The following is a 111475-nucleotide window of genomic DNA, read 5'->3' as shown; positions in this document are numbered from 1 at the left end:
ATTGAAAGGAAGACATATATTTATGAAAAATTGAAAATGTTAACCAAATAAGGGTCCCACAAGAGAAGACAGATGATTGGGAAAACGACATTACTAAAAAAAAAATTCCGCCACCGCCAGCACAAATGAAAACTTGGTAAGATTACGAAATGGGCTATTTTAATCGCTTTCATTGTTTATTAAGGGGCTGTGTCTCTTTATTTTTGTAAACTGGAGTCTAGAAAAATGTGTATATTAATGAGCAAAAGGTTTGCATCATTTGTTGAAGATCATTATAAGGTCGTGGCGTGCCGTGCTACATGGTCTAATTAAGCTCATTAATGTTGCGTGAATAAGTTAAACTAAGAGTGGGGTCTAATTGTAATATATATATATATATATATATATATATAGAAAGAAAGAGAGAGAGAGGGGGTAAAACTAAAAAAAATCGAATTCGATTCTAAAATTGAAGTCCAATTTTGAGTCATTTGTCAAAAATTATTTATTTTTAGAAAGAGTTTTATTTCTTAATTTTAGAATTAAATATGAGACCACATCATAATTATCCATTCAAATGAATTATTGCATACAAAAACCAAAGAGTCTAGAATTAATGAACATAAAAATATTATTCAAAAAAAATGAACATAAAAATTAAAAATTAAAAAAAAAAAAACGAAAACACCATTTTGATCCTTATATTTTGACGTAACTGTCAATTTGGTCCCTACATTTTGGTAGCAGTTAATTTGGTCCATGTTATTTTCAACTTACAATCAATTTGGTCCCTCCCATTAACTCATTAATGGAAAATGTATACGTGGCAAACGGTTTGCATTATTGGTGCACACGTGGTTAAAATAATAATATAAAATTAAATAATTAAATATTAAAAAAATCCATGTAAGCATTTTAGTAAAAATAAATAAAATTCCACGTCAAACAAAAAAAAAATTGAAACACATCATCACCTAATCAGCCACATGAGTATTCTAATCCACTAACTCAAACAGATTTACCATTTAACCTTAAAGATCTGTTACTATATAACCAATCATTCCAAAATCTTCATCACCAATAAGATATAGCAGTCGTCGATCTGCAAACCTCCACTTTCACAGTCATCACCGGAGTGTATGAAGGTGGGTCAACTTTGTTGCTGAAGGTGTTGGCTAGGCTATTTTAGTAGAAGTCAGAGTTTTTCCTTTTGTCTTTCCTCAATGTAGTATGTTTTTAAGTGTTTGCAATTTTACCGGAAGTTCATTCGATTACCAACAAAGTCTTGAATTATGTAATTGTTTTTTTCTTTAATTTGTTGTAACTTTGATTCTAGGATATATCAACCAGCAACTAGTGGAAACTTGGTATTTGATTTTGGGTTTTTTTTTTTTTTTCTTCAATTTGTTGGTACCATTTGCATTTAATGTTATTTTACAAATTAAAAAAAGAAAAAGAAAAAAGTTCTATCAATCTCATCAAGCCCTGTTCACCCCTTTGATGAACAAAACTTTAAATGAACCTCAAGATTTGATCAAGAATGCCCAAACCGGTTGTGGCATAGCTGAAGACTGAAGTTGAAGATTTGGAATGGATAGTGAGCTTGAAGCAGCCATGACACTCTCGGGTTGAATGTGAAGGTGGAGGTGTGTATATATCGGGGGCAGCTAGATTTGACTATTGGTGAAGATTTAAAATTGTTTGGTTACATGGGTAATGTGAGATTCATCTAGATAAGTGGTGAAATGTATTAGTGGCTGTGGGGCCCGACAACAGATGGACCAGATCCACCTGTTCATAGGAAGACTTAAGGCCCAAGCCGAAGAAGATAGTAGTCCAAGCCCAATAACGCAAAGCATCAATATGCCTGAGAAGCCGCCGAGGAGGGTACAGCCCTCGGCTGGCCCAGAACTACCCTAAGGAAAGGGGCAAAAGTGGCATAGGGATAATCTTGTAAGGAATCTGAAATATCTAGGAAAGGCTGCCCATATTACCTGCCCTAGACAGAGTTTTGCCTCTCACAGAGTCGTGTTTCTTTAGCCTACTCAACCACTCCCCAACAACTCGGGTCTAAAACTGATGGGACAAGTATCAGTCTTGAAAGGGTCGACCCTACACGTGGACGAAGGAAATTGAACGCATGCGAGTATAAAAGAAAAAATATGTAACCTGAAGAAGGGGCGGCCAGTCCCACGGAGAAGAAAAAAGGTGCTTCAAAGGAAAAGAGATTGGAACTATGCATAAATATCTTAAACAAAACCACAGCCGGGTAAACATGACTTAGCCTTTCGATCCCACTCTCTACAAATGATATTGTATGGGCCCATTTACGTGCGAACCCAACCCAACCGCGGTTCAACGCAAATCGTGTGCTTACAATTGGCGCCGTCTGTGGGAAGGCTTGCGTGTTAGCTCGAGCGGTGGCGAGGTTGAGTTTCTGTCGAACAAGGGACTATGAGGATGCCTGTATCACCGGCGACACATTGTTGCTATTCCAACATAGGCTCCTGCTAGGGGCTACGTTCCACGGTGTCAACGACATGGGCAAGCCTAGGGGCTTCAAACATCAGGCCGACTTCTTCCACCTTATTCGAGGAGCAAAACCTTCGGAAGAAGAAGCATACAAGTTTTGGACAGAACCAAGGCCTTGCATGGTCCTCGGACCCAAGCCTCTGGGGAAACCAACTACTTAAAAAGAATCATACAAGTTTTGGACAGAACTAAGGCCTTGCATGGTCCTCGGACCCAAGCCTCTGGAGAAACCAACTACTTAAAAAGAATCATACAAGTTTTGGACAGAACCAAGGCCTTGCATGGTCCTCGGACCCAAGCCTCTGGGGAAACCAACTACTTGAAAAGAATCATACAAGTTTTGGACAGAACCAAGGCCTTGCATGGTCCTCGGACCCAAGCCTCTGGGGAAACCAACTACTTAAAAAGAATCCTACAAGTTTTGGACAGAACCAAGGCCTTGCATGGTCCTCGGACCCAAGCCTCTGGGGAAACCAACTACTTGAAAAGAATCATACAAGTTTTGGACAGAACCAAAGCCTTGCATGGTCCTCGGACCCAAGCCTCTGGGGAAACCAACTACTTAAAAAGAATCATACAAGTTTTGGACAGAACCAAGGCCTTGCATGGTCCTCGGACCCAAGCCTCTGGGGAAACCAACTACTTAAAAAGAATCATACAAGTTTTGGACAGAACCAAGGCCTTGCATGGTCCTCGGACCCAAGCCTCTGGGGAAACCAACTACTTAAAAAGAATCATACAAGTTTTGGACAGAACCAAGGCCTTGCGTGGTCCTCGGAACCAAGCCTCTGGGGAAACCAACTACTTAAAAAGAATCATACAAGTTTTGGACAGAACCAAGGCCTTGCATGGTCCTCGGACCCAAGCCTCTGGGGAAACCAACTACTTAAAAAGAATCATACAAGTTTTGGACAGAACCAAGGCCTTGCATGGTCCTCGGACCCAAGCCTCTGGGGAAACCAACTACTTAAAAAGAATCCTACAAGTTTTGGACAGAACCAAGGCCTTGCATGGTCCTCGGACCCAAGCCTCTGGGGAAACCAACTACTTAAAAAGAATCATACAAGTTTTGGACAGAACCAAGGCCTTGCATGGTCCTCGGACCCAAGCCTCTGGGGAAACCAACTACTTGAAAAGAATCATACAAGTTTTGGACAGAACCAAGGCCTTGCATGGTCCTCGGACCCAAGCCTCTGGGGAAACCAACTACTTAAAAAGAATCCTACAAGTTTTGGACAGAACCAAGGCCTTGCATGGTCCTCGGACCCAAGCCTCTGGGGAAACCAACTACTTGAAAAGAATCCTACAAGTTTTGGACAGAACCAAGGCCTTGCATGGTCCTCGGACCCAAGCCTCTGGGGAAACCAACTACTTAAAAAGAATCATACAAGTTTTGGACAGAACCAAGGCCTTGCATGGTCCTCGGACCCAAGCCTCTGGGGAAACCAACTACTTAAAAAGAATCATACAAGTTTTGGACAGAACCAAGGCCTTGCGTGGTCCTCGGAACCAAGCCTCTGGGGAAACCAACTACTTAAAAAGAATCATACAAGTTTTGGACAGAACCAAGGCCTTGCGTGGTCCTCGGACCCAAGCCTCTGGGGAAACCAACTACTTAAAAAGAATCATACAAGTTTTGGACAGAACCAAGGCCTTGCATGGTCCTCGGACCCAAGCCTCTGGGGAAACCAACTACTTAAAAAGAATCCTACAAGTTTTGGACAGAACCAAGGCCTTGCATGGTCCTCGGACCCAAGCCTCTGGGGAAACCAACTACTTAAAAAGAATCATACAAGTTTTGGACAGAACCAAGGCCTTGCATGGTCCTCGGACCCAAGCCTCTGGGAAAACCAACTACTTGAAAAGAATCCTACAAGTTTTGGACAGAACCAAGGCCTTGCATGGTCCTCGGACCCAAGCCTCTGGGGAAACCAACTACTTAAAAAGAATCCTACAAGTTTTGGACAGAACCAAGGCCTTGCATGGTCCTCGGACCCAAGCCTCTGGGGAAACCAACTACTTAAAAAGAATCATACAAGTTTTGGACAGAACCAAGGCCTTGCATGGTCCTCGGACCCAAGCCTCTAGGGAAACCAACTACTTAAAAAGAATCATACAAGTTTTGGACAGAACCAAGGCCTTGCATGGTCCTCGGACCCAAGCCTCTGGGGAAACCAACTACTTAAAAAGAATCATACAAGTTTTGGACAGAACCAAGGCCTTGCATGGTCCTCGGACCCAAGCCTCTGGGGAAACCAAGTACACAAAAGCGCCATCGGAGCTCCCTAACTCCCAGTCGACTGCTCGGATGGATTATTTATAAATCATCAGCCTTGGACAACATTCACGCGCTTATCACAGAATGTCCAACTGATATCCCGGTTAGTTTCTTAAGTTTGATTTATTACAAATTATCGGTATAATGCCTGATAGTGCTGACAGATGAGATTTGATTAGATTATGCTTCAAAGTAGCTTTATCACAAATATTCTCAAAGCAACACATACATAGAGCACATTCGTTCATAAAGTTGTGTTGCCCATTAGATCAACGCTTAAAACATGTAAATCAATTTCCATTTTTATTACGATGAAGAAATAGTACAGTGTACAAATGAAAAGATAGAATCAGCCCACGTCAAAGCTTACTACATAAGCAAGAAAAGAAAATACAAGAAAGCTGGAGAAAGCCGAGGAGGTATGTCGGAGGAAAGGTTGGCTACAGCTCCGAGACCTTATTCTTCCCCCGCACCCTTACATGCCCATAACTCAGGCAGCCAAAGAGACCCAACTTGAACCTGACACCGTTGAAGAAAAGGTGCAGGGAGTTAGAGGTGGTGGGGCTTTCTCTAAATATACACCTGCCGCAAAGCAGAGGCGCTGATGGAGGAAAACCCTTCTTCTGCCATACCAAAGTGCTGGCATGAACAGAGCCTGCTTCGGATTTTGGCTAAAAGAGGGAGAGACGCCGTTCTCCCTCGGTGGAGATGGAGTACTCTCCTGAATTTGTGCTTCCTGTGCCCATACCTTACTGTTATAAGCCTCATGAAGACACGGCGCTTCTGCGGCGGAGACATTTCTTTCTTCCCAACCCTCACTTTCAACATGTTATGCCAAGAAGGGAGAACTCCGGATATGGAAGCTGTGATGTGGGAGAAAATCTGAAGGATTTGTGCGTATATAAAGCAACTTTCTCTCCTTCCCATTTATTGGAAAAGACAAGGTGATGGCAGTCAACTCACGTGGCGTCCCGAGAAACGCTACAGACAAAACAGTCCTGGCTCAACTTCCAACATCAACTGCAACCACAAGACTAAAGAGCCTCGTAAAGGCGCACTTCGGTCACCGTGACATCAAAGAGTACCACGTGGCCAGAAGTTGCAGAAATATCTCTTAATTCATGGGCTAGGTGGATTCGTGGACCCGGGGCCGCTTTGTGTAAGGGCCCAGGTACTTTGGCCGACGCCGAGCAGTGGCCATGGCCGAGGACAACCACTGTTAGGCACCTCGGGAAATGCTCAAAGAAAGGGGAAACCAAGTACTGATGCTGACATTGGTCTTGGATAAAACCTAAGCCTTGCATGGTCCTCGGACTCAGACTAAAAGGGAAGACCAAGAACTGATGCAGACATTGGTCTTGGACAAAACCTAAGGCTTGCATGGTCCTCGGACTCAAGCCTAAAGGGAAAAATCAAGTACATAAGATAAAACGCATACGTCCTGAACAAAACCCAGGTTTTGCAAAGTCCTCGGACTCAGGCTGCTCGGGAAGTCAACTGCCCGAATGAAGAAATTTCTCGGCTTAAATACTGGAAAAGGTTAGGGCTCGCGTATCATGGAGATGGCAGAATGACCTAATGATCGCCAACCTAAGGAGGCTATTCATCCGGTGGGTAACGTGTCCTCGGATAACTACTTCTTACACCTTATCGAGCATTTAATGCCCATCACGGCTAATTTTAAGATAAGTCTCACTCCTCACTGGTCGGATTGTTATGTTGAATAATAATCTTGTTAAAGTTATCGTGGCATCTTTTTAGGAACGATTACCTTGTCCTTAGTTATTATTGATTCAAATGCTATACTATTATGCCGAGCAGCGCTTTCACATTTGTTAAAATATATAAACAAGACATACGAAATAGAGTAACAATCACTTTTATTAATATGAAAAATTGTTACAACATACAAGGAAGGGCTTAAACAAGCCTATACAAAAAAAAAAAATGAACTGCTAAAACAGTAACAACATCCGTAACACAAATAAGTAAACCATCAAGTGTCTTCTGAACTCGCCTTCAAAGTCTCTCTGAAATCTATGCCTCAGAACTGTTCATATCAGGAGAAGATCCTTATACAAAAATAATGAAGGAGAAGAAAGAAGAATTAGAAGACATGGAAGCACTTCAGCAAGCTCTTGTCACTGAAGAATGCAAGGGAAAAAGAAGATGGAGGACATGAGCGGGAAGGAGGAGAAGAAGAGGGAAGCAATGAAAAGAAAGTAAAAGGAGCAAAAGAGGGAGAAGGGGAGCCATATTAGGTATGCTCATGAGAGAGCGGATGGAGATGACAAGGGAAGTTTCCGACCCAGTCACACCGGAAGTAAGGTGTGACGAGTCCCTGCTTCGGATTTTGGCTAAAAGAATGGGGAGACGAATCTTGAGCCTCCGCCATCCTTGCCCTGACTGAGCCATCTCAAGTTTTGTTAGGGCATGGCGTTTCTGGGAAAGTAAGGATTCATTCATGGCCGACTACTATGGTGGATGTGTTATTGGGTTAGGAGTAACCAGATGGAAGAAGTGAACTATAAGAAGGGCCTAAGGGATTCAGATATGCAAGAATCACCTCTGGATCTCTCTCTTTATATAAGGGAGTAAAGCGAGGGCACGTAACCCGCTCTGATCCTCAAGGAAATCTGCGAATAAATGCGCATTCATTCCATTCCCCCACGTTATCAGTAACCGTAAGATTTGGGAGGCCTCGTAAAAGGAAGATATTAAAAGCACACTACGAATAACCGAACGGTATAAACGCATCACGCGCAAATCGAGGGAAACATCTCGTGGACCGGCACATTCCTTGGGGAGGTGAAAAGTCGCCGACGTTGATCAAGGGCCGAATTTAATGAGCCGCTAAAAATACTCGGTATTATCAAAACCCTCCTGTCCAACTAAGGGGTCGGACAGCATGGTTTTGAGGGGCTATTGTGGGGCCCGACAACAGATGGACCAGATCCACCTGTTCACAGGAAGACTTAAGGCCCAAGCCAAAGAAGATAGTAGTCCAAGCCCAATAACGCAAAGCATCAATATGCCTGAGAAGCCGCCGAGGAGGGTACAGCCCTCGGCTGGCCCAGAACTACCCTAAGGAAATGGGCAAAAGTGGCATAGGGATAATCTTGTAAGGAATCTGAAATATCTAGGAAAGGCTGCCCATATTACCTGCCCTAGACAGAGTTTTGCCTCTCACAGAGTCGTGTTTCTTTAGCCTACTCAACCACTCCCCAACAACTCGGGTCTAAAACTGATGGGACAAGTATCAGTCTTGAAAGGGTCGACCCTACACGTGGACGAAGGAAATTGAACGCATGCGAGTATAAAAGAAAAAATATGTAACCTGAAGAAGGGGCGGCCAGTCCCACGGAGAAGAAAAAAGGTGCTTCAAAGGAAAAGAGATTGGAACTATGCATAAATATCTTAAACAAAACCACAGCCGGGTAAACATGACTTAGCCTTTCGATCCCACTCTCTACAAATGATATTGTATGGGCCCATTTACGTGCGAACCCAACCCAACCGCGGTTCAACGCAAATCGTGTGCTTACAGTGGCTTATTAGACAATTCATATTGCTAGCTAGGTGATGATGTGTTTATTTTCATTTGTTGTTATTTTATTATTGGTCCACTTGGCATTTTTAATATTATTAAAATTTATTATTATCATTTAATTAGCCCTGTCAGCTTCATGTGTGACAACTGTGTAATCCGTTAGCCACATAGGCATTTTTCGTTAGTAAGTTAACAGAACAATAAGGACCAAATTGATTGTTACACCAAAATGTAAGAACCAAAATAGTGTTTTCGTCAAAAAAAAAAATTTAATTGACAATTTACACTTTCTATCTAATATAAAAAAATTTAAAGAGTTTTAAAAATATAAAAATGACTATCAATAATATTTAAATTATATATGTAAGAATCATACTATGCATTTTAATGTTTTTTAAAAAAATACTATGCATTTTAATATATATATATATATATATTTTTTTTTTTAAGTATATCAATATATATGTACAAGATTACAAACTAGTGCATACAAATAAACAATTTAGATGACAATCTATTTCAACGGAATTAAATAGGAACTTATTTTTAAAAGAGAAACTTATTAAACTTTTGAGCATTAATATAGGCTTTTTTCAAGTGGGGTATCTTTGAGCAAAGGGCAAAGCCAACTGTTTCTTCAAAATCTCACTTACTTGTCTCCCGATTCAGATATTAAATTAATAATAACAGGCATCTAAAACTTGATCTTAGTCAAAAGGTCCCCAAAAAAAGAAGAAGAAGAAGAAGAAGAAGAAGAGTAATGCAGCTCAGCATATGGTTTTTGTTGCATATTATAGAAGAAAAAGGATGAACTTAACTCACAGGAGACGTGGAACTGGGAAGTCCTCAGAGAAGGGAAAACTCTTTTCTTTGGAATTCTCACCATTACCTGCACATATAAGCAAGCATAATGGACCAAAATTATTGCTTTGTTTGGTGAACAAAATATTAAAAAGTTTACGCAAAAATGGCCATCATTGGCCTTGAAATATTGAATCCTGTAATTCAGAATAACTAGATGGATCCCATTCACCTCGAAAGTCGAAACATGATCATCTCAATGATTATAGAATCATCTCATATATGTGAAACTACCTTTTTCATAAAGGATTAGCATAACTTCACATGTTATATCATTTATGTTTCTTTGTATTCAACCAAATGTTTTTAATTTCAACAAAAATACTAAAGTTATTACAACACAATGTTTATAAATTCAATTTAAAGAAAATTTCTATGAAAAAAAGAAAAAAACAATTAATTTTTTTGATATCTTTTTATATTTTTCACGGAGATAATATCAAAAAATTTTTTAAAAATAATTTTTTAATAATTATTTTAAAGACACCGACTAACAAGATTTTACTTTTATAATTAGTGACATAAAGTATATTAGTTTCTAAAATTTATAAAGAAAATTTTGCACTCTAATTAACTCGATTCCGTCATGATCATTCATGCAATAAGAAATAATTATTCTTGGTAAACCAACCAACCAGTTTAAATAATCATAATAAAGGTCAATGGTGAGGCCATTGGCCGTAGACGTACTTTATTTATTGCATGTCGACCACAAAGCAAATGACTATATCAACTACCAATTCCTTGAATAGAGCTAGCCGTGTGTTTTTTTATGTAACTACCACCAATTATTCAGTTCATTTAATTTGATAAATACAATGTATAGATAGCCCACTTTTTATTAGAAGTAGGATTAATTCCACATTTCCAATATTAATAGAGGTACATATGAAGCTATAAATATGCATATCTTTGTTTACCAAAAAAAATATATATATATATATACATATATATATATATATATGCATATCTTTCTTTATTAATTATCATGTGCATTGACATGATAATAATATATACTCGTTAATTGGTAGGTAAAACCTGTTATGGTACTATGATATTTAAACAGGTAAGGTGTGTTAGGTTATTAGTGTTAACTATAACTCTCTGCTTATACTGAATTACAAATGTTTTAATATAATTTGTCATTGATCTTTGGTGACGCAAAAGGTTAGCAGTTAAATTTCTCGTCTACGCCGATGGACAAAGGTAGTTGAGTGCATCTCTTGTGTAAATCTACAATAAGATTCAAGCTGGAGAAAGAATACACCAGTGTGGTGTTTGCCAAAACCCTCCGATGATTACAAAAAAGGGTTCAATGAGAGGTTTTGACTTTGGAGTCGTTTTTGGATGGAAGTTTGTGTGTACCTTTTCGGCAATGAATCTCTGCATTTATGTACAACGATTAGTGTATTACAGACAAACGCTTTGATGTATACAACTCATTTGTTACCGTTTCTCCGTCTATTACTCTTTGTCATAAATGCTCATAATAAATGCATAACAAATTTATGTTCGTCAGTGATTTAAATGACGACTTCTTTATTTTTTGACTCATCAATCTCTATTTTGTTGAAGCTTGTCCTAAGGTTCTTCGAAGGATTGCTAATTGAAGAAGCTCACTAGAACAAGATGGTAAAACCAGCTCAAGCAAATTAGTAAAGATCCGAGAATTCTTCTTGTCTCTCATTCGAGCGACGTCATGAAAATCAGTTTTCTCAATTTCTCATTTAAACCCTAATTTGAGTACCTACATAAATAGTTTTGTGAATGATTTTTCCATAGAATGTAAGGGCTGCCACACCTGGTCTATTGAGAGAAAAATCTACGGGTTTTTTTTTTTTTAATTTATTTATTTATTTATTATTATATCCTTTGAGCTTTATTGAATAGACATGCTAGTTTACCCACTTCTCTTGTGATCTAAAGGGAGTGCTTGAGAGTTTGAATCCACATAGCCTTTTCTAGTGAGATTCATTGTAGCAAATCTTAAATGGGGTTTTTTGGAGTGCCAGATGATTTGGTTCGTGAAGTGGATGTGTTGTTCAAAAAAGGGAATCATATAGAAGTTCAAAGCTTTTCTGGAGTTGCTATTGTAATATTAACAAGTTATTTGTTGGGCTAATATAACCACAAATTAATTAATGTTTTGTGAGTAGTTAAAGTGGTTTTTATATTGACGAAGTTCTTATTTGGTTTTCTACTTGTTACCTAATCACATGGCATGCTTTATTGCCTTTATTTTTTGTTGCATTCAGATTTGGAATATGCCAAGATGTGGTAAAGAATAATTATCTGTATGGATCTCTTAATTGAGGCAATTTGATAATTTTGCTAATTAATTCGTATAAAGGGTCTAAACTAGACATTTCACTAGGGATATATTAAACTCTTAACCTGTTTACTCTAGCTGTGAAGCCTTGGTGATCGTTCAAACCTAAGACAAGCAGTTGAAAATGCAGGTTATAGAAGCCCAAGGGAAGCACCAGTTCATGATTATGCAAGCAAAGATACAGAGATGGTAGAGGGAAGGACAAGATTCAGAACTATTAAAGCCAGTGTCCGGCTAATCAATAAGTCTAATGCAAAAAATATATTTCACAATTGTTGATATGACCTATATTATGATTGGTGCATGATAAAATGATATCGATTTTAGACCTAATTAAAATGTATTGGCAATAATGTTTTGAATTCGTTTTGAAACCGTTTTAGTTTGGTTACTGGTTATGAATATTGTTAAAACTATGCTTCAAATGATATTTCACCTCTGCAATAACCATTGTCAAGATTAGGGATTTGTAACAAAATAAAAAATGATTTTCTATTAGACTCATTGATTTTGTACATTGATATGGGAATCATACCTAAATAGGTGATTTGTGGAATTTAAAGTTAATTTCTATCCTGATTGACCACAAATGATTGGGTTAAAAATGTATTAAGAAATATTTTTATAATTTTGTTAATATTTTATTAAATTTTGAATAAATTTTAGCTTCATTTTTTAAATAGAGAAGTGCTATATCCATTACACTTTCACAACAAATCATAAATGGTAAATTGTTTCTAATTCTAATTTGAATTCATTACTTAAATTACTTTTTTGTCCACCTATAATAACAAGTAACAACCTACCATTTAGGATTTGTTGTTAAAATATTGTGAAAATATTATCAACATAACGTTTCTCCTTTTAATATTATTTAATATTAAAATTTAAGTAAATTAATTTTTTTAACCAAAAAAATTGGTGGTTCATGTTTTGATCTCCATAGATAAAATCATGGTCCCCGCTACAATAGCTCCATCAGAACTTCAGTAGTATATATATTAGGTATTATCCTTATTGTCACGTAGTATAAGGTTAATAATTCCACACAGACCACGTACTTTTGTATTGAGAAAAAAAAAAATTCAGGTCCTGTATGTTCACAGTATCTTCATTCTCTCCCATGAAGATTGAAGCTACGAAAGAAAAAGAAGAAAAATTATTAAATTAATCAAGAAGAGGGAGAGGGAGAGAGAAAGTATAGCGGTTTTAGACTTATAGTTGCGCACATGATATAATGAGTGAAAATGAGTTTGAAGTTTCGCATGGGTAAAGCAACGGGAAGCATGCATGCACAAATGCAATGGCATTTCACAATTCACATATGCGTTTAGTTGCGTACGAGTTGGGTCATGGGTGAGATCTCTAAGTTGGTCATATCATATGCCGCCACCAATTATTGAAAACAAACAAAGAGTTGGTCATATCATATTCACCCTACAAAACACATTGCTATAGCTACGTTTTTTTTTAGCCACGTTTACAGAAACACAGTTATAGCCACATTTTTAGGAGCCTTTTTTGTAGTGATTATATTCATATTCATTTGTCTCTCTCTTCTCTCATGACTCCACGGCTCTATATGTTTTGTTTTAAAGTCTTAGGTTCATTGACTCCACGCTACATGGTGCCAATAAGTAACATTACGTGTATGACTAGGATTTTGATGAGATTATCATCGTGAACTCAACTCTTATCAAATATAATATGAAGCGATACGAAAATTTTTACCACCAAGCCACATTCCTCTAAATATAGTCTACGCCAACTTGTCAAAGCCTTTATATTAGTCTAACGTGGAATTCAAGACATAATTTACACGGTCAAAATTTGAAGAGCTAGAATATCAATTATCACAGTTGCCTTAATTGCAACATCCAAAAGGTTGTGCTGCAGCCGTGGAAGGTTCTTTGAACATTGAAGTCTCTCGTGACATGGAATAGAGAGACAAAGACATTACATCTTTGCTGAGCAATATCTATATATGATTCACGTCGTTGCTTACTTAAGGTGGCATTTGTGTGGAATTGCCATGTCCTTTGCAAAAAATAACACAAGTACCATAACTTTTGCGTAGGAAGACCAACCTTCATGAATAAGACATATTCACGTATAATATTCTTTACAATTGTTGAATTAACAACAAGTTATTGACTCTCATGTGAGCTTACCACCGACATATAAAGTCAAATCACTATCTTAAATACTAATTACTATCTTAAATATTTATAATCCACTTAATAATATAAAATTTACAATAAGTAAATAAGTAATATTACGTGTATGACTAGGACTTTGATGAGACTATATATCATCGTGAACTCAACTCTTATCAAATATTATGTGAAGCGATATGAGAACTCCTACCACTAAGCCACATTCCTCTAAATATAATCTACGCCAACTTGTCAAAGCCTTCGTATTAGTCTAACGTGGAATTCAAGACAAATTACACGGTCAAAATTTGAAGAGCTAGAATATCAATTATCACAGTTGCCTTAATTGCAACATCCAAAAGGTTGTGCTGCAGCCTTGGAAGGTTCTTTGAAGATTGAAGTCTCTCGTGACATGGAATAGAGAGACAAAGACAATACATCTTTGCTGAGCAATATCTATATATGATTCACGTACAATATTCTTTACAACTGTTGAATTAACAAGTTGTTGTTGATTCTCATGTGAGCTTACAACCAACATTATTTTATTATTCATTGTTAAGAACTCAATCACCTTGACAATGATGAAAAAAAATATAATAAAAGTTGTGACTTTATATTTATTGACTTATCAAGTCTATAAATATAATAAAAATATAAAGTGTCGGTGATTGAGAGAGGTGAAGAGAGAAATATTAAAAAAGTAAAATATAAAAGTATAGTAATCATGTAAATATACATGATTACTGTAGCAAAAATGAATATGTATAGTGATATATAAAGACTGATGTAGGTAATTTTTTAGCAAAATTGTGTAAAATTTACCACTTTTTTTCTATTTTGCATCTACTGATGCGATTGCTCTAACAGTCTTTTCTTTTTCCTTTTGGGTAAAAAAAAAAAAAAAAAAAAAATTTTGAGAGAGACCGTAGGGCCTAGATAATTAAGAAAGAAATGGACCCCAATGCACTCGTTAGTATGGGGGACGCTCAAACCCAAGATTGAAGTCTTATTGACCCAAGTCCCTTATCTCTAGGCCACATGTTGAGTTGATGTTGCATTGTAGTCGTAGAGTACCCATTACGTTGGGGTTTTGAAGGGGAAATGAACACACCACCATCACCTTCCATTTTAAGAAAGACCGAAAGCAGGTATAAATTTAAGAGATTAAATTCTGTAAGGACATGGTATAAAACCCATGTTTTACCTCTCCAATCCCAACATACTACATTATCTTATCACATATTTAAGAATAAGCACAATCATACCTAATCGATTCTCAAAAAAAAAATTCATACCCAATCAATTCTAATACTCATATATAATTCCAAACAAATTGAGAATTTATTGAGATGTTATTTTGTGAGGTAGGATGTACTGAATTCTAAGTAAAATACTGATGTAGCAATCCCTTATTAGATGGTGTAAAACTTATGTTTTACACCCCACCCTTACCAAATTTGGACTCTAAATTTAATACTACTTGTTTATTTCGATGTAAAACGTGTTGAGAAAAATGTCTTTTCTCATTTTCAAGTATTTGAAACACTTGAAAATTTTGGTCAAATAGAGAATTAGTAACACCCTCCCCACCCCCAACTCAATCAAGCACCTTGGATTTGCTTAGAGAAGCCTTCCACAACACACTCAATCATGTCTCGATCTCACACCTACCCCCAGCAACCCAATCCACAGCACCCTCATCTCTATAACCCATAACCCAACAATCAAGCCATTGATCTACTGCCCACCATCGAGAAATCTTTTTTTTTTTTTTTTAAGCTACCAATTGCATTCAAGCTTCTTCTTTTTCGCTTTTTTTATTTGATGAATATTCCTTTTCCTTTGATTGTGTACCTATAAAGATGAGTATAAAGATGAGACATTTAAGGTTCAAATCATCCCTCCAATTGTAATTATCTAATTATTATTTATTTTATAAAAAACAAATTGCTAGTAGAAGACAGTAGCCAATTTATATATTTCATGGAGTATATTTCCCACGTGAGCTAAGCATTGACAAATATTTTTAGGAATGCAACCTAACAACAACAAAAAAAACAAATCATTTTTCCTAAAAATGCTTTTTTGAAACAAAAAATTACATTTAAACAATTGAACTAAAAAGAAAAGTAAAAAAGACAAGAAATGATTGATGAACATATACCACCTTCCATTCTTACGTACTTAGAAACACTAGTAACGTTATTTGTATTTTTTTGAAAATACGTGTGGATAAAAAAGTGTGTAGAAATACATGTAATGTTGTTTAAAAACTGAAAATTGTTACTTAAAATGCCATACCAAACGGCCCCCTATTTTCCCAAATTCATGTCACAATAATTTGACCACTTTTAAAGAAGATGGAATTAAGGATGGATCATTGGAAATGATGATATAGGCACCCAAAAAAATGATTGAATTTTCATTAAATTGTATAATTCAATTCAAACTTCAATCTTCATTTCACTGTGTGCTTTGTACACCCAAGCCTCTCTCCAATAAAATACTGAATAGTCTGACAAATAGAATGTTTATGCACAAGCAAAAAACAAAGAATTACATTCTCTCTCTCTCTCTCTCTCTCTCTCTCTCTCTCTCTCTCTCTCTCTCTCTCTCTCTCTCTCTCTCTCTCTCTCTCTCTCTCTCCTGTTACAACAATGACATCGCTTTATATAGGTGGTAAGTGGGTGACCTTAGAATCCTGGCAAAACTGAGAGGTCTGCTATCCCTCTTGGAAGGTCAGCAATATCTCTGAGCAGAGCAAGCCTGTTTTTTCTAATTCTTTCTTCTTCCTGCAAGCACAATTATTTTTTATAAACAAATGAATGTTGAAGTGAAACTGACCACATCTAAATCAACAGAGAAGAACTGCAAATGGAATGCACAGTTTTTTCTTTTTTTTAAGTGAATTAATAACCAAAACCAATTAGCATAATCTTTTCTAGCTCTACATATTGCCCAAAATCAGATTTTAAAATTTCAGAATAGCACTATTACAATGAAAAATGCTCTATGAGCTAATATCAACAGCCTCAGGATCAACTTAGTTAATATTATTAGCAGAATTACTACTACTGCCACTGTTACTCGGAGCATTTATTTTATTTTATAATTAAATAAGGGAAAAACCTGTTACAATTTGAAATCATGACTTAAAGTCGCGAGTTTAGTTCATTTGGGGCAGTGTGGATCCACACATGTAATAAACAATGCCCATAAAATAATGCTCTCATGTTTTTCCAGAAGACCTGGTTGTATCCTCAATAGAGCAAACGAACTTCTAAGCAACAGCAATAAGCTTGTGACTACATTCCAAAAGGTGTATGTTTGACAAAATCAGCTTTGCTTTTTAACAAGCTGGCAATAAGTAATTCTCAAAACTTTTTGAATTTGTCTATCAGAAAATAAAAAAGTTATCTTGAACCATATGATATGTGACTGGAACCAGCCTTGTGTCATAGAATCTACGGAAACTGAAGCTAATAAACTGTCTTGCAAGAAGACCTTGCATATGCATAACTATGGACCGAGAACAGAGCTGACCGTCCCTCAGCTCTACCTATTGAATTAATGTTACAAAAGCATAAGCTAATAGAAAACAGCCAAGCACCGTATATCAAGATGAAACACAGTAACACTCCTCTCCCTCCATGTGCATGCAATGACCTTTAACTGAATGTAGCCTTGAATGTGCAGAAAAGAAGAAATCACTACAAATGAAGATTGTCACTAATCTAACTGAGGAACTCAACAAAAGATAAGGCTTTGATACCACGTTGGACAGCCAATTCCCAAAAACTTAAATCCTAATAAACTACCACTTGTCCCAAAAGGTTAAGCTGCTAGGAACAAGGGAGTTTAATTTATTTAACCATCATTTTAACAGCCCTCACGTGTTGACTCAGACTCCCCCTTGATAGGTGGGGCTGAATACATGAGATTTTTAACTATTTAAAAGGGAGATAAAGTGGAGATAGGGTTTGAACTAAAGACTAATGCTCTAATACCATGATAAACTATCACTTGTCTTAAAAACTTTAAGCTATTAGGAAATGGTGAATTTAATCACTTAACCATTGTTCTAACAAATCCTGTTGGAAACAAAGTCAGCAATGTATCAAAATAAGCAGCTGACACTGGGATTTTTTGAACTCAATAGAGATGCTCAACATGCAAATTCAGTTACAAGCAGGTTGGGCCTGGGTAAGTTTCCGCAACTCCAAATCAAATTTTAAAAAAAATTAACGTACATTAATTATCAGCTAATCACCAAAAGGAATTGGTCCAGTCTTTTATACCTCGTTGCAAAATATAAACAATTTGAAATTAGACAAGAACCTTAAAATCACAAGAATTAAGTATAAAATGTGATGGATAAGTACCTATATAAGCAATAAGCTAAGAAGGTAACATAATTAAGCATCCAAAAATTGATCTACATGTAGGCATATGAATGTACTGATAAAATACACGTTGTACACATGGTTGCAATTGCTCATACTATGCAAAATGAACAAAACACTGCCAGAAAATAACACACACACAAACACACGTGTGTTTGTGTGTGTTCTGCATGTAAATTTCATTATATCTTATGAATATCTAAATATGTATGCAACAACAACTACCTAGCCTCAGTCCTGAAATTTTTAAGATCAGCTATGGATCTTCAACAGACTAGTCAAGATCAGCCAAATGTATTTTTACTATACATTTACGCAACTAGAACATAAATAGAATTGGAAACTCATTAAAATCTAGAGATACTCAACAAAATAAACAAATATTTGTTTTTCAAAAGATATGCAACATTGATCTAAACATCAAATTTAGGTTCAATTATAGTCTTCCATTACTTTTGAAACCTAAAACATAGCTTGTAAATTGCCATAAAACCTATTTATCAGGCTACTCCAGGTATGAATGACATTGTTTCTTCTTATAAAAAAATTAAAAAAAAATGGATGACACTGTTTCTCATTCTTTCAAGCCCCAAGGGTGTGATTTCCACCTAGTACATGTTAACTTCTAATGTTACATATGTTTATTCATGTAAGTGACAGGCAAGATAACATACCACCATCACAAAGACATGGTTAAAGAATTCTTCAAGTGGTTGTACTAGCTGTGAAGATATTTCAACAAAATCATCTATCTCAATTCCTGTAGGAGGACAAAAATGGTAGATTTTATAGTTAGTTAAGCAAATTGTGGCCACCAGTTATCCACAAAATCAGAAAGAAACAGGCATGAAAAAAAAAAAACCTGAACTACACAGAAAAAGGAAATATAACAGAAAGAAAGAAATACCAGGATGGATTTTGTTTTTAACTAACAAGAAAGCGCTCCATAGAGCTCTCTCTTCATTTGTCTCGAAGGCAGCCTCATCAACCTAATAAAGACATATTCATCCATTATAAGGGGATAGGCTAAAAATAAATCCTTAATAGTATAAGATATATTTCGTAAAGAGCATTGTCCCAATATTGAGAAATGGTTTTAAAAAAAAAAATAGTAATGAAACTTTATTGAAGAAAAGGAACTACTTCATGCACGCAGGATTCTACAAAAAACAGTCCTAAAGAGAGACAATAAATGAAAGTTACAGTCTAAGAGAAAGAGAATCAATGAAGTTTACAACAGAATGCATCTCACTATGGCCCAAAACATAGGACCATTCAAAAAAAATTCTTAGGAAATATGATTTCAGCTGAGTTACTAGGCATCTACACCCTCAAATGCACATTGATTCCTCTCCCTTCATAAAGTCCACAACAGGCAAAATGGATCTTAAGTTCCAAAAAAATTAAGAAAGTTTACCAAACTAATTCCCCCACAACCAGAGAGTAGCTCAACAACACTCTCGGGATTACCAAATGAGCCCCAAATGCAGAAAAGGTACAAGTCCACAATTCATAAGCAATCTCACAATGCAACATATGATATACAGTTTTTCCATTGCTTCTGCACACGCAACATCAATCACTAGAGTGATCTCATTCTTATTTAGATTGTCACCGGTTAGAATATCTCCCATGCTGTGGCCCAGACAAAAATGTTTCCCCTTTTGGAGCATTTTGTGCACCAAATACTTTTTCCAAGGAAATGTCATTTCCCTTGTGCCCCTTAAAGCATCATAGTATGAGCAAACATCAAACTGACCATAACTAGTCAACCTCCGGTTCATTTGATCCAGACCCTCACTATTGGGAAATAAGATACAAACTGAACAAACATGACTCATTTACAAACTGAGGTAGAGGTATACAAGTACATGGGTTGACACAAACATGACTCATTTAATAATCGTGTCAACACGCCTCAACCCCAACACAACGTGTGTATTAAGAGAGTTAACACAAGACAACCTACGTAACATGCTTAATAAACAAGTCTTGTTGAATTGACTAAAAAATCGACATGTTTTTTATATTTTATAAGCACATAAATTATAATAATTATAAAGAAATATACTTCAACTAAAGTACTAATAACATATAATTTAAAAGTTCTTAATTCAACATAGTAAACTTCCATCCTAATTTAGAAATACAAAACATAAAAAAATTAATATTAGATGAGAGCTTCTTTTTTTCTTTTCTTTTTTGGGAAAAAATGTTATGAACAGTTATTCACAATAGAATTTACCAATATAGACATTAAAATTCATTTAATTACTCAATTGAGCCAATTCTATATTTGAATTCTAATATGTGTTGGATAAAAAAGACAATTATAATATGGGTTAAACATGTTCCGTGTCAAAACGGATCAACTTGCTTTGACACAAATAATGAACTAGGTCATTTCAAGTTAATTGTGGATTAAATGACACAGAATTGACCCATTTCATAATCGTGTCAAAGCAGGTTTACCCTCTTTGACGTGAACCCATTTACACTAAATACTAATCCACAAAAAATTGAGTTGTGTTCATAGATCGTGTCAAACTATGTCACCGAATAACATGACTCTTCTATATAAATCACTCAAAATTTGGACTAGGTCTCTTGGAGCTATTTTAGAATGTTAATCAGCATTCTGAAGGGGAGATTATTGCTCCACCTTGATATTGTTGTAGCTACAGTACACTTTAAAATATATATATATATATATATATCTAATAATTAGATAGTTAAACTTCAACTAAACTAAGCAACCTTAAACAATCAACACTAACTAACTTATCCAATTATTATTATTTTTAAATCAACATTAAATAAAAACCAAGTGATTTCCAATTATAAACAACCCGGCCTTCAAACCTACTAAAACCCTGAGGTGGACAGCCCATCAAGCATAAATTCTTAAACCATCCTCTGCACAATAAAGATAAGAACATTTGAATATTAACAAAAATCATTGAATACTTCCCACAACATGCTCCACATAACTGACCAAAGGCAGCTAATTCAATGATAAATGGAGCTGGGAGAGTACACGATATGGATACCCCAAACCAGGCACTAATATTAGTCAAGCTGAGAGATGGAATTATACTATATCATTTGAACTAAGTAATTTTGTTGTCAGAGAAGCAGAGAAAGAAAATGAAAATCCACTGTGTGACTGACATTGGACCAACACATGCTTAACATAAACACACACAAATTATATTGCACTTCTGGTTTTTACAACATGCACCACCAATTAAGCCCTAAAAAATACCTTTGGCAAAGAGGCAATGGACATCTGAAATGGTTACACATGCAAAGAATCAAGCTAGACATGTCAAAAATGTAAAAAAGGAAAAAAATATGTAATACAAAATACAGAAAAGATGTCTGTGCTTGAACACTAGAAGGACGGGTAGCCACACACTCACACCATAGAACATCTTAAAACAATTAAACAAACAGTGACGAGCACTGCTACACATGTCAGAATGTAAACAGACAAAAATAGACCTATGAAAATACAAAGTCAGGAACTAGATAAATTTCAGGCCCAAAAGATAAGGCTTCTATAGTAGAAAGAAAAAGGTACCTCCATATCAGGGTCCACTTCCTTTCCACGGACAATTCTTGTTGGACGAGAATATGCTTCAACAACCTTTGGAAAAAGATTGCCTCTTGACAAGGATGCCATCTGAAACCAATTTTTTTAGACCATTAAAAACTAATACATAGTTCAAGAAAATTGTAAAAATGTATAAGAAAGATCTCCCATATAAGTCCTTTTTCTTTAAAGTAAATATTTAGAAAAAGGCACTGAAGCCATGTATATGCAATAGATTTTTGTAATTAAATCTTTTACTCAAGAAAAAGAGACCCAAAAAAAAAGGAAAGAAAGAAAGAAAAAGAAAACCATTTTAGAGCAAGGATTGCAAAAGATGGTAGATAAAGAAATTTAAGGGTATCAATATCATATCCTAATCCCAGATCACAGATCAGTGCCTCCTGGCAGCTTCTGGTATATATCTATGGTATCTCTGAAAGTTACAACCACATTCATCTAAGAGATTTATTATTTTCAAGAAAGAGTGCAGGACTGCATAAAGAAAAGAATTTTTTTCAGCATAACTTTAATGTGGTGGTTGAATCTATTAAGTAGTTATTTGCAGCAGACACTGGTCAATATATACTAAAAAGGAGTATAAAAAACGTCATTTACCTTATTTGCTGACTTTGCTGCCAGAGAAGGCAAGTTTGCCCGCTCTGCAAGGATAGAACGAACCACTTCTGAGCTTATTCCCTTATCAACCTGTAACCAAATCACAGCCAATTTGTCTAAAAGTGAGCTCAACGTCTAGTCAGAATATATTACATGTCCTCAAATAACATACTCTGATTATTAACAAAAATTAATTTAAAGGATTAAAAATTGCAATGAGTAAATAATAACAGTAAGCCAAACAGATTATCTGACATAATACAGTTAAAAAAAAGCTTATATTACCGGAAACTACCACAATTGAATATATAGAAAATTTGGGGAGAAGAAAACATGCACATCTCCCTTGTCAACTAAAAAAAGGAGAATACCAGATCTAATGATTGTTTCAATAAGTAGCTGGAGATGGCTGTAACCTCTTAAACATTATGAATTCAATCTATTGTAAAGACTTCAAGTATGGTTAGTTTCCTCACCAATGCTCTTCGAACCAAATGACATCTCCTGTCCTCATGAAGAAGGGGTGGAGGTTAAGGTTACTGGTTCAATTTACTACAGGTGTGACCGTGTGAATAGTGTTTACCTAGCAAGATAAGTTTGGATCAGTACATCTTCCTTTCTACACACTTGTTCTAGGTGGTGTGCCCATTTTCTTTTATATTTTCCAGATGAGCATGGTGGAAAATCAGCTAAAAATTGAACTTCAGAATTTGCAGTCACCGGTCAACCATTAACCACATTTTTGTTAAAGATAAATGTATTCAGACAAACTATGAAGAGCAGGCAAAATTTCTGTGAAGTATTGGTACTAAAACCATGCCTCCCAGCCAATGCTGTCATAGCTCGGCAGAGAAGGCAACAAGAACAGAACGGGGAAGGAGTCTTAGGTTTGAGTCTTAACACTATGCCCCAATAGTACCATTCCTTGTTTTCTGTTGAATATATTATTTTTAGCAGAAAATAAAAACCTAAAAAAATAAGGAAAACATTCTGGCAAATGAAAAGATGCATAAGTTTTGTTAAGCAAATAACTCCACAACATAAAGATTACACACCAGAAATTGCTCGAGTCTCCGAGTAACAAATTGAAGTACCTGAAAGGAAAGATGCAACAATCATAATTGGATGCCCGTAACAGCTGTAAACAAATTTATAAGCATGATGATGAATCCAAAGTTGCAAGGGATGGCATATATAAGAGTTGTTCATATATAGTAGCAATCAAGAAACACATGCAGAAGTAGAGTAACAGAAACCTACTCAAATAATCAGTTGTATTCCATTATGTGGCATTGGTATTTATAGTGGTAACCATAGGAACAGTGATGTTAAATTTTGATACAACTCTAAAAGGGTATTGTACTTACATCTTCTATTGTACTGGCATCTACTTGAATGGGTTGGACTTCAGCAGCGAGTTCCAAAGCTTGTTTTAGATCCAGATTTTTATCCTTTTCTACCAACAGTTGGACCTAAAAGAAGCAAATTCAGCATAATCGAGTATAATTATCACAGCCTCACAGCATTAAGATAATAATAACTTACAAGACCATAAGAGATTCTTCGTAGGCCGAATGGATCATTGGTGGAACTAGGCTGACAACCAGCAGCAAATAAGCCAACAAGGCTATCTAATCTGCAGAAAACATATTACATGAAGACAAACTGCAAGCAGAGTATCCTTGTTGAAAAGAGTAAGCATCCGGTGCAGTTTAATAATCTTCTCTTACAAACTCATGTCTAACCCAGGACTAAAACTACCCCCTCACCACCACTCACCCCCCCAGACCCCTTTCCAAATAAAAAGGATGACAATACATTAGAGAATCCATGCATGCATGCCATACAAAGGAACTGTGCCTGTTCTAGGGCATTAGGCTATTTGAGCAAGATCTGATGACTTTATGGACCATTTTTTAACCACTACGGAGAGATCTTCAGCTGTTTTTGCATATTAGGGTGTTAGGTAATTGAGCAAGAAACTGAAATCCCACTTCTTTTACAATTTAGAATCATTTTTGACAGAGACAACTCAAATGCTCTTATCAAATCTTATTCATTCAACTTCTTCAGTGGACCTCGAGAAAAAATTTACCTACCAAAACAAGCCATGCTTTTCTTGCCAGATTGCAACTCCATCCAGTTGGTTTTGCTTTTTAATCTTTTTCCCCCACTTTTTTTATAAGTACTAAAAATTTTATTAAAGGACAAAATATAAATACAGAGGATGAAAATACTACATCCTTTGAAGAAATTACAACTGAATATTCAAAAATGAAATCCAAGAAAGAATCACAATGTAAACTGCCCAAAATGCACAAGTCAAACAATAAATGCAGGAAAATGGTTTTTAAGTAAGTTTCTTCTTTCTTTTTTCTTCTTTAACTAATACACCATATGCCCAAAAAAGGAGAGAACCATAAGCCCTCTTTATTCAGTTTTAATAATTTTCAGCATTTTTGAGCAAACTCATAAACTCATATGGCATACATTTAATTTATCCAAAGTAAAATTTTAGGTCAAACTACAATTTTGGTCCTCAAACTATGCATCTGCCTGAACTATCAATAGTTTCAAAGTTCTGGAAGTTCTGAAAATGTCTCAATGTGCCCTTACCCTACCTTTTATCAATATGTGAATGGCAATCACTGATGTAGCACATGTGTTTCTACAAGTCGTTATAATACTCATGTGACATGTTAGGCCACAAGCAGGCCTCACATAATCAGAATATATTGAGATATGTGAACTTAAAATTAAAGAATGTAAAACAAATAGAAAATATTTGTGGTCCCTAAACCCTTATTTTTTGAGAGCACCATGTGGCTTAACATATTATATCAACATTATAAAAACATATACAAAAAAAATGCCACATCAGCAATTGTCTTTTGTGTTGTGATGGAAAGGTAGGGTAAGGATAATATTGACTTGATTTTAAAACTTCAATAATTAAATTGAAACAATTGATAGTTTAAAGATTAATTTCATATCTAACACATAGTTCAAATACCAATATTGCATTTTGACCTAAATTTTATTTAGCAACCAATGAGCCTGAAAGGGATAAGTAAATGAACTTATGATTTGAGTTTCACCTGTCAGCAATTGCCAAAACTATCCCTGCATCAGTTGCCGGAAGAATGTCCCCAGAAAATCTAGGAAGTGTGATTTCATACAATGCCTCTGCAACCTGCAACACACAAAGCACAGAAATTGAAACAAAAACAGAGTATATTATATTAAGTAGCACATGTGAGGGAATTATACATAAATTCCTAACAAAAAAAAAAAGAAAAAAAATACATATATGAAACCCGAAAAGAAGAAATAACAATTAAAAGTAAGATGAACCTGCTCAGGATAGCCATCTCTAATAGCATAATGGCGGGCCATTATTCCTGCGAGAGAAGTAAATTCTGTGACAACCGCAGTAGCAAGATCTGACATAGCAAGTGATGCAGCAACCTGAAGAACTTGAAGCATATCTTCATCAATTTGCAGAGCCGAACTTAGTTTGGTAACCATATTCTGAATGCGAGTCATCTTGTCCAGCATTGTTCCTAGTTTCTCCTATTGTATTTCAAGTTATCAAGATGTAAGAGCTATTAGAGAAGGGAACAGTGTCAATTCATCATCAATCAGATATAATTCCAGCACTTTCAAAAATCACTTTTGATCTTAAAGTTTCCCCCATCCCCTTTTCTTTCAGGGGAAAAAATCCACTATGAGTACTACAAGCTTAAACGAGTTTGTTCAATTATTATATAAAAGAAACAGTGTTAAAAAACAGTTACATGCTGAACTTTCTAATTCAAAGAAGACAACAGCAAAATTCTCTAATTCCCAAACATATCATCTCTCCTTTCTCATGGATTAAAAAAAGAAAGAAATAACCTACATGGAAAAGAATCCCTTTCAATTTACTTCGGAATTCTGAAATTTTTTTACGTGTATCCATCTCATAAAAAAATTTAGCATCTTCATAGCGAGCTCTGCACAAAAATGAAACGCTTTGTCTCATATGACAGCTCAATACGAGAATAAGATGGAAGGCATAATAACAGTGTAATTCCAAAAACATATGCAAGCACTCAAAGTAGATTCATGAGAATTGAAATTTCAAGCAAAAATTGTTAGGCTCAGAAACACCACACCAAAACCTTATGCCCATGGGACTCACACTAGGTAATGGCCGTAAAATACCTTTTTAAAACCTTATGCCTGCAGGACTCACAATAGGCAATGGCCTTAAAATAACATACAGACAGAAACTTGGACCTAATTTGCCTTGTCAAAACATCTACAACTTCTGATTTAGGTGGAGAAAAAAGAAATCAATTCTAAAAAGATCTATAGAATTTTTCCTTTGCCAAAAGAAATTTAAGGAGCTATGAGAAGTTTAACAGATCATATCCTCCTCTATTGACTAAAGAAAAAAAAAGGTAAACCAGTGAGAACCTTGTTTACCTGAGTACTGCTTCATTTCCTTTTCTCACTACAGTCTCATCAATTGCACCATTTGCCACCTAAAAGCAAAACTCATGTCACCACACTACTTACAAACAGATCAACCTTGACACTTTAAGAGGAAAAAAAATGGTTATAATGTAGATATAACTGGTAAGAATGTCTCACAGCAATGAAGTATGGCAATAGCCTTCCAGTGTCATCACTAATAGCAAAGTATTTTTGGTGCTTCTGCATAACCTGCATAATCGTACATAACAGTCAACAAATGATGCACAAATTTCTAACCCCACATTAAAAGTCTGATAAACTTTTGACATCTTACCATAGTTAGAAGGTCTTTTGGAAGCTCTAAGAAGGACTCTTTAAACTTCCCAAGTACTGGAACAGGCGCCTCAACAAGATTTACAACCTAAAATATTATGCAAACAGATATACTAAGAACTTTGTTTTTGCCCAGAAGTAAGCACAGTTCAAGAACATGCCTATTGAACAAATTTCACCAAAAGAGAACACATCTATAACCTCATCAAGTAAGCCCTCCTTAAAAAGTATGTGTCCATTGACACTTTTTGCTAACACATTAGAGTGCTCCAAAATCTTTTTCTTACGTTCCTGTAAGAGAAAACAAATCATTCAAAAATTAAGTTTTGCTAATTCTATACTTCTTCTTCTTTTTTTCTTTTTTGGAAAAGAATACAAGAAAAACGAGAAAATGTTTGTAGCTATCCATAGTTTTGCAGAAAGTAGAAAAAGCAAGTTACTTCATAGTACCTCAATTTCAACATTGATTCCAGCATTCCTCATAACTTTACCATAAGATTCTGCACTTTCTACCTGTGAATAGTTTTGTGGAGCTTTGACTTAATCAAGCATCTTAGACTTGGAAAACAAAGAGCAACACCTAATACAACCCACCCCCCTCCCCCCGCACAGGACAAAACGCACCCACACTCACCTTTAGAAGTCCAGGAATATAAAATCCATAAATTAAATAGGTATACTAAAAAATCATCAATATGAACAGATAAAAGAAATCATAATGTGGGAAATAGAGTGATATAGCCCTCAAGCAACATTCACAAATACTGTTAAGATAGAATCTACCAAAGGGAGGAAAAAGATACATATGGTCAAAATTTGTACTAAAAAAGAATTAAACGATTTGTAGCCACTTATTTGCAAACCTAATTCGAATTAAAGGTTAAAATCAAAATTGTGAATTTAAAACAAAAATCTTCAGATCTGTATAAAACAGGACAATTATTCAAGCGAACAAAATTGGCCACAGCTCAATCAGTTGTACTTTCTTTGATAAGTTTTGGCCACAAGAGCAGGAAGAAGGGGAAATTTGAACTCGTAACCTAACCTCCACATTATGAGCTGTGGTCCTCAGCCGATTGTGCTACCCTTTGAGGTAGCCAATTAGTTATCTCTAAAGGAAGAAAGGAAAGATATCTGCATTGATCTTTGTGTGTGTATTGACTATGGGTTATATGATGAACACACAAGATAACGCGGTCAATCCTGTCACAATTTTTCTATATTCCCTTCAATAAGAAAATTGATTCACTCGAGATTTGAGTAGTTAGATCGACCTTTGGGGAGGGGGAGATAATTATTTTTGTAAGATATACATGACTACATACACAGATACATAAACCAAAAATGAAATAGAGACCTAAGTAGTCCGAGTAAAATGCAGAGGAAGCTGATTTTGGAAATTGAAAAATAAAAAAAGTATAAATTTTACCCACATACCATGAGAGTAGCTGAAGGAGTATTACGAAGGCCATAAGACAGGTTGCCACTACATCCAAAAAAAAAAAAACCCTAAATTTGTAAGTACACTGTATAAACACACAAAAGGAAAAACCAAATCCACAAACAACTTTTATATGCATTTCCCCCTAATGAGCCAAACGATAAGATGCATTTTAGCCAGTGATTTAACCACAAAAGGAATAACTCTAGACAAAACAAGCCATGCACCACAAAGTTCTATTCTGCCCTTCTCTTTTGGCATTGAAACTGTCTTTTCTAGAGGAAACATGCATCTATTGTCAGCACAGAACCAAATCAAGCAACTTGTTGACCAACATGAACTTTCTGAATAGTCTACAAATGCTTTTTTCTTTAGTATTTTTTTATAATCCTGTTAGCTTTTTTTTTTTTTTTTTGAAAACTTGAGTATTAGCCCATGGACTAAATTTACATAATAGGTTGGGTTGCATCAATCTACTAGTTACAAGTATGAGAATCTCGCCTAGTAAAAATTTCTCCTCAAAATAACTAATAAAAAATAAAGCCTCAGGCACCTATAGATGAACCCCACATTGCTAAGAAGGGGGGATGGATGATAGTTTATAGGTTTCTAAGCTACCTTGGGAGTTGTGGGGAGGGCTAAAAATGTACAATTATGAGCCTCATCCTACCCTTCTCTCCTTCTCAGAATATTCTTTTAAGTAAAATATTTCATTTAAAAAAAAAAAGATCCTCTCCTCAAATTATTTGGTGAAAATCAAATTTCTAGCATCAATGCCTAGATCTCCAAAGGTAATTCATTTCATCAGTGCCTAGATCTCCAAAGGTAATTCATTTCCTCCATTAACAACAACTCATTTGTCAATAATGACAATGCAATGCAATGCCCCACTTAGCGAATTAATTTCTTAGGCCCATAATGAATTCCATTTCATTGTAGATCTTCAAAATGATAAATAAACATGTTTCTAACAAAGACTGCCGATTATTGATTCAGGGAGATGCAATGCCATCCCCATAAGGAACACTATACTTCAAAACCCTCAAATAAAAGCTCATGTTGCAACAACGGAAAACGTAGCCCAAGACAAGCCAAGCCAAGCCAACCCACTTTATTTGAAATACAATTGTGCAATTATATATCAGAGAGAGAGAGAAGAATAAAAGTAAGCATGATCACCTCAAAACTCCAGCAAACATGAATGGCACGACTACATCTCCATGGAGGGCCAAAATCCAACGAATAGGTCTGCTAAACATGATCTACATGTTAACAGCAAGGGCTTGATTAGCAAATCCAGCAAACTAAAAATATAAATATATTGACCAAAAATATAGAATAACCACAACAAATAATTTTATTGCTTATGAATAAAGCAGAATTAAAAATGAAAAACACACACACACACATGATCTACATATCAACAGCAAGGGCTTGATTAACAAATCCAGCGAACTAAAAAAATGAATATTTTGACCAAAAATATAGAATAATTACAACACAATTTTATTGCTTAAAAAAAAAAACGGAATTAAAAAAACACACACACACACACAAAAATTGAAAATTCTAGGATGGATCCAAGTAATCATGTTTTTACCTAATTACAATACTAAGTGAATTGCCGGTCTTTTATTTACAATAAAATTGTTGGCACAACAATTGCACAAGGATTACATATTGTAAGTCCTTGACAACAACATGCTGGACGAATCAAGCACTAAATCCCGGAGTTATTTTCATCCATTAAGGAGGTAGAGAACTTGCAAAAGGAAAATCCAACATATGATTTTACTTGACACTGAAAAAACTAGTGACCTATGATGCAGAATGTAGTGAGGAAAGCAAGAAAATAAAAACAAAAGGGAGAAACCCAAGGCTTCACCACCTAAGGGTGCTTGAAATCACCACCAAGCGAGAGAGAATTTCTCATCAGAAAATTCTTATTCAAAAGGCAGTCCCTTCACAATTACAAGAGCCACTATTTTAATGGGCTTATAGGATCAAATCAATATGAAAGATTTAATCATGCCACAAAATCCTTAATCAAAACAAAGCCAAACTAATTCAAAACTCAAATACATGAAAGTAATAAAAGTCTGAAATTTGATGTCTCAAATAAGTAAAAATCAGAAACAAATCTAGTGTCCACACCAACTCCCCAAGTTGACGCAAAACGTGGTTAGGGAATGCAAAAAAAAAAAAAAAAAAAAAAAAAAGAAAGAGAGAGAAAAACTCTAGGCTTCACCAACTAAAGGTGCTTGGGATCACCACCAAGCAAGAGATAATTTCTCATCAGAAAATTCTTTATTACAAGAGCCACTAATTTAATATGGCTTTCAAGATTACATCAATCTGGAAAGATCTAATCATGCCACAATTAAATCCCACAAATCCATAATCACAATAAAGCCTAAACTAATTCAAAAAATTCAAATGCATAAAAGTAATAAAAGTCTGAAATCTGGTGTCTCAAATAAGTAAAAATCGTAAATAAATCTAGTTGCCACACCAAGTTGTCTCACTGGTAATCCGGAAAAGGCCATTTCAATTTAATGAACAAAAGATTAATAATTGATTTTTTTTTTTTCATTTTTAACTAACAAGAAAAGAGGAACACATGCAAATCAAATGTTAAGAGCCGTAAATAGAAATTAAAAATTAAAATTGTACAAACCTGAGAGTTCCAGCGCATTGACTTTGGAAATGATATTTTAGCAATGGTACTGGGTAATTCTTCAGACAACACCTATTTATAGCAAATTAAAAACAGCATTTATCAACAGATCCTTATGGGTAAACATTGTTCAATTAAAAATAATAATAATAATAAATAAATAAATAAAAACCACAAAAGGGTGACAATAGAATCAAAAGGCAAGCCACATGTCCACTATTCTAAAGCAGCAGTCCAAGTAAGTAGCCATTAATTCCCAGAATCTTAGAAAATCATTGAGCAAATTGTCACCTTAAGGAGATAGATAAGTAATCATTAATTGCATACTAGAAACATGGTATTCCATTATTTATCTGTACCTTGATAATTTGTACTCACCAATAAGCTCCAATAGCTAACAAGCCTATTAATGTAAAAAAATAGAATAATTGACACACATATTAAGTGATGTTCATATATCTGCATGTATCATTGGAAATTACGTTTTCTTTCAATCAGTATTAATTTTAAGCATCAGATATTATTGCATCTGTCACCTTAATAATAGAAAAGGGGCATGGTAAAAAAAATGAAAGAGCCCTAATCTTCATCAATGCTTCCTTGAATTCCTCCCCAGCTCTTTTTAATTGTATCCTATTCCTGAGTTCTACAAATAGTACATGAGATAAACTTTTCTACCAACATTTTCTGTTGGAAACTGTTACTGTTACTGTTAATAAAGTTTCATTCAGTTAATCAAAACAATTGATCTTTGTTTTTTTTAATAGATATAAAGGAAAGTAATACTGTTCATTCAGTATTTGTCTTAGATTAAAATTAGCACATATTGAGATCTTAACTGAATCAGTACACATCTGCAATTGTACATCCAAATTTGATGGGCACTTCATCTAACCAAATACATTCACAATAAATAACTAAGGAAAAAATTTCTTTTTTTATGAGAGAAGTTCATAAATACAATTAGCAAAGAGAAAAAGAGGCACTAGAACCTCAACAGCAAGTCGGGCAGATTCCATTATACGAGCATATAGATACTCTGTTTTCCCTGCATTTTGAAAAAACCCTCATGAATACCCATTATCAAGTACAAACATTATGTATAGCAACTTAAAAACAAGAAAATGTGAATTTTCTGGAACAAGGCCCAAAATTTCTGATGGCTAACCATTCAAATGTGCTAAGCTTTAAAGGCCAAACTTACTTCCCCTCAAAGTAGCAGTTAAATAGCAATAACTCAGAACTTTTGCAGCAAAGTGGCCCATCAATAAATGGGCCAGATAAAGGTTCACTTCTATAAAAAATAAAAAATAATAAAAAGGCAGCACGGGAACCCTAAAACCCACCAGGGTAGAGGTAGTCCCAACTAAAAACCCAGTATGCCCCAGCCGAATTATGTAGTAAACAACTATAGTACAACTTAGTTGATTTGGCATGAGGTGTACTAGCAAATTAAATTGATTAGTTGGTCAAATGAAGATCAAATAGCATATGATTTTCTATACTTATACTGAACATTAAACATTTACAGATACCGAAAACAATCTTCCGTGAATACAATTAGGTAGATCTCATACACGATTTATTGGAAGTGTATGGGTAAGCTCATCAACCCACCTCACAGATGAGTCAATCGTTTCCATAGATTTTTGCCAATAAGCTCTAGCTCAAATGACACTTCATGCCCCCATAGAATGGCTTGGAGGGTAAAGTCATGTGTTCAAACCCACCAGAATCACCAGATGCATGTTTACTTGCCAATCTAAAAAAAAAAAAAAAAAAAAAAATTGTTTCCATATATTTTTACCAATTATCTGCAATCTCCAAATGTAAACATGTCTGCTATTGTTCTCACATAAGGTGGAAAATTCGGAAAGAGAGGCTTCCCTAAATGAAAGTGATAATACTAGTGTGCAAGCAGAGTTTAGTGCTTAGAGACAGCTGGTCAATGGCCGTGGAGCTTGGAATTTCTTGTTTAAAAGTGGAAATGATGCTGATAGTTGTCAACTTAGTCACCGGGAATTTTGCCACTAGCAGACTAACATTTTCCCTTGTTGATTGCAGATAATTGTTATCCACCCTCTCTTGCAGTAGTCTGACTACAGTGATACTCTTGCTTAGCTAGACTATTCATAAGATGAGGATTTTGTGTGCTATGACCAGCCTCCTTAAAATATAAGTCCTCTTTTGTGTAATGACAATACTGATTTGTAAAAGGGGTCAACTTCTAAATATAACCATTGCAAGATATTTGCAACATGATAACTTAACACAATAAAAACTAATCACCATACACAGTTCTAAGTCACCTTCTAGTAGTAGTTTTTTTTTTTTTTTGGGGGGGGGGGGGGGTTGGGGGGTTGGGGGTGGAGTATTGAAATAATTAAACCATCTCTATATCCAAAATCATATAAGAAGTACAAATAAATTCAAGGAGATGAACAATGAAGTAAACTTAGATCTCAAAACCTTCTGCTTGTAATGGCAACTATTTCACTTTCTTTTTTTCTTTTTTTAGGTAAACTTTGCACACTCACCATCAATCTTTCTATTCAATGAGTCCAGTGGTATAGAGTATCTACGGCAAAACCCCTCAGCAGCCTGACATGAAATAACAAGTTGAATATTATATGGCTATTTATATTCAAATCAGGTACCAACCAATTAAAAATGATGACCTTTTAAGTTACACCAGTATACAATGACATCTCAATAATTACACTAACAAGTGAGCAATGGATTCTAGCTTTGCCAAAGTTACAGCACAAGCTAGGAAACATAAAATACGTGTAATAACTAATAATCCCTTCCATGAAGGAAAAACAAATAAATTAACATTAATAATAAAGCAAATGCACTCATGGTAGTTACTACCTACTTCTATCACTGTTTTCAAATAATCTCACCACATAAATCATTTGGCCAAAAAAGCAAATTTACTTAAGCTCCCAGGAGAAAAAGAATGGCAAACCTTTGTAGCATTTCCTTGATTATCAAATGCTTTTGAAACAGGAGGTCCTCGAACCTCAACCTCCTTCTCAGCTTGTTTAGTGCAAAGATTCTCAACACAAACCTGGAAATGTGACAAAAAAGGCACACATCATTACCGTTCAGTGTGATGAAATGAAACTAGATAAGGTCCTGAAATTTTGAACACTTCTGAAATTTCAGTGGACGGTCAATTTTAGTACTAAGAGCCACATAGGGTACTATAAAATTCAACATATTTAGATGTAAAACCTGCACTATTGCATGTGAAACACAGTTCTTTTTTATTATTAAGTATAAGATAGAAGAACTGAACCCAGAAACAAATCCCATGGAAGAATGCAATTAGGCCATTAAGCCATAAGAACAAAGAATAACTTCTCTTCTATTTTCTCTATTTGGAAAACAATGTCAGCATTTTGCAAAGAAAAATATAGTTTCACTGTACCAGTAATCTGCGAGGTGTTCCAAATGCTTGCACTTCACCATGGCTTAATCTTTGTTTTTCCAACACCAGCAATATTAAGTCTTTGAGCTGCAATGACCAGCATTTCAGTCAGTGAACAACTATAGATGGAAAATTAGACGGAAAAAGTGGGGTTGACAGTATCTAAAAGGTAAAGAGAGCTTCAAAACCAACCAACCAAAAAAAAAAAAAAAAGGAAAGGAGATAGCTATAATAAGAAAAGGATCAACATGCTTCATGTGAAAAAAAAGAGTACTTGCTGGCCTGCATCAACTACATCTTGAGGTGGCATCTCTTCAGTCCCAATCTCAAGAACAAACAACCTTGAATCATCATTCACCTGTGACATAAGTCAAAGAATAAACCCACATTTAAAAGTAATAACTAATGTACACATAGTAGTTGTTAAACCGTGACTTATTCTGGTCAAACAATAAAATTATAATGTTAAAAAGTTCACATAAATTTAAAGTTCTAGCAATATCCAACTACTAGAATTTCAATGACAAGGTGTCAATGGTAAATTGAGCACCATCCCCCCTCTCTCTTAGACACATATATATATATTATATGTCTAGGAGTGTACAAACACAATTATATAATTGCTTAGACCATTTAGTTCTCATGCGTTATTTATGATGTCTTTAAAGCTACAAGCATAGGTAAAAAAATCCAGGACTCCCATGTACATCTGGTGATCAAACCACATCAACAAGAGCATGCCACAAAAAGGGATGTAACAGTAAATCCCAAAATAATATTGAGTCTATTCATGTAGGCTTGATCATTCATACATATAATTAAAATGTTAATAAATCAATAAAAAATGAAAGCTAAATTAGCCTTAAGAAAATTGCTATATCAATACTACAAACAATGAGAGAAGTTCAAGTCAGCTGCATATGCAAACTAACCTTCTTGACTGCTGTATCCAAAAGCTCTTTAGGACACACAACATGAACAGGGTCAGAAGCAACACCCAGTGGATGTCCAAGAGACTCCCTGGTATTCAACCAAAGTTGTGCACACTGACGAGCTAAACTGATTGAAGAGAAAAATAAATAAAATTAAAAAAAACACACACACACAAAAAAAGAAGATAAGATAGACACAGAACTCAGGAGGATTAACCTGAAAGGATCATGTTCTTAAAAAAATATCTTTGTTCAGGCCTAGACCAGCAATTTATTTGCAGGCAAATAATCTGTCATGCATGTCTTTGTTCTGTATTATCAAGCTGCCAACCATTTCATTGATAACATAGACACCAATATTGGCCCTTAACTTCATATAAACATTCAGTTAATGGAACCAAAGTTGGTAAATTTGTTTAGCTAAGCAATGATAAGTGATAACCAGTTGCAAATTATAGTGGCAGGGACTGTTAGTTTCAATAGTCCTCCCTGCCTCCCATTTTGTTGATCCTATGGATCAAAAGACAATAGACTTGTTCCGCTATAAATACAATATTAGTTGAGCTGCTTGAGCAGTATATCGCAAGTTGCAGACTACATATTAATCTTTCTCCTGCTGATCAGAGCATATATGTCCCCTAAGATTTTGCCAGAACATGTCATTGGCACCATAAACTAATAATGCCCTGTACTCAGTTGAAAAGTCTACCAGATGGTCTATAAATTTAGTTCTAAAACCTTACCCATTAATTGAATCTGTACAAAGAACATGGTAGGTCATGTTATCACAGATAGGGCTGAGACAATGATGACTACAAAAAGGATATCTGCCCAACTTTAAGATCGAGAGATTATCAGATTAAAAATAAAAATTGATCTCTACAAGTTTCTAAAAGTGGACCTTAATACCATTCTACAGCAAAACAAAATTCACAACTTCAATTTTACCAGTACATACATGACAGTGTTTTTCTATTTTGAGTTTTCTGGGCCACAATTAGGAAGAATCCTTACCTTCTTATCCGACCAAAATATCGAGCACGCTCTGTTACCCCAACAAAGCCTCTAGAATCTAAGATGTTAAAAGCATGAGATGTCTTCAGAAGCTGATCATACCTAGCATGTAGCACAGCAAATGTTAACTTAAAGAAAAACAGAGAAAAGTTTTCCAAATAATGCACTGAATAATGGAACATAATAAAAATTAAACAACATACGCAGGGATTGCAAGGCCTAAAGCAAGCAAAGAGCGCGCCTCTTCTTCAAAAAAATCAAAGTGTTTCTGAAGATGATGAACACTAGCATGTTCTAGATAATATGCACTCATTTCCTTCCTGAAAAAGAAGTACGAAATACATTGATTGTGGACATTTAGAAAGTAAACAGCACAGTCAAGCTTGATAATGCTTATATAACAGAAGGCGGAAAAAGAGCAAAATAAAGAGAATAGAGATTAAAAAGGTTAATGGAAGTATATCAGATGGCATCCCATCCAACTATCTTCAATGCCAATCAAGCACTTCAGAGTTCTTTTAAATTAGCTTCCAGCAGTAGTATGCTTCAAAAAGAGGCAAAGCTGCTCACAAAGGAGAAAGTACTTGACTAAAAAAAGGGAAGGAGGCAAAAAGTTCAGCAGTTAACTTCTACAAAGAAGACTAAAAGAACACAGTGGAGAAGAAAGGTGGGAGTTCGAATATCACTAACTCGAAAAGTTTATTTGCATAAAGTACAAAATGTTTGGGGTAGCAATTCCATAAAGACCATGACAAAAATTTAGAAAGGCAAAAGATTACCAGCATTTAGGAAGAAAGTACGAAACATAATCCATTATTCAAGAATACTGAGTGATGTACATTGACAATCTTTGAAAGATTATAAGTATTTGTGACCACAAAGTTCTAGCACTATTTTGCCTTTAAAGAAAAAGAAAAAGAAAAAAAAAAAATATATATATATATATATATATTGAGGGGAAACCTACTCATTCTCCAAAAACAGCTCCCCATATGTAATTCCATCAGCATATTGAATTTTCTTAAAATGATCAACTCCCTGCCAATTGGTTCAGACAAATTTAATAAAATGGACAATGAGATCAAAGATTAATAAAAGAAACAATCAAAGACGGACCTGTAGTAACATGAGGATGCGCTCAAGACCATAAGTGATTTCAACAGATATGGGCGACAATTGCAGGCTTCCAGCCTAGAGAAAAAGAACGGGAAAAAAGCTTCAAGTGAAACCAAATAAAACTTGGCAAAATCATGAAAAATCAACAGTACCTTGACCAAGGGAAATAGTTATTATTACAGTAAACATGAAAGCCATATCATCCAAAATTAGGGAAGATTCTTAGCTCTATTCAATTTAAAGGAGTAACCTGCTGGAAGTAGGTGAACTGGGTAATCTCCATTCCATCCATCCAGATTTCCCAGCCTAAACCCCAAGCACCAAGTACCTATAAGCATGTTTGGTCAGCACGTGGAAAACAAACAAGCTAATGATCCATTTCGGCAAAAATGCTTCCTCAAGAAAAATTTTACACATATAGTTGCACTATGCTTACGACTATGAGCCATAGCAAGGAAATCTAACCAAGTTAAATTGTATCTCAGTAAGACGCACTAATTAGATCTTCATAAAATAACAAGGGAAGAATAAAAATCCACCATCAAAGACAAGATATTACCGGACTCTCCCAGTTGTCCTCCACAAATCGTATATCATGCGCGCTAACATCGATACCTATCAAGCATAAAGCATCACTGTTAAACGAAATGTTGAAAAAAGGATAAAATGTGAAAATGTTAAACAGTTCTTGTCATTTGCACTAACATCAATGGGACTAGATGATTGGCAATCTAAACAACAATTACACATAACATGTAACCTTATTTAATAGAATTGAATCCCAGAGGCCTTGAACCGCAATCTTACCCTCCATCTGAATATTAAGGGAGTAGGAAGCACCATTTGAATTTTGAGCTAGAGCTCATTGGCATCATTTGAAATTGTTTTGGAAACAATGGTCATTAAAACATAGAAGCTTTTAGGCCAATGAGCTCTAACTTAAATGCAACTCCTCCCCTTGTGAAGCTAGGTGGAGGGTCTGGTCAGATTTCTAGATACTTGTAACTTTAGATGATGTTTGTGGCTACCCTCGTACACTTCCTGTGTACATGGAGATCATTGCCTTCATTTCTCTCCAATAAATTTTTTTAATTACTTGTAAAAGAAGAAGGTGGAGCATCAGGTCATGGGTTTTCAAGACCACCATATACGTATCCAATTACCATTAAAAAGAAAAAGACACAGAATCCCTTATGTTCCTGCATAGATATAACACGGAATGTAAATGGTGCTTATTCATTTTAATTGTAAAGGAATAACCAAAATCCTTGGAAACTATGACAGTATAAAAATCAAAGGTATTACTATATAGGGACAAAAAATAGAACATGAAGTGCCATAGATATATGATAAATTTTTTTTTTTTTTTTTGATAAGTTATATGATAGTTAAAATAATAAAGTGATCTCATAATCATCAACCTCCAAGCCAAAGAAGGTAGTGATCATGATTCTCATTTCTCAATCAAATTGGTAGATTGAGGTAGAAATTCAGCCCGTTAAATCTAACAGAGATAATAATATTAACCACTTTGTTTGTTTATTTATACTTGAGCTTTAGATTGATCATATGGAATGCAATTTTATTAAAGTTGGAACTAGATATTAAGTGATGATAAAATAGATGGACAAATAATGCCAACAAGTTATCATTTTCAGTATCTTGGCTCAATCATTTGTAAGAATGGGGAGATTGATGAGGTATAGAACATGTTATACATGCTGTTCTTTTTTGGGGGGGAGAATTGGTTTGGGAAGCACTAGTCAACTATATGGAATATGATACCACGTTGTCTACTGTGGTTAGCTTGGCAGGAATGCGATAACCGTATCTTTGAAGATAATGAGAGATCTTTAGATCTTTTAAAACATCTTCTATTTGGTACTTTATTTCAGTGGGCTCGTATTTGGGTCTTACACAATGTATTTCGATTTCTGCTTTCTACAATCTATTAGCTTTAGCTCTTGAGCTTTATGTATTTTCTTCATGTCCAGAGTGTTCATCATCATGAACACAATGTTCATTTTTCAATAAAAGTTCTATTACCTATCAAAAAAAAAAAAGTTACACATAAAATTAGAGTTGGGAGACATAAAAGTGAATTGAGAATCTTGCATGATTGAATATTACCATTAAGTTGAAGGGGGCGTTATATATGATTGCTATAAGACCAGCCATACTTCAAGGAAAAAAATGATGGGCTACTAAGAAACATGTTCATGAAATGAGTGGAATACCTAGAAAGAACAAATGATGATGTAAGGCCTAGTTCATTTTCCAACTTGAAAGGAGAGCTCATGATTATCATATTAGGGAACCACTAGATACCCAACTTTCTCCCATTTATGCAGAAAATGGGTGTGCCTTTGCATCTTTGTCAAGAAGAACAACCAACAGCAACATTTTAAGGCCTAGTTCATTTTCTTATACAGCATAACTTCTAATGAATTTTTTTCCCTTTTTTTAAAGGGAAAAATGAGTTTTAGCCCGTCGTTTATGATTAAGATGTGGCTCAATTGCTAGTTTTCTTCTTGTATTGATACGGGCGTCAAGAATCAATAAGCACAAGACATGAAAATGGACAGAGGGCACCAATGAATTCTTCTCAACTTATTTTGATAAGTAATGATATTTTATTGAAAAAATACTACTTGATGTACAAGTAAAATGAACACAGAGGAACCTAAAGAATTACAATTCTTTTCAACTTTAAGAACAATGCAGAAATGCCTTTAAGCTTATAGCAATTTAAAGAAAATATAGGCAGAGTCACTACCTAAAGCTGATAGGCTACGAATAAAAAGGTCTTGTGAATTTCCAGGATCAGGCTTTAATATAACCTGAGATCAAATTTGAATGCAAGCAGTAAGGTATTGTAAAACAAAGCTCCCTAAATCATCCAGAAAAGAAAATTTTTATCCATAAACTCAAATTTAACCTGAAATTGAGTGTGTCTTTGAAGCCTGTTTGGGTTTTCACCATAACGACTATCATCTGGCCGAATGCTAGGCTCCGCATACCTTTCATATGAAACTCCACATTAGCAGTTACCTAAGAAAACTCTTCTTTCTTTTTTTTTCAAAAGGGATGGTTTTCAAGTATCAATGCAGTTGTCAAAATGTAAAATAGTAGTGACAGAAAATCTCACAACTTTATAGCATGTTAAATTAGCTAATCGAACAATATTTTGAAGATTCCAGCAAAAAATCAAAGCAATCAAAATCAAATTTTCAAATTTTTTCAAGCATAGTTACAATAAGCAAATGCTTATAAGAAAGAATTTGATCCCGGAAACGTCTAATTCACACAGGCCTTATCAACCAGCATGCATTAAAAATCCAGATCACCCCAATATTGATCAGCCAATTACCCCATTATATGCATGGCCGATCTGTGCATTTTTTTTTTAAATGTATAGAAACCTTTGGCAGAGATATCTTGTTATTGCAAAAGAAAATGAGAATAATTTTGGCTGCCATAAGTTAAAATGGTTGATTCCAATCTGCTGTTTGTTTATTTTATGTCTTTTCAACAAACAAGATAGGCAAGTATGGTAGCATCAAAGTCAACTTATAAGGAGGGGATTGGGGGGGGGGGGGGGGGGGGGGGAATATATTGATTTTTACTATTTTATTTTGCACCATCTTCAGTTTCATTTACAAACAAGAACAACTTCTTTATAATTTACATACAAAAAAAGGGACCAAGGGGTATTTTTCATAATGTTGCAAACAATTGAACTGGAATATGGTTAATTTAAGCTACATGGTTTCTAGGAAATCATTATTTATATATTTAGTTCTTAAGTGAGCATGCACTGTACGTGACCGTATAGCCATTCTGTTAGAGAAGTATTGAACTGCTTCGGTTTTTAATAATGAAATTTTATTGGAAAAAAAAAATGGATATGTACTCAGGAATAAACAAAATAGCCCTAAAAAAGTACAAGATATCCAAACAGTGAATGTTACAGTCTAAAGGAAGGAGAATCAATGAAGTCTATAATAGAATGTATCTCACTATGATCTATCATCTGTGATCCAAAACAAGGATCCATTCAAACAAAGCTTGTAGGAAAGTTGATTTTGGCTGAATAACCGAGACACCCATGCCTTCAAAAGTGTGTTAATTCCTTTCCTTCCTTAAAGTCCACAAAAGGCATGAAAGAGGTAGATTCCTCACATACAAGGATGGTGTTTACCAAACCAATTCCTCCATCCAGAAAGTAGTAGGTCTACAACCCTCTTGAACATTACTCATTGAACCCCATATGTCAAGAAGGTAAAGGTCACAAATCAGATGCAACGTCACAATGCAACAATAGATGATCTACAGTCTCACCACTACATCTACACATGAACTAATTATACAAAACATTTGACCCTTTTACACATAACTGGATCTCACGTGCAAACAAACTAGTATCAACAACAGAAATCCTGCATTGACTACCAATCACTTTTCTTCTCTTAATTAAGCCATATACACCATAATCCCAAGGAAACCATCCATGTTCATTCATTATTTCAGTTACTACATGACTCTAAACATCATTTTCCTAAAATTTCAACACCTGCTTGCACAAGAAGATACATCAAAAGAAGTGACAACACTTGCTTCGACAAAAATATATACATAGTAACGCATGGAACTTCCAAAAACAGCATACTTACGCAACATTCCACGGTTCTGGACCCAGAACTCTCAAGAATGTAAGAGGATTCATAGTCCCAGCTCCAACCTGGCCAACAAAGATTAACGTAAATTACATCAAACAACTCACCAAGTGTGAAATGGATTTATATTAAATTGTAGACTAAATTAAACTTTTGACCGTTAAAAGTTTGACGTTATTTTCATTATGGTCCCGTGAGTTTCATATTTTTCATTTTCATCCACCAAATTTGATTCCGTTTTTAAAATGATTCTTCCCCATGCCAACTAAACAATGCCATTTCTTCTCTGTTTCATTTTTTTGCTATCTCATAATGGCCAAATTAGTCACGGACATAGATGGAAGGACCATTTTGAAAATGAAATTAAACTTGCTGCAAGAAAATGAAAACAACACCGAGGGCCCAAGAGTGTATTCTAATCTTAATTGTACTATCAAACAACTGCATTATATAATATTGAGAAAGTTTAGGGTCACAACTTTTGTCACAACTCTGAGGTAGTTAACTATAAGTGATAGAGAAAAAGTAGACCTAGTGGGTCCACCACTCACAGTCGACCACATTATCAAGTTGTGTCAAATGTTGTGGTCGTGGAATAACTGATTACAGCTGTGTTTAGTTCAAGGGAAATTGATTTCCGGAAAATATTTTCCGCATTTACAGGCGTTTGGAGCGACAGAAATGGTGGTCAAATAAAGGCATTTATGGCAGAAATTGGGTTATGTTTTCATTTTCCATAAACCATTTTCTCCCTCACCCAAAACTTATCAACCGAAGCTCCACCCCAACCCCCACTAACGTCCCTGGTCTCCTGTGCTTGGGAAATAATGTGATAAAGTAGTAGAAAATTTTCCATAGCATTTTCAGGAATGCATCAAAACACTGTAAAACATTTTCCGGAGTATTTTTCAGAAACGCAACCAAACACTAACACAGCATTACATTACCTCAGTATTGCTGCATTGCATTACGGCACATCCAACTGAGCCCCAATATTCCTATAAAAACACGAGTTGAGAGTAACAGTATCATCATCAATAACACTAACAAAGAAAAACGAAGAGAAAAAAAGCGTGAATTCAATTGAGTGAGTTGAGAAGAAGTGAGACCTGGAGGCGCTGAATGGCTTGCTGGAAAGTTGGGACGGAGGACTTGACAGCTTCGTTGTTGTTGTTGTTGTTGGAGGAGTCCGAGTCCGTAGAAGGCGAGTGTTGTGGAATACTAGTGGAGGTGGAGGAGGTGCTGATTGCGGAGACGGCGTAGCGGCGGCGAGGGCGGAAGAGGTGGTGGTTGCGGTTGGCGACGCGGAGGAGAGAGAAGCCGGAGGTGTGGGGTTTGAGGAAGGAGATGACTAGGGGAAAGGCCAGGATGGCCATTGCTAATGGCTATGCTATGGCTATGGCTATGGCTGTGATATTTTTTGTATTTTGAGGCAGGGACTGGGATAAGAAACCGTCGTCGTTTTGCCTTATTTAAAAGCAGGAGAAACTGTGAAAATCTTTTTATTACACAATCCGTATACTCTCATTTGGAAACTGTTTTAGTACTGTATACTTTTGGTGTGATAACATTTTATAAGTATTAAATGTTTGTGGAGTGTGGGAGGTAAAGAACACGATTCAAGTCTCCAATAAAAAGTTTCACATACATATACACTTAGAATCTTAATTGTAATACTATGAGTTAGCAGCCTATGGATTAGCCAAATGGTCTTGTAGCCATTTTTATTTTTGAAGTTTTGGTCTTGGTCATTGCGCTCCTAGTGTTGTAGATGTGATTGTGAAGGAGGCTGGCCTTTTTGTGTAGTTTTCTTTCTTCTTCAATATTCTTTTATTTCATTTAAAAAAAAAAGGTGTTGTGTATGTCCAATAACAAGTGTATGATAATCATTGTCCACATGTAATCAATTATTAAGGCAAAAGTTTAGGTTGTTATAATGCCTTGAAGTATTTTGTTTTGTGCTATAAGTTGAATCAATGTGAGTATTAAAAAACAATTTTTTTAACTAGAAGTATTAAAAGTTCATAATTATTCATTTTTATTTTTATATTTCAAACATGAGCAAGTTCAAACTCATTTTCAAACTAAATAATATGCTTAAACTTTGCTTATTTTCTTATCAAACAAGTTTGAATTGGATCTCAGTGTAAGGTTGGGGGGGAGGGGGGTGTGGGGGGGGGGGGGGGGGGGGGGGAGAGAGAGAGAGAGAGAGAGACTTAGCCAGTTGATGGATTTAAGACTTTTTATAATTTGAGGCATATGGGTGGAATGAGAAAACCAATTTCGTTTGCCTTCCAAAGTGACAACGTACGGTTGAAAGTTTAGATTGTTTCCTTACCCAGATTTATAAATGAGTCGAGTTAAACTAGATTTTGAAACCTATAATTAGTCATTTTATTTTATTTTAAACACGAGCTGAGTTTGAATTCATCATCACACCATATTATATATTCAATATCTCATTGAATAAGGTCAAGCTTGTTCATAAGCTTCTTTATATATAATATATCTATAAACTAAATTATTTTTATCTCTCTAAAAATGTATGCTAATAATTAATAATTATACTATTGTTGTACGGCACCGAGCTCCCAAAGTCCACACTTCCCTTGGGCCCAGATCCGTCTGGGCCCCGGGCCCAAGTCCATACCGGCCCTGGATGCAGGCCCGGTGCCGAGTTTCCAAAGCCCGCACTGTCCTTGGGCCCGGACCCTTCTTGAAACTGCCTTAAGGTAAAAACAGGTTTTGAGCACAATGTTCCCGGAGTTTTTCCGGTTACTCCTTCCCGGAAGAGCGCTTGAGTCATGACCGGGAAGGACACGATATGAACGGGGACGCGAGGTGCCGAACATAATCGGCGCAAGTGGAAACAAGTCCCAAGATCATAAATGCTGCACCGCCCTTCCACCTAAACGGCCACTTTAACCAGATAATACTGGACCCTTAGTAGCACTAACGGTGATTGTAATCATGATCTCCCCACTAACCTTGACTATAAATAGAAGAAAGTTGGGAGAAGAGGGGGTTCAGAAAAATGGAGAGAAAATAGTCAAGGAGAGAGTCTTTCAACTGAATACTGCTTTGAGTCTCTCTGCCGAGAACGACCCGTTGTAGGAAATCCTTAAACCCACTACAAATAAATTGTGAGCCCAAGGGACCTAAGGCCCAGAGTTCCTGTACTTGGTTCTTACAATTGGCGCCCACCGTGGGGCCATCCTACGAAGCTGTGGTTCGAGTGAGACTCAAGCAAGAAGATGTCTGAGGAGCGTTCAAGAGGGCACGTTCCGAGCAATTCCGCAGGATCTTCCCGGGGATCGACGTGGAGGGAGAGAAGGCAGAAGCGGCTGGAGGATAGGGAGCATTCAAGAGGAGAGGAAGGGTCCGGACTGGGAGAAGGATCGGACCAAACGCACCGGACGATTTCAAACGTCTCAGCACATCGGCAACCTGATGATAGAGACCGGGAGCTGGAGCGGTTGCGCAGATTGGTAATGGACTTGGAGCTGGAGGCAAGGGGTCGGCGCCAGGAAAGGTACCACAACCCCCAACATAGGAGGAACCGTGGCGAGGAAGGTTCCAGCCGACCTGTCACGCAACAACGCCGAGACCGATCCCATTCTCAAGAGTCACGTCGTCACCCCCGGGATATTCGTCGTAGACGGGACCGTTCCCGGTCACATGGGTATGATAACCAAGGGTCAGAGTCGCCAGAGGAGCAGCAGCACCACAACGCCGCAATGGATGCCATGAGCAGGGCCTTGCGGATGGCGGCCCGGTCTCCATTCTCGGATGAGATTGAACGGGCACCCATGCCGAACAGATTCGCGCGCCCACCATTCAATTCCTATGAGGGGAGGACAGACCCCGTGGAGCATGTCAGTCATTACATCCACATGATGTCGTTGCATGCGCACAACGACGCATTGATGTGTAAAGTATTCCCTTCCAGTCTCGGCTCTACCGCACTGAGGTGGTTCAATGGGTTGCGGAAAGGTTCTATACACAGCTTCGCCGAACTGATTCAGGAGTTCGGCAGCAGGTTCGTAACATGCAGCCGAGTGCAACAACCGGTCGACGCGTTGCTTTCCATGAAAATGAGGGTCGGGGAAACCCTTCGGAGTTATGCCAGCCGATACTGGGAACTCTACAATGAGATTGGTGGGGGAAACGAGAAGATTGCGGCTAGCACCTTCAGGATGGGGCTCCCCGAGGATTCTGAACTACGGGAGTCGTTGACAAGAAGACCCCCGGAGAACATGAGGCAACTGATGAGACGCATAGAGGAGTACAAACGCTTGGAGGATGACCGGCTGCAAAGCAGGGGGAAAGCTCCTTTTTCGGGGAGATCTCGGCAAAACATCTTGCCGCCAAAGCCGAAAAGGGACTTCAGAATGCAGGAACCAGAGGTGCAGTTCGAAGGGGTTAATGTGTTATTTAAAGAGCCCGTGCACAAGATACTGGAACGGATAAGGAACGAGCCATTCTTCAGATGGCCGAACAAAATGGGGGGCGATCCATCTCGGAGGAACCAAAGCCTGTACTGCACTTATCACAGAGACAAGGGGCACACCACCGAGCAGTGTAGGGCATTGAGAGATCATCTCGGGCAGTTAGTGAAGGCAGGGCACCTGAAAGAGTTCGTAGCAGATTCCGCTGACCGGGATACCGAGCAGGGCGTCCCACAGAGAAGGAATCCCCCCCCACCACCCCGGGGAGTGATCAACGTCATTCATGCCGCACCGAGAGGGACAGCAGCGGCGAAGATGGTGATGACAATGGCTTGCGCGGGGGGAGAATCATCCAAGAAACAAAAGAGAGTTGGACGACCGGACATCTCGTTCGGAGAAGATGATTTCGAAGGAACCATCCAACCTCACGACGACGCTTTGGTGGTCACAGCCCGGATAGGCGGGTTCTTGGTGAAGAGGGTGATGATTGATCAGGGTAGCGGGGCTGACGTCATGTACCCGGATCTCTTCGAAGGGCTCGGGTTAAAAACCCAGGATTTGGCGACGTATAACACGCCATTGGTCTCGTTTGACGGGAGAATTGTGATTCCCGAGGGGCAAATCTCACTCCCAGTGGACATGGAGGGCAAGGAAGTTGTAGTTACGTTCATAGTAGTCCGATCGTTCGCACCCTACACCGCGATCCTGGGGAGGCCGTGGATTCACGCCATGGGGGCTGTTCCGTCCACCCTTCACGTAAAAGTAAAATTTCCTACTGAGTACGGGGTTGCAGAGGTAAGGGGGAGTCAGAAGGTGGCGAAGCAATGCCTCGTAGCCGCGGTCCAGTGGGAAAAAGAACAGCTCGGCCAAGCTGAGCACGCCGAGAAGGAGACAGCATAGCAATTACAGATACCCCAGGAAAAGGGGGCGGACGTTGCCGAGGAGGTGCTGAAGGTAAGAATTCTCCCAGATAGTGACAAATTCTTCCAGATAGGTACAAGCATGGGTGACCGGGAAAGGGTAGAGGTGTTGTTGTTCCTGTTGCAGAGCATAGATGTCTTCGCATGGAACCCGTATGAAGTTCCCGGCGTAGACCCCGAGTTCATTGTTCACAAACTCAATGTGGACCCATCATTTCCTCCGAAAAAGCAGAAGCCGAGAAGAGCATCAAAGGAGCACGTCGATGCAGTAAACCTGGAGGTCCAGCGACTGAAAGAAGCCGGGGTCATAAAAGAAATATTCTTCCCAAGATGGCTAGCAAACACTGTCGTAGTAAAGAAGAAGAGCGGTAAATGGAGAGTCTGTGTGGACTTCACCGATTTAAACAGAGCATGTCCCAAGGATCCGTTCCCAATGCCCAAGATTGATCAGTTGGTGGATGCAACGTACGGGCACCCGAGAATGAGTTTCCTGGACGCCTTTCAAGGGTATCACCAGATTGCCTTAGCACCCGAGGACCGAGAGAAGACAGCATTTATATCCCCGAACGCGAACTATCACTATGAGGTCATGCCGTTTGGATTGAAGAATGCCGGGGCCACTTACCAACGTATGATGACAAGGATGTTCCGGGACAAAATTGGCTGCACGGTTGAAGTTTATATCGACGACATGGTAATAAAGAGCAGAAAAGAGTCGCAGCATATTGAAGACCTTCGGGGAATATTCGAGATACTACGACGACACGGGCTGCGCCTCAATGCCGAAAAGTGCACTTTCGGCGTGGGGGCTGGCAAGTTCCTAGGCTATCTGATCTCCACTCGGGGAATAGAGGCTAACCCCGATCAAATAGAGGCAATCAATCGCCTAAAACCCCCGAGCAACCCTAAGGAGGTGCAGGTACTCACCGGGATGTTGGCCGCCCTGAACCGGTTCATCTCCAAATTTGCCGATCGCTGCCGGCCATTCTATCAACTTTTGAAGAAGTGGAAGGGGTTTCAGTGGGACGAGAGCTGCGATGAAGCTTTTCGAGAACTAAAGGAGTATTTGGCAAAGGCGCCGAGGTTGACGGCCCCAGAGCCCGGGGAGGATCTGTTTATGTACCTTGTAGTAACCAATCATGCCGTAAGCGCTGTATTACTAAGGGACCGGGGAGTGCAAATACCGGTGTATTACGTAAGCAAAACTTTGGTCGATGCCGAGACAAGGTACCTGCCGCTTGAAAAGTTGGTTTTGGCCTTGGTACACGCCACGAGGAAGTTGCCACACTACTTCCAGGCACACACAGTGTTCGTCCTCACCGAGTATCCATTACAGTCACTGTTGAAGAGGTCCGATTTCACAGGACGGATTGCTAAATGGGGAACTCGGTTGGGATCGTTCGACATAAGATACCGACCTAGAAGCTCGGTGAAAGGGCAGATTCTCGCTGATTTCATCGCGGAATTTACACCTAAGAACGAAGGCCAGGTAATCTGTAGTGCGGAGATTCGCCCATGGAGGTTATTTGTGGACGGCGCAGCAAACGCTATGGGGGCCGGGGCCGGTATTGTCATAATCACCCCTGAGGGTATGCGACTGGAACATTCCTTCAGATTGGGGTTCAAAGCCTCGAACAACGAAGCCGAATATGAGGCCTTGTTGGCCGGACTGAGGGCAGTATTGCATCTGGGCGCCAGGGACGTGGAAGTCTACTCGGACTCTCGGCTGGTTGTACATCAGATCACTGGTGACTTCGAGGCTCGGGATCCCCGGATGAAAGCTTATCTGAGTACGGCAAAGCAGATTATCGGTCGGTTTGGAACGGTAAAAATATCCCAGGTAGCCCGGTCGCAAAACAAGCATGCTGACTCTCTTGCCACTTTAGCCTCATCGGCTACCGAGGACACACCAAGGCTTATCACGATTGAACTGGTAAGGGAACCGAGCATCTGTGTGAAGACTGCCCTCGACCAAGCTGGAGTAGGGGTTGCGCAAGTGGCGGTGCCCGGATCATGCTGGATGAATCCAATCATAGACTTTCTTTCCGAAGATAAAGTTCCAGAGGATGAGGCCGAGGCCAATAAGATTCGACGAATGGCTCCCAGGTATTGGTTGTCTTCGGACCGAAAGTTGTACAGAAGGTCCTTCGCTGGCCCTTACCTCTTGTGCCTGCATCCTGAAAAAATCCAGGAACTTCTAACCGAGCTGCATGAAGGAGTATGCGGCGGGCATGCCGGGGGACGATCTTTAGCACACAGAGCAATGACGCAGGGGTTTTGGTGGCCACAGATGCAGAAGGACGCCGCCGAATATGTTCGAAGTTGCGAACAATGTCAAAGGCACGCCCCAATGATCCATCAGCCTGCCGGACATCTAAACCCTGTCAGCAGTCCGTGGCCATTTGCACAATGGGGGCTCGACATCCTCGGGCCATTCCCCCGAGCAACGGGGAACCGCCGTTTTGTTCTGGTGGCCGTAGATTACTTCACAAAGTGGGCTGAAGCTGAAGCCTTAGCCAATATCCGGGATACGGACGTGAAAAAATTTGTGTGGAAAAACATAGTTACAAGGTTTGGGGTGCCGAATTCCCTAGTGACAGACAACGGGCTACAGTTCGACAGCAACGCTTTTCGGACATTTTGCAGCGAGCTCGGCATCAAGAACAAGTATTCGACCCCGGCATACCCCCAGAGCAACGGCCAAGCTGAAGCAGTGAACAAGACTATTTTGAACGGGCTCAAGAGAAGGTTGGATGGAGCGAAAGGAAGGTGGGCAGAAGAGCTACCCAGTGTTTTGTGGGCCTACCGAACGACCCCCAGGAGATCCACGGGGGAAACCCCATTTTCTCTGGCATACGGAGCAGAAGCGGTAATACCAACCGAGGTGAGCTTGTGCAGCGCGCGGGTTGCCGGGTTCGACCCCATGCAGAACGCCGACCTTATGATGGAGCAGTTGGATTGGCTAGGAGAATGCAGGGAGGCCGCGACCGTACGTCTTGCCGAGTATCAACAGAAGCTGGCGCAAAGGTACAACCGAAATGTGAGGACCAGGGAATTCAGCGCTGGGGAATTGGTGTTAAGAAGGGTAGTAGGGAACATGCGGGACGTGGCTGCAGGGAAACTTGCTCAAAGTTGGGAGGGACCATACAGAGTCACAGCCATCGCAGGGGCAGGAGCTTACTACTTGGAGGACCTGGACGAGAGGCCGCTCCCCCGACCATGGAACGCCAACAACCTGAAGAAATTCTACGCGTAACCCTCGATGTAAGTCAAACTTGTATTCTGTGAAGATTAAGAGTATGATGAACCTTTTTGTCATTGCTGTTTTTGAACCAGTAACGCGCATTAAGAGAATCGCCGAGCATGTGAAAACCTTACAAACAAAATCCTAAGGACAGAAACCTGACACTCGGCTCGATCAATATCGCCGAGCAGGTGAAAACCTTACAAACAAAATCCTAAGGACAGAAACCTGACACTCGGCTCGATCAATATCGCCGAGCAGGTGAAAACCTTACGAACAAAATCCTAAGGACAGAAACCTGACACTCGGCTCGATCAATATCGCCGAGCAGGTGAAAACCTTACGAACAAGATCCTAAGGACAGAAACCTGACACTCGGCTCGATCAATATCGCCGAGCAGGTGAAAACCTTACGAACAAGATCCTAAGAACAGAAACCTGACTCTCGGCTATATCAATATCGCCGAGCATGTGAAAATCTGACGAATAAATCTTAAGGGCATACACCTGACCCTCGGCCCAGTCAAAATCACCGAGCATGTGTGAAACTTGCGAATTAAATATACGAAACTAGTTCCCGGTTAAAATCGAATACTCGGACAAACGAAGACCTTGAAAGCAAATGCTCGGATAACGAAAACTCCATTCTCGGTCAAACCAAAACCTAATAAAAACCTATGCCTTTTTACAAAAATTAAGTCCAAATAGCGCTCTCAAAACTACAGGCTCTCCGGGGTATCATTCTGTCAAACGGCCATAGCACGGGTATAATTCAAGCAAAGCGCAAACGGAAGTAATTTCACTCAACAAATTGAAACAGGAAAAGGGAACGGACTACCAATTAAACAAGTAAAAACAAATTGTTCAATCACCACATCCCGGTGACATGGGCAAAATAAAACCAATAAAATAGTGCAACGGTTCGGTTACCACATCCCGGTGACATAGGCAAATAAAAAATGAAATAAAAAGGAAATAAAGTCAACTAAGGGGTTGAGTCGGCGGGGGCACTTCCTGCTGGACGGTCAGGGTGAGAGGCTGGGCCTCGTCAAGAAGTTCCTGCACGGTAGGTATGCTCGTCGCCTCCAGTTCCTCGGGCTCAGCATGGGAGTCGATTTGTTCAACCAACTCCCTCATACTAGCCGTCTCCTCCTCGTCAAGAGCGGCCGGGGCATCTTGGCCGGCAGGTTCAGGGTTCGGGAATGGGACTTGGCTGGGGTCCCTCAGCGGTGAATCCTCAGGAACTCCCAGTGCCTGAAGAGCAGCAAACCATCCGGCCTCAAAACCCATACGCCGAGCCCCAGTAACCACCGGCTCTGCAGAGTTCTCGGCATCTGCGAAACCTACATCGTACCACTTCTGCTCCGCGGCCACCAAGCCGGCCCTGAGATCGGCTATCTCATCAGCATGAGAAGTATTGAGGCTGAGGGCTTCGGCCAGCTTAAGTTCTGTCTCATTTTGCTGGGCCAGGAGTTCGGCACACCTTTTTTCAGCCGATGCTCGGAACTTCTCCGCGGCTGCAGCCTTCCTCTCGGCAGAATCAGCAGTCTTCGCCTTTTCCTTAGCAGTTTTCATTGCTGCCTCCCGCGCCTCCTTCTCACGCTCATTCTCCTCATCAAGCTCCCGAGCCCGGGCAGCCACGATATGAGCCAGTTGAGCGGCCTAGCAAGCACGGGGGTTAACAAGGAAATCCGGGGAAATCTATATATATATATATACGAAAGTGAAGAGATAAAAGAATTACCGCAATGGCGTGCCACTCTAACCGGCGCCCCACAGACTCCTCGGACCCATCCTCGAAAGCATGCACGTCCTCGGGGAGTTGAAGAGCTCCAGCCAAAGTATGGGCGATACGTCCGCCCTCGCCCTTATCCCACATCCGGATGGAGGCGGTTGAGGGCAATGGCTTGCCGTCCAAAAGGAACTTAGGCTCCCAAGCTGGAGCCACTTGGGAGGAAGACGCGCCCCCCGTGCCAGCCTCGGTTGGCGGCTCGCGGATAACGATCCCGCCGGTTGGACGGGGAGGAGTCTGAACTACGGCGTCCCCCGGACCCGTGGAATGTTGCTCGGTAACTTTCTGTTTCTTCCGGGCACGTCCGGACTGCGAGGGGGGAGGAGGTTGAGAAACTGGACCCCGACCCTGAGTAGGCGGGGGCTGGTTGGTCGGCCGGGCACCAGGCACGAACCTGTCTAGGGTCATTGCTCTCCTTGCCACCATTCTTACTCCGGGCTGGATCGCTTCAGCTAGCAGGTTAGCCGCGTCTGTCACTTGCTGATGGTTCTCGGCAGGTCGATCCTCGGGATGGGGCTGCTCTTGGGCTTGGTCCCCTTGTTGTAAGGCTTCGTGAGCTCTCTCTCTAAGGCGCCGGGATACCTGTTCCGCGGAGTCGTCTCGTAGGGGGGCTAGTTCATCCGCGGTAGTGAACCGCCGACCAAATTCCCTCGCTTCCCCGGTCGTAAGCTTCGGCGGCAAGAAGTTCACGTACCGGACGTCTATGTACGATAGCAGGGGGCTGTCTACTATCAACGCCTGCTTGAAAGGCTGCCAGGTAGAGTAGACCGGTTCCACGCCGAGGATCAGGTGGGAGGCCCGGAGTTGCCCGTCCCAATGCACAAAGATCTCGGAACGAAGGACGAAGTTTAGGTCCCTGACGTGGACTGCTCTGAGATCCTGAGCAAAAACTTTGCCGTCTGCGAAAGAACAGATGACGCGTTAGCCTTTAACAAACAAATTTTTTTTTACTCAAACAACTATAAGAAGGGGAGGGTACGAACCCACTTCACGGCGTGTGAGAGGACAAGGGATATCCCCGGCAAACCAATTGCCGCGCACCCTGACGAACTCCCCGGCGGAGTTCCTGTTCGAATCGGGTAGGCAAGATATCAGCCGTACCCGAGCATCCCTCGTCTTTAAATAATAATTTGTGGACTTGCTCCCACAGAGGCTGTACATTTGGTTAATATCATGTTGGTCTAATTGTAAGTTAAAGGTTCGGTTCAATTGGCTAACACAACTAACTACCCGGTAAAAATTGGGGGGAAGCTGGTCGGGGCACAACCCATAGTAGATGAGTGTGTTTATCAGGAGGGGATCTACCGGGAACCTAACCCCACCTTCTAAGATGGACATCAAAGGAAAGAAGGCTGTACCCTGCCCTCGGTGGAATTCCATATCACTCTCGTGACAGTAGGCCACGTCCACGTCACTGGGAATGCTAAATTTACTCCTAAAGGTGGCCAACGCAGCCGGGGTATCTAGGAGGTAAGAATAACCCATCTATAAAGCCTAAAACTATAAGAATAAACTCAAAAAAGCAAAGCTGAAGGAAAAGGAAGGGGAAGGAAGACTTACTGTGGGTTCTAAGGAGGAAAAGAGCGCTGAGCGAGCAAGCACACAGAACTATGGTCGGCAGAGAGTAAATGCTAAAGATCAGAGGCGAAGGAAAAATGGAATGATGTGTGGAGAAGGACTATTTATAGAGCCAAAAGAAACGGGGGGAGAGGAAACGCTTTATCAAGCAATAAATGGGCACAGCCTACGAGCGACCCAACGAATGCCAAGCGTAACTGACGTGCGCGCCGCTTCGGTTTGCGAACCGTCAGGCAATAATGATGACTGAGCCTGGCGCCGCGAAACGGCGCGTCTTTTGAGATGAATGTTAATTAGAAGTGACAGCCAGAAGCCCAAGGCTAGAAGACTCCTGGGATCAAAAGGCTCTAAACAGCACCTTGATTCTCCTCGGCAACCGAGTATGAATCAAGGGGGGGCTATTGTACGGCACCGAGCTCCCAAAGTCCACACTTCCCTTGGGCCCAGATCCGTCTGGGCCCCGGGCCCAAGTCCATACCGGCCCTGGATGCAGGCCCGGTGCCGAGTTTCCAAAGCCCGCACTGTCCTTGGGCCCGGACCCTTCTTGAAACTGCCTTAAGGTAAAAACAGGTTTTGAGCACAATGTTCCCGGAGTTTTTCCGGTTACTCCTTCCCGGAAGAGCGCTTGAGTCATGACCGGGAAGGACACGATATGAACGGGGACGCGAGGTGCCGAACATAATCGGCGCAAGTGGAAACAAGTCCCAAGATCATAAATGCTGCACCGCCCTTCCACCTAAACGGCCACTTTAACCAGATAATACTGGACCCTTAGTAGCACTAACGGTGATTGTAATCATGATCTCCCCACTAACCTTGACTATAAATAGAAGAAAGTTGGGAGAAGAGGGGGTTCAGAAAAATGGAGAGAAAATAGTCAAGGAGAGAGCCTTTCAACTGAATACTGCTTTGAGTCTCTCTGCCGAGAACGACCCGTTGTAGGAAATCCTTAAACCCACTACAAATAAATTGTGAGCCCAAGGGACCTAAGGCCCAGAGTTCCTGTACTTGGTTCTTACAATTGTATATAAAATATTTCATTTGTAACCTATAAAAATTAAAATCAACAATCTTGTATTTTTAAAAATTATGTATTGTTTTCTCTACAAAGTGAATTATTTATATTGTTTTGTGGGTTAATTTTAGATAGTAGCTTACTGAACTTTAGGCCTATCAACTTATCAACTCATGTTCAATAGGGGAGTTGAGCCCTCTACTAACTCCCATATTTTAGATAATAGAGGTTAGCGGTGCATAAGAGCATCCACAGCAGTGGAGTTAAAAATTTAGCTTTTTAACTCCACCAAAAGTTACTTTATCTATTTTACCTACATACATGCTGCAGCAGTGGATCTATTTTAGCTTTTAACACAATAAAATAATATAAATATTACAATAAAATAATATATCCACTACAATAAACAACAATCACAACCACCTGCAACTGCCACCGTTACCGCCACCGCAACCACATGATAGCAAATAATCGTCTAATGTTAACAAGTAATTTTTTTAACCCCAAATTATACTCAAACATTTTTTTTTTTTTACTAAAACAATTTCTCAATTATCATGATAGCCTATTATCGTCTCAATTGTCCGAAAGCAATCTTAGAACAATGTGAACTATGAAATGGAGGAACTTTATAAGGAAACATATAAAATAGAACACATTTTATAGCAGGAACAATGTAGTCCATAGATTTACTCACATACATAACTCAAACTAAATTACAATAAAACTCACACACTTGCACAAGTTCCTATGACTCATGCTTCTCAACATACAAAAAAGAAAGTTCCTACGACTTGCCTTGCAATTGCCTTAAATGTTCAATAAGGTCCGACTAGAGTTGAAAATGAATTTCTCGGTCTTTATGCGTCTATGCCTATCAATGTATGACAAAAATTCATCACTTTGTTCACGTAACACTTGCAAAGGAGGATTATCCACTCCATCATTTTGTTCATAATCCAAATCTACCACTTCATTATCTTCCCGCTCATCTTCCTGCTCACTTTCAGCAATCATGTTATGGAGAATTATGCACGCTTTCATAATCTTTTGGAGTGTTTCAAGATGGAAAAATCGTGCAGGTCCACGGACAATTGCAAAACGTGCTTGAAGCACTCCAAATGCACGCTCAACATCCTTCCTACACGCCTCTTGGGCTGCTGCAAATAATTTATACTTCTGTCCTTGTGGAGCTGGGATTGTTTTCACAAATGTTGCCCACTTTGGATATATGCCATCAGCAAGGTAATATCTCATTGTGTAGTCATGACCATTAATTGAGTAATGTACTGCAGGAGCACGTCCTTCAGCAAGTTCATTAAATACATGAGATCGCTCTAACACATTAATATCATTATTTGACCCAGGTAACCCAAAAAATGCATGCCATATCTAAAGATCATATGATGCTACTGTCTCCAAAATAATAGTAGGCTCATGAATATGACCACAATATTGATCTTTCCATGCAGATGGACAATTTTTTCACTTTCAATGCATGCAATCAATTGAACCTAATATACCTGGAAAACCTCGATGTTCACCGTGAGTTAACAATCTAGCAATGTCTTCATTATTTGACTTTCTCAAGTATTCCTCAGAGAAAACATCAATTACCATAATAACAAATTTTTTCAAACTTTCTAATGCAGTAGTTTCTCCAATCCACACATATTCATCTATCAAATCACCTGATACTCCATACGCAAGCATTCTAAGTGCAGTAGTTATCTTTTGTAACGAAGATAAACCAAGTTTTTTGACACTATTTCTTTTTTAGATAAAGTAAGAGTCATGAGCTTCTACCTTAGATTGAATACGGAGAAAAAAAGAACACTTCATCCGAAATCTCCTACGAAATAAAGCGGGTGGATATATTGGTGTGAGAGCAAAATAATCAAGAAAAAACCTCTCATGGCCTACCAAATGATTGTGTCAGATAGAACGACGACGTTTAGGTTGTGATGTTTCCATAACAAGTTCTTCGATTATCTCATCTTCATCTGAGTCATCAAGAAGGAACTTGCGAAACAAATAGTGATTAATGGATGCAACTTTCAAGACAATTGGAAATCAATTATTACTATAGATGCATCATTAAAATCAAGTGACATAAGCCACAACAAAATGAATACAACCAATTCATGCACAAGTCACAACACAAACACATACATCTAAAAAAAAACAACTTGGAAATACTATGAATGCTCATTGTTCATAGATTTATTCTAAGACCTGTCATCTCAAAACCAAGCATATGATACTAGGAATGTTCAATGAATAGAAATAATTGGATCAAAGACACTCATAATGGCTGTAACAGCAAGATATATAATAGACACTCATAGTGGCTATAACTCATAGTGGCTGTAACACTTATAGTGGATCAAATAATAGTTTCATTGGATCAAAGAATTATATCAATACCTATCACAAGACCGAATGGAACTTAACAAAAGATAAAAAAGATTGCTCTTCAAAGTCTTTATTAGATTGCACTTCAAGTCACAACACAAATATATACATCTAGTTTAAGATTAAAGTCAAGTGACATAAGCCACTACAAAATACATAAAATTCTAAGCTACATCCAAAATACAATCAAACTCATTAATTACGTGAACTTCGTATTGCCATGATTTCCTCTTGGAGTTGTTCATAAAAAGTTTTTGTGTTCTGGTCAAGCCACTTGTATCTATCATCATGATTCTCTCCTCCTTTAACCTTTCTATCATTTCAAATTTTTTCTTCTCAGTCATGATTCTTTCCTTTTCAATCTTAAGTTTTTCTTCCGTGCTTTCATTCTCAATCGCAATATTTTCCCTCTCAATAAACATTTTTTCCTCTTCCAACTGAGTTACATCCTCAATCAATTTCAATTTCTTGGTCAAATATTCTCCTACATCTTTTCCAGTGGCTTTGTTCTTTCGGATGGCCTTTTCGGCCTTCCTACCAATAGGTTTCTCAAAATTGGAAGTGTCACCAAGTCCGGACCCACAATCCCCTTCACCAATAGATATTGACTCCGGAGTTGGAGGAACAGATGATCTCAATCTAGCATTGTTAGGATCGGCAAACTTTGGTTGGTCTTTTAACATGAGCTAACAATGGTCAAGAATAAAGGGTTTCTTGTGCTTCTCTAAATACAAGGCCTTTGTATTGGTAATCTAAAAAAATTTAAAATAAATATAACATGATTAATATCTTCAAACTATTTGTGAATGGACATGTTAACACTATTGCAATATAATTTATACCTTATCTTCTTCGGTTATATCACTTTGATGAAGTGCGTTAACTTGAGTCATACATCCGGCAAACTTATTTGTCTTTTCACTAATCACTCCCCAACAACTTAGCAAGGAGATAACAGTACATGTGGTACTGGATGTATTGTACTGCATGAAGTATTCCCAAATTTTTTGACGAAATGTATTTTGTGTTTGTTCATTACTTTTTATGGCATCAACACTAGTATTGAGCCATGCTGGTACTAGGAGTTTATCTTCCTCTACACTAAAGTTAGAGCCCCGTTTTCCTTTTGTAGAAGAGGCATTCTCAACTTGAGGTGGAGAATCGGAAACTGACACAGAAGTATTTTGAGACATTCCCAAAAATTGTGAGTTAATTTCTATATCCCCGTTCATGATACCCGTGATAAATGTTAGGTCTCTACGTAACTCTGTGTCCCTACGTGACTCCATAAACTTCCCTGCACATAGAAAATTCCCAAACTAACATTTATATCAAAACTTAAAACACTTAGAATTATAACAATAGTACATGATTTTGCATAAATACTTAATTTGACATGTAGCTTAATCTCATTAAAATGACCACAAGAAATCCTTTTTGTGTGCTTCTCTTTGTGGTTTTGTGCAACACAACAAATTACAAAGACAACAAAAAATGTAAACTTCCCTGCACAAATTACAGAGACCACAAGAAGTTCTATTACAAGAAAACCACACAACAAATTCCTGCAAACAGAAAATTCCCAATACATTCCAATTCAAATACATTCTGTCCATTCAAATGTTATACCCAGCAAAAACAGCAAAAAAAATCCCATAGTGCCAAATCAAAAATCACATACATCACACAGTTCAACATCATTGCAAACAATCCTACATAATGCCAACTGCTAACACACCATATCACATAGCTATATTTTTCACATAACACCAAGTGTATACAAAAGGTTTTTTTAATTTTGCCGACAACACACCATTTTTCACCACAAAATAACACCATAACATTGCATGATGACACAAACCCAAAAAAATTATGCCAAAATAACGAACACCCAAATGAAAAAATTCACTAATTCATAAAAATAAAAAATAAATAAAAAATAAAAAAGATGAAAAAATTCACTACAAAATGACACAGACAACTGACTTGAAGTGGATCGGCTGGGACGACGTGGGTCTGAGGCGATCTGAGAGAGATGGGCGGCTGGGACGGTGTCAGTCTGAGGCGATCAGCGGCTAGTGGGTCTGAGGCGATCGGCGGCTAGGATGGCTGGTGGGTCGAGCTTCGGTGGGAGTTGAGAGACCGGAGTTGAGAGAGATGGGCGGCTTGGGATGACGTGGGTCTAAGAGCTTAAGCTTGAGAGCTTGAGTTTCAAATGAGATGGTGGGTCAGCTGGCGACGGTAAACAGAGAGGTGAGAGTTTGAGAGAGTGAGCTTGAGAGATGAGAGCTTAAGCTTGAGTTTTAGGTGAGATGGTGGGGAGGGCCGGCCATGGATTGAGAGATGGTGAGAGTGAGCTTGAGAGTTTCAGAGAGGTGAGAGCTTGAGAGATGAGAGCTTAAGAGAAATTTCAGATGGGAGCTTGAGAGTGACATTGAGAGAGAGCACAGTGAGATGAGAATAAAAGAAATGAAAAAAATAAACAAAGTAGTGTTATTTTAATCCGGGATGAATAAAAAATTAATTTTTTTTTAGATGTCTGCTACAGTGCACATCTATAAATAGATGTGCACTGTAGCAATTCAGCTAAAAATTATAAGAATGCCTCCACTGCTGTATGGCTATTTTTGGTATTTTGGTAGAGCTAAAATAGCATTATAGCTATTTAGTTCCACTACTGCAAATGCTCTAAGAGTCACTCAAAAGCTCCTGCTCACAAAAAAAAAAAAAAAAAAAAAAAAAAAAAAAAAAAAAAAAAACCTTCAACTAAAATAATTCTATCATAATTATGATAAATTATATTCACCATACAAAATACTTGGGAAAAATGAAAGAGGTAGAGAGAGAGCCCTACTTGTGTTACATAGAATTGTACAAGATCTCCTTTTTAAATTTAATGCTTAGGGCAGAAGTATAGATGTCATTGGTGATGCATCATTGCATCATACTAATACTTGGCTTATGACTGGGTTTTATAATAAAATATATATAATATATACACACACACTAGCCTCTAAGCACATGCGTGCTTAGAGGCACTTCTATTTTTTTAGGTAAAAGTTAATAATTTGCATGTATTATAATTTAGAAATATATATTTTTAAAAAAATAAATAAAAAGATAAACTTTAGAGATAAGCAGTAATTGTAATTTCTTTTTTGAACATGAAGAAAAAAAAAATTTTAGGAATTTTCTTTTTAAATTCATAATGGAATTTGTTATTTGACATTTATGATCCTATTTCTAAATGAAGTTATTCTTCATTAATGAGGATATTTTTGAACCACATAAAAGTCCAGTTGAAAGAGGGAAATCCTCTTTACATACATACATATATATATACACACACACTCATTAGCCTTTGAGCATGCGCTCACACGCATGCTCAAAGGCTCTTCTATTTTTTGGGTAAAGGTTAATTTAGAGTATTTATTATAATTTGGGATTACTACATTTTCCAATCATAGAAAAAACCTAAGGATGTGATGAGTATTATGTGTGGTGAAATAATTCATCACACCCCTATGTCTTTTTGTGATTGGAAAATTTAGTTATCCCAAATTATAAGAAATGCTCTAAATTAACTCTTACCCAAAAAATAGAAGAGCCTCTGAGCACACACTCATAGTATAGATGTTGTAGATATAACATTTCTCTAAAAAAAAAAAAAAAAAGTGGATGGCAAGGGAATGAATGTAGGGTTTTAACTTTTTAACGTGAGTTTCTAAAATTAAAAAAAAAATAATAATAATAATAACAACGTGGGTTTATAAAAAAAAATATATTTTTGGCCAATTAATTAAAAAAATAAAGAAAGAGAAAAGTTTAAAAGTGAAGTTTGCTTATGAATAAGTGGGTTAGTAGGAGAGTGATCCTATTTTATAGGCAATATTTTAGTGGGAGTTAAAGATGTATTTTTACTTTTTTTTTTTTATTTTTTTTATTTTTTTATTTTATACAAGATAGAATTCTACTCTAACCTAATCTAAGTGTATATGTGTGTGAAACTCTCTCCTGGAAACTTGAACCCCGGCCCTTACCCCTCACACTCCACAAGCACTTATACTTGTGGAGTAACTATCGCACAAAGGGTGTGTGGTGGTATGTATTTTTACTTTATTATCCTTTAATTTTTTTTTCTTTACTTAAATCTAGGGAAATAGGGGTATTTTGAAAAAAAAAAAAAAAAAAAAAACTAGTCAAAACAGGGGAAGCCCCTTAAATAGTAGTATTAGTAGTGTGTGTATATATATCTCTTTTCTTAGAAAGTTATAATAAATCATAGGTATGTCTAAAATTGAATTTTAGATAATGATCATAGTTTTTGGTTGTTAGATTTTTAAAGGGATATCAACATTGAGTTTTTTTTTTTTTTTTTTTTGGGTATTACAACAATCTAGTTTAATTTGCAACCAATTTTAAATAAAATGGTGCTAAAACCTCTCTTTTTTTCTTAAATTTGTAGGGGAAATAATCCCTTAAGAACCTGTTAAATTTGAAGAACATCGTAACTTAGCATTAAAATTAAATATTGTCAAAATGCCTTTCAATTTTCATATATAAATTGAATCTACTTTTTCAAGGAAAAAAAAAATGCAATCAAGGAAAATTGAAGCTATTGCAAATGAATATACTATATTTTGCATTGCAACATTTTTTCTTCTTCTTAACATTACAAAAATTTTATATCTTATCACTTAGATGTCCCCGAAAGAACAACATTGCAACCAATCTTGTTGTATTACTACTTTTGTGGTATTGTCACCTAACCCTTTTTGCCGAATGATCAAAATGCCCTCACGGATCATGAATGATTATCAAAAAAAAGTTTATAACATGAGTTATTTAAAAAAGTGAATCACAGTTTTAAAATGAAGTAGTGAATCTATTTGTACATACTAATGAATTAAAAAAAAAAAAGTGTTTTGAATAAATCACAGCTTCAAAATTGTTTTGAAAAAAGTTTCATAAAATAGTTTATTAATAAATACTTTAAGGGCATACGTTAGTAAAACCACACACATATATATTGAAATATTTTGTTAGTATAAAAAAATAGAACAAACAAATGAGTAATGACTAGGAATTATGTTTTTACTTTCAAAAAAGTCTAAAGGCATTTTTTTTGTTTTTTCAATTGGTAAGTCGACAACTAGTTCAAGTGGTAAGCTGTAACAATATCACAATAAATTAAGTTTTTAAAACTTTTGTGCCACTTGAAAAAAAGAAAAACAAACTTACCACTTGTAAGCGTTTGATTATGGGGTGCAATTTGCCAGAGATATGGGAATTTAGGAGTTTATTCTAGAGGATGATTATTTGACTATCTCTAACTCTTTGGCAGAGCGTAGTCTTGCGCCCATCTTAGTGGCTCCTATCTTATATGGCATAGTTTCAAGATTTTATTAAAAAATAACTATAAAACCCAAACTATATTATTAGTTAGACAAGGTTTGAAACAAATTTCATTTCTAACAAATCGAGTCCAGAGGACTCGATTTTGCTCTGAGAAAATCGAGTGTGAGACACTCAATTTCCAAGTGAGTATGGAAATTGAGTGTAAGACACTCGATTTCTAAGTGCAAATTCACTGGACAAAATCGAGTGCAGAGAACTCGAATTGTTAGAAACCAAATATGTTTGAAACGTTGCCTAACTAATAATATAGATTGGATTTTATAGTTATTTTTTAATAAAAACCCATAGTTTCATGACTTTTCGTCCTTGCATAAGGTTCGAGGTGTTGAGATCTCCCATGTTATTAGACAATGCAATAGACTTGCTTGTCTGTTAGCAAAACTTGCTTTTGACATTGATGATTTTTCTACTTGGATTAAAGGGAATCCTTGTTTTCTTGAAGAAGCTCGTCCATGATGTAATTTCTATTCCTTAATTAATAAGGTTTATAGTTTCCTATAAAATAAAAAAACTGTGATAAATTTGAGCCCCAATTGTTACTACAAATAATTTACAAATTGATGTAAACAATGAATATAATTGGAAGATTTTAAGAACATAATAAATGATGAATTTCAACCTTTTTTTTTTTTGTGATTAGTGTCATGTCCCAAGGACATTTATATTTCCCATAAAAGTTGTGTCAAAATTTTTCTAAAATAGTTTATTAACAATTGTTCTAAGAACACTCGTTAACATAACTCATATTTTATAAATACAATAGTATTTCAAATTTTATATTGTCTGCTTCATGATAATTTTCCCAAAATACCAATTACTTTTTTTTTTTAGTTTAAGGAAGAATTGAATCCAAATCTTTTTTATATTGTCTTTTTTTTTTTGGGTGAGAGTGTTATATTGTCTATTTTATATTTTAAGCATCCACATTTGTGGCATGAAATTGTTAAAATACTATTTTTGGCACCACAATATACAAACAGTATGCTACATTTGGCGGTGGTATAGGTAAAACATTTAACTTTTTAGCTATAGGGTAGCTCAAATAGTAAAGTAACATAATATAATTTATGTGGTTATAGTGGTAGTTGTGGTTGTGGTTTTGGGTGTTGTTTATTATAACGGATATATTATTTTATTATATTATTTTAATGTGTTAAATATTAAAATAAAATTATTAATGATAAATATTTTGTAAAATTAAACAATAAAATAAATAAAGTAGTTTGATACAAGAAATAGCTAAAAAGGGCAAGTGTTATTTACTTAAAAAAATACTAATTAAATAAGGAAGGTCAAAGATTAGCAAGAAAAAAGGAATAGTATAAAAAGCGCGAAAAGTTTGGGAATCATTTCATTTCCTCACTGTTGCCTGCGCCCATAACCACCCATTTCCCATTTACCTCGCTCTCTTACTATTTCTCACTCTCTTTCTCAAAATCAAATAACTCCAAGAGTTTCATACACACATTTTTAGAGAGAAAGAAAGAAAGAACCAAAGAAAAAGAGAAATGGAAAAAGATTCTCTGAAAGCTGGCACTGGCAGAGCTATGATCCCGAGCTTTCTTTACTCTTCGTCGTCTTCTTCTTTGTCCAAAAGACTCTTTGATTTGGACACTCTCACTCGCTCCACTAACCTTGATCATCATCATGATCATGGATCATCATCATCATCACCGTCCATTTCATCATTATCGTCGACGAAGACGACGACGACAAGGAGCTTCGTGATCCCGGCGCCGAATGAGAAGGTCCGGATGTACTCGCCGGAATTCTACGCCGCTTGTACCGCCGGCGGAATCCTCAGCTGCGGTCTCACTCACACCGCCGTCACTCCTCTCGATCTCGTCAAGTGCAACATGCAGGTCTGCTCCTCTCTCTCTCTCTCTCTCTCTTTCTCTCTCATTCCTAGCTAGTCGATCGCTTTCATTTCCTTTATTTTTAGAATCTTTATAAAAATAAGTGCTTAGTAGAATATGTAACCGTAAAGTTTGATCGCGAACGCGAACCGTTAAGCCGAACAATTTTAGCTCTCTCTATCATGCTTTCGTTTATCATACAATCATTACACGCAACGACTTTAACAGTTTACAAGTATATATGGTCATTATACTCTTTTTTACGTGAATAATGAAATGCTGAGTCATTCATATTTAAGAGACTAAAGTTGAATCGAGCTCATATTTTTTAAGGGGAAAAAAAATGCAAGTAAGAAATGGACGGAAAATAATAATGAATAGAAGATAAGCTAATGGACTAAATTATTAATATTTTAAAAATTGAAAGGTCCAAAATCAAACGTTTTAAAATTGAGAGACCAAAAATTGCAATTTATTCGATATGAAATTTTTATGAATGATGATATTGATTGATTGAAATGGGCGCACTCATGATGAATACGAAAGTGATGGGAAATTGCAAAAGCGAATTTTTTGTATTTGGAAATTGGAATTGATGTTTTTTGTGAGCTTGAAATGGTTTTGATTTGTCAATAGTAATATATGTAATGGTTGTTTAAGTATTTTGGTTGGTGGATTGAAAATTATGCGTTGAACCCATCAAGGTTTGCAGAGAATTTGTTTTCCTCTCAACTTTGAAAGTGTGGCTCTTTGTCCCGTTCAACTTTCAAAAAGTGGCTGGCTAAGGCCATGGCTCTTTGCTGTTTGTGGGGTCAGTGGGGTTGAATTGTCCAGTTTATGTGTTTCTTTATTCATAATATTTGGTACATTTTTAAAAAAATGGCAACACACTCTACTTGAAATGATACATATAGGAAATAGTGGATCCCAATTAGTTGCAAAGGATGATTCATAAGTTAGAATTAAGGCTTACTTGACTTGGTTGAGTGTGTGTGTGTGTGTCCACAATTCTCATTGGACGAATTGAATTAAGATTGATGTTTTCAAGGTTTGCAGATTGACCCGGCAAAATATAAGAGCATCTCATCTGGATTTGGAGTGTTGTTCAGGGATCAGGGAGTTAAAGGTTTCTTTAAGGGTTGGGTGCCCACTATGCTTGGTTACAGTATGCAGGGTGCCTGCAAATTTGGATTTTATGAGTTCTTTAAGAAGTACTACTCAGACATTGCTGGGCCTGAGTTTGCAGCCAAGTACAAAACCTTGATCTATCTTGCTGGTTCAGCATCTGCTGAATTTATAGCTGATATTGCCCTCTGCCCCATGGAGGCTGTGAAAGTTCGTGTCCAAACTCAGCCTGGGTTTGCCAGGGGTTTGTCTGATGGATTTCCCAAGTTTGTCAAGTCTGAAGGAACCCTCGGGTATGACACTTGTAGCAAAAAAACAAAAGGCATTGTTATGTAGTAACTATTACCCTTTTTTGTAGTTCTAATTTGATTGATGTTTTTGAATTTTCAGATTGTACAAAGGACTTGTTCCTCTATGGGGACGTCAGATTCCATGTAAGTTGAAGCATTTCCATCAGCTCATGTTACTTGTCTTTTGGTGATATACTTGGTATTTCACTAGTTCTTACTTATTATCTATCAGCTCAGGATTGAAAGAGAGCTTTTATTTTCCGAGTCTTTAGACATTCTGAAATTTAAATATGAAAACAAAACTTTGATGCTCTGTGCAACTACATAATCCAATATTTGGTGCTATGATTTGATTAAAATTTTTCTAGTTATCTGGTTTAAGAAACATTTATGGCTGTTTATGTACTAAACATTTGCCGTTAACCAATTTATGTGCCTGTGATGCATGGACAATGAGGCAATTGAGGCATGATTATTGTGTGAAAGGTGTCCAGCTGTACTGCTGTAGAAGATTGAGTTTTTATTTTTCATTTTTTCTTTGGCTATATTAATCTACACTTACGTAATTGGTTAATTGTAGGAAGAATTGAATCTTCTTAATTCCTTTTGTTAGGTGGTTTTTGATCAAAATGGGTGTATTCTGCAGATACCATGATGAAATTTGCATCCTTTGAAACTATTGTGGAGATGCTGTACAAGTATGCCATCCCAACCCCAAAAGACCAGTGCAGCAAAACTTTGCAGCTTGGGGTGAGCTTTGCTGGTGGATATGTGGCTGGTGTATTTTGTGCCATTGTTTCGCATCCCGCTGACAACCTGGTGTCTTTCCTTAACAATGCCAAGGGTGCAACTGTTAGAGATGTGCGTGAATTCTTTGCATAGTACTTCATGGACTCACACACCAATATATATAATCTTCATTCTCCTATGCTCACTTTCTTTATTGTATTTGTCTATTGCAGGCCGTGCAAAAGCTAGGGTGGTGGGGTCTTTTCACCCGTGGCCTTCCTCTCCGTATAGTCATGATTGGAACCCTCACCGGAGCCCAGTGGGGAATTTATGATGCTTTCAAAGTTTTTGTTGGGCTGTAAGTTTCTTCTCTCTTCGTATCCATAGATTAATTTTTTATTTGCTTGGCAACATTCCTTATGGTCTCTAATATGCCTGAATAGTTCATACGTAGGAAGTTCACTATTTATGTTTGTACAATCATGACACTTACTGTTCTTACAGGCCAACTACTGGCGGCGTTAGTCCCCCTCCTGCTCCTGCTGCCACTGTTCTTGCAACGGCGTGAATTTAGCTGATGGTCAATAGACACAAATGTTAAGAAAGGCATTTTATCTTTCTTTTTGACGGATTAAATAATATTAGGGTTGCTGATGCCTGCTATGAAGGCATTTTTTTTCTTGGTGGGAATTGTACTCTATTCTAGAAGCGGATTTTGTTTGCGTTCTTCATGTTCTCACTGCCTCGTTTGATTCTTGAGGGGATGGTTTTGATTACATCCTCCAACCCAAAAATATCCATTTGGTTTTTGGTAATTTTAGGGATAAATTTCCCCTTAGAGGTGTAGCCCATATCTAGCAGCTTACTGCAGATTATTTGCAATGCTACTCTATTTTTGATCAAATGAACAGTCTTTATGAGCGCACTTGCATACCACTTGTTTGACTAGGGACTTGGTAAGCCAAAGGGTTCAACAGTAGTTCCCCTGTAACAGAACTGATATCTTCATTTAATTTTATGCCCATCTCTGGATTTTCCTTGGATAAGGTATCTGTAGCCAATGTCAGGGTATCTTTTGAACGGCATACCAAAAATGTTATAGGGTTCAATTATGTAAAATACACTTAGCAACTCTACTATGGTGGATAGGAAGACCTAATGACAATTGCGGTATATTGTTAGGAACAGGATCCTTTTCATTTCATTTAAATTGCGAATTGGAGAAGGTCTAAGAATGTATAGTGTCATATTCTTAAATTTGTAATATTTAATGTAAACTAGGAAATAGATCTATTTCGAATTGCTTCCCACTATTTCTATTACATATTTAACAACACCAGCTTAACAATGGATAATTAGGTAGGCCACTTTGAAAAAGAATGCTTTTTTTTTTTTTCTATAATTTAATATTTATAAATTACCATGTTCTTGATTCAGTCTAAGTGGGTACACTGTATCAAATACAATTCTTGCAAAAATATGCCGTACTTCTTGCATCCCTCCAAGAGCCAAGGACTCATAGTCAATCTTGCTGCCTTGCTTTGCCACAAAACCCTTCTCAGCACCGTCTCTCACACACTCAAAGATCCTGCACACCCTTAAATATAATCCCAATGGAATAAATACCTGCAAATCAAGAATTAAAGAATCAGTGTCCTTTAGACCAAACAAACTATACCAAGTGCACTGCTGCACCTATCCCTCTGACCTCAAGTTCATAGGTGATGCACTGTTGGTTGAATTCTTGATTTCCCTAAACTGAAAAGAAGAAAAAGGAATGACAGAAAAATACTCACCATGTCTGAATAAGGTGCTTGAGGGTACCCTGACATTGCCTGAGATATAAAATGCTCATCAGTCATCTTACAGAGTGCGCTTTTAACAGATGCTGCAAGATTCATAACCTCATGTGTCATTGCCCGAGAGTCCAGAATCTGTGGTTCTGATAGTTCATGAAAGCTAACATCATGTGGTGCAGTGATCTTCTTAGCTATGTTTATTGCTTCCGATATATCTCCACCATTGTGGACTGCAAGGCTAAATGCAGCAACCACCATAGGATCCCTAGGAAACTCAGACAGTGCTGTATGGAATGCTAAGATCCCAACCCTGAAAGCATAGACCCATCATGAGCATTTTCTTGGTTGGTCCAACTTAAAATCAACTTCCAAGAATTTCCATGTATGTTTGATACACACACACAATTAAATCAGTGACTAGAGAAAGAAAAAGATTTTAATTGTCCCTGAAGATACCTCTTCGTATCATTGAATTAAAACAAATTGACTCCCTTAATTATAGAATTAAATCATAACCATAGAAAGTGAGCAGACAAATTTAGAATAATTGTATTTCATTGAAACTATCCACTTTGAAGAATGAAGAACCATAGAAATTCATTGTTTAAAAGAATATGACCTAGTCAGCAATGAAATGAAAATATGTTCAGAATATGACCTAACAAATTAAGAAAACAGATAAGAATTGCCAATGAGCTCTAGCTCAGAAGACCCTTCCTCCTTCCACAAGAATGAGTGGATTGTGGAGGTTGTATGTTCATCAGGTGCATGAGTAACTTACCAATCGAAAGAGAAAACAAATAAGAATTCTGTTTTTGATAAGATCTTACCATAAACTACTGTGGCATGGGCGGTCAGGTGCCAGAAGTTTATCCAAATTAGAAAACAGAGACTGCAGATGAAATAACAGTAAATGGGATCAGTCACTTGCTATTCAGCTTCCAGGCTCTTGAAATTATACCCAATCAAGAGATATTATGCAACTGGTGCTACAGAAAAGGCAAACTCAAAATGTCAAAACTTAGAAGATATGCTTCAAATCCTTGCAATTTATGCATATGATAATGGGGGAGTCTTCAGAGCATGCACAATTGAAAATGTTATAAGAAAACCATTATACATACATCTAGGATGCACTATCACCAGGTACGAAGGCCTGAAAACTACAATAAATATGAGTAAGACAGCCTCACACATCTTAACAAAGATATAATTATGGCCCTGTTGTGACGCTTGTCAATATTGATATCTAAGGATGAAGTAATGATATTGCCATGAAGAGGATGTCATCACTTGGAATGGAAACTTGGGGGATGTCTTTGTTGGGTTATTAGTTTAAAATATTTGTAAGTATGCAAAAGCAAGAGAATTTAGTTTACAAAATTTGTAAGTATGCAAAAGCAAGAGAATGTGTTTAGCTTCTAACAACTGTGTCTTTCAAGTATTTTTCCAACAGAAAAGTTTATTTTATATTGGTAAGAAGCATAAAGCATATAATCAAAAGGACACATATTGGAAGTTACCAAAAGCATGTTAGACCTCTTGTCACGCCTTCGGAAACCATGGCGAACAAAGTAAGCTGCCTGCATGAAGCTATATTAAACTTGTAAGACTCTGACTGACAAATAACAAAGAAATTTAATTATCAAACCATACCTGAATGGGTAGAAGTATTTCTAAGAGTCCGAATTTCCATAATAACCTCAAAGAAGCTTCAGCAGATCCATATGCAAGCATGTAGTTCATTTCCATCAGTAGCCTAGCCTAAACATTTTGAAATCACAATTTAGCTAAGGGCAGTTTCATGTACAGTAATCACAAGGAGATGGTAAAGGAGAAAGTAAGAGCTCTTTAACTACCTTATCAAGTCTTATTACTGAGCAAGATAAATTTTTAACAAATTGAGCTGTCTCCCTTGAAAAACGAAATCCTAAACGGGCAGCGACTCTTATTGCACGCAGAATGCGAGCTGCAGAGATGTAGAGTTAGACATTACTTCCATTGCGCGAGTACAATCCCTCCACGCACACACGCACACACACACAACCGCACCCCCCCCCCCCCCCCCCAAAAAAAAAAAAAAAAAAACCTCTTCAACACATCCAAAATCTAAATCCAGAAGTGCCCATGTTACAAAGTAAAACATACATAAGAAACACTTCAAACAACTCACCACAATCCTCTAGAAAGGAAGTACTTGCAGGAATCACAGTTTGCACCTATGCCCACAGAAGACTATGTGAGGGGAAAGTACATTGCCAACTAAGTAAGAAACCACAATGGTTAAGAAATACATGCACACTTTAGATTTTCTAAGATCTTCCATGCCTCCTATGTAGTCATATACTATTCTCGCATATGGATCAAACATCAACCTGCAATAAGAAAGAGGCAGATTAATCGAATGAAAAGAAAAAAGCTAAATGAATGTGAAAATCTTAGAAGAGAGAAGTTACATAAAAGAGATTCAAAGCCACACCACATAAATGAAACGAAAGGTCTGAATTTCAAGTTACAAGAGTCTTATTAACAACCCGTTAATTGTGAAGTCCCGCTGCAAACAATTCTTCCAACGAATATAATCCTTCTCATCACAACCAACAGGTCTTTCATAATCATCACTCAAGTCCCTATCAAACTTTCGTCCAGATGTGCTAAAACTCGAAACCTAGGTTGGATAGACAAATTAAGTTACATAACATAAGAAGCAAAATAAAGTCTGAAAAAAAAATCTGCGATTAGAATGAGACGAAAGTGACAAACCTCCACAATGGTATCTTCAACGTGCACATGGCATATAGGAAACCGTTTGCCAACTATTTCACACCATGAAAATGTTCTCATAACCTGAAAATAGGGTCTATGGTCATCATTGTATGTTAAAGCCTAACTGGTGAATTTTATCTTGACCTTGCACTCGTAATAAAGGTTTAAAGAACAATGAACTTCACAACTTGAAATCAATTAGTGAATGGGGAAACCATGATTTCAGAGGGAACTCTCATCAGAGATAATGGTCCCTATGCAGAAATGGTTTAAGCAAGCCACATATATAGCGATACCAATCCAATGTACCAAAATGGGGAATCTCATCATCCTCTAGAATACCAAATACTATCACTTTATCAATTCTGCTAGAATTTAGTGTACCATATGTTCCGCATGCCTTCGTCCTAGCCAAAAATTACATCTTTAGAGTTTAACTATGATATCTGTACTGTGATGTAAAATTAGGAAGATCTAGATCTAAGTAAGCTATTCCTCCCTCAAAACATCTAACAAACCTTGGTTTTCTTTTACCAACATGCAACTTCCAGTGTTTATAATTAATAACAATAGACATCCACTTTTTTGCATTTTCCCTTTTTCTTTTCTCTTTTTTCCCAAAACTTAATCATCTTTGTTAAGTTCTCTACATTTATTATTGACTTGGCATTTGGCAATAACCATTTAGGATGAATCTTAATGCATAATTACTACTTAGCCTCTCATGAAACTATCAACCCGTGTATTTGATAAACAATTTCATGTAGCAAAAAGAATCAAATTCAAGAAACCAGTTAAAACATCAACACTATGGCAGTGTAGGACGAAAGTGAGACCAACCTCTTTAAGTTCAGCTGAAGTTATTATATCAAAATCCTTTGGTGTTCGCTGTAAGATAAGATCCCGTACACAACCTCCAACAAGGTAAACATCATATCCTATGGCAAAAAAAGAAAAAAAGTAGTGTTTAGACACCATAAGCGTAGAACAAGCGTTCATAATGATAGAAGCTAATATGATACCAAAACATAAGTCTTATCACCCAAACAAATCTAAAAGCTGCCCAATCAAACACAACACAATTAGTACAATAATGATTCTACTACACAGTTCAACAAGCTAAATATAACGCAACAACACTGATAATTACTTTGTACATTTAAAACCAGCTATAAGCCAAGTGCTTACCCTTTCTCTTCAGTCCATTCAGAACCTTTCTTGTCGGCTTTGTAATCATCGAAGTACTAATTCCAAGCTCTTTGGAATTCAACCTCTTCCACTCCAGCGCCTTTTGATCCCCTCCACTCACTTCACCCCATGAAATGGAACCAAAAAAGTACAAAAATTCAAACTTTCTCACAACATAATACACACACACACACACACACACAAAGAAGGTAGCTTTAATAATAAATTTGAACCATAAACAAAACCCAAATTCAGAAACAAAGCAAAGAGCTTCACTTGCATTTTCCATGAACTGAATTGAAAGGAGTAACACACTCTGGCTCCTCAACTGCCTCAACTGCAGCCACCGAACTAAGTCGAAGCTAAACATATATGAATCCAATGATTAACACAGAAATGAGAAAACCCCATTACTGATACACAAACAGCATACATATATAGATGTAAATTACCTTGAGAAAACGGAGGGAGGGAAAGATAGGACGGAGAGGGAAATGGGTTTTGCAAGAGAAGCCTATACCCGAAATCGCCATGTGAGGAAGTGCTTTAGGGTTTTAGAGTAGTGACAGTCTGACAGAAAGACAGAGACGGAGACAGGGTTTAAGGATTTTGGAACATAAATTTCTTATGGGCCACAGGTTAGAATTAGGCCCATTTTAGACTAGAAAACTAAGACGACACTAATAGGCCCATGGGCCTTATCATGTAAATCTGAGAGACTGTTTGCCAACACTAATGGGCTAGAAAGTTACCCATTTGGCCATCTTGAATTTCAAAGAGGCTATCTTCTTCCAAGTCCAAACTACACTAATTTTTTGTAGGTGCTCTTACATTGTTGAAAAGAGAACAAAGACATGGAATCCAATTTGAGAGACATAAAATTAAACAAGTATGGACACCCTCATTAAGAGGTATTATTTTTTGAGAAAACAATATGATATGATTTGAATGTGAATTTCCAACCATTTTATGTGCTAGATAGACTGTTTCCTCTCTCTCTCTCTCTCTCTCTCTCTCTCTCTCTCTCTCTCTCTCTCCATTTATATATAGATATATATATATATATATTTATTTATGAAGCAATTTATAAAGCACAAGGTGAGACTTATGAAATTAAAGTGCATTTTACCTTTTTTTTAGATTGTTTCAATTTATAACGTCTGCTCCTGATGATAATTCTTTATCATTAGACCAAAACACCAATCAATTTTTGGTATAGGCGGAGATTGAATCTCAGATCTCTTATTCAATCATCAGAGACTTTACTAGTTGAGTTAACTGGAACTCACAAAGTGCGTTTACTTGAATGTTTTTTTTTTTTTTTTTAAAGGAAGAACATATCAAAAGGGTTCAATTGGCTAGAGAGTTGGGATTCAATACTTGAATTTTATTGGGATTCAATATATATAATCCTTCTTAAGATAGGATTGGGATTATAGTTTTAATGGAGCTTATCCATTTTAATTTTTCTTCAAATTAGTTAGTAGAACTTTTTTGTTTATTTAATATTTAGTGGAGTATTTAGTAAACCGGATTCATTTTTCATGGCTTTAAGTAGGGGGGTCATTTTTTTTTTTTTTTTCATAAGTTCATAACTTAGACTACAAGACTCTTTTTTATTATTTAAATTTTCTCAATATTTTCATAAGCCATACATCCCAAAGTTTTCAAAAGACCCTAAAACTTCCATCCACCCAGCTCTCTTTAAAATTAAAGGAAGCCTAGCATTCTCAGAGATCCCTTCTCATCATAGTCGGCATTAACATGAAGTAAAAGACATGAGTGATGATAAAGATACTATAAATTTAATTATATAATCTTTACAAATTGTAATGTTATTAATTATAAAAAAATTAATTATTTTATCATTAAAGTGGGATTAATCATATTCATTATACATTAGTTTGTAAGGCTTTTATATAAAATTGATCATTGCTTAATGTTTTCTTTTATATTAATTTTTTTATTAACCATAGGTTCCAATTAGTTCAATTAATAAAAAAATTTGTCGTTAAATAAGAGATACAGAGTTCGAACTTCATCTATATCAAATACTAATTGATGTCTTATTCTGATGATAAGAGCAATCATCATAAATTGGAAGCCATAGCTTGAAATTCTATAATAATAATAAAAATTGTTTTTCAGCTTCATATATGGGATTATGTGTGACTATGAATGATGGAAGGAACTAGGAATTTAATTGGGCTCCCTGTTTTACTAAAATTGTGAATTTGGTTGTCTAAGAATTATGATAGTGCATTAATCATATACTGTAGAACCTGGACCTAAGACCTTGCAAAGAACTCAACTTGTCCACTAACATCTAAACGAGGCAAGTCCTTACAATTTGAATTATTGAAAGCTCAAACAATATATATCTTTACTGAAAAGGATATCACATGTACAAGCTTGACATATATATATATATATATATATATTGCCTGCAACTTGATTTTGATAAGGCACAGTGACAGTGATGATATCTAGCCAAGAAATCAGGAACACTTTCCAATTTTCAAACGTACAAAAAGATGTAAAAATTTATCCAAAGTGACAAAATTGTCTGTTTCTTTTAACCCAAGACTCTATCAAAGGTACAGTTTTTATTAAAAAAGACATGAACTCGTACTTACATAAAAAACTGTATCACCAAGTACGTACTGCGAGCACTTGCGTTTGCCTTGCCATATTTTATGGCTGCAATGCTTTGAGAAAACGAGCAGTGTTTATTGCACGGAAATATTTGTTTCTTTCTTTCCCTACGTACAAAATTTCATACACAATTAACACAGAGGTCTGTATATATATATATATATATATATATATATATAGACTAGTACTACGTACTATATAATTAAATTAGGAACTGTGTTTACGCGTTTAAAAAAGAAACCGCGTATGATTTTTTTTTTTTTTCCCTTTTTGATTGATGATGATTTCAATATAAATTGACCTTGTTCTTGTTCAAGTTCTTTGTGGATGAATATATGTGAGCAACTTCGTGGAAATGCTATATATGTGTTTACACTAGACTATATATGTGTTTACACTTCTAGTGTTAACTTCATAGTTCTTTGGGGAAATTACGTAAGAAAAGTCCAATCTTACTCATGCCGATTTGATAGAGTTTAATAAGATCTAAAGCAAATGATATTATATGTGAAGAATTTTTCATATTTAAATTTCTATATATGAAAACTCAAAACCATATATTCATCAAAATGCAGCATTTTTAATTAATTTTCTTTAAAGGGAATTATTGATTGAATTTTTGTATATAAATTTTGTTAACATCTCTTTTTTCAAATCATAATCATTAATTTTTTAATTTTTTAAATTTGAGGATTTAATATGTTAGTTTTCAAAATAGAGGAAATAAATAGCTACGTTTGATAGAGTCTTTAAACTGAAAAAATTTCATGAATTTGAGATTTTAGTTGACAAAATAAAAAAGACTTAGGGTCCATTTGGGAGCAGCTTATTTAGTTGAAACAGAAAATTTTTTATTGAAACTATTGTAGATAAAACTAAAAGGTAGCTGAAATAGTATAGTGGGATCCATAAATAGTACCAAAAAGTATAATGAGACTCATGAATAGTAACAAAAGTAAGCTAAATAGTAAAAAAAGTTGGCATTTTAAGCCAATGCCAAACGCACATTGGCTCCAAATTAAAAAGGTAGCTTATTTTACTATTTAGTTTATTTTTGATACTATTTATGAGCTCTACTGCACTTTTTGGTACTATTCATAGACCCCACTATACTATTTCAACTACCTTTTAGTTTAATGTACGGTACTTTTAGCAAAAAAAAATTAGTTTCAATTAAATAAGTTGTTCATAAATAAACAATTTAATATAATATAAACGTTCATTGGGTTTTTATTATTATTTAATATAAACTATCCTAATTGTTTTTCTCTCACCTTATAATTTGCCTTCTATCTACATCAATTTATCAATCTATAACGTTCATTCCATCGTAATTATTAAAACAATACATCTTTTCATTATATAGGCGAGATTCAAACCCCATGCCTAATTGACGGAACCGTATATAGTTTCTTCACATGTTTTTCCCCTTAAACTCAAAACTTTTACAATAGGGCACCAGATATAATTAGGTTTACACACTAAACTGTCGGTTGATTATCTTAATACAATCAACACCCCATATAAACAGTCCAAAAAACAAAAATCTGGTGCCGCAATTTAGAGGGGCCACATTGTGAGGAATCTAATAACACTCCAAATCAACTTATATTATAGATATATTTGCTTCATGGGGACCATATCTGTCTATTTTGAAATACATGAATGCACGGAGGTTAAGTAATCTTCTAATAATCATATTGCTATGATTAACGACACAAACTTTCTATCAACGGTACTCTTGTCTGTCTTAATGAAATTGATAAGGTCGCGTTCCCTATATTTTCGAAGGGGGTGTCCTAAATTTGTTTGATATTGTTGCTGTTCAATCCATTTCGGAAAGATTGAGTGTACTCTTTGTTTCTTAGTAGGGAGTAGTCGGTAAGAGAGTATATTATTTTGTTAGAGATTTAGCCCAGCAAGCTTATCTACTTAAGCTTTCAGTATAGATAATTTGGTTCTTGAGAATTTATATACACAGGTAGTGCATGTGGCTCACAATTGTCTAGACAATAAGAAAACGCATTGGAGTGATGTCAAAAATACTATAAAATTCATTATATAACTGTATATATCACTAATCACAAAAAAGTATGTAATTCAAACATTGATTCATTATGTTATTGAAGTAGTATTTTTGTATTAATGAGTCATTTTAGTATTTTCCTTCTGCATTTTGCTTGAACTTCTTGTTTCCTATGAATTATTGATATTTTGTACCAATTTCAAGTAATTAACCAAAGTTGCCACTCTAGAAATCTTTCTAACTGTAGGGACTTTTGGGAATACAGCCTCGTCAGAATTGATGAAACAAGTATATACCTAATCTAGATAGGAGGACAGAAACACACATGAAGGCAGCCATGTCACCAAAAAAACGTGAAGTCATATATATGTATATTATACACCAAAATGGAAATTTCTCATTCAACATTCTTGCTGTGTGCATGTCCATTAGTTTTAGGCCAACATGTTAGCTAGTGGCACTGATACATGATGAGGTATCCAAAGCTAGCTTCTAGGAGATTCATGCATTCCATAAGCCCCAGTTGAAGGATATAATAATAATATGGCTTCTCTAAGGGTCTATTTAGATACCGCTTATTTTGTTGAAAAATGATAACTGAAAACATTGTAGAAAATAATTTTAAAATAAGACTAAACAGTGCACACATGGGTCCCAACAAAGATGGACAAACTGTTTACGGAACTAAATGTTGAGACATGCACAATGCACAGTGGCTGAACAGCGTGAATGGACAAACTGTACAGTACACAGTGTAAACGAGTCCCACTTCAAACACAGAAATGCAGACGTGAGGGTGATACGCTGTATCCAAAGTTCCAAACGTTACCTAAGTCTAACATAAATGTATACATCTACCAATTGTGTACTAGAATGTAAAAGAGATATGAAGCAAAGATGAAAATGCAAAACATTAAACATACATAAAATACTTTCCACGCTAAAACATGAGAAATCCCATTTCTTTGAGAGAGCGTTTGGTTCTTCGTGATGTTATATTACACCATAATATTACATTATTGTAATTTTACATTAATGTAATTTCAATATAAGAATACAACATTACATTATTTAGGAATGCGATAAGATTAAGGTGATGTAATATATTTTGTAATTTTAGATTGTGGTAATGTTTGAAAAAAAAAAAAATCAAAAAATTTAATGTTACATTATCATAATGTGCATCACATCAAAGTGACATATCAATGGTTAGTAAGTCCGTTAAGTTAGGCATTATATTGACAAGAATAGGTGTAATTATATAGCTGAATTGATCACAGTCCTTTGTCGGGAGAAATAGCCAAAATTGAATACAGAAACACAGGGACTACATGGTCCCATTACCAAAATCAAGACAATTACAAACAACCTACATCTAACACGCGTGGCCAACTTGTCAAACTCGAAAGATTTACGGTCCACAAAAACTTGAGGAGCTCAAATTGATTGCTCAATTCATCTACAATATCTTCTCAAAAAAAAAAAAAAAAAAAAAAATCATCTACAATATTATTTTTGTATTGTAGTACCAACGGCCAAAATAGGCATTTGTCCCTTTCATTCAAAAAATGTCGCAAAATATTTTTATTTTGAAACTATTTAGCAAAATGTCCCTGTTTTGAAAATTAATTTTCTAAAAATCGAGTTTCAATGAAAAACTAGATTTGATAAAAATCGAGTAATGTGAGAAATTTTACATGGAACTCGAGTTCCATATATATATATTTTTTTAAGTTTGATTTCACATATCTCGATTTTCTAAAAATTGAGTTTTTCATTGAAACCTGATTTTTAGAAAATCGAGTTTAAAACAGAAGCATTTTGCTAGATAGTTTTAAAACATAAGTATTTTGCTGGAAAGTTTTGGCAAATGGGACATATGCCCATTTTGAATGTAGTGCCAACCAATTACGTACCCTTTTGAAATCTTCAAGAACTCTACGCATTTATGATCTAGTTCTCTTAGAAGCCAACCTTCTGGGGCCTTTGATTAGGCTTTACCTTTCACATGAAACCAACCAATTACGTACCCTTTTGAAATCTTCAAGAACTCTACGCATTTATGATCTAGTTATCTTAGAAGCCAACCTTCTGGGGCCTTTGATTAGGCTTTACCTTTCACATGAAACCGAGAAGAAGATAAAAACGAAAAAACTATTGAAAATGTGATGAATGCCAAGTTTATTATTGCTATAGCAATGACAAAGAAAGGTACAATAATATTTCAATTGGTCGGTGTTAAATGTTTTTGCACTTTTGCTAGCTGGTGCTGATCATATACTGTTGTTTATTAATGAGAATCGGTGGTTGGCCGCTAAACAAAAATTAGTTACTTCTGGATAGTAACATTAATCCTTGCTACATAAATTTTTCTATTTTTCTTTTTTAATAGAAAGAAACAAGTTTTTCTATCTTTCACAATGCTCATTATTTGCTGCTATATATATATATATATATATATATATATAGTAATACTTTTCCGATTGAAACTCCTAATGCTCATTGTTTGCTGCTATATATAGTAATACTTTTCCGATTGAAACTCCTAAGGGGTGTTTAGTTCGTTGTGATGTGCCCTTAATGTGATGCACATTACGAAGATGTAACGTTAAAATTTTTGGTTTATTTCATTTTTTTCTAATATTTCTATAATTTAAAATTACAAAATATATCGCATCACTTTAATCTCATCACATTTCTAAACAATATAATATTGTATTCTTGTATTGAGATTATATTAATGTAAGATTACAATTATATAATATTACAATGTAATTTAATATTACGGCGAACTAAATGCCCCCTAAGATTAATGTTAAATCACTTTCGAAATGCTTTTGATGAAATTCAAGTGGATAATCCTGTTATCCTAGCTGAGGTTTTAAGTTTTTTCATATAATAAGATCCTGCTAGGACTGCATGTTATGTTGTCCTGAAATCAGTATCAATCCGATTCTTAAGTCATAAGGACACATATATCCTATAACAAAGACACAAGTATAACTAGAGTCTTCATTTCAAAAAAATGACAAGTCAACCCCATACCAAAACCATGTTTGTTTTTCCCTAAAATTTTCTCTTTTAGTATAGATAAAGATTTAGTCTCGTTTGTAGCAACTTTATTATGTTAATGAAGTAAGTATAATTTTAGCCTATCAATTTCCTACTCAAATTATTTTCACACTTTATTTTGTTTGAGTTAGCTTAATCACATATTAGTCATGCTCAATCACAATTAAATCATGTACATACTACATACATCATCATGCCATGACTTAATTTTTCTTGATTAAGGCAATATCAAACCTTTCATTCTTGAACACCTTAATGGGGAACACTCCATCTATTTAACTTGAGAATACTCTTATTTTTTAAATAGTGAGTCCAAATATAAATTAATAATTTATTTCTTTTTCACACTATCCTTCTCCTTTTCTACTATCTCAAATTAACATGAGAATTATCGATCCATTTTCATTTTTGTCCTCTATCATTATTTTTTAATCCTCTCGCTCTTTTATTTATTATCTTATTAAATTTTACTCTTTATATTGTATACCAACAAATAACAACCGACTAAATAATATGATACTACATTCAACTTTAAATTTGTGAATTAATAAAATTTTAAAATGCAATGTTAAAGATATTTTGGTCTTAGAGGTCTAAAACCCATTGTAAGTTGATGTATGGCATTGTACGTATATAACAAGCACACTAAATTCAACTTAGACTTTGGTTAATCATCTAGGGTTAAATCTAGTATATAAACCATGTATTAGGTTTATTATAAGAAATATACTTAAACAACAAATATGTAGCTGTCAAGAACTTTTGTTATAGGCCTAATCACATTAAATTCTCTCTCTCTCTCTCTCTCTCTCTCTCTCTCTCTCTCTCTCTCTCTCTCTCTCTCTCTCTCTCTCTCTCTCTCTCTCTCTCTCTCTCTCATCACAACTTTAACATGTAAGAAATAGACCATCTCATTTTAAATGGAAAGGGGCTGTGTCCTGCCCCTTTTGTAATTGCTTATGTTTTAATGTAATTGTCTTTCATCCAAAAAAGAAAAAAAAAGAAAAAGAAAAAGAAACAGTATATATTCACATTGTATATATTAGTATATATTCGCATTGTATATACCATATTGGGAGTGTCGTGAAAAAGTTGAGTAAAAGATAATTTTTTAAAAAAATTAAAAAAAAAAAATTCAAGGAGAATGATGGTATGGATTTATCCAAATCCATATCATATATATTTAAGTGTCATCTTCTGTTTGGTGAACCTAAATTTTTATTCTAGCTAGTGCTTATAGACTTCTATTTGCAAGTCCTAAAATCCAATTACAAATTGACATCCGTAGGCAAATTGTGAAAGAGGATAGGGTCATAGACTCATAGGGACGAATTCACAATAACAACCTTTTGAAAAGTCTAGATCCTTGTAGGTTGTGCTTTTCAAGACACACTCAGAGCCACAGTGACTACAGAGCCCTGAACGAACCTGAAAGATACCTCAATGCTATTAGTGATTCAATGAGTGAATGATACCATTCATTCATGCACAGAGAGAGAGAGAGAGAGAGAGAGAGAGAGAGAGAGAGAGAGAGAGAGAGAGAGAGAGAGAGAGAGAGAGAGAGAGAGAGAGAGAGAGAGAGAGAGAGAGAGAGAGAGAGAGAGAGAGAGAGAGAGAGAGAGTGGTCTTCCTCTCAGATTGGATACATGTCTGAATCGCTCTGAATTCAACCAGGCACAGGAAAGCAGTTAATGCAAACACAAAAGTACAGGGGGCCCCCCTTCACTCTCTTCCTCTCTAGCTTTCTTATTTTCCGCGTTGCATTGCATTCATGGTGCATGCACTGTCCAAACAGTAGTTCATTCCGCAACAGTATCAACACATTTATTTCGTACATTCTTGGACTTAGCTCGCTCAATGTGATAGACACTACCACTGTAGCTTAGCTTCCACAATTCATAGCTAGCTACAACCCTAACCCTATTCTTTGACTTTGTCAAGGACTTACCAGATCCAAAAGATGATAGCAAATGGCTTAGGTATTATATGCTTGTGTGGTCTGTCTGTGGTAAATATTTTGGATTTCATAAGGTGCATGCATTGCACCAATTTCAAATAGACACATGGTTCTTATCCCACATGTAAATGCAATAAACATTGCCGAGCTCCAAAAATAGTTTAATAGATTATAGTATTACAAAGAAAAAGAAACTTATTCAATTATACGTAGGTAAATTATACACGCAAACGTGTAATGAGTGTTGAACTAATTATTATCACTATCATCATCATCTTCTTCTTCTTCTTCTTTTTACAACCCTTATTTCGTACTATCTTATTCAAAACAGCTAAGAGAGTCATGAGACTCTGCACATGCGTTCATATAAAGTCAAAGAAAAAAACCGCATAGTAAGACATATACCTATTCAAACTAGCTAAAACGAGGTACAGGGGCTTTGTCTCGATCGAATTTTGATGTTGATTTGATGGTCTAAATCGGCCATGTCATTGGGTAGACAATTAGCTTTCTGCGACCTTTTTTAGTTTATGTTGCATTATGTAATGAATGTAGATCGAGGGACTTCTAGTAGTATCCAAACTTTGTTTCAATTGTATGTTGTTGACAAGTTATTTAAAACAACAATACCTATACATAAATATTTTCTCTACCTAGTATCTTGCCATGCATACAATATATATATATATATATATATATTCTCTTTACATCAAGTTCTCTCTCTCTCTCTCTCTCTCCTTACGACATGTGACACACTATAAGTAAATTAAAATTATTAACATAGTTGCCCTAACTACAAATCTACTACCAAATTTTTAAAAAAGTTCAAAAAAAAAAAATTATGAATAAAATTACACCGACAAGAGTTTCTAGAAATTTAAAAGAGGTTTAAATATTTATTGTATTATTTTAATAATCTACCATAAATTTTTTTTTAATAATAAAAATTGGTTAATAAATTCCATGTATATATTAGAGGTTGTACGACATAATTTCACCATAGGATTCATTATAAGTACTACCCCTTTTTCCTTTATCTAATAACCCTTTTTCTCTTTATCTAATAATAAGGTAAGTTTGTTTATCTTTCGATTTTCGAGCAAGATTATTAACATTTACTTTTGGTGAAACTTTATTACCAAAGATTTTTAAAAAGTTTAAAAAAAAACTAATCTCATTAAAACTTAATCATAAAAATACTCAAGGAATTTAAAAGAAGTTTCCTAATTTATTTTATAATCTTTGATAAAGAAAATTGTATGTCATATGCGAGTATTTGTCAAATAATTTTAAATGATTTTTTTATTTAAATTTTACTTTCTCTTTTATTATTTAATTTTAATTATTCTTGAAATATTTTGTTTAGTTTTCATGATCGTATGATTCTTGATTAAGTTGTGAATGAAAATCATTACAAGCATAATACTAATATTATATTTGCATAAGGTATGATGAAAAATGTTCACAACAAATAATATTTAGACCAATGCTATAATACGAAATGTAGAACCTTTTTATTTATTTTTTATAAATTTAGTGGGCGATTCCTACTCTCCAATACAGGGCCTAAGCTGTCGAACATATATAGTTGGAGTCGAGTTGGGCCAAGCAACAACCAGATGGGCTAGCTCATAGTTATTCCCTTAGGTCCTGCATTTCGATCTACTCTGTCAATTTAATTTTTGACCAATTAATGACAGGATTTCGGCTCCTATATTTCATTATTTCTTCTCCCAAAAAAAAAAAAAAAAAAAAAAAACTAAAACCACCATAAAATGTATTATCTATATCACATCTACAACATAATAACTATATATTTTTTCATATAAAAATAATTTAATTATATTTTATTTGAACACACACATATATATAAATTAAATTGTAATATCCTACAATCACTCTCTTTAAACCAATCACGTTTATTTTCTCTATTCTCTCAAAAAAAAAAAAACATTTATATTCTCTAAAATTTCCGGCCAAACATAAGCCAGTGGTTCATTTATCCCTTATGTTATAACTCTGACATGTACTATAGCCAAATTATCTTTATGGGAAGTCTTAAAAAATGAGAGAGAGAGAGTGAGAGAGTCAAGGGGGGATATATGCTTCAAGAAGTTCAGTGCCTCTCCCAATAATATTATAAAGAAGATAGATAAACCAGAGTTCTAGCCAGGATATGAAATACCTATGAACTATCCCATCATAAATGAAGTAAAAATATATAAAACGAAATAAGTTTTTGACAAGCCAGTTAATGCCCATGATCAAATACTTTGTAGTTTTTGGCTTCTTTTTAAATTTTTTTGTTATGATTTGTTTGGAATCCACTTATTTTGTTGAAATTAAAAAAATTTGTTAAAAATAGTGTAGATAAAAATAAAAATTAACTGAAATAATATAATGAGACTATGAATAATACCAAAAAGTCTAATAAGACTCATAAATAATAACAAAAATAAACTAAATAATAAAATAATTTTACAAAAATAACCTCACCCAAACGCAACCTCAATAACAGCAAAAAGAGAATAGGAGGTATTAATTGTCCACTCTCTTTCTCTCTCTAAACTCTTTCTACTGACAATGACCTTTTTACCTATCGCTTTAAAAGTTTAAATCGCAACCCCAGAATATGATTCCTATTCATTTATTGGGTGGGGTACTTTCAATTTTGCCACAAGCATCCAATAATAACAATGTATTTTCTCAGTGAAAAAAAAACAATGTATTTTCGATGCCTATACTTTTGATGTACAATGGATCTCGTCTACTTACCTCCCCAAAAAAGAAACAATAACAAAGGAATGAAAACGTCCTCTTCTTAAAATTAGCACTCCTTTTCTTTTCTTTTTTATACTTTATTTTATAAATACTATAAAAATTTAATTTATTATATCTGTTTTATGATAATTATTCTTTTACACCCTTAATATAGCTTAGTTTCATTAGTTTATTAAGCTTAAAAAAATAAACTAGGTAAAAGAATAATTGTACTTAAAGAGTAGTCTAGTATTGCTGATTTGACGTCTACTAAAACGACTGTCTTGTCTCCTCCTTATAGTGTTTTTATCTATGATTATAGTTTATTGATCTAGTCTTTTAAAGAGACATATAGATCCAACACACGCATCAATAAATGATCTTTTATGCGGACATTTTGGGTAAGGCAGAAAAGTGTTCCAACTAGGAACCTTTTGTGATGTATTTTGATCCTTATGCTTTTATTATTAGCCAAATGATAGTTGCACAGAATGTTTTTTATCCTAAACTTTGTAAATCTCATGGACATATCCAAATTTATACCCATTTTTACAATATATTTAAGTGTCAACTTGTAATTGAACTACAACATTTATACATGAGAATATCATAGGTTCTTGATGAAAAAGTAAATTTGGGTATATTACTAGAGTTTTCCTTGGTCTAATTCCTTTTCACCCGAAAACAAATAGTAGTCTAGCAAGGATTAAGTTTTCTATTTATAAAAAGAGGGGTTTGAAAATGATTGTTGTAAACTATAATTAAGTTAAGAGTAGTTTTAAGATTATAACTTTTTTTACCAAATTTTAACATGAAAAATCGTGAACAGATGTCGATCACTTTTACACTTTTGCAGCATCACAATTATGATAACAAATATTGTCATCCTAGATTCTCTTAAGCAGACGCCAGGTTGTCTATGCTTGAATAATTACTGACACTACTACATAGAGCAGATTTAATAAAAGTAAACAATTGATACCTAGATTTCAGAGCTTAACTAAATTAGTCACCATTGAGTAAACAAGTACAATAAAGGGCTTCTTAGTTTCTTATCCTTGAGTAATGAAATCAAGTCTAGCTAGACAACCTTATATCATTAATATCCCCACCTTCCCCATGCAACTATTCATTCTTCTTCTTCTTTTTTACCTCTAAATAGTAAATACTATTCTTTTTTTCTGTCTTTTTTTGTTGTTGTTGTTGTTGGGGGGGCTCATTTAAGAGAGAGCGAGAGATGATTGCTAAGGTAAGACTAGTCAAATGCACAGAAGCTTTGCATGTAATGAGCTCTCTCTCTCTCTCCCCCTGAACTTTATATAAACCTTGCCTCTTAGTTTGTCACAGACTCAAACCCACTTTTCTAGACTGCTTTCTCTCTTCTATCACTTTCTCTATAACAATTCAATTTCCAATTTCAAAGCTATAGCTGTTAAATGGCAGCCTTTTCATACCTCCACAATTCTTTTGTTCTTGACTCAAATATCTTGTCAACAAATATTAAGATGTCGAGCTTTGTGGAAGATGAAAATCTCAACACCAACTGTTGCTCTCAATTTTACCCACCTGAACTTGTGCAAGAGATTCCTGTTGATGTTACTGTTCAGGAAAGTAGCTGTCTTGAACACAGCTCAAAGGTTGCTTTTAGTGATAATGAGCCTTCTGTGACCAAAAAGCAGAGTACAGATTCTTCAATTGTGGTGGATAAGCTTGATAGCGGTGAGCAAGTTACTCAGAAGGTCACTCCCATGGAGAAGAAGAGGAAGAGCAGAAATAAGGCTTCTTTGACTTTCACTCAATCTAAGGTAGAACTCTCTAAAGTTAAGCTTAAATAATATAAAATCCAATAGTCATATAAATTATAGAAACGCAAAAGTCTAGAGGCATCAAAAATTTCATAATTTTTTTTTACATACCTTTCTTACCTTTGTATTGTGGTGAGCCCAAGTGAATTGTATATGGCAACTCAAATGAGAAATTTTCTGTGCAGTTTTTTGATGCCTGTAGCAAGGGTCTTATAAAAATCCAATCTTTTTGTGCATGCGAGTTGTGATTGATGTTCAAGTTTTTGAATATTTTGGTCATATAAATTTGTTAATCAAAATGGTGCAAATTTTATTAGAATCCGACAGAAGGAGTAATGAAGAAACAAAAGAAATGCAATGGTACCCTGAAAGAAGAAGGGAAGAAGCCTAAAGCTGGAAAGAAAGATCAGAAGAAAGTTGCTGAAGAGCCTCCAACAGGTTACATTCATGTAAGAGCAAGGAGGGGTCAGGCAACTGATAGCCACAGCCTTGCAGAAAGGGTACAATTCATTCTTAAACACCCACCAATTTTTCCACACAAAATGATTCACTGCTTACAATGGCTGGAAAGGCTTTTTGCTATTATTTTTGTGATTTTCAGGAATATGGTATTATCTCTATTTCTAAATATTTTTTAGGTGTTTTCTAAGTCAAATTAGGTGTATGCATAATAAGTAAACTAATTAGGATCTGTTTTCGAATATTTTTACTTAATAGTTAAGTTTTATAGAGCACCTAAGCAGTAAAACGAAATTCAAACCTAATATCAAATAAGGTTATAGTTTAAGTTTGTTCAGTTTCTTTCATTTGGTTTCCCAAATTTCTTCTTTGTTAAGATCTTGTCTGTACTTGTTTTTCCTCCATTTTCATGTTCAGTCACAAAAAAGACCAATTCTTGGGCCATACTTGTTTTTCCTCCATTTTTACTTAATATTTTTTTACAAAAGCTTGCCCCAATATCTGTTATGACCACAACTGCATTATCTCTCACTGTGTATCTTTTCTATAAATTGGTTCTAGGTAAGAAGAGAGAAAATAAGTGAAAGGATGAAGATATTACAAAGACTTGTTCCGGGCTGTGACAAGGTGAATTTTCAGTTCTTTGTCTTCATTTTGTCTTTTCTATAATATAGAGTATTATTCTGACAACGTCATGTGGTTTGCTTTAAAAAAAAAGGTAACCGGAAAGGCCCTCATGTTGGATGAGATAATCAATTATGTTCAGTCCCTACAAAATCAAGTGGAGGTAATTAATACTAAACTAAGTTTCTTTAGTTAATTACTATTGCCTTGTTAAAAAAAAAGGGATTTATAGTAATATCAATGATGTTTTTGTTATTGTATCAGTTCCTTTCAATGAAGCTTGCCTCAGTGAATCCCATGTTCTATGATTTTGGAATGGACCTCGATGGACTCATGCTCAGGCCAGAGGTAAAGAAGCTTGGAAAATCTAGCTCTTCCTAATTACATACATATCCATTTCCCTAATTTTCTCTATTTATCTCTGACGTGAATTTATATTCAGGGATTAAGTAGCATGGCTTCAACACAGCCATCTATGACACAATGCAGCCCCACACAGCCCACAGGTTTTGCTGATCTAACCACAACCACAATCTTTACCACTGCAAATAACTATCCTATTGTGGACAGTTCAGGTTCAACATTATTCCAACATGGACAAAGGCCAAATGCCTTATCTGAGGTACATATTTTAAATGCACCATACATAAACCCATCTAAATGAAAAATCTATGAGACTGGTTTATGGAGTGTCCCTAGCTAGTACAATATATATATATATATCTTACATATGAGTGGGCTCACCTAATGTGAGAGGAATACTCCGACACTCCATAATCCTTTCTCACAAAGTACTTTCTCCATCTAAAAGTCATATATTTCTCTATACTGTTCCAACATTAATAAGATACTAATGAATATGATATAAGAAAGACCCTTTTTTGTCTTCCTAGCTAACACTTAACAAACATATCATTTTCAGGATATTGCTAATGTATTCTGTGATGTGGAAGACCAAAGACAAAAATTTCTTAATCCGTCTGGGTTCTTCAACAACTTGTGTTTCTTCCATTAATAAATAATATTCAACTGCTGCCCTACAAAAATTGGGTAAGCCCTCAAATCCTGTCTCATATAAAAATTATAATATTTGCAATATTATATTAATTCTTATTTGTCTATTCCACATCTTGACTTTTCCTCATTTTGTAGATTTTTATTTTTTTATTTTTTTTATTGCAGTTTATGAAGAATATCCTGAGAACTCTCAAAATCAGATTTAAAATTAAAAAAAAAAAAAAAAAAATCATTGACATGACATCAAAGCTTTTATTAGTTCCAATGGAGGAGGGTTCTTCCCCTAAAAGTTCTTGCTTCATATCCAATAGGTTAAAGTGATGCGCTGAACATGAATAAAGGGTGGCAAAATCAATGGATGAAGAACAAGAGGGACAGACATAACCGACCAAATAAAACCAGATCTTTTGTAGATCCCATGTTCCAGTCCATTTTGACTCCCATGTCTCTCATGCACAGATTCCAAGACCTTGTGGTAGTTAAGCTAGAGACATCAGAAACAATATATATATTTATGTGTGTGTGAAATACTAAATATCATTATTACCCCATTACAAAACTGATTCATGTGGTTATATATAGTTATTCTGTTATTACAGTTATATTTATGGTTATCTTTTTGCTACTTCGATTAACAAAGAGAGGTTCATGTTGTTGCTGTTGCTGTTGCTGTTGTTGTACATTATTGGTTAAAGCATTTGTTGGTTTACTTGGCTATACGTGTAGTGTATATATTGGTGGAATCTTCTGTGTTCTGGCAGTATTATTGGGTTGAGGCTTCTTAGGTAGCTGAATTCCTCCTATGGAGAATAGATATATAGGCATCTGTATAACTTTTGTTGACAAGAGCATCCATTGAATGCTTCTTGTTTCTTCAAATATATCTGAATGATATGTAGCCATTCCTTTGGGTTTTTTCTTTGCAAGTTGTGCTGCCTAAAGTGCCAGCAAAAAAAAGTGCATGTTTTTACTACAAATAGGAGAATATGTTATATGAACTTACTCTCTTACTCTCGCTGAAAACCTAGCTAGTGACCAGTGAGCACTAGGTTTTGAGACCACTAAATTGCACAAACTTTTCTTTTGCTATACGTGAGAGGGTCACTGATTGTTACATCGGGCATGTATTGTACAAAGAGGCATAGTTTATTTCTTTTCTTTTATGCATAGCTAGGGTTTGTATTTATTTGCCAATAGGGGAAAAAAAACTAAAATAGTCATAGTTTGGGTTTTTATTTATTTGCAATGGGCAATTGGCAATGGAACAATAGAAAATTATGAAATAACTGTTAGATGTATATGTGCAAGTGGAAGAATTTCAAAAATTATGAAAATAGTTATTAGGTAAAAATAAAAAATTTAAAAAATTAATATAATATTTTTGGACTTGGATTCATAAACTTAAGGGGTTGTTTAGATTTGGTGGAAATACTCAGTTTCCATCACTCATAATCCAAAAAATGTAAGATCTACAAAAAAGAGTTTGTTTAGGAAAAATTTTTAGTATTGTTTCCATCACTCAAAACTCAAAAAATTGAGTTTGAGTGATGAAAGCTGAAAACAAATTTTTTTTTTTTTATTTTGTGTTTTCAAGTTATGGAATATGAGTTATAGTGGTAAAGTTGTAAAAAAATCAAATTTGTGGGACCCATTTTTCTAACTTGTCACTATCAAGTCATTAATGCCACTTTGCTCTTTTTTTTTTTTTTTTTTTTTTTTTTTTTTTTTTTTTTTTTTTTTTTTTTTTTTCAGACAACTCCACCCAACGACCCTTTTTTTTCTTCTTCAAACCCACTCCACCACCAAGTCACCAATGGTTTTTTTTTTTTCTCTTCTTTTTCCTGGTTTTTTCTTTCTTTCTCTTCTTCTTCTTCTTCTTCTTTCTTTTTCTTTTTCTTTCTTTCTTTCTTTCTTCTTTAGACCCACTCCATCCTGTTCACCAATCAAACCCACAACCATGGCTTCGAATCTTTGGTTCCCTTTGAAACCCGATTTGTCTCAACAATCGAGCTAATTCTTGACAACCACATATACAAACTCTCTCATCACTCATCTCTGTTTTGATTTGGGTGTCTATGGGTTTATGTTTGTATGTTTAAGAGGGTTTGTATATGTGGTTTTTGGGCTGTGGATGTGATAATCAAGGCAAAGCAATAAAATGAAAGTAGAAGAGAGAGAATGTCACACGCGGGTACACATGTGACCATTTTGTGTAGTGATAGTGGGTGGGCTCCATCATTTTGCCAAAAATTGGAGCTAAAGAGTGAGAGATATAACTTAGATTTGGAACAAAACACAAATTTTAGAGTTATTTGAGTTAGAGTGGAAATAGAGATATGAGTTTGAGTTATGAGTTTTGAGATATGGGTTATGAGCAAACCAAACATGGCCTAAGCTTTTGATTAGTTTAGTGTTGTTCCAAGATAACTTGTACATTTCCCTCTCCCTTGTGTGTGTGTGTTTGTTTCTAAAAAAAAAATTAAAAAAAAAAAAGATAACTTGTACAATAAATATAAAATTTACGTATTAAATGTGGGGATTTGAGTTACTGATTTATTTTTTGGGTATAAGAGTAAAAACTAGTACAAAACAGATACATTAAAAAGACCAGATACATCAGCAAGCAAACAAAAGGATAAAGGATATAAGTTAGGGATTTTACTATTGTTTGACTAAGAAATTTTTGTTTTCAATATTCATTAAAGTAGAAGAATAGTAACAAAAAACAAAAAAGGTTATGTAATATTATCTGGCACCTATAGTATTGTATGATTGTATCAGCTTTAATTATGTGTGAGTGGCAACTCTAGCTCCTTCCAATTACCAGGCCACTTATGCAACCGACTTAAAAATTAATTATGCAGATAAAATTAAAAATTAATTATATCCTTAAATAATATTGGTAAAATAAAGAGCAACTTAACTTCCATATGATTAGGTGTTTTGAGATATTAAAATAGCATTTTTAAAACCTAAAACTCTATTTTGTAATTACAATCCATAACATTTTGATAAACACTTATTTTAAACTCAAAACACAAATTTCTAACCGACTATAAAAATGCACCCTAAATGAATATCTATAAATTCCTTGGAAAGTAGTGAGATGAGAGAGTTCTGTGCTTCATTATTATAATTATTTTTATTATCATTGGATCCTTTTATTATTATAACATATGAACGTACTGAACAAGTAAATGATTTATGTATAATTTAGAGTGTCCAATGCATGGCATCTTATAAAAGTTACTGGATACAAAAGATGGGGATCGATCACAAAGAAAGTATACATATTTTTAAGTTATGCTGCAATGGAAAATGACAGTCCATGTGGTTTTTGTAATATTCCACCCCTTTTTCACGTTTGACCCACATGTTGCAACGTTCTGACTAATAAATTGGACCATGTGTCCTCCAATTAGAGAAATATATATATATATATATATATTTATATAAATTTTTGGTTTTTTTTTAAAAAAAAAAAATCTGGTCCAATAAGAAAATTATATATATATATATATATATATATATGTGTGTGTGTGTGTTTTATATATATATAATTTTTTTTTTTCAAATCTGGTCCAATAAGAAAATTCAATCTTTGCTTGGCAATGTCCCTTCCCATCTCTTCCGAAGGTTGAAAAGATTGTCAACTCTATAAGAAAACTTGTTCATTTTGATTCAATCTTCGGTTCTTCATCCATTTTTGTCTTCCAAGAGCTTTTAGTAATGCTGCCGACTTAGTTTAACTGTTTAAAAAAAAAACTCATATTGATGATAATGACTAATCGATGAGAGAGTTGGGCCACTAAACTCTTGTTATGTTCCATCGACCAACAAACCATTTCCCATTTACCACTTGGCCTAAAACTTGATTGCAAGAGAACACATCTTCGAAAATAAGTTCAAAATTCTTAGCAAGCAATTAAAGAACAATCGATAAACTAAAAGTTTTAGCAAGCAAATTCTTAAATGTGTAACCCTGTTTGTAGCTTACCAACTCATCAATTTGTTCTTTGTGGTCCGCCGTGTTTTTCTCTTTCAAAATTAAAAATTTTTATGGGTACCCCACTGTGATCAGTCACATAATGGCATTGTCTCCATTACATGGATTGGACTACAATCTGTTACCATCTTCTAGTCTTCTATCTGCTTTCATTACTCTAGATTGCACTTTGGAGTATTGGAGAGAGCTAACTTCTTCACTCACTACACTATTGCTCACTTTGTGATATCAAAAATTGCTTATTTGCAATGTCCTCATTGGAGCACCTTAATCATATATACCTCATTACATACAAATACCAATATTGTGTACAATTACTTGTGTGAGCCTAAAATGTTCAATAAAGTATAATATCATTTTGGGATAATAAGATCATCTCCCATTTGAAGAACTTTTTTTTTTCTTTCCCTTCTCGCATAAATGGAAGATTTGGTGCCAACAACCCTAACATCAATTCGCACTTCCTAGTGTCCCCAGTGTCCAAGGTTCAACCATCCTCTCCTATCCACAAAATAATTTCATAACTGAAAGACTAAATCACAATTTTGTTGTTCTTTCTTCATGTTTTCATCAAAGTCAGAAGGTGTTATTTAACAACTAAAGAACTTAATTTGGTCCAAGGTTACCAGTACTTGTCCCTTTCCGACAACACCGGAAGTCAACAACCAAACTTACTACCAAGCATCAGTGTGGAATCTGTAAACTTTCCCCTGAGATTTTGTTTTCACCGCATTCTATAACCAGGATTTAGTTTTCACATATTTTCTAATGGATGGCCTTTTGACATTTTTTTTTTTTTTTAATATACAAGATAAAAATTCTATTCTAACCTAACTTAAATATATATGTGTGTGAAGATCTCTCATGAAAACTTGAACCCAACCCTTGCTCCCTCCACCTCATAAAAACTTTATACTTGTAGAATGACTATCACGTCAAAAATACATGGTGGTGGCCTTTTGACATGTTGTTGATACTTAGCACTCCAACTCTTTGTCCCTTTGTTATAATAATTATCCTATTCATCTAGCTAGCATATACATTATTTTTCTCACAATTGAGGAGCTAATAAAATACCTACTCCCTCAATTTGTGGGGGGTTAATAGCTCTTATGTTTGAGATCATTTTTAATCTTTACGTACCAATGTAACTACAGGCATATTGATGTTATTGCCAATGTATCGATGATCTTACTTAAGCTTTTTTAAGATCTTGGTTTTGTTATTTGACTTCATGTTCAATAGGATATGATTCTGTGACTGTGATGACTCAATCAAGAAGATTTTTTTGTCTATCGATGCCAATGTTGTTTATTATGATATGTCGATTATTGGGGAGAATGCTAAGTAACAACTATAGATGAAAATTTTAATTATATCTTGCAAGTTGAGAGAGCTATGCAACTACAAGTTTGCAAAAAAGCTAAAAGGAATTGAGGACTTATCCAATTACAAAAATATCGGGCTATGTCAATGGGAATAAATAATTTGAGATTTAACTCAAGACTTTTAAGATCTTTCGAACAACTTCAAACTTGTCATGAATCTAATATAGCTTCATAAACATGGAAGAGTAATGATTACAAGCAGACTACTTGCTTGCATTGAAAGCTAATACAATAACAAGAGATAAGTCTCCATTGAGTAGTTTGCAATTTGAGTTGAGGGTATATTCCTTGAAAAAAGATAACTCTAGTTGTATTTAACTTTTAATTGATCTAATAATACTGTATCACATAATCTTTTGAGAATCCACAATTTTACACATCATTTTATTTTTGTGGGGTACACATTATTATTTTAATTAAATTTAAATTATATTATATATTTAAGTCGTCTTTTAGAATTTTGTTATACCATATTTTTGTTAAATAATGAAATATATAATTTCGTATACAAACATCATCATAATTTAATAATAACAAAAATAAATACCAAATTTCATATTGAAAAAAAAAAAAAACATATTATGTTAAAGTTATAGTTATCCATGCATTGCACGGCTTACCAATTACTCAATTGCACGGCTTCCCAATTAAGTAACATGTTCAAAAGAAAATGCTAAACCCACAATTTTTATCATAATTTTTACCAAAACTTGCTATGTGATAAGTTGTGAGTAGCAGAGTAAAAGTGATGGGTCTATAACTCCATCATTCATGACTTGCTACATAAACAAGTTGTAACAAAAATTGTGATATAAATTGTGATCCTAGCATTATTCATATTCAAATCGTGTTTCTTGCTGTCACTTTACACATGTTACATCCCCACATTGCCATATGTATACAGCTGGCTGATTTTTAATTTTAATTATTATCCAATAGATATCCCAAATTTGATCCCTTCTATCTTTTTTATATTTATTTATTATTTTGATAAGACCCTCCTATCTTTTTAGGCTGAGCAAAAACATAACATGGGAATAATGCTTGTGCCACTTTATGTGGCGAGTCGTGCCACAACTCGTCTATGTGGCGAGTTGTGAGTACAGAGAAGTGATAGTAGATCCATGTGAGGTCATTTCTCTACCATTCACAATTAGCCACGTGGACGAGTTGTGGTACAAGTTGTGCCACTTTATGTGACATTTTTGTTCTTTCTACACAAACTTTGATAGGACTATCTCATAAATTTGGGGGTTGCCACGCAAGCATACATCCCTACAGACTTCTAGCTTTTCACGGATGTATCATGTTTCTCATCATGACACACAGCTATATGATACATCAAAAACGTACCATTTGAAATGGACATTTTTTGAGAATCGCCCTTTGAAATGGACATGGTTTTTTGTAATATACGACTCCCACACCCATCATCTTTTGTTTGTCAATGTTGCTTGCCCTCATGGCCATATTCCCATTTACCACTTCTATTTTCAGAGAGTATGGTGCACCCAATTATCTACCATGGTGTTTTGTCTCTTGTCACCATCCCATGTCAATGTGTGATGTGTTATGGGTTGGTTTTGGAAAAAGCTAGCTACATGTTATGGGGAGCATACATGGATATACCTTAAATTTTTGCTTGCCTACCTGTCCATTTTAGCTATCCGACATCCATGTATGGTCATTATACCACGTAATATGAATGCTTTGACTTAAATTCAATCTCCCTCCCTCTCTCTCTCTTTCTCTCTAAATAGTTGATATGATGGAATATAATTACACCTCTAATGACAAGTTATGCTAATATTAATCATAGATAATCATTATTATAGATGTTAATGATTACTTGAATAGATGTTACATGATTTTCTTTCTTTAATTGAACATTTTGTTCTTTCTGTTTATATGGCACTTTTGTAGACTAGGATTAGGTACACATATCTAATTCTAGAGTTACGGTTTGTCCCCGGTAATATCAAATTATTTGAAAGGATTTAATTAATTGATTATAAATGGTTTGAGAAGAGTACAATTTTTGGCCCAATTGAGTAGAACTTTAAAAAAATCTTCTTCCCTCTCCCCGTGTGTGTGTTAAAAATACTTAGTATTAAAAAAAAAAAAAAGTAGAACTTTAATAAGAAAACATCCATGAAATTTTCCCTAAATTACATATTTAAAAATGACATTTTACTATCACACGTTTCTCTTTAAAGACACTAATTAAGCGGTAATGTGTTTTACTTGCAATGCAAAATATCATATGGACAAAGTGTTACTTTAAATGTCTACGTCAACTCACAATGTGTTTTACATGTAATTATTCATGTATACTTTTTAACAACATAATTATTCATAATTATTATTATTTTTTACATTGTAATAATATTATTTAAAATATGTTTGGTAATTAAAAATACATGTAAATAATCGTTTCAATTACCAACTAGTGGATTTGAGAGGAAGTGTAATTCAAACCACTTTGACAATGTGTTTGGAAGTTTGGAGAGTGAGGAGAGTAGTCAAGAGCATTGTGGTCAATTGGTTATCCTTTCCTCTTATTTGAATGTTTGAAAAATCAAGTAAGAGGGTGGGGGAATATATATATCCATCTCATTTATTTAAATGTTAAAAAAAAAAATTAAAACTAGAAGGAGAGGAAATAATAAGACATCATATAAAATGAAAAATATATAATTATATTTTTCAATATAAAATACTAAAGAAATAGATTAAAAAATTGATATATAAGAATAAAATTGATAATTTAAGAAATTAATATGAAGCAACCTAGCCTCTCTCCCTCTAAATTCCTCCAATTTGGAGGAATTATAAATGAGGGGTTTGAAAGAATATCTCACCCTTTTAAATCCTCTCAAACCTTTCCATGTCTTTTAAAAGACATCAAATATGGTGAAATAACCCCCCTCCCTCGCCCTCTCTTTTCTTCTACTCTCCTCTCCCTACAAATCCCCACAAACTCCTTTCCCTCTACTTCCCTTATGATCTAATTATATAGTTAATGACATAATGTTTCAAATACCTCTATAAGAAATTGTTGTCAAACACCTATTTAAGCTATTAATTTTCTAAATAATAGGATATAGGACATAGATTCACAATATGTTGTCCAATAAAGGGGAGGAATGAGGGAGACGGCGTGGGAGGTAAAAAAAAAAACACACACACACACACATATAAAGTCTTACAATTTCTTTCTACGATTTTTCTTATTTTGAAATCGTTACATGATAATCGCATTATCAATGTTACAAGTTACATCTCTTTCAAAATTTTAGTTAAATAAAATTTTTCTTGGACTTTCTTTTTGTTTGTAAGGACCTAGTATACTGTCAAGAGGACCAAAGTTTAAGGGCAATGTTTCTCTATAAACTTACTTATAGCTTAAGGCTACAAATCTCACTAAAATAATTAAGATTGCTACATATTTTGAAAATTTAACCGTTAAATTGCATGTTCTCTATATTTTTAAAACACATATAAAATTTCATGTCAATTGAATGTTATTTACTATTCAATTCATAAACTTATATTTTTTATGTATAATTTTAAATTATAAAGAAATTTAAACATTTAATTGATAAAATAGTTATTGATCTTGATCTTCTTAAAATTTTGCAAGTATGGAAAATGTAAGAAGAAAATGAAATTAAATGGTGAATTTGTCAAAACTCATATCCAATAAAAAAATATTGAATGGAGTTGTAACCTTAGTCTACAACCAAATTTGTTGCCAAATTTTGTCCAAAGTTTAATTATATTGGATCTAAAAAAAATTAGAGTTGTCACAAAGTTTTTTTAAGGATAAAAAAATCATAAATTTTTTAAGTTTATACATAATAATAATTATTTTTTCAGGATCAGGGTGGTCCTGTGACCACCCTAAACTCTATGTGGAGCCGCCAGTGGGTGGGGTTTGGGGCTATCACTCAAACCCAAAACCCACAATATTTTGTTATAGTTATTACTTACCACTAGGTAGATCTATATTTGAGCTTTCCTATTTAAAAAAAAAAAAATGTTATTGGCTTTCTATGTCATTTTAATTTAGTTGTGAAATGTACCTTTATTGCCAATTGGAATCCTATATTGGTATCTTTAATTAGCAAGTATATATTAGGGCAATGACATTTTAGTCTAAAAGTTGTAGTTATCTTTTGTATATATTGATATCTTAAGCAAGTATATATTAAGGCAATGACATTTTAGTCTAAAGTTTGTATTTATCTTTTATAAAAGCAGTGCGATTATGACTACTTCATTGTTTTGGAATTAATGATCCTTCATTATCACTTCTTGATGATGCCTCTATATAGCGTGATTAGCTATTTACTAGTACAAGGTATTCAATGATCATAGAAAGTCAAGCACTTAGCACTTTAGCATCATAACTCACATAGGTATACCCCTTGAAGCAATTTCCAAGGAAAATGACGTTCGATCAATTTCAATACTTCCGTGTTATACTTTTTTGTTATTTTTTATTTTTGTTATTATGGAGTCTTTTTTTTTCAACGAGTTTAGTTTCCCTTCAAACTTCTACTTCTTTCCACTTATCATTTCCTCCTGGTCTCTCAGGGTATCTCATTCAAGCATCTCATTCGTTTTAAGTGCTCCATGTGCAATGTAATGTGTACGCTTGACAAACATGAAGGGTTGAAAAGGAAGGGGGGGGGGGGGGGGGGGAATAATAGGGAGAAGGGGGTTGATTTGGACATGATTTTTCTTTTACAGGAAAATATTATTTCTGTTATTAAATTTAGAAATTTAAAAGTGTGTTAACTATAATATCATTTGAAATTTTAAATGACATAACAATCTTTACACTACTAGATCTAAATAATAAAATCTTAATCGTGAAATAAATGAAATAATAAAATCTTAATCGTGAAATAAATGAAATGGAAATAATCTTATTCCTCTTTGATAATTTGATCACATTCTTCTAGCTTTTTGTTTTCTTTCAAAAAGAACTAGTTGAGGAATTTTAATCATAGATAATAGGATTTGATCTTGCAACATTTGTTTCATAATTATTATTATTATTATCATTAGGGTCAAGACCCCTCCTTTTATTTGTCTAGAGTCTAGACAAGATTTAATGCAAGGGTGGAGTACATGTAGCTCTGTCCCCCCTCCCCACCACCCCCGGCCACCCCAACTTTTTTTTCTATAGAGTAAGCATCTTAAATACTTTTCCTAAAAAATAGGAGTTTGGCCCTCCCAAAAATTTGAGTCAATTCAATAGTCCTCTTAAAAGATAAGAATTGCCTAATTGGACCAGTGGTTATAGAAATAGCGAACTTTTTTTTTTTTTTTTCTTGATTTCATTTTTTAGAGTAAAACTTGTTCTTGTATGAGTTGAAGTTTTAGATCAATCATGGTTTTCAAGACTCTTTCTTAAAATATACTTGTTCACTTTTATAGACAACATGGTATTTTATATCGCAAATGAAATTTTTAATAACTACATAGATAGTAATATATGAATTTTATTTTATGAAAGATCATAATTGAGCATAATTTTGATTTGAGACACTAAGTTATTTATTTGCTTAGTTTATATGCCTAATACCAAACTAGACAACATTCATTACTCGTTAGAGTTTAAAAAATGATAATCTCTTCACATTTTACTCTCTCTCACACACATATATATAGCGTGCGAATACGCATGATATTTCAATACCATGACTTATCTCCCCAAACAAAAAATCCTGATTTGATCCTTAAGTCTCAAAGATAAATATATATCGTCTATATACTCATACATACGTAACACCATATAAAATGTAGCCACATATCACCCACTCCTTCCCGGAAGCATCACAAAGACGACAGAAAACACTTGGGGTTCATGTTTCCGGCTGTTTCGACTAAGCTTACACTAGAAAACAATATAGAGCTAAGTTTCTAGATAACAGTTACTGCATTTAATTACTACAACATCTCTCTACTTGTATACTCTCCTTGTTCTTTTAGCTAAAAGATAAGGAAGTATAGGATTATGATATCTTCATCATCATCGATCATATAGTCCCCCATGCAAAGACCCTTAAGGGAGGGACCATCCCTTGATGAGGGCAATGGTTGGGTGCATGCCATGGTTGAGGCCAATGGGACTAGGGGTCCACCATGGTCCACTTGGCTTATGAAGGTGCAAGAGACCGCATGGCACACCCCTGACCCCCCCTTTGCATTGAATTGCCTTGTCCCTTTTGTCTTGTAGAAAGAGAGATAGAGAAAGAAAGTTGATGGATTAAAGAGATAGAAGGTGACACTGATTTAATATGGTGCTGTCCATATCTCTTTTCAGCATGGGCTGTCCCAAAATTGGACTAGGGGTCTATGTTCTCCCTTTGTTTTTATATGTTTTTTGTTCTTTACTTAATTCTCAAGCTATAACCCACCAACATAATATAGACTTTGAAATTTTGTAATTTGCTTTTCATAGATCTGAAGAGCCAGGAGAATTAGATTGCTAACTTGAGGGATTGCATAAAATTTGGATGAGGAAAGAATGGAAAAATCTTTCTTTTTTTTCAAACTGATCTGTCCATGTTATAGAACTTTTAAAGCCTAATATTCTTATGAAGTTTGTCAAAAACCTGATCTAGATCATAGGATTGTACGATCCTATAGTCTTATCTAGCCAAAAAAATTAGGATCGTATATTCGATCTTATTGAAAAATAAAATTTGGTTTGAGTTCACACAAACTCAAGTACAACCAATGACCCACTGAATACGAGCTGCCCAAATAGGCCCTAATGAGTATTATAGTGTCAAAATTACCCATAGATCAACTTTAAATCCCCCCCCCCCCCACCCCCCACCCCCACGCAAAAAAAAAACTCAGTTTAAAACTAAGAAAATCTTTATTAATTGTTCACTTTTTATAAAATCATGTAGCTCACTCTGAAAATTTCAAATCCCCAAAAATTAACATTCATGACCCATCACCCCATTCACCATGAGATCAGAACTTGAAAAACATTTTTCACATGTGTTGATAGTTATTTTGGTATTAGTTACTAATTAAACATTTTTTAAACTTTTTGAATACGTTATGTTAAAACTTAAGTATATTCGTTTCATTAGCATAGATAAAGTGATGTATGGTATACAAATTGCATCATATTGATGTAAATCTTTGTTTCTTTTATGGATATATTCATAATTTATGTGATTATTCAACATATAAAATCACTATCAATGTATCTTTTGCATTTTTTCTCCAAAATATATATATATATATATATATATAAGATCTTATGATCCACAATCCTATGTGTGTAGGATCCCAACTTTGAGAACCTTTCTTCCAACTATATAGTTATGACAAATGCTATAGAAGAAATTTGTATAATATGTGAATATGATATAAATAGTAAATGCCTTAAACTTCGATCGATGTAGTAAAAAAAATTAAATTGATTTTTTTTTCCTTTCCTCTCCTTTGAAAAGTGCATTCCTATGCTCCTACCCTCCTTCTCTCTCATTTGAAAAGTGTATTCGAAACAAAAAGGAGAAAGAGTAAAAGGAAAAGAGGAGCTGCTTCAACTTTCAGTACACTAACTTTTTTTTTTCATTTTTGAGCTCTAATCATTGATCCAAACATCTAGTTGTGGGCGTTAGATTTTTTTTTTCTTTTCCAATTGTCGTGTCAATATAATTATCAAAATGAATTTTAAAAAGTCATTAGAATTTTATGCTTGTGAACTCAGAAGCCAAGGACAAATGACATTGACTAATTGTCCTCAAGTACAACAATTTACATATTAATTTCTTCTTCTTCTTTCTTAAGACATTATTGCATGCAAGTTGTCAAGTTTGTCGACTTGGCTATGCACAACTACTGAAGAGTCAAGATAATTTCTTCAATTCTTTTTCAAAGTTTTGATAGATGTGATCAGATTTGTAACTATAATATCCATTCGATATTTGTTCTTTATTATCAAACTAATTCCTTTTTTTTTTTTTTTGCATAGGTGGGATTCAGTGATGGGGGTTTTTTTTTTAATTACTAATGTTCCTGATAGCCTTTGAATTGAATCCTATTACAATATAAGCGAACTTCATTTTGTCACTAAACTAATTGGAAAATGTAAAAACTGAGAGGGCTGCTAAATGCCCTACAAGGTACTCCTAGCTAGTGCACAATCCAACAAGGTAAGGGACCAAGGGCCATTACCTGAATAATTGTCTGCTTCGAACCTAAACTTGGGTAGCAGCATCACGTGGTGTTTGGTTGTAATCATAATTTTTCCTAGAAAAAACATTGCCCGAGAAAGTACAAAACCAGGTTTCTTGGAGAACAACATACTCAAAAACGTATAGGTAAACAAGAATTCATTGCCACTTATTCATGAATTCAAGTCTGGCCCATAGCTGTCTCTCTTGCACATGGCTTGGTTTGGTTGCAATTATCTTTATGGGCCATGGCCCTTTACTCACAAAACAACCTCTTGGACTTGGAGAGTAAAAAGCCAGTCCATCAATAATTTTAGAACCCCCACAAAAATATCCATCAAAACGTGATTAAAGCCTTGAATCTCTAATTTTTCTGTTGCCAAGAGGGAGAAATTATTATTACACTGGGAGGATTGCTGACATGATTTTCCCTAACTAATGAGATGATGTCATTTATGCAAATGTATGTGTAAACTTCTTAATCAAGACAAGTGTTGAGGGGAAAATTTCTGATGTCTCCAAATAGAATATGAGGTAGCCAAGCCAAAACTCAACGATAGGCCCTTGAAATAAAGCCCAAAAGCTATTGGTGTGGTGTAAGTCTGCTCAAGTAAGAGATAGAGGCTGCACCCTAACAAGAAGACAACAATAAAGCCCAATAAACACGTTAGTATTGTTAGTTTGTTATATTATAGTCTTTTTACGGCGTCATAATTCAAATCAGTTCTCTAGCGGTATGATATTATCTTTAGCGGTAGGGCTGAAATTATACTTAGAGTCCAGCAGTCAATGATTAAATAAATTTAGGAAAATGTTCACTCCTAGGGGTCTTTGTGTGTCTTGGTCAAGGGAATTTATAGTACTTTCAGCTATCATTACATCAATTATGAGGGAAAAATTCAATTGTTACAAATACATTATATTATTTATCATAATAATAAACAATGATTAAAGACTCCATAGTTACAAATAAAAGAGGAAAAATAGGATGAAATGAAGGGAGAGAAAGATCCCTAGCTCAGTGCAACAAGTATTAAACTAAGATTTTGGTGAGTGTATAATTATAAGGCATGAATGAGGTAAATGTGGGCTATTTTGAGTGAGTGAGATGGAATTAACACTGAGATTGAAGTTTTTTGTGAGTAATGGACTGTTTGGGTCTAGTTGGAGGACATTTTGAGCTGTGGTTGTGTAGAGGGGTGGGAAGAATATCTAGGATTAGATAAGTGTAGGCTGAAGATGATGAGTGGCGAGTTTAAGGAAAGCTAAACCACGAGCAAAGTAGTAAATAAACCAAGGGTTTCAGAGAGAGTGGCTGTCCTGGTTAGTTATGGGACGTTTATGGAGTAGGAAGGTGTAAGCAAGGTGATGAATGTTGGTGTTATGGTGACTATAGGCTAAGAAAGGTTGTGAGTGAGCTCAAGAGAGCTTGGGGGGCTTAAAGAAAGCTTAATAAGGGTTGAATTTCTGCAGAATGTAGTCAATGACAGAAGTTCTTAGAGAGGCTTCCTCCTCTCTCAGTGGGCTGAGGTGTGTATGTTTTTATAATAGAGCTTTAAAGAAGCATTGATTGAAAAGAATCCAAAAATGCATGACTCATCAAGGGTGACAAAATCAAGATTTAACTTTCTTGATATTTTTTATCAGAAATAGGAAAATCCACTTTGAGGGGTTGTCTTGCTTCTTTGGGTAATGATGAGATTTTAGAGCTTTTTGCATTAAGCGCCAAGATTTTCGGAGCAGAGCTTAATTATTGTGTATCAAGATTGAATTCTAATGCTGCAAACTGAGATTTGATCCCCCAAGAAGTAAGATTTCAACACCCCAAGTTAGGTGTCAAGTTCTAGTCTACTTCAGGAGGTTCCGCTGGAGATCCCTTTATGCCCTCCAAACCACATGTTCCCAAATTTCCCCTTTAGGATTCATGGGCTTGGTACATGAATCATGTCTTGATCATTTTTAACATTTATAGCATCAATTTGTTGAAATTTGGATAATTTGGTTTCGACTCCCCTTCCGCTGGAGGTGCAGTTTTGAGGAAGATCATGGAGTTTCTTCATCCTTTTGACTTCAGCTGATATGACAGCCTTTGGGCACTATTCACGTTAGGCAGAGGGTGGCAGAAAATTGATGGGACAGCCTTTAGTCCATTCTCAAAGGCTTGGTTCCCTTGTATGAGTCTCTAGTTGCCTTTTGGTTAGTTGCTTGTGTTTTTTGTTTGGGCTTGCTCACATGGGCTGGGTTGTGTGCACATATTGCCATGGGCTTTCATTCCTCATGGATTTTATTAGTAAATATTTTTGGGTTTTTCATAAATACTTGCAATGGACCTTTGAGCAATTAGTTGTAATGTTTGAAATAATAAGACAAGTTTCAAAATACTTTTGTAAATACTATTTACTTTGATGAATTCCATGTTGCAATAATGTTCATGGTTTCTAATAATCGCATCATAACTTAAATAATGAGCTTGTGGGTTTGAATGTTTACCATGAGTGTCGAAGGTGTATATTATGGATGTTGCGATGCAAATAATGTCCATGTATTTTATGGGTTTTATAACAATAAATATATGTCATGGGTCTAACAATCATAACTTTCCAATGGCTTTTACAAGATGATTGCCATGGGTTTTGAGAATAGATAATTCATAAATTCCATGAGCTTGTAATATTGTAATAATATGTTTAAGAATTTAAAGTATTGTTTATTATCGGACTTTTAAGTGAAATAATTATGATATAGTATTTTGCCGAGTATTTAATAACCTTGGGCTTTTAATAGAATAGTGCCAAGTAGTTAGCTTGGGCTTTTATTAGTGCCAACGCAAGTTGGGTTTTTGATATTGCCAATAAGAATTGGGTTTTAAATACTGCCAACGTAAGTTGGGCTTTTGATATTGTCAATGAGAATTGGGTTTTGATGTTACCAATGAAAATTGGGCTTTAAATAGTGCCAACGTAAGTTGGGCTTTTGATATTGCCAATGAGAATTGGGTTTTGATGTTGTCAATGAGAATTAGGTTTTGATGTTGCCAATGAGAATTAGGCTTTGGATAAATAAATTGCCATGGGTTTAAATCATGGGCTTTGATCATGGATTTGAATACTATTGATAAAATTGTTTTGCCATGGACTTGAATCATGAGCTTCTCAAATATTGCCAAGCATAAGTATTCTTGGGCTTTAAATAGAATATGATAATAAAATTGGATAAAATATGAGTTTTGGGGCCTTTTGTGATAGTTTATATCATAACCCAATTTAGATAATGAGATATGAAACATTTGTGATTAACATAATAATAGAGCAAAAAATATTTGGGAAAACCCAATAACTTATTAGTGGTGTTTGAAAATAAATAGGTGGTACCCAAATAAAATTACGTGTAAAAAAAAAAAAAAAAAGTACCCTAACAACAAGCAATAAAAAATAAAAATTATCAGATGATATCACATTTATATAAATAACAGTATTTTATTGATTGAGAAATCAGGGAGGACCACGTCAGCCGTTCTCCTGGTGGACCTAATAATTTCTAGCCAAGAGGGGTGTAGTTGTGAAAATTGCTAAAATTATCTTATGTATCATTTAGAATGTGTGGGTACCACAATATATGTATCATTGGCTCTAAGAATTCTTTTAGGAGGTGATTAAGAAACTTAAGTTAAACAAAATTTTATAAAAAAATAATTTGAATATATCGAGTTAACAACACACAAACAAAAAAAATTCAAACAAAATACTTGAATTTTTATAATTTTCTTTTATGAGTTTTTATATTTTGAAATTATTACATAATAGTTCATTATTAGTTGTCATTCTTTAATATCAATGTGGGTAGGTGTGGCCATTTTATTTGTTAAGTATGTATAACAATTTTTTTGTTTTAATTCGGTTATCATTAACTATTTGTTATTATTTTTATAAAAATATTATAAACTAAATGACAAAACTCAACCTAGTGATACTCTATTAATTATTGAAACACACAACTACGTTTACACCTATCCATACATAAATAATATACTAATTGTCTATTAAATTAAACCAATCACATTTGACTAGTTTAATAGACAATTACTAATTTTGAATTACTAATTTTACTTTTTTTTCTTGAATTACTAATTTTACAATAATAATTTATTATAACATAATAATAATACACACATGTAACAAACCCTCTATAATTCCTAATTGCAAAATTATATAAATTTATATATATTATAGGGATGAAAGGCCCAAATAAGGATATTGAGCCATGGGTTATACCCAAGGACGTCAAAGAGCCCGATGACAGATAAGTTTTAGTGAAGGTAAGTAAGCTATTGGGCCGAGGAAGAGGTCTGGTCATAATAAGTAGGTGATGTTGTCCTAGGAGCCACCCTTCCTTAGCCAATAGAGTGGCAGCTTGAAATCCGACCACCCATCAAGTATTGGGCAATGGGCAACCGTGCTTGGAAGGATAAGCTTCAGAGAGAAGTAAGTCAACATAGAATTAAGAAATATTTGGGAAGAAAGCTGCTACCACTGCATTAAATGCACTACACCTAACCAACTGGCCGCATTAATGTGGAGGTGATACCTAAATAGTGACTTCAAGCCTCACAGCTACCCACAAAGACTTCAAGAAGGTGCTGATGGGACAAGTATTAAGGAGATTAGTAATCTGATCTACACATGGACGTCTAAGATGAAAGATGAAAAGGGAGTATAAAAGGAGGAGGATTCCATTACAGGGGGGATCATCATAAAACCAAAAAAAAAATTACTGTGTAACCAAGCACTTGAATATTTGTATAAGTTTGAGAAAAATATAGAAGAACATACCATCCTCGGACCAGACCAAGGAGTAATTTTCTTTTCAAACTATTTGTCTTATTCATTCTTATACCAACTAGCCTACTGTGATCTATACTTTAACTCATTGAACATTCATTAACAAGCCCACTCTCTAATAAATTTATTGTTTTGGGCTTATTGGGCCACTGTCCAAATCTCTTGGGTTGTGGATCAAAAAGCATCCTTACATATATATACACTCGCAAAGATCTAGTCAATGATAAATTTGGTGGGTTAAGACAAAGATCTAGTCAATGACATTTACTTGTTTGAAATATATACTTATATTTAACTTAAATTATTAAGCTACATTATGAAAGAGCTTAATTATAACAATGATTACTAGCTCTAATACTTGGCTTGAAAAAATAAAATGAAACAAAGCATCAAAAAACAAGTTACAACTCACATTTACATTATGATTTATATCCTTCTCAAAAAAACATTATGTTTTATATGTTATTTTTAAAAAAGAAAATAAGTAGGTTTTTTTTTTTTTTTTAATATTAATAAATAAAATTGGAATTAATTTTGTCTTCAATATTTTATCTTAATCTCCCTCAACTACCCGAGAGCCAAAACTCTAGCTCAACCATTGTCTTTATTCAACATATGTTAGAATCATTGCAAGAGACAAAAGTTACAATACCCATAACAACATTCAACATGTGATAGAATTCTTGCACAATGCAAACATTATAGTAGTTAAGAACAATATTCAAAATGTACTAGTTTATTTGCAAAATGCAAAACTATATGATTAGATATTGACCCTAACAACATGCTAGTTATGATGAGCCTCTAGACCTATGACTTTCCAAGATTTCAAAACGGCTTAGACGAATAAATTCTTGTTGCTCTGGATCTAAGGTGCTTAATTCCTTCATCATGATTTCATTTTCCACTTTTGCCATTTCTATTTCATTCTTTTCTATCTTAAGACGAATCAACTCTAGCTGTTCTTTTGATGCAATACGCATTTCCTCTTGTCGTTCTTCCGCTTCTTTGTGTTTCTCTTCCATTATAATGCGCTCTCTTTCCTTTTTCTCTTCATACATTTGCCTCTTTTTTTCCTTTATTTCATCCAATTTGGTGGAAAGACTTGGGACCATATCATCTTGTCTTTTTCTTTTCTTCAATAGTTCATTTTGGGCCTTCCTACCTAATGTTCTTTCCAATTCTACAAAAGAACTTAATTCATCATTGTCTTCACTTGTAGGAGATGATGTTGTTGAGGTTGTTTGTTTTCTTCCCTTCACATTATCTTTGTGCTCCAACCATTTAGCTTTATACCTCAAAATATTCTAGCAGTGTTCAAATTGAAATGAGGTCTTGTTGTTGTTTTTATACATAAGTTTTGCATAACTAATCTACAAAATTAACAATTTAAAAATAATAAGTATCTTAAAAACATCAGTATATTGATGTACAATACATACTAGATGTTGACTAGATATACCTTGTCTTGCTTAGTTTTACCATATGGATTTAGTGTTTCAACTTGTGCCAAGTATCCATGAAACTTACTGGTATGTTGATTAATAACCGATCATCGATGGTATAAAGAGTTTTCTGAGCGTTAGATTCAAATTGCTTGTTATCATGGAAGTACAACCAAATTCGATGCCATAATGTCTTATGTTTTTTGCCATTCGCAAACACTACATCTAAACTAATATTGAACCATGCTGACACTAGCAAATTATCTTCTTCTATGCTAAAATTCTATCCTCGTTGTAAGATTTCTTAGTACTTGATCTTATTTCAACGGGTGGTGGAGACTTTCTCATTTCAACAGGGGATGGAGATTGATGGGCATCCACGTCCATATTTGGAGTGTCTAAAAAAAATCATCGTCTAAACCTTATTCCTGATCCTCTAAAAGGGTATTGAAGAAGAGGTCTCATCTTTATGAGCCCATCACTTAAAAAAAAAAACAAACTACCTATAAAGACACGTATTTATGCAGAGCAAAGCATGATTATATTTTTTGATGAATAATATATTCTCATTAAATAAAAACTTGATATACAACAAAACTCCAAACACCAACACAAGATTTAGCTAAATTTTATTAAATCAACAAATATGACATATGCAATATAGCAAAAACAAGCTGAAAGATAAGCTACAAAACCAAACAACACAAGTGTCTATTTGGTAATAATTTTTTGTTGTGAAGGTTCAATTTACACTTACCACACTTTATGTATCAACAAAACACAATCAAAATGCAAGGTTCCGAAACATAATCAATTTATTTACAAAATAAAACAAGTTTGGATTACAGGTGACTTTTGTTAGAAGAAAGCCCTAGATAGACCAAAAATTTACTGGAAAAAATTTAGGGATATTTGATAAGTGTTGCATTTTGCTCAAAAAACTCATACCTTCATGGAAAGAGAGAATCACCATGAGACTACCAAAGGAAGAAATGCAAATGCAGAGAGACCACCACCAACAAAAACCAAGCATCGTTGGTGAGAAACGGAGGGAAGCTGAGAGTGTTTAAGAGAGTGTTTTTGTTTATGAGAATGAATGCACAATTCTTCCTAAAGATAGGGAGCAACTTTTGCAAAATCCTAAATTGGGGAATAGGTAGCAAGTTTTTTTTTGTTATGGGGTGTTTTTTTTTTTTTTTTTTTTTGGGTTTCTTCCTTTCGCTCTCTTACTAAGACCATTGATAGTAGTTTCTCTAAATTTTATCAATATTGTAGGATAAGAACCTATTTTTTCTCTTTTAGCTAATCATCTTTTCTTTTCACCCATATTAGGTTTCTTATTCTAAATCTCATTTAATTTAAATATTATTTCTTCATTTATTTTTTATTATTCTTGTCACTTTTTAAAACACTTAATTTACTTTATCACAGTTATCAAGACACAAAAACAATATACAAATGTTTAGGGAATAAGCCGTGCTCCTTAAAGATAGAGAGCAAGCAACTGTAGCTAAAATTCATCTTGGAGGGAAATGAGTAAGTTGATGCAGGTAGCTTTTTAGGTGTTTTTTGATTTTGGTTACCCACATTCCCCCTTACTGTATTTTAGGTAACCTGCTACCAATATTGTAAGGCTCAACATTCACATCAAATTCCCTAGAATTTTCTTCTTGTTTTAAAATAAGAACTTACTTTTCATATTTTAGCTAACCACTTTTCAAAACACTCACATCAAATTCCTTATTCCAAATTACATTTCATTTAATTATTATTTTTAATTTCTCACTTTTGGAAAAACTCATTTTCTTTATTTTAGTTACCAAGATAAAAAAAAAAAAAAATATATATATATATATATATATTTATATATATTGGTTTGGACTTTGGAGAACCAGTAGGAGTATGATAATGTGAGTATTTTTGGGTTTTTCTTCTCAATTTAGGGTCTCACTCTAAAATAGGAAACCTGTGCTGGGAAGAAAATATGCTGATTTTGAGGGAGAGTAAGAGTTCTTGTTTGTTTTTTTTTTTTTTTTGGATAAACTGAAAGACTTCATTAAAAAAATAAAAAGAATTTAAAAAGTAAGAGTTCTTATGAAGAACAAATTAAAAAAAAAAGAAAAAAAAAAGGTAAGAACAAAGAGTCTTGTATTAAGGAAGAATTCAAAAGAAGAAGAAGAAGAAGATGTAGTTACAAAAAGACAAATTTTATTAGTGGATGGATTATCAATTATGGTTAA

General features: G+C 35.4%; 5 protein-coding genes across 8 annotated transcripts; 2 read left to right on the top strand and 3 right to left on the bottom strand.

The window, feature by feature from the left end:
• Positions 1 to 16083: 16083 nt before the first annotated feature.
• On the bottom strand, positions 16084 to 43812 carry LOC126704457 (glycine--tRNA ligase, chloroplastic/mitochondrial 2-like). Its single transcript, XM_050403494.1, has 36 exons — positions 43497 to 43812; positions 43335 to 43385; positions 42385 to 42452; positions 40650 to 40731; positions 40488 to 40551; positions 38271 to 38326; positions 37962 to 38039; positions 37712 to 37786; positions 37563 to 37633; positions 36799 to 36915; positions 36596 to 36697; positions 35582 to 35708; positions 34924 to 35007; positions 34650 to 34736; positions 34185 to 34286; positions 33751 to 33814; positions 32206 to 32261; positions 31214 to 31285; positions 29716 to 29798; positions 28533 to 28581; positions 27546 to 27608; positions 27297 to 27386; positions 27097 to 27183; positions 26940 to 27011; positions 26772 to 26830; positions 26203 to 26296; positions 25656 to 25874; positions 25400 to 25494; positions 23847 to 23937; positions 23669 to 23773; positions 23357 to 23395; positions 22302 to 22391; positions 21675 to 21776; positions 18999 to 19080; positions 18766 to 18851; positions 16084 to 16480 (listed from the first exon to the last, which is right to left on the bottom strand). Exons 1-36 carry the CDS (start codon positions 43761 to 43763, stop codon positions 16382 to 16384), a joined length of 3228 nt encoding a protein of 1075 aa, XP_050259451.1. The 5' UTR covers positions 43764 to 43812; the 3' UTR covers positions 16084 to 16381.
• A 12382-nt stretch (positions 43813 to 56194) lies between these two features.
• Positions 56195 to 57097, bottom strand: LOC126704365 (uncharacterized). The gene is made up of 2 exons (XM_050403350.1): positions 56908 to 57097; positions 56195 to 56721 (listed from the first exon to the last, which is right to left on the bottom strand). Exons 1-2 carry the CDS (start codon positions 57095 to 57097, stop codon positions 56195 to 56197), a joined length of 717 nt encoding a protein of 238 aa, XP_050259307.1.
• Positions 57098 to 64573: 7476 nt separating this feature from the next.
• LOC126701980 (mitochondrial phosphate carrier protein 3, mitochondrial-like) lies at positions 64574 to 68153 on the top strand. The gene is made up of 6 exons (XM_050400510.1): positions 64574 to 65079; positions 66130 to 66491; positions 66589 to 66632; positions 67135 to 67349; positions 67451 to 67575; positions 67722 to 68153. The coding sequence occupies exons 1-6, from the start codon at positions 64726 to 64728 to the stop codon at positions 67783 to 67785; spliced, it is 1164 nt and encodes a 387-aa protein (XP_050256467.1). The 5' UTR covers positions 64574 to 64725; the 3' UTR covers positions 67786 to 68153.
• Positions 68154 to 68558: 405 nt separating this feature from the next.
• On the bottom strand, positions 68559 to 73563 carry LOC126701979 (uncharacterized). Of its 2 annotated transcripts, none has more exons than XM_050400508.1 (14): positions 73423 to 73563; positions 73247 to 73332; positions 72971 to 73086; positions 72623 to 72720; positions 71780 to 71863; positions 71551 to 71684; positions 71319 to 71391; positions 71190 to 71235; positions 70876 to 70985; positions 70673 to 70780; positions 70540 to 70599; positions 69847 to 69908; positions 69014 to 69326; positions 68559 to 68843 (listed from the first exon to the last, which is right to left on the bottom strand). In XM_050400508.1, the coding sequence occupies exons 1-14, from the start codon at positions 73501 to 73503 to the stop codon at positions 68628 to 68630; spliced, it is 1587 nt and encodes a 528-aa protein (XP_050256465.1). In that variant the 5' UTR covers positions 73504 to 73563; the 3' UTR covers positions 68559 to 68627. The 2 variants fall into 2 exon arrangements, with proteins under 2 accessions (XP_050256465.1, XP_050256466.1); XM_050400509.1 differs by having other exon boundaries at positions 72971 to 73090; positions 73423 to 73545.
• Positions 73564 to 86466: 12903 nt separating this feature from the next.
• On the top strand, positions 86467 to 89976 carry LOC126702846 (transcription factor bHLH137). Of its 3 annotated transcripts, none has more exons than XM_050401703.1 (8): positions 86471 to 87245; positions 87563 to 87745; positions 88266 to 88331; positions 88423 to 88491; positions 88593 to 88676; positions 88771 to 88950; positions 89251 to 89378; positions 89657 to 89976. In XM_050401703.1, exons 1-7 carry the CDS (start codon positions 86877 to 86879, stop codon positions 89341 to 89343), a joined length of 1044 nt encoding a protein of 347 aa, XP_050257660.1. In that variant the 5' UTR covers positions 86471 to 86876; the 3' UTR covers positions 89344 to 89378; positions 89657 to 89976. The 3 variants fall into 3 exon arrangements, with proteins under 3 accessions (XP_050257661.1, XP_050257660.1, XP_050257659.1); XM_050401702.1 differs by having other exon boundaries at positions 86472 to 87245; positions 89511 to 89976; XM_050401704.1 differs by lacking the exon at positions 89251 to 89378 and having other exon boundaries at positions 86467 to 87245.
• Positions 89977 to 111475: the final 21499 nt, after the last annotated feature.

This window comes from Quercus robur, chromosome 10, assembly GCF_932294415.1.
Source record: "Quercus robur chromosome 10, dhQueRobu3.1, whole genome shotgun sequence".
Lineage (NCBI taxonomy): Eukaryota > Viridiplantae > Streptophyta > Magnoliopsida > Fagales > Fagaceae > Quercus > Quercus robur.
Note: the sequence above shows the minus strand (reverse complement) of the source record. Positions and strands in the feature narration are given on the sequence as shown.

Coding starts and splice junctions, on each gene's coding strand:
- LOC126704365 (XM_050403350.1), bottom strand. CDS start 57,097: ATGCTTGCGTATGGAGTATCAGGTGATTTGATAGATGAATATGTGTGG. Junction 56,722..56,907: donor TGAACATCGAGGTTTTCCAG/GTATATTAGGTT, acceptor TTAATGTGTTAG/AGCGATCTCATGTATTTAAT.
- LOC126701979 (XM_050400508.1), bottom strand. CDS start 73,503: ATGGCGATTTCGGGTATAGGCTTCTCTTGCAAAACCCATTTCCCTCTC. Junction 70,781..70,875: donor CAGTAATAAGACTTGATAAG/GTAGTTAAAGAG, acceptor CAAAATGTTTAG/GCTAGGCTACTGATGGAAAT. Junction 69,327..69,846: donor CCATGCCACAGTAGTTTATG/GTAAGATCTTAT, acceptor CTATGCTTTCAG/GGTTGGGATCTTAGCATTCC.
- LOC126704457 (XM_050403494.1), bottom strand. CDS start 43,763: ATGGCCATCCTGGCCTTTCCCCTAGTCATCTCCTTCCTCAAACCCCAC. Junction 35,008..35,581: donor TGGATACAGCAGTCAAGAAG/GTTAGTTTGCAT, acceptor CTTATGTCACAG/GTGAATGATGATTCAAGGTT. Junction 23,396..23,668: donor ATGCCAGTACAATAGAAGAT/GTAAGTACAATA, acceptor CTTTCCTTTCAG/GTACTTCAATTTGTTACTCG.
- LOC126701980 (XM_050400510.1), top strand. CDS start 64,726: ATGGAAAAAGATTCTCTGAAAGCTGGCACTGGCAGAGCTATGATCCCG. Junction 66,492..66,588: donor AAGTCTGAAGGAACCCTCGG/GTATGACACTTG, acceptor TTGAATTTTCAG/ATTGTACAAAGGACTTGTTC. Junction 67,576..67,721: donor TTCAAAGTTTTTGTTGGGCT/GTAAGTTTCTTC, acceptor CTGTTCTTACAG/GCCAACTACTGGCGGCGTTA.
- LOC126702846 (XM_050401703.1), top strand. CDS start 86,877: ATGGCAGCCTTTTCATACCTCCACAATTCTTTTGTTCTTGACTCAAAT. Junction 88,332..88,422: donor TTGTTCCGGGCTGTGACAAG/GTGAATTTTCAG, acceptor TTAAAAAAAAAG/GTAACCGGAAAGGCCCTCAT. Junction 88,951..89,250: donor GGCCAAATGCCTTATCTGAG/GTACATATTTTA, acceptor TATCATTTTCAG/GATATTGCTAATGTATTCTG.